The following is a 144,179-nucleotide window of genomic DNA, read 5'->3' on the forward strand; positions in this document are numbered from 1 at the left end:
TTCAATCAAAGTGCTAAACCACCAATAGTGTGAGTAATACTCAACTGGAAGGTTAGCTAAGCAATGATTACCATAATACTATTTTATTGCCATATTGATTCTTGCAACTTCTTGAGCTTATCCTCACACCTTAGAAATATTTGAGAATCATATTTTAGTGTGTTGTAGAATCCATAGAGGCAACTTCATTGCTTGTAGAGTTTGGTCTAATTGCAACCACCTAGAGAATGGATGGCCACAAATTAATGATGTACCCTACTTCAACAGTAGGTGAATTAGTGTGTTGGGCACATTGAACCCTACAAGCTAGGGATGCTACCTCACAAGGGTGCTTGAGAAGGTTTAGGAGAGAACATGTAAAGCTAAATTTTTTTCCCTAGACGTAAGGCATACTACTTAACTAGTTTTAAAAAAGTACCTCCCTATAAAGGGCTAAGAGGTTCTAGTAGTGTAAATAATGCACGAGCCTACCTAATGCAAAGGAATAACCAAAAGGCATATCTTATTAATTACCTTACTGTTAATATGTGAAAATTGATTTGCAAAGGGTAGTGGCCCAATGATTACTTCAAAAAAATATCCACAACTGAAATAACTTAGATAATAAAAAGATAAAAGGAAAATGACATCTTATCTGTCCCTGATAGCATTGTTGGTTTTATTGCCAATCATTGGAGGATTCAGATTACTTATAACAGTACTAATTAATTAATATGATAACGTAGGACCATTGAAAGAGACAATAAAGACATAAGATTATGAAAGAACACGTATATTATTGGAACAGAAATGGAAGCCCATTCTATAGGCTATCTAAATGTGGTTTGGATAAAAGTATTTTTTAGGTGAATGCATCCATTAGATGTGAAAAGGTGGCAAGTGCATTAGTCGTTGTGACTAGATTTTGATGTGATTGTTGACTTATCTGATGTGATTGTATCCCTAGGTTTAGGATATTATTTCCACTCTAAGGATCGATACATGGATTTATTTGACATGGTATTCATCGAGACACTACATGGAAATGAGATTTGTTAGGAGATACATGATTAATCCTAGCAAGGAACATCGAAAGGTAGTGAAAGATGCAATGAGATATTTGAAAGGTAAAAAAGAGTTTGTGCATTTGCTTGGGAGACAAGGAAACACATGTGGTATGTTACATGGCTTTAAGTCATGTAAGGGATTTGGACAATAGAAGCTTTAATTCATGTAATGTGTTTACATTCATTACTAGCACATTGAAGCACATGTAGTATGTTACATGGCTTTAAGTCATGTAAGGAATGTGGACAATAGAAGCTCTAATTCATGTAATGTGTTTACATTCATTGCTAGCATAATTTTGTTGATCTCTTGTCTGCAAAAATACACTTTTATGTTGAGTATGCTAGGGCTATAAAGGCTTTCGAAAAGATATAAAGCGCTTCAATTTGTACAAAAACCAATGCTTCATGGAAAAATGAAGCACATTGATGTGAACTATCACTTCATTAGTGATGCACTCGAGCGCAAGTGCATCTAACTTGTCAATGTGGAGAAAAGATGACAACCATGTGGATCTTTAAAAGTAGGGTTTATCCTTAGAGTGGGTTGCGCAATGTTAAAAGCTTATGAGCATTAGGTGGCGTCGTCCACAAATTTCGTTGTATGCCCATAGCTAATCTAATGCTTTAATTTCTTTAATTGGAAGGTTGTTGGGATTAAAGGTTGATGTGCTCAACCAGACATTGGTTCAACTTTTACTTAGTAACTCTTAAAGAGTGTTACCCACTTTGCAAGGAAACCCATGCTTCATGCAAGAGCAAAAAACCCTTAATGTAAAGTATCACTTCATTCGTAATGCGCTCGAGGACAAGCGTATCCAACTTCTCTAGTTGCACACAAATGACACTCATACAAACCTCCTGATGAAGGATTTACCCTTCAAGTGGTTTGCATACTATTGAAAGCTTATAAGCACCGAGTAGGGTCTCCCTCACAATCTACCTCCACTATTGTTTAAAGGCAAGTTGATATATACGTGGAAGATTGGGATGAAAGACCTCTTGATGAAGAATTTATCCTCCAAGTGGTTTGCACACTATTGAAAGCTTATAAGCATTGGGTAGGGTCTCCCTCACAATATTTGAATGGCTATACCTTTGCTAATTCTAGAAAGCAAATTGATCTATAAGTGGAAGGCTGATGTGGCCAACCACACACATTGATAACCCAACCACCCAACTTACTAGCGCCACTAACTTTAAAACATAAAAGCATAAGGGGCTATTGCAAGGTTATCAACAAGGGTCATCCACCCATAGCTCTTTGTATGCTCTTTTGTCTTTCCTGCCCTCCATGTGTGTTTCACACATGCTTCACTTGGTATCTAAAATACAATTTTACTAGTGAGTTTTTGATATGAGAGAGATGTAACATCACAATATTCTACACACATAATTCTCGATTTCTCATCAATATCAAAAAGTCCCAACTCTATTGCGAAGTGATGGGAGTGTGGACTCACCACCCAAATATTCTCTTAATATTGATCTCTAAGAAAGTTTAAAAGAAATGTATTGGGATCCTATGTGCTTAGTATTTAACCTTTTCTTTTTAGCATCCAATGTCGAGATCTAGCAAATCTAAATTCTTATGCTTGCTACTTTGGGTTCATGTGAGTTTGTAGAGATTCACTAACTCCTTCCTTGAGCAATTTGCTTAAAAAGGCACAATTCCTATACTATCCTACAAGCAACTTGGTAGGTCATTTAACTAATATCTCTAGAACACTATTCTCAAAAATTTGTTAGCGGGAGGAAATCCTTGATCCAATTGGTATGTCTCCAAACTGTAAGTAGTCAGCAGTTTTTTTCCTTTAACATCTCTCTCCAAAGAGACTTAAAAAGCAACAACAATTGGTCCTCCAGAACTATCTAATAGTTTGACTAATATGTAAGTTCTCATGGTCTACTCCAAAATACCCAAATATCAAGGGATATGGATAGGCATGAGGTCTCTTCCCTTCATGTATGCATGTTCAACATGCAAGAAAACGTAAATGTATTCTCAAAATCCCACATTGATAGATTTATAAGTAACTACTATAATATATCTAACCAAGCTATCTTGATAACAATTGTACGTCTAATGTCTACTAACCTCTCTTGGAAATTTGAAGTGTGGTAGAAGACAATGTTTTAAGAACATGCAGTGCAATCACCATAGGTTTTTCTAAGTACCATCTTTTAAGAACGATCGGACAATAATTTTGGATTTCTGGATGTTTTTTTTTTGTGAATTTTTTTGAAAAAGTTCCTATCAACTGAGGATAAACTTGTGGATTACCATAGCCAGGAGATACATGACCAAAGGTCAATCCTACTCTTAAGAGGTTCAGGACATTCCAACAATAAATGCATAATACAATGCATGAAATCCGTTTCGCCATTGGTAACCCCTCTTATCAGAAGATACATGACCCAAGGTCAGTATCCTGAACTTGTTTTTGCATCCCACCTTTGATGAATTAATATCAATCAACTATAGCATATAAGAGACATTGCTTCAAACTTGCTTCTGTCAGCATTGTCATGAAAAGGAACAAGGTCAAGTTCAAAGAAGAGTAAGGGAAGAAAATCGAACTGAGGAGGAGAAGACAGATTAGGCCATGGAATGGAGCCATACAATAATGTGTGGCTTGAGTTCTTTAAAGGCCATCCATATATAAAAACCCCATTACAAATTCACTCTTGAAGATTTGAGGTATGCAAGCTTTCCCTTTTTATCGCCATCAAAGGAAACAATATCTAGAACACTGCTGGATTGCTAAGTTCTTCTCTGAATAAACTTGATTGTGTGCCGAAGACACTCAATGTCACAAGTGTTCCATGAAAAATTAAAAGAAACAGCCTCAATGGACTAGAAGAAACTGCAGTTTTGAGAGAAGTTATTGGAAAAGTGATAGTTTGGACACCAAGAGAGAGCCTAAATGAACCAGAAAAAGAAGCATCACAACTATATTCACTGCAGATGTTGAGGAAGGCAACAAAAAGGTGGAATGCACATTCGTCATTGTCTCACATCCAACAATAACCTGCATTGAGACCACACATGACAGAAGAGATGCCCATATGAAGACAGACCGACACCGTATAACTACCCGCATGCCAAAAGTGGTTTACTTTGTACAAGCACATGAAACTTCATGTGCAAGTCCAACCAACATAATAAGTATGCACAGCGCTTGGAATATATTGTCAAGAATTTCTGCTTCATGCACAAGGTAAAAACATAGTAGGTACAAGAGGACTAGGCGACTCTCTCTACCTTGGTCTAACATAGTTTTGGAGTTTCTGATTCATGCACAAGGTAAAAACATACTAGGTACAAGAGGACCTTGGTCTAACATAGTTTTGGAATTTTCCTGTACATTCTAGAATACAATGAAGTGACTCTAGCTTGGTCTAACATAGTTCTGGGATTTTCCTAAAACTTTCCTGTACATTTTTTTACTATGCTTCCTTAACCTTTCAACATTTGAACAATCAAGTTCTTCACATCCCTGGGCCATCAAAGTAAACAACAAGAGTACATAATTGATTTTTGCAATTCTGTAAGAAATTCACGAGTGGCATTTATGATTTAGGACTTACTTTCTATCTTGTGCTGGTCTTGGAAATGGCACTCTAAGCTTTATTGGCTTGCTTTGGAAAACAACCTGCAAAATCTCTCTCTCTCTCTCTCTCTCTCTCTCTCTCTCTCTCTCTCTCTCACAGTTTGAACTCTCTCACTGTTTTTAAGGTTGTCACCAATTTTTTGTTGTTTGTAGAGTTTCGAAATTGTTGCTTGGCTGTTTTTAGGGTTTCGTCACTGTTGTTTTTATATACTGTTTTTAGGGTTTTGAAACTGTTTTTTTTTTGTTTTTAGGGTTTTGTCATTGTTTCTTGCTATTTTAGAGGGTTTTGCCATTGTTTTTTTGCTGTTTTTTAGGGTTTCAAAGCTGATTTTCTCTATTTTTAGGGTTTCACAATCGTTTCTTGCTGTTTTTTACTCTCTCTCTCTCTCTCTCTCTCTCTCTAGCAATGGAGACCAAGAGCAACTCACCTGTTTGCAAGTTTCCCTCCACGGTAACGAAGGCAACATTCATGGTCATGAACAAGAGATAACATACGTGAAAAAAGAGATGAAAGAGTGAAAAATGGAGATGGAAGGATGGTGGAAAGAAAAGGCCAACCTCATCCAAATGGTCTTCAACGAGCGCAAGCAATGGAAAAAGGAGAAATCAAACTTTCAGGTAGAAGTCCAAGCGCTCCGGGAAGAAGTCTCAACCCTCAAGCGAGAGCTTGCGGAAACTAGAGCGGGAGTGGACTTGAAGAAGGAGAAATCTAGCCCTTGATGATAGAGGAACTCAAAGTCATCAAAGAACAAGTGCGAAAGATCAAAGAAGAAAAGCTAAGAGTCAAGACTCATGATACGCTCGCTGCTCGTTGCCCCTCATCGCCATCGCTCAGCCCCCCCTCTTCGCGGAACCTCTCCCTGCCCTCACCCGCCTCGAACGCTGCGATTGCGCGTTGCTGGCTGCTGGCTGCCCCCCATGCCCGCCTCATCCTCCCCTTCCCCCACCCTTTGCCCCCTTGTGCATGCCCCTTCCCCCGCTCCATTCGCCCCGCCTTATCCCCCCTCCCTCCGATTCATGCCCTCAGCTCGCAAGCAGGCTGTTATTTTCAGCTTCTTGGTGAGCGCCTCGTCGCCAAAGCCCTCCTCGATTCAGCAGTAGAAAAAGAATGGCGGCTTCTGCTCCACCTCAGAGGGACTCCACAGAAGCCCCCTTGCTCAACACCGCGGAGCCAACCCTTCGACTTGCTCTTTCGCTAGAAGAGCAAGCGAGCTTGATGGCCGAAGTGGAGCCCTTGGAAGCCACTTCAGTTATCTATAAGACATTGGCACTCGGCCCAGTCGGGGCGAGGTTCCAGATTTACTACAAGCCCGTCTTCTCTCCGATGTGGGCATGATCACCAATGTCTAGATCCTCGGGAGAGGGTACCACCAGGTAGACTTCGAGTCTACACATATGACGGCCAAGGTAATTTCGATGAGCCCGCTCGGCATCCGAGCAGCTCGAGCTTACTTCCGACGATGGCATCATGGTTTTGACCCTACTATAGATGTGCTTGAGGAGGAGGCAAACTTGGCGATTTCGGTCTGTTTTCTAGGCCTAAGGCGAGAGTGGCGAGAGTACCTCCCTCTTCTCCCCAGGATTGGTTGCATGTTCGGGACAGTTCTGGAGTCTCCGCGCATTGCAGCTTCAGTTGTGGCCAAGGCCGTAGGTTTACCTACTGTGCCGGTTCTTGTTTGAGAGACACACTCTCTCCCCAAGGTGTTATTGCTGCCTCAGGTGAGTGGGGGATGAATCAGACAGAGTGTGGGGTATTCGGGTCTCCCGAACCAGTGTTTCATTTGCAGGCAGATGGACCATTTGGCAAAGGCCTGTCCTCGCAAGAGCCCTCGACCCACAGCGCATGTGCAGCCTCCCAAGGCTGAGCATGCCAAGCAGCCAGATACACAGGACGCACAGGCTGGTACCTCGACAGAGACCAGTGATCAGACAACTGATGGTTGGCAGCAGGTGCCTGGCCGCTGTCGACAGGGGCGAGCTGCTCCCCCTCGTGGCTGACCTTCTGCAGCTCAGCAGCACTTGGTTCCGACTCGGAACCGTTTTGATGCCCTTCAACAGGACCTGCCTGAGGAGGCCCCGTCCACGTCAGTTCCTCCACCATCGCCGCCTCCTTCCTCCGACGCTACCGCTCCGCCTCCCCCGCCTTCTCCCCCTCCCCCTCCTCCACCTTCGCCTCCCGCCCCTCCTCTCTCCTTGATGGGGCCCACAGCCTCATCTCCCGACCCCTCCTCCACTCCTCCTCAGACGCAGGGTATTGGGCATGATTCTGCCGCGAGGCATTCTCTTGGCAATGCTTTCGCTATGAGCCGCGTGGCTCGAGAGGGACAGCCCCACTTGAGGCCACCTTTTTGGTGCAGACTTCTCCCTTTGCAGCAGTCCCTCGAGGTTTGACTAGCTTCAACATTCGCACACACTGGGACTTCTTCGACTACAACTTCACTTGGTTTTTGAATGACTCTTCTCCCGACCTGGAGGAGGCTAGCTTTCGAGTCCACGTCCTCTTTCTTGCAGCTAGAGGCATTGAGGCTCTGGACACAGCGGTGGGTTTCTCCTTTCCGCTGTGTGGTAGGGATCTCACAGAGTGGACCCAGCACACAGTCCTTGACTAGCTCCACATTCAGGCTACTGAGTTCTCACACCACACAGGGGACTTAGGGGTGACAAATCTCATGCAGATACTTTGGCCTTTGGCCAAGTTCAACGTGACGCCTCCGGATGCAGCGGGTTGCAGGCATATTGTGGTGCACTTGTTTACTGACACTCAATGCCCTCCTTGTTATGTATTTGTGCATGAGGATTCTTGGACAAAGGATGTAGCCCTTCGGGCTGCACGCTCGGCTTGGGCTTGGACGGGACAGTCACTTCTTTCGCACTTGTCTAGAGGTTGTTTGGATGCGGATTACTCCCCATCCAAATAGGCCTCAAAGATAGCGAGGTTGGCTGCTGTGACAACATCTGTTTTCTCTCACTGACTCCATGAGGATCATCTCATGGAATGTGTAGGGAATAGGAGGGCCCCAGTTTCAGCGTCAGAGGGGTCGCTTGCGCCAAGAGCTGTGAGAGCCGCATTCGACAGTGTGGTCAGATTTTGCGTGGTCGCTATGAGACGTTTTGGTCAGTTGCATTTGGACCTGGAGGCAATCCATGTGGGGTATGTATGACTATCTTCTTGTCCACTTTTATGGTCGATAAGGGGAGCGGCCGGGCTTGCCCCGCCCGACTCCGAAAACTATCGCGGACTCTTTGCAGTAGGCCATTGTGGGCAAAGGGATTATTGTGCCAGGCAGGGCTCAATGGATTACTATGCAGGTTTAGGGTTGCCTCATGGGCTTCCTGAACATCTATGCGCCCAATGTGGTGGGGGCACGTGCAGAGTTTTGGGCTCACATTGTAGTCTCTGCCGCAGGCAGAGAAATGGTGCATTGGGGGTGACTTCAACATGTTGGAGGATCCCTCTGACAGGATTGGAGGTAGCCATACTACTGTGCATGGAGTTGAGTTGGCAGCTTGGGAGAGGTTATGTATGAGTCTGCAGGTTTCAGATGTGTGGCAGCATTCTAGCTTTGTGAGGCCACCTGAGTGCCTGCTGGCCTTCTCTCGTTCGGACCGTAGAGTGGGAGGAGTGAATCTATCTCGAATAGATCGCTTCTACACTAGTGACCACTTCTGTGACTTGAGTGGGTCAATTTGCATCCTGCCTGGGACTTCTTTTTCGGACCATGCACCAGTGATCCTCACAATGACAGATAGACAGAGGAGTAGGAGCATGATGCTTCACATCCCAGAGAGGGTCTTCCTGGACTCTGCGCTGAGAGAGCGAGTGGTGACTCTTTGGACAGAGGGCTTAGACTTGCAGGACTCTCCTACCGACAGAGTGGCCTCTGAACTTGCTCAGCTTAGTCGGTCCAGGAGTCTACGGCCCGCCTGGCAGCAGCGAGAGAGGAGAAGCAACGTCTCCAACGAGGTGTTGCTTCCCTACAGAGGATGCAGGAGCAGCATCCAGACAGTCCTTGGTTGAAGGAGCAGTTACAACAGGCTGGCTAGGAGCTCGTTAGCACAGAGGAGAGGCGCCAAGAGTTTGCTTTTCATCGTCAGGCATCTCAGTGGACCCAGGTGGGTGACAGAGTGACAGGGGATTTCTTTGAGACAATGGGGCCTCGGCAGGCCCATGATAGGGTCAGCCAATTGAGGAGGCCTGACGGGTCAGTTGCTTCAGAGCCAGAGGACATGCGTGCTGTTGCCATAGACTTTTACCGTGACTTGCTGTCAGCAAAGCCTCAATTAGAGCGTTAGGATGCATGTAGAGAGCAGGTGTAGGCACAGATGCCTTGTCTTGTGACTGAGGAGATGCGCCAGAGTCATGAGCAACCTTTACAATTAGAGGAGCTCCACGCGGCCCTCAGAGCACTTCCCTGTGGTAGTTGTCCAGGTGAGGATGGTCTGACTCCTAGCTTTTTCTTAGAGTACTGGGATGTGCTTGGCTCTGATCTCTGCAGCGCTTTTCAGTACATCCTCCACACAGGAGAGATGCCTGACAGCATGAGTGAGGGCTTGATCTACCTCATTCCCAAGGAGGGTGGCTCCTTGGATGAGATTCAACAGTTGCGGCCCATCACCATCCTCAACTTAGCCTACAAAATTCTTGCCAAGGCTCTGAGTTTGAGGATTCCTCCACTTCTAGAGAGCATCATACATGGGACACACGCAGGTTTTGTCAAGGAGCGTAGTATCCTTGACAACATCTTTACTTTCTGGGAGGCACCTGCCCTCACGCGCCTCCATGGTGAGGATACTTCTTCTCGATTTTGAGAAGGCCTACGATAAAGTTGACTGGGACTTTTTGGAGGGCACTCTACGCAGGATGGGCTTCTCAGATGCTTGGATCAGAGGTGTGTAAGCTCTCTACAGACGGACACATAGTCAGGTACTTTCGTTAGGTGGTAGAGGTGATCGTTTCATGCTCTCACGTTCGGTTAGACAAGGCTGCCCTCTTGCCCCCTTCCTCTTTCTGTTCTATGCTGAGGCGTTGATCAAGTTTTTGGTTTCACAACAGGTTGGTCTTTCTGGCCTAGCGCTCCCTATTCGGGGAGATGAGCTACTAGATGCTGAGTTTGCTGAAGACTCAGCCTTGTACTTGGAGGGCAAGGAGGCCAACCTTCACAGGTGTGAGCAAGCTCTTGAGACCTTTTGTTGTGCATCAGGCACATTGATCAATTGGAGAAAGACAGCGGCTTTCTCGGTTGGTAGTGCTCCTACGCCTGATTGGCTTCAGGGCATGAGAGGGGTGCAGAGCATGTGTCAGGACATCACAGAGGCAGTACCAGCTGAGTGGCTCACGCCTCTCGAGTCAGCAGTGCCCGGATGAATGGGAGCCTTCACACGACTGGAGGTTCTCATCGCAGTTCGGGCTTGCTCGGAGACTATCCCCTCCCTGCTTTTTGAGCTACAGGGTGTGCGTCATTTACACCGTGTTTCAGTAGAGGCCCCACATGTGGCAAAGTGCTGTTTTCAGAGGATTTGTGTTGTGAGCATCTGTGGGAGGACTTGTGTCATAGATCCTGACCCAACAGCTCTTGCGACTGGCCACTGGAGGCTGTGGGCTTGGGAGTGTTTTCCACTGGCACAAGTGTAGTGGGATCTTGGGGAGTGATTTTGGAGGGACCCTTTCTCCTCAGCCGACCACCCAGGTGTCCCTTTCTTTCAGTACACTGTTCGTCTGGGACATCACATACTGGCAGCACGGAGAGAGGCTCGTCGTGCTGCAGCACCTCATTGGCAGGAGGAGGTCTCACATCTGAGTTCTTGTCAGCTTTTTGGGCGAGGTTGTGGGACTCCAGACAGCCGCGGCAAGTCACTTTGTTCCAGTGGGGCTGGTTGCACATCGGGTTACAGCAGTTGGGAGCTGGCTTGTACATAGTGGTCTCTCGGCAGCATGCGCAGCTTTGTGACCATTCTGTGGAGAGTCAGCACCTTGTCTTGGGATTGTCCTTTGGCACAACAGGTTTGGCTTCGTGTCCTTCGGCTGGCATGGAAGGACACTTGGGGAGCAGCTGCTTGGTCCACTCTCACGGGCCCGACGCTTCAGTTGAGCTGTCCTCCACCAGCAGGATAATAGTGATACAGGGGGGTCGACCTACACCCCAGCCTGCTACAGAGCTTACTCCACATGAATGGTGCAGTGAGAGAGAGGAGTGTTGGGAGCTCATCTGTGGCTTGACACTCTAGTTCATTTGGCGATCCCGCTGCTTTCGCATCTTTGAGGCTCGCCCTCTACCATCAGCAGAGACTGTTCGAGATCTTTGGCTAGAGTTGGTCCATACTATCAGAGGACAGTTTGAGAGACTCCAGGGCAGCTCTGTCCACATGCGGGAGCATAGAGAGGCTTTCCTTCGATTCTGGCGCCCTGGGCCTATCCTCCACCAGGGGGTGATGAGATGGCACTACTGTCGACCTGTGTGGCTTTTCCCTCCTCCCATCTCTTGATTTAGCCTCATTGTACATATGTTGTTTTCTCATTGGGAGAGTCTCCCCCTTATGATTGTTGTAGCCCTCTCTGGAAGAGGTGGTTGTAGCCCTATGGGCAGTTTCATTAACTAATAGAAGAATCTTTTTCTCGGAAAAAAAAAAGATAAAAAAAGAAGAGAAGCAACATGAGGCGAAGACGTCATTGTAGGTAGATGTAATCACGAAAATACTAAAGAAGGTAGATGAGGCCGAGAAATGGATAGAAGTCGCCAAGAAAGCGAAAGGGAAAGAACCAACAACCATCCCCACTCCCATTACCCTAGAGGAAGAGCAAAGGAGGAAGGCTAGAGCTTTACATGTACGAGTGACCGGTCTAAGAGACCGTGATGATGTGGAGGGGGAAGTCAAAGAACTTCTAATTATGATGGGTAGTGAGGCCATTCACACAAAGGCATGGAGAGTGGGAAGAAGAGTGAAGGAAATGGGGAGACTTTCAAGGGGAGAGCATGGATCTTTCGCTTTCCCTCCATGGAAGCAAAGAAGGATGTAAGACCAAGTCAATGAAGAAGCTACCATGGACAACCCAGTAGTGGCCTCCAACTGGATACACCTCGGTGTTTCTCTCCTCAACTTTGTACCTGAAAGGAAGGCTAGAGCTTTACATGTACAAATGACCGGTCTAAGAGACCGTGATGATGTGGAGGGGGAAGTCAAAGAACTTCTAATTATGATGGGTAGTGAGGCCATTCACACAAAGGCATGGAGAGTGGGAAGAAGAGTGAAGGAAATGGGGAGACTTTCAAGGGGAGAGCATGGATCTTTCGCTTTCCCTCCATGGAAGCAAAGAAGGTTTCCCTCCATGGAAGCAAAGAAGGATGTGAGACCAAGTCAATGAAGAAGCTACCATGGACAACCCAGTAGTGGCCTCCAACTGGATACACCTCGGTGTTTCTCTCCTCAACTTTGTACCTGAAAGGAAGGCTAGAGCTTTACTTGTACAAGTGACCGGTCTAAGAGACCGTGATGATGTGGAGGGGGAAGTCAAAGAACTTCTAATTATGATGGATAGTGAGGCCACTCACACAAAGGCATGGAGACTGGGAAGAAGAGTGAAGGAAATGGGGAGACTTTCAAGGGGAGAGCATTAATCTTTCGCTTTCCCTCCATGGAAGCAAAGAAGGATGTGAGACCAAGTCGATGAAGAAGCTACCATGGACACCCTAGTAGTGGCCACCAACTGGATACACCTCGGTGTTGCTCTCCTCAACTTTGTACCTGAAAGTAATGCCATCTTGAGCATCGGTTGCCTTTGTAGAAACTTTGAACTGTAGACCATACTATGTCCAAAAATCCCCATTCATGAACTGTGAACACATCATGTCCAAAAAATATAAAATAACTTTGAACTGTAGACCATACTACGTCCTCAACTTTGCATATGAAAGGGAGGCTAGAGCTTTACATGTACGAGTGACCGGTCTAAGAGACCGTGATGATGTGGAGGGGGAAGTCAAAGAACTTCTAATTATGATGGATAGTGAGGCCACTCACACAAAGGCATGGAGAGTGGGAAGAAGAGTGAAGGAAATGGGGAGACTTTCAAGGGGAGAGCATTGATCTTTCGCTTTCCCTCCATGGAAGCAAAGAAGGATGTGAGACCAAGTCGATGAAGAAGCTACCATGGACACCCTAGTAGTGGCCACCAACTGGATACACCTAGGTGTTGCTCTCCTCAACTTTGTACCTGAAAGTAATGCCATCTTGAGCATCAGTTGCCTTTGTAGAAACTTTGAAATGTAGACCATACTACGTCCAAAAATCCCCATTCGTGAACTGTGAACACATCACGTCCAAAAAATATAAAATAACTTTGAACTGTAGACCATACTACGTCCAAAATCCCCCATTCGTAAACTGTGAACACATCACGTCCAAAAAATATAAAACTCCAAGATAATGAACTATTGGAACACATCCTGTCCGACCAACAACAATGAATTGGCGCACCCATCCATAGTGTTTTAGACGTCTGATTGGTTCCTTGCCAGATGCATGTGCATTGAACTCCGACCTACGGGTCCAAACACCAATAACTTGAACTCCAACACAAGGGTCTAAATTAAATATAGGGAGCAGTGCTTGCCCCTCTCTGCCACTCACAAGCCTCTCTCGATGAAGCTAGTGGTGACACCTGTCATTTGACTAGAAATCTGACGTCGAGGCCACTGTGGCCACCGCCACGAGTGCCATGTTGATCTCCTCTGCCAAATCTTTATTACCGTAATCTCTGTCCAGCTTGCCTTTGTCCTTGTCTATCTGAGAGTTCCTGCTTTTGCCTTTGGCTTCAAACTCTCGAGCCAAGCAAAGCGTCGAAGCACAATCATGACTACTGTGATTGTACCTCGAGGGTACCAAGGCAGCTAACTGAGTACGGGTACTGCCATCCGTGTCCCACTGACCTTTGCCGTTGTCCTCTAGCGAACACCTCCATTTGCTTTTGACTTCATAAACTCGAGCCAAACAAATTGCCGGGTTCCTTGAGAACTGTGCCGGTGTACAGGCCGCTAAATGGATGGTTGACGATCCGTTATCCATAGCTTTTGGTCGATGTTGCGGGCGCTCTAGCAAGGGGGTGCCTTGTTGAAGTTGCAAAACTTGGTATTATGTACCTTCTCGCACTCCAATAGGCCACTAGAAATCTCCTTGCCGCTCCAAATTCCAAGCCGCAAGAACTCCAAGCTGATGCCGATCCACAACTCTACACTAATCCCAAGCTGCTCCGCACTCTCTGCAATCCCTCTCCTCAACTCCAGTTTTCCCACTCCGCAAGGCTTTGCTACAAACTGGTCGCCTCTCCCGAGCCGCAAGATTGGTACGAAGCCGCTCCCACGTACAATGCTCGCCGCACCCTCTGCTTCTATTGCCTTCTCCAAACTCCAAGTTGTCCCTCTCTTTAGGCCAAACTATGCCGCTTCATCTCCCAAACCGCTCCACAATGTGCCTTTTCCAAGCCGCTCCTAAGGCTCGGCACGACCATTCTACAAACTCCAAGCCTCTCTCTTGCTTGCCACTGGCAGCGTTTTAAAACGTTGTAGGTAGGCACCGTTGGAGGAGAAGCAAGGGCCGGGTAGAGGTTGGCACAAACAACGTTTCAAAACGCTGTCGCGATGGGGAGAAGCGCCTGGCTGCCATGCATTTCAAAACGCAAGGTCTGGGTGGGGGAGATCGACGACGTTGACTGGGCGGACTCCGGCGTCTCAAAACGCAGGATAGTGGGGGGGGGGGGGGGGGGGGGGGGGGGGGGGTGTCGCAAAGTCGCTACAGTGGGTGTGGGGTGAAGGTGGCCGTGCTACTTGGAGACGGGAGGAGAAGAGGACGCCGATGGGGGGACTAACGCCTAGCGTTTTGAGAGGCTGTCGCAGAGATGGATGTCGCCGACAAAACATGAGGGGTTCTATTCTCTGGGATGCTACTCCTCCAAGGGCTTCAAGCATAGAGCTTCACCAAGAGCTCTGATACCATGTCAAAGTCGGCGATGCGGAAGCGTAGAGACCGGGGGGGAGAGAGAGAGAGAGAGAGAGAGAGAGAGAGAGAGAGAGAGAGAGAGAGAGAGAGAGAGAGAGAGAGAGAGAGAGAGAGAGAGAGAGAGAGAGAGAGAGAGAGAGAGAGAGAGAGAGAGAGAGAGAGAGAGAGAGAGAGAGAGATGCTCGATTAGCACTAGAATCTTCGCGACAGCTGGCAGTGCAGGGAGATAGATCATGTTGATATGCAGAGATGGCATCTTGGTTTCAGTTACATGGCTTTAGTATGGATCGGCCACCCCCATTTCAGTACTCTCTGGATGCACCCTCCATCTCCCTCACTTGGGCAGAGATTACTAGGCTCATCAGACAGGACTAGATTCAGCTGGATACGAAGAGGACATGGATACAACCTACACATGAGCTAGGTACAAAGATGACTTTCTATAGAGAGCATCTTCTCCAACTCACGGAGGATGGTTTTGTGATCAGACCAGGATACATGGACACTCATCTATCCCACGGGATCCAATGTGCTATTGGTCAGATACGCACATCCTCACATCAGCTAGAGATCAAGACAGGTAAATTTAGAGGAGTCCAGGATTTGTCAAGTATGCCAGATAGAGCTACATTACATATGTCACTGCCCAATATACTATGAGATACGAGGCCGCTTTCACTGTCTATTCAAAAAGGGTTTTGGGCCACTTTCTAGAGTCATGAGATACCAGGATCAGAGATGCCTCGGACTATAATTACTGGAGAGAGAGAGAGAGAGAGAGAGAGAGAGAGAGAGAGAGAGAGAGAGAGAGTCTCCTGAAGCAATCAACCTTGGCAATGAAAACTGAATGTGTATACAATGGAGGCAAGGGGTTGCTTATATAGCAAGCCCAGTAAATTGTCCTACCCAAGACTTTGACAAATAAGTAAAATAAATACCTAAAAGCCAAACTAAATAATGGGATCACATTGGGCAGTTCACTTGAGATGCCTAAACTTTAACAGGTTTTACATGCTTTCCACACAGACATGGAGCCAGCACAGTGGATTATGTCATGGCACAGCCGAGCTTTATCTCTGGTATCCAGGACCTCACAGTTGGACCTAGACCTATTGGTGTGGCAGTAGATCATGCCCTTGTATTGATGACCATCTCTTTCCAGTTTAGTGTAGCACACATACCACGGATAGCAGCCCCTACTCGCTACAGCTTTACACGGGAGACGGACTCTGTCTACATAGATGGGATCTACAGACGCCTGTGCACTGAGGAGCCAGGAAAACCTTTGGAGGAGCTTACTACTATACTGACACAAAACATTGCATGATGCAACAGTAGAGGCATACCCACACACCTAGCCTGAGCAGAGATGACGTTCTGGGAGCATGTCCCAAAACGGCTGGTATGATGAGGAGTGTCGCGAGACGAGAGCTTTTGGGGGACATCACTCATAGACAGTCACAGGTTGCCTTTCGACGCCTAGTGCGGCGGAAGAAGAGGGCATTTTTGGCTCAACTAGAGCGGGATCTATATCAACTATTCTTGAGTCAAGACTCAGGTGAGGCATGGTGACTCTTTCATGAGCACTCCTCCCCTCCTACCATTACTTCTATAGAGGCATGAGGCCAATATGTGTCATCTCTGTACACAGTTATTGGACAGCCGCCTCTTCATGACCGCCCCGAGCTATGCCCACACACATGTGCTTTTTTCATCGGCTGAGATGGTGGAGGCCATTGATAGGATGAGGACTGGGAGAGCATATGATCATGATGGCTTAGTGGCTGAGCATTTTATACATGCCACGGATCTGCTCGCAGAGCTTCTAGCACTGATGTTCTATCGTGCCATGTGTGAGGGTTTGCCTGATACTTGGAGTTTATCTACTATTGTACCTATCTTCAAGTCAGGAGGCCCTATGGATCTTGGGAATTATCGCACTATCATGATTGTTCACACATTGGCACGGTTGTACGCATCCATTCTTGAGCAACAGCTGAGTAGATGGGCAAAGAGCCTCCGGAGGGTATACGCGTAGCCGGGCTGGCAAGGTTCAAGAGAGGTTTTTCTGACACTGACAGCCATTTTTGAGGAGGGCAGATCACATGCAAGACGGATCTATTGATGCTTTGTGGACTTCCGCAAAGCATTTGACACAATGCCTAGAGCTAGATTGATGCACAGACTACAGGAGATGGGAGTACCCACAAAGCTGATTTGGGGGATTATGGCATTATACAGGTCAGTAGTGGGGCATGTATGCACTCTGGAGGGGTTATCTACATTAGTTCACTCCACTATCTCGGTGAAGCAGGGCTGCCCGCTCTCTCCTACTCTATTTGGTATGTATGTGGATGAGGTTTCTGACTATTTTGAGAGAGAGGTGATAGAGGTGCACAGTTGGCAGGGACATGGATTCCACTATTGTTATATGCTGATGATATTGTGTTGATCTCCGACTCTCCGGAGGGGATGCAACATCACTTGGATGCTTTGCATAGGTTTGCTCACAACAGTGGTTTGTCTCTCAACCTTGGTTAAACCAAGGTTATGGTGTTTAACACCACCCCACAGTGGGCCATGAGATCAGCACCCACATTCACATACGGCCACGAGACAGTGGAGTATACAGATGCTTACACCAACCTTGGGGTCGGTCTTTAGTGGACCAGCATTTTAATTGAGGAGAGCAGTAGACACTAGATTGACTAGAGCACATGCAACATTGGGTGGGTTGGAGAGGATGTGTTCACAGATTCATTTTCAAGAGCCTCGAACGAAACTCTGGCTACAGGGCAGTAGGCACCTACTAACAGTGGCAAAACAGAAATTACAGCATGCTGAAATTGACTTGCAGCTCACTGGCAATACCGCAAGGGAAAGTGTCCTTGACGTGTACTTTTGACCTACAGGGATTTTTGCTCTGTAATGCCGGCAAAATTGGGTCAAAAACCTGCAATTACAGCCATGGACAGGTTTGGACAGCTTGGTGAGGGTTAGGTGAAAGCGTTCGGATCGTTTCTTTGTCAGGGGAGCCTTGGGAAAGCATTGGGTGCTTGTACAAAACAATTTAGAGAGATTTCCCACGAGGAATCTTGTTTTATTCAAGGGGCAAGTGACCCTACAGGTGCAAGAGCTCGAGGGCTATCCACAGAAGTGATCGGCACGCGAATCGGAGTGCAAAACAGAGAATCCAGCGTGCTATAATTCCTCGCCAGGTTTTGTAAAGTGCTCTAAAGTGCGTGGAGGGTCACCGTGTATTTGGGATTTTGTCCGTGGAGACTTCTACTGTGGTTATGTTGCCGAAATCAGGTTAGAGTAGAGGAATTCAGCTCGACAAAAGTGGGACAGCTTGTAGAAGTTTACAGGTTTTTCTCAAGTTTAATAAGAATAAATAAGTACCTAAAGGGGCGCCAGTCTTTGGGGCCAACAGGGTGTCGCTGTATGCTTGGTAGCGCTCTAGCTACCAAGTCGTGAAATGTCTTGAAGTGTCGAATTCCAGGCACAAGCTTATTCGTGAAGTTCCTTTGTGTCGTAAACTTAAAATAAAGTTTTGGGTGAAAGCCAAAGTCTACTGCCCTACGGGCCGGTTTCAGAAACCTCTTCTAAAACCAGCCTAGTCCGACACATGTATGCCCTCCCTCTCAGCCCATCTACTAAGCTCATGCTCAATGATGGATGCATATAGTGTATGTCCAATCATGATAGTATGATAATTCCCCGGCATCATAGGGTCTCCAGATTTGAAGATGGGTACAATAGTCAACATGCTCCAAGTATCAGGGAAGCCCTCACACATAGCTCTAGTAAACATCCATGCAAGAAGCTCAGCCAGGATACCTCTCGCATGTATGAAATGCTCGGCTACTAAGCCATCATGATTACATGCTCTCCCAATCTTCATTATGTCAATAGCTTTCTTTACCCTCTCCTTAGTAAAGAAAGTACAAGTTTATGGGCATGCCTCTGTGGGGAGAGAGAGAGAGAGAGAGAGAGAGAGAGAGAGAGAGTGAAATGAAATGTTATATTAGACGTCTTCAAAAGGCCAAAATACCTAGGAGATCAAACTGACACAATCTTGGTGGATCTAATACAATGTCTTGGTACAAAAATAAAACGAAGTAAAGTGAAAAACTAAAATCTTAACTGCTAGATGTGAACTAAGCAGCTAGCTGGAACTCTGTAGGATATGAGTAGGGGGGTGAAAGTAGTGATTGGGGGCTAATACAACACAATGTGGGTGTGTGCGTGGGAATATAATGGGTGAGTTGATACAAAGGCTGATACAAGATGAGCAGGGTGTACAATCCTCAAAAGAGCTAAATCTCATAGGAGATCCATTATCGGTCATTGGTGGATCTCATCAATCTCCTCCATGGTCTATAGTCTGACCAGGCGTCGTGCATGTCGGGCCAAAGTGATCCGAATCCTTCGATGCAGCCTCCGTCGATGCTGTGTAGTCCTCCATAGTCGTGGGCGTCTAGACATTTTAGTTAAGATTTTAGTTTTTAGTGCTGTGTAGTCCTCCGTAGTCGTGGGAGGAGAATGTGAGCTCGGCTGCGGTAGCTGCTCCTCTGGCTGCCTAGTGTCCACTCTAAAGAAGTCTGTGATCCATCTCTAAGATTGGCTAGCCTCTCCTCTCATTAGGCTCTCTCTATGTCTGCGCAGCTTGAGCGAAAATAGACCCAGACATCTTTGGTCCTCATACCCCATGACTCTAGAGAGTGGTCCAAAGCCCTCTCTGAACAGGTAGTGAAAACGGTCTCGTATCTCATAGTAAATTGGGCAGTGGCATGTGTGGTGCAACTTTGTCTCAGGCTCCATGTGACATAGGGACATGTCTTGGCCTCTGTTGGTGCTCTGCTGTATCTACCTGTCTCAATCCGAAGCTGGTGTGAAGATGTGCGTATCTGGCCAATAGCACATCGTATTCCATGAGATAAGTGGGTGTCCATGTATCTGGGCCTCGTCACAAAACCATCCTCAGTAAGCTGGAGAAGATGCTCTCTATAGAAGTCCATCTTCGTGCCCAACTCCTGTGCCAGTTGTATCCAAGTCCTAGTATCTAGCTGAGTCAGGTCTTGGCGGATGAGCCTGGTGATCTCGGACTGTGTAAGAGTCAGAGATGGTGCATCCAATAAGTATTGTAAGGGGGGCAATCTGTCCATGATGAACCCATGTACTTGAAACCATGATGTCATCTCCCCATACCAGGTTGTGTCTCCCTGCAAAGCTAACTGTCGAGAGGACTCTAGTGTTAGGCGGGCATATCTATCTTCGGGGAGGTCCCACAAGCGGTGTAAAAAGGAGATTGATCTAGTAAGCGCCTCAACCACGAGTGGGGGGGCAGCTAGCTCTGCTCAAATAATGTCATGTGGTACTGAATCCTTGGCTCTAATAAGCCGCGAGATCATAGAGACTAAAGGCTTCTCCATGTCTCCCCATCCATCAGTGCGACCAGACCTCCCGTGATGGTCCAGTGAAGGCCCCCATATCTGAACTCCATAGAGCAATGCGGAAGCCACCAAAGGTGGTTGCCAAGAAAACTGCTAAAGGAGATGCTAAACCAAGCTAAAAACGGTAGGCAAAGTGAGGATACATGTGAAGGAGGAAAGAGCTGAAGTAGATATGTGGGAGAGAATCACCACCTTGCCTCAAAGAAAAAATCAAGCACAAAGCCAAAATATAAAAATCAAACAAAAGCCCCAAAAACTGTTTTTTAGAAAGCAAAACAAAAAACAAAAGGCAAGCTAGAGCACGCCGATTGCCAGTTGTGCATGGAGCAAATGAAAGCTAGCGTAACCACGAAACGTTTCAACCCCAAAACATTTCATAGCCAAAACGAGGTGTTTCACCCTGAAACGTTTCACATTCCAAGAATGCCTAGTGAAACATCCACCCGAAATGCCAACGTACCATATACATGTAGGTGCATACATTAAATGGGAATCCAATTATATGTTGAACATTATGTGTGTATTTTGGATCCCATTATAAAGTTAAGATCTTATGCTACAACTAAATAGGTCACATGTGACAAGAAATGAAATGTTATATTAACATCTTTAGTTTGCCAAAATGACCTATGAGACCAAAAGGTTGCATCCATGTGCGACTCAAGTACTACGTTTGGGAAACATAAAAATAAAAATAAATAAGGGTCCCTAGAGTGGGTATGTATGTAAGCCTACCCTACATCGTCATCATCATCATCATCATCACATAATACCAAAACATATGGGGAGGGATGCAATCATCTGAGGGGTAATGAGGTGTACAATGAAGAAATTAAAGAGAGAGAGAGAGAAGAAGAAGTACCTATGTAATTTATAGCCTACAAGTGATGAGAAACATTGTTCCCCCTTTTTGTTCACTCTCTCTATGACGAATTTAAACAGTGATTGTGTGGGATGTGCATGAATAAACGAAGGGAAAGCACCAAGACATCTCTGTTGAAATAGTCATCAAGTGTTATCAACATAGAAAATTGTGTTGCATTTCAGGCTTGCTGAAACACATTTTGCAATGATGCAGGTCACGAAACACAAGTGACCCTGAAGCTAGCAGTTGCACAACCCCTCTAAACTAGACAAGTGATTTCCCATCGCACATGCTTTTAAGCAAAAATCCCAACGTGGATGCCTTTTGAGCAGTTTGCTATTATTGTCACTATTTCTTGCTTTTAGTAAGTTTCCTTTTGAAACATCAGTGGTTGTAAAAGTGAGCCGAGCATCCTATACATGTAACACAAGTACAGTTGCGTGGATTCTCTGAGTACAGAGAGCCTTTGCAATTTGTTTGAATATCAACACGGAGGTGCTTACCTTAGGGGACTATGCATCTCAGAGAAGAAGCCGTCTCTCTATCTCAGCGCAAGTGATTGTCTTGTCTTAAGTGATTCTCAATTTTTGGGTATAGGATCAAGTCTGTGCAGTTCTACCTCAATTACAGAATGCAATACATTCGATTACTGTACCTCATATCATGTGCCACATGCTTCAGAAAACTATACAAGAAAGGCAAGAAGCTTAGTACCTGAACATTCAAACCAAGAGTATCCAGGTCAATGATTCTGGCACTCTCTACCTACATCACAATAGACACCATATTTATACATGTCACTCGATTTGATTTCTTTCATATGTTATAATACTCACATTGATTCCTATGGCTTTCTCCACTATTCTCTTTGTATCGTCCGCGTGATCTTTATTCATATGTGTCTGCTCTAAGTGACATAAAAGATAGTCATAAAACAAAATAAGAGACCCAGTAATCCATAATTTGAACAAGGAGCATACCACGATTGGTATTGAGAACTGTGCAATGGGATCTAAATTTGCATGGGTCAAATCTTCCCCTGAAAACTCTGTACTTCCAACAAAACCTCAAGATTCATTTTTCTTGCACATAATTGGACACACTCAAACAACAATCTCAACATTTTTTCATGCAAAAAACTACTTTTGAACCTTCAGCCTCCACCCAAACCAAGGAAAAAAAAAATGAACTTCAGATGGCGATTGTGGTAAATAGCAGTCCAAGGGAATCTACATGCAACTCCTTTATGATTTCTAATCACCCCTTGATTTAAGTACGCTGGACAATTTTCCCTTTCTGCAACTTCAATAATGCTTGTACTTTTCTAGCGTTCTTGGACCTCAGGAAATGTCTGGAGTTGGTGAAATGGCTGCAGTCACTAGATCCTTTTCACGCTATAAAGAAAGAAGCACTGACAACATGAAGTTCAATTATCCGTGACATTCTTGAGACCTCAGAAATGTCTAGAGTTAGTGAGATGACTGCACTAACAAGAGCCTTTTCACCCTAAGCAACACTTACATCTCGATTAACACCAGTGGTTACATGAGTATGAAGCACTCATGGTGTGAAAGGATTGGATTTATGCAGCGGAATTGTGATTAATTAAAGAGATTCATCTGCTTGTGTAACAATTTGCAAGATTCACATAACAATTGCGAGATTGATCACGCATACACACATGTACTGATATGAAAAGAAAGAGAGAACTTGACACCAATTGAGGGCTGGAATTACGAAGCCGAACCCCCCTCTGAAAGGACTTGCATTTATAAATTACAAGAAAGACTTGAATCAATATGTCTTGCTTGTTCACCATGACGTTCCCAGATCAAGGAGATTGATAACTTCAAAATCTTGCAGGCAGAACATTTACTGAGAACCTCGTTCAGGAAGAAAGAGAAGTTGTATAATGTAGCGGTACATAGTAACTTGCTTCGTACATAGAGTAGCATAGTAGAGCTTCCTGGATTTTCAGTCTTGTGTGTAGAGAGAGTAGGAGAAGACAGCTCTTAGAGGAGCCCGATTGCAAGCATACAAACCACAATTCAGCCCTGCACAAACCAAATTAATGCCTCACCTCTAAGCATGCTATTCTTAGTGAAAGAGCCTCAATTTGTAGGGGTAAAGGTGTGGAATAGAGAAGATGGAGGTTACTTGCCCCACGCTCAGCCAAGGCGTCTGGCTCTTGGACCCCTTTCCCACCACTTAGCCACTTATTATTGCCTTGGCCACCAAGTTCTTTGATGCCCTTCAAGTTCACCTCCCGAAGGCATCCAGGACCCATTTTCATCCCCTAGGTACTTTTGAAGCTAGCATCATGCTTATGGCATCACTAGACCATGAATGCACCTCTCCACCCACTTCTCCCTCGTTTGGCTGACCCATCAGCAAACTCCCAAAGGCTTTTGCAACCAATTTAAAATTGTATTGGTCTTGTAAAATCACATCGGCATCCAAATGAATTCCCTAGGCACTTAAGAAGGTAGCATCATTCTTCTAACACTAATAATGCATGAATGCACCTTTTTTCTATCTTATTATTTCCCTATTCTCTAACTATTTTTACTTTCTCTCTCTAGAATGGGCAATTCTAGTGAGAGTCAATTTAAGTAAACCAAAAAAGAAAATTGGTGACATCACCTCAGCCCTTGAAATCATAGGCGTCCTCGAGTATGAGCATATACAAGTGCAGGTGAACTTGGTCTCGTTGTATTTAGATAAGGATCCACTTCAAGCACTTGATACCATTCCACAATAGATGACTAATCTACGCGATGCTAAGCGGTGACCACTACCACAAGCATGTCATAAAATTTTAGCGAAAAACCATTCAGCAGTAAGTTGCAAGTTTACTTGGAAGTAAGTTCTGTAGCAAGTGTGTAACGTTTGTAGGCATACAAGTAAACTTGAAACATAAATGACCTAACTGGCGAGTCACCTAACAAGGTGGTAAAACACCGCAACAATACTAAACTGAGCAGAAACAACATGAACTGAAAGAGAACACTGGAGACGCGAGACACGGTGGCAGAGTTCCACTCTTAGAAGCATTGGCCCCCAACTAGGAGTCCCTGACGTATGTCTTTAATTTATTGACCAAAGCCGAAGTTACAATTGTCGAAGAGTGTCACAAGTGGGTGACGTGGCATGCCCAATTGGTGACATGGAAAATTTCTAGCGAGGAATCTCAGCAAAGTGAAGTACAAACAGCAATTGTAGGTTGACACATGTATGAAAAGATTGATCAAGTCCTCCAAAGACCTGAAATATGTGAATCGCCTGAAACCCGCTTGACGAGATTCACTCAAGATGGCGAGAGGCCGTCGATTCTCCTCTCAAGACGGTAATGAAGCAGAAAGAAAAGCCGTGAGTAGAAAGAAAAACTGTACTCGCAGAAAGAGTTTGACAAAGCTCTCCAAAAGAAGACAAACCGGTTGATAAAAAGCTTAAAACACTCTCAAAAGAAGAGGAAATCAACGGATTTCTGGTTATTTGGGCTGAAAATCGACTTTCAAGGTGGTGAGCACATCCAAGAAGCGTGTTCGTTTCGAGGATGACCCCGATTTTTCTTCGTCTTTGGAGAGTTCGTCTTCCTCTAGTTCTAGAGAGGATGCAAAAAAGCTGAAGAAGCGGAGAAAAAGCCAGAAAAGTAAGAAAGACAGATTCTTGAAAAAGTCTAGGAGGCACAGAAATCCATCTAGCAGTTCAAAGGAGGAGACCTCGTTAGGCATAGAAAGCCATCTACTAGTTCAGAGAAGGAGACCTCGTTCTCTTCTGATAGCTCAGGCAATGAGAAAAAGAGCAAGAAGACCAAGGAGTTCAAGGACGGGGGTCAAATAGTCAAGTTTGAGACGTTTTCAAGCTATCAGGACACGGATCGAGCCCTTGAATTCATACAGCAATTTCACATCGCCTCTTCGGGAGGTCTTTTCTTGGAACGTTCCAAGGTACAAAGGGCGGCGTCCTTCTTGAAAGGAAATGCACCAACACAATGGTCTACTCTGTTGTTGCACACAGAAGCACCTAAGAAGTGGGTAAAATTCAAGAGAGCTTTCACTTCTGCATGGATAACGGAAGAATATGAAGAAGTTGTGATAATGGCTTGGCATCAACTGAGAATAAATAAGGAAGACACTTTGGATGACTATTGCCAAAGGTTTTGGGATACCTATTTGCCAATGTCCTCATTTCAGAGGATTACTTTGAAAGATCAAATTGAGCGGTTTTGGCATGGATGCTGGCTCATTGACCTATCCTACGGACAAGCCAATGTCCACCTCAACCAGGTAAGGGTCTTCAAGTAAAAGAAAGAACCAAGGCAACCAAATGATAGTTCATTAGAGAATTCCGAAGAAGTAAGGGAATCAACTAATAGTTCATCCAAGAGTTCCGAAGAAGCAATGGAATCAACAAATGGTTCATCAGAGAGTTCAAACGATTCAGATCGAGGTGCCAGTGGACAGGGAAGGTCAGCAAAGCTACTAATAGGTCACAAGGCACCAGAAAAGAATAGAAAGGTAAGCTAGGTCCACCCAATAATTTAAATAAGGGCATTTTTTGGCTCTCGATGCAAAAGTGGATGGGGGAGGAGAACTTCGCAACTTCTCTTTAGTTTTGAGCTATACCTTGAAGCTTTTTAATTATTAGCGGAGTTTAACCAAAAGTCACCGATGAATCAGCAAGTTGAATCTGGTGCGGTGCGAACTACACAAGAGGGGAGCCACTCCACTCCTTTGTCACAAATTGCCTGGATTGAATAAAGCCACTTATTTCTCCTTGAGGATTTAGGGATATTGACACGCTGACAGTATTTCGCCAGATGACTTTATGAAAATATGTACATTTAATTGGAAATTTCCTAGAATTGAACATGCTCTTTCATGTGGATATTGTTAAGAGTATGTGTTGGAAAGATGAAATGTCTGCAGCATTTCATTTGATCAATGATTTGAACTTAGTGCATCTACACAGAGGTCAACAAGATCTGGATGTGATGGCTAAGTGAATGTGTCACAAAGTGATGATGTCGGATGACCAACTTGAAGGAAATGGCCGAGAGGACAAGGGAACTTAACCTAGAACGTGTGGATGATGGGCTTAAAACAGTAGGAGGGGGGGGGGGGGGGGGTAGAGTTTTTAAACCTAACCTTGCCCAACTTAAGGAGCACCAATTGAGGGGCCTAAACCCTAAGTGACAAAAGCGTCAGGGCTGAATATCAGATTTTTGCGAAATGCGTTGACTACCACTTGGCACATCTATACGAATTTCCATGCTTTACATTGGCTAGTCTCATAGATTTGCACAAGGCTTTTTGAGAGCGGGTGCTTTTGGGGATTAATGCTCTTCGATGAGAAGCTTTTGGGACTTTGTTTTGGGCATCCCTTGTACTGTTTATAAGGACCCTTGGGGCCTCACTCAAAGAGCATTTGGATGCAGAGTCTTGGAGAGAGTTGGACCCTCGGGGAATCATACCTTTGCGATTTTGTCTCTGTTCAAGTTCAGTTCAGTTATTTGCAGTTTCTATTCGTGTGTTGCTATCGATTTCTCTGTTGGAGTGTCCACGCCAGTAACAATGGTATCAAAGCACAATGGTCTTCTTCTATGGAGGATCTGATTCTGCAGCACACATGGGTTCTTGCGGAGGATCTAACAGCCGACACCCCTCTGACCTTTGATCCATGGGGAAATCAAGAAAAGATGTGTCTCAACGTGGGAATAAAAGAAACCAACAGGGCGGGGAATCTCAACAGAGTGGAGTACAAACGTCTACTGTAGGTAGACACGTCTCTAAAAAGATAGATCAAGTACTCCAAAGACCCGAAATATGTGAATCACCTGAAGAATTACTCAATCAATGAGATTCAATCGAGATGGCGAGAGGCCATCGATTCTCCTCTCAAGATGGTAAGAAAGCTAAAAGGAAAGCCAAGTGCAAAAAAGCAAAAACTGTACTCGCTGAAAGAGTTTGACCAAGCTCTTGACAAGAACACAAACTAATTGATGAAAAGCTTAAAAAACTCATAAGAAGAAGAAATCGGTGGAATTCTCCGGTTCTTTCGGTCAAAAGTCAACTTTCGAGGCGGAAGCGTGTTCGTTTTGTCAAAGACCCAAATTTTTCTTCGTCTTCAGAGAGTTCCGACAATTTGTCATCCTCTAGTTCCAAAGAGAATGAGAAAACTGGAACAAGCGGAGAACAAGCCACAAAAGTAAGAAAAGCAGATTTTTGAAAAAGTTTAGAAGGCACAGGGAGCCATCTAGAAGATTAAATCCTCTAATGACAGCTCACACAATGAGCAAAAGAACAAGAAGACCAAGGAGTTCAAGAAGGGGGTCAAGCAATCAAGTTTGACAAGTTTTCAGGCTACCAAGAACCCATTCAACCCTTAAATTCATAGAGCAATTTGACACCACCTTCTCGGGAGGTCACTTCTCGGAACGATCCAAGGTGCGAAGGACGGCATCTTACTTGAAAGGAAATGCACAGACATGGTGGTCTACTCTATTGTTGCGCACATACCTATGAATGGGGTAAAATTCAAGAGAGTTTTCACTTCTGCTAAAGACACTTTGAATGACTACTGCCAGAGCTTTTGGGATACCTATTTGCCAGTGTCCTTGTTTCGAAAGACCACGTTGAAAGACAAAATTGAGCGGTTTTGCTATGGATTGCCAAAAGAGATTTGACGTTATTGTCTGCAACAGAAGTCTGACTCCATTCAGAGACTTATGGGGCATCCCAAGCAAGGCTTTGGTATGCATGCTCGCTCATTGACCTATCCTACGGACAAGCCAATGTCCACCTCAACGGGGCAAGAGTCTTCCAAGGAATAGAAAGAACCAATGATAGTTCATTAAAGGATTCCGAAGAAGTAAGGGAATCAACTGATAGTCCATTCGAGGGTTCCGACAAAACAAGGAAACCTACTGATGGTTCATTAAAGAATACCGACGATACAGACTGAGGTGAGAGTGGACAAGGGAGGTGAATGGGGCTACCAACAGGTCTCAGGGCAAAAGAAAAGAATAGCAAGGTAAGCTAGGTCCATTGGATAATTTGGTCAAGGGTGCTTGGTGGCTCTCGATAAAAACTGGATGGGAAAGGAGAACATCGCAAATTCTCTCGCTTTGAGTTGTACCTTGAAGCGTTGGATTATTAGCAGTGTCTATACCAAAAGTTACTGATGAATGAGCAGGTTGAATTTGGTGCAGTGCGAAGTGCACAATAGGGGAGCCACTCCACTCCTTTGTCACAAATTGCCTAGATTGAATAAAGTCACTAATTTCTCCTTGAGATTCTAGGGATACTCATAAACTAACAGTATTTTGCGGAATGACTTTATGCAAAGATGTACATTGAATTGAAAATTTCCTAGAATTGAACATGTGCTCTTTCATGTGTGTCTTGTTAGAGACATGTAGAGAGAAGAAATGTCTTCAGCATTTTGTCTAATGAATGATTTGAACTTAGTGCATCTAGATATCTCTTAGAGATCAACGAGATCTGGATGTGATGGCTAAGTGAATGAGAACTGAATGAGATTCTAGTGTGTCAAGATTTCTATCTCAATGAGATGAATGGATACTGTTGTGAGAGCATCAAGGCAGCAGGATGAGGTGGCTGCACAGTGATCTAGGTGCATTAAGAGTTCCGGATGGGATGAGATGGCTAGATCGAATGCTTGAGAGACAATGTTCAATGTGAACTACGTGTGTGATTTTGCGAACTGCATGCTATGTGAAATTGTGAATGTACTGGCTTGTGGAGGAAGTCTGGCATGGGTTGCTTGAAATGTGAAAAGAAAGGTTATGAATTTGACAATAACAAGATTTAGTAGATCAAGGCATCTACGAAAAGGTCAGCGCGGTCTGGATGTGATTGCTAAATAGGTTACAATGATTATGATTTGTATCTGAGACCCTCCACACAAATGTGATTGATCACTGACTGATGTCTTTGTAGAAGTGTTGGATTTGTGGAGTCTAGTACATGAGTATATAGAGTCAATGTCTACAGAAGAAAGTTTCTTTCTTTTGGCATGACCAACTTGAAGGAAGGTTATGAATTTGACAATAACAAGATTTAGTAGATCAAGACATCTGTGAAAAGGTCAGTGCGGCCTGGATGTGATTGCTAAATAGGTTACAATGATTATGATTTGTATCTGAGACCCTCCACACAAATGTGATTGATCACTAACTGATGTCTTTGTAGAAGTGTTGGATTTGTGGAGTCTAGTACATGAGTATATAGAGTCAATGTCTACAGAAGAAAGTTTCTTTCTTTTTGCATGACCAACTTGAAGGAAATGGCCGAGAGGACAAGGGAATTGAACCTAGAAAGTGTGGGGGAGGAGCTTAAAACCGGGGGGGGGGGGGGTTAGAGCTTTTAAACCTAACTCTGCCCAACATAAGGAGCACCTGTCCAAGGGCCTATACCGTAAGTGACAAAAGCGTTAGGGTTGAATCTAAGATTTGTCCAAATTGTGCTAACTACCACCACGTGGCACTGTTGTACGAATTTTCGTGATTTACACTGGCTGGTCTGACAAATTTGTGCAAGGCTTTTTGAGGGCAAATGCTTTTGGATGAGAAGCTTTTGAGCATCCCTTGTACTATTTATAAGGACCCTTGGGGCCTCACTCAAAGAGTGAACGCAGAGTCTCGGAGAGAGTTGAACTCTCGGGGAATTGTACCTTTGCGAAGCAATAATAAAGAAATAACGAAAGGGGTGCCTGCCTTTGGGGCCAATGCGTCTTGGCTCGAAACTCCGCCGTGGCATGTCAGCTCTCCTTGTTCAAGTTCAGGTTCAAGTATTTGAGGTTTCTATTCGTGTGTTGCTATTGATTTCTCACTTGGAATGTCCAAGCCTGTAACAGAATGTTATTCTAGTGTATCAATAGTTCTGTATGGATGAGATGATTCGATATTGTTGTGAGTGCATCAAGAGTTCTGCACAGGGACCTGGCATGCCTAATTGGATGGACTGGCCGAGAGGACAAGAAGAATTGAACCCAAAAAGTGTGGCTGAGGGGCCTAAACAGAAGGGGTTAAGGTTTTCTTCAAAAAAAAAACTAACCTCTACCAACTTGAAGAGCATCAGATGAAATCTCAGCTTTGGAGCATAAAGTACCTTGAAGGTATACATACCTCCTCTGCCGTTGGGAATGAGCTCCATGGAACCCTCGTTGTGAATAGGAATTTCAGATTTGTCGCCAATAAAGATGGTACCACAATGTCGTCACATGTTGGACAAAAGATCCTTCGAAGGTGTCATGTGCTGTGAGGCACCACTGTCAAGAATCCAATCACGATCATCTTGACCCGCAATAGTCATCGTGGCCTCCGATGTCCGTGGAGAGTCCATCGAGGGGAGATCTCCAAATGAACAAAGGCCGATGACTGCACCACTGCCGCCGAAGAAGTTGAAGCATCTCCAACTCGCTTTGGACACTTCCTCCAATAATGTCTCTTCTTACCACAATTGTTGCAATGCCGTTCCACCTTCAAGGCATCACGAGCGGCATCACTCTTCTTGTCTTTGATGTTGTTGCTTTTCTTCTTACCCTTTTTGCTTCTTCTTGTTGTTGGAAGAACCGGTCAAGGCTTCGGAGCCTGACTTGTTCCCCGTTTTGAACCGCTTCTCCTAGTCCAAAACCATTGGAACTAGCTCATCCCAAGTGATAGTATTCAGCCGGTCACTTGTAATCAAGGAAGAGTAGAAGTTGGTGTACCGAGGAGGCAATTGGGCCAAAAGCTGAATGGCCATGTCCTCTAAAATGATAAGCTTTCCCACATGAAGTATCTCCTCCTAAAGCTCCTGCATCTTGTTGATGTGATCCTGCATGGTAGAGTGCTTCACATCCAAGGTCCTCAACTGCACCTCGAGGCTATCCGCTTCATTGCAGAAACTCGATCATGAAGGGAAGAAAGCCGATCCCAAATCAACTTCGCATCTTTCATCAATCGTATATGGCTAATCACCGATGGTGTACTATCGAGGATAATGAAGGACCTTATCCGAGCATTGACACACTCCCATAACTTTGCTCCCTTTGGATCCTTCGGCTTTTGAAAGTTGCTCGAGACAAAACCTCCAAGCTTGTAAGAGTCAAAGACCGCCACCATGGTGGCTTTCCAAATGGCATAGTTGTCTCCATTCAATTGCGGATCTGAGGGAAAGGTAGGGAGTGTATGTATCTTGATTGGTTGATCACCTACGCCAGAGTAGAGCTGGGACCAATCTCCCCATTCTTTGTTGACAATGGTCTCACCGCCACCGATCCCATCCTCATGGTTTACTTCGTCACCATGGGCTGAATTGGTTTCAGAATCATCACTCCTCTCCATGGTGTTGGAGAATCTAGGCATGTGATAAGGCTAGGTCAAGATAGAAGGTAAAATTTGAAAATCTGCCCACTACAACCGAAATCAGCCCCAAAAGAGTGAAAAACGCAGAAAAAACAGCAAACCGACTCTTTTCCTCGCTAAAAATCAGCACCACAAACTGGCAATCACTGCTCCGATTCGAGAGCATGCCATGGCTCTGATACCATGTCAAAGGTGCAGCGAAAAAGGGTGAATCCCTGGTGATGAACTTGTTTGCAACTGCGAGCAAACACCTCTCCGTAACGGGCAGCCAATAGATCTCGTATCTATTGCGATGGATCTCCTCATTGTCAAGCTCCTAGCGCGTACCGCCCACTGAACGGGCACAGGAACTCGCCGTACACGATGCAACACCAAGAGGGTGTGTACACGCAAGAGAGAGGGAGAGCTAGGCTCAAAGAGAGAGATCGCAAATGGAAAAACGCAAGAGAGGGGAGATCGATGTGGTGAGAGAAAACGCTAGAGAGAGGTGAAATGTTGGCACACAAAAAACACTAGCAGTAGAGAAAACGCTAGAGAGAGAAGAGTGCCCCAAACGCTTGATCTCTGCACTAAATAGCATGCCAAAAGTACAAGGGAGAGCTGCCTATATAGGGAAACTGCAAGTTTGCCCTACCTCAACAAGAACCCTAGGATCCCAATAAATGGCTAAAATATGGTAATAAATATCTGAACTCACTGAAAGTGACCTTGGACACATATTTAGTAGCAGAACCGCAGAAGACTCGAGACTCTGACCCCGAGAAACCTTAGGAACGGGGTCCCGCCTAATACCAGCCTACCGGGTGAGCAACACAGTGAAGTGCAACGCCGTGAACAGGTACATCCACCTCAAGAACGGCCAGGCACAGCCACAAAACAGCCCTCACTCCCTGATCTGCTCCTAGGAGATACTGGAGCTACCACCGGACAAGAATCTGAACTCTAACACACCTCAACCGGGCAAGAGTCTTCCAAGGAAAAGAAAGAACCAAGGGAACAGGATGATAGTTCATCAGAGAATTCCGAAGAAGGGAATCAACTGATGGTTCATCCAGGAGTTTCGAAGAAGCAAGGGAATCAGCAACTGATGGTTCATCAAAGAGTTGGGACGATTCAGATCGAGGTGGCAGTGGACAGGGGAGGTCAGTAGGGTTACCAACACGTCACAGGGTTACCAACACGTCACAAGGCATCAGAAAAGAACAAAAAGGTAAGCTAGGTCCACCGGATAATTTGGTCAAGGGCACTATTTGGCTCTCGATGCAAAGTGGATGGGGAAGGAGAACTTCACAAATTCTCTTCAATTTTGAGATGTATCTTGAAGCTTTTGGGCTATTAGGAGTGTCAATGCCGAAAGTAACCTATGAATAAGCAGGTTGAATCTGTTGGTGTGGTGTGGACTACACAAGAGAGAAGCCACTTCACTCCTTTGTCACAGATTGCCTAGATTGAATAAAGTCACTAATTTCTCCTTGAGATTTTAGGGATATTGACATATTGACAGTATTTTGCTGAATGACTTAATGAAAATATGTACCTTACCTTAAATTGGAAATTTCCTAGAATTGAACATGCTCTTTCATGTGGGTATTGTTAAGAGTATGTGTTGGAAAGGTGAAATGTGTGCAACATTTCATTTGATAAATGATTTGAACTTAGTGCATCTAGACAACTGTTAGAGATCAGCGAGATTTGGGTGTGATGGCTAAGTAAATGTGATTTTAGTGCATCAAGATTTCTGTCTAGATGAGATGATTGGATAATGTTGTGAGTGCGTCAAGAACTCTTCGGAACTCTTGAGTGCCTCAAGAGTTCCTCAAGAGTTCCGAAAGGATGAGATGGGTGCATAGGGATCTAGGTGCACCAAGAGTTTTGGGTGGGAAGAGATCGCTAGATTGAATGATTGGAACACACTGTTCAATGTGAATTGTGTGTGATGTGTGAATTACAAGTTCTGTGAAGGTATTGTCTTGTGGGGATAGTCATGGGCATGGTTTACTTGAAATGTGAAAAGAAAGGATGTAAATCTAATAGTAACAACGACATTTAGTAGATCAAGACATCTGCGAAAAGATCATCACGGTCTCGATGTGGTTGCTAAATATGTTACAATGATCATGATTTGTATCTAAGACCCTCGACAGAAATGTGATCTGATCATTGATTGATGTCTTTGTAAAAGTGCTGAAATTGTGGAGTCTGGTGCTTGAGTATGTTATGCAGGCGTAATCGAGGGCGATTACAATTCTTTCACGAGTGGGAAATGTCACAAGTTGGTGACGTGGCATGCCTAACTTGAAGGACAGGCCGAGAGGACAAGAAGAGCTGAACCCGGAAAGTGTGGCCAAGGAGCCTAAACAAAAGGGGTTAGGGTTTTTTTTTTTAAAAGCTAACATCTACCAATTTAAAGAGACCGGCCAAAGGGCCTAAACCCTAAAAACTCCAAAGCGAAAGCTGGCAGCTGATTTTCGTAAATCGTTCTGACATGCTAACGTGGCAGGCTGTACGAATTTCCACCATATGAGTTGGCTGAAAAGCTGGCAGTTTGCACACGCTTCTGGAGCAGATGCTTTTGGAGTTGAGGGATTTTGGAACTGATGCTTTTGGGGCTTTGCTATTGGGCATCCCTTGTACTCTTTATAAGGACCCTAGGGACCTCACTCTCGAGAGCAGCTGGACACAAAGTCTCGGAGAAGAGGACCCTCGGAAGTTGTACCTTTGTGCAACAATAATAAAGAAATACCAAAAAGGGTGCCAGTCTTTGGAGCAAGTGCATCTGGGGATGGAATTCTGTTGTTCGGTGTCAACTCTCCTCTTCTTTCTCTCTCTCTCTTCAAGTCCAGTTCAGATCTATTGCTCAAAAGAAACCAAAAACCATCTGCTTTCAAATTTTGTCTCGTCTAAAAAGCATATCTAGCGTAAATTCAGGAGTCAAGCGAAAACATACAGCGACAGAACAAAATCTAGCTTAAAATTCTTACCTAAAAAGGAACACACAAATCAGGTGCATTAAACATTTGCAATAAGCATTAAATAGAGAAGTAAAGCTTGTAAAGAAATACTCAACCTCCAGTCCGGTTGAAAGGAGAAACGATCCCTGAAGCGTAGCGGATCATTCTTGGCTGGACTCGCATGAACTTGAAATCTCCAAAATCTACCTTCATAAGTTGAGAATATGGCAACAAAAAAACGAATCACTCATTGAATTCGCATTAACACTGAGAGTCGACCTTGATATCCTTACCCAAAAGGCCTGTGGATGCTTTGACAAAAACACATCTCGAGCTTTCTTTACTTCAAGCTCTGGTACCTGTAACGATAAGAACGAGCATCTAACACCAAGATAATGAAAAATCTAAATATGAGCTTTACCTTTAAAACAAACTCAGACAGCTAATGACATTGCACACAGTTTGAAAAGTTAGATGCAATTATATGCAACTTTTCAAAGGATCTAGAGTGAAGATTGGAGACACGCTAACTTGAATGACCCCGTTGGCTGACAAAACATACTGAATTATGGTGAATAAAATGATTGCAAGAGATTTCAAGGATTTCTAAATTGAGTATGTCTCCATGATTAAAGGGGCTTCAATGCCACAAGCTGAGCATGAATAATCGCTACTTAAGAAGCTACCTCCGAAACGCAGCATTCAAATCTTTACCAGGAAAAAGCTCCCCTAGACTGGGCCTAGACCTATACAAGAAATTAAGTACTTAGTTATACGTCCCTGTCAGCACACATATAGCAACACGGTTGTATGCGGCCAGTATGTGCTTACGATTTCAAAAAATAGCGAATAGGCAGAATCTTGTGAAGATGCTTTGGCCGATCAAATAGCAAAGGCAAAGGAGAACGAGGCGAGGAGCAGAGAAAGAGTCGTGAGAGCTGGGAGCACCAGCATACACGCGTGAGCAGCAGGCGTCACAACATGGACGCAAGCCAGGTCGCCAGAGCAGGTCAAGAAGGGGTTTTTTATTATTATAAGAATTGCTCGTGGTGTAAGATGCAGAAGCGCCTACGCGGTGGGTCGGCATAGTTCAAAGGGTTTTTCTCAAAGCTGCACGTAAAGAGCTCGATTTCGCTAGGCATTAAAATTTTGGAGAGGTGCTAGCTGTGCATCGTTCCGAGGAAATCAAAGAAGATTCCAGCCAGTACAATTCGAAACCTACCAGTATGATTTAACAAAATCGTGTCATAAGTTTGTCTTAGGCTGTTCTGACAAAGTGTCAGCAGAATTCATCATCGACCTCGCCAAGAAGAGTCAGAAGCAGGAAACGTTTGTCGAAAGCTGACTTCGTCAAAAGTTTGCTTACCAGCGTTCATGCTGTTCTGCCCACTAAAAGAAAGACTGCAGACAAGGAGAAACACAAATGTAAGCATTCAGATTCAACCTTCCCTAAGCTTTTTGTCCGTGATGACAGAAGGAGAATCAAAGTTCTGCGGAAGGAGCTTGGGCATGAGGCCAAGTTGAAAGAAGAGGAACAACATAGAAGCAATGGTGATGGTAGGCATGCTAGCAAAAGTGAACGTGACAGTTGACATGATGGCAGTAGTCACAGAAGGGATTATGATGGAGATCACAATATACACGGTCAACACGATGATGAAGATCGCGGTAGACATGATCGACATGAGAGAAGGTATAGAGAGGATGACTATAGAAGGATTGGTAGCCACAGGGATGGTGATCCAAGGACTCACGGAGAGCATGATGATTGCAGGAATAGATACAATGGATATGCTGGCAATGATGATGATGATGAGCCCAGAGATTGGAGGAGGAGGGATCGAGATGATAGAAACCCTAGCTCTTCAAAAGGGCATCAAGCACACAAATTTGAGCCGTTCAATGTTTACCAAGGTAGGGTTCCACATGTCATGGATCATGGCTGCTTTATGGAGCTTGTGGGCTTCCGTGATCGAAAGGAAGGGATTGAGCATGTGTCGCAAATTTCCAAATGTATTATTGCTAATGCAAAGGATGTTGCGAAGAGAGATCAAGAGGTATAGGTTGAGGTGGTTTCCATGATTGGGAATATGAGGGATGTAGACTAAAAGACTCAGCAAGATCTTCTCCCAATAAAAAGAATCTCTTCGGATGAGGAATCTACTCCCTCTAGTATGAATCAGCCCTTCAACAGGTCGCAAATAGCTTTCTGGGATCATCATCACAAAGGAGGATGAAAATGGTTCTTCTAGGTGACCACTAAAGAGAATGCATTCACCTGAGAGATGGGAAGCTAAGCAGCTAATAGCATCAGGGGTCTTGGATGTGAGGGACTACCCCAATTTGATGTTGATGGATCTGGATTCCTGTATCAAGACAAAGGGGCTCAAGAGGAGCTTGAAATTAAGCTCAATGAGGATGAACCAGCCTTCTTCAGAGGGGAAAACAAAGTACTCCATTGATGTGTCACCTGTGATAATCATAAGAATCCATATGGTTCACTTCAGAGAGCTTTCCTAACACAATCTGCTTTAGCCATAGAGAGCAATGTTGCGAGGGCAGTAGTGGAGGACCGTGCTTGATTCCATCCCAAAGAATTGGAATCATCCTTGGGAGGATCCCATGCCAAAAACAGGAGAGCGGCATCTCGCTCAAGAACTTCATCGTATAGGACTGTCTGCTACGACATGCCAGAGTGGAAGAAGGATGCATTTGGTAAGGCACCCACAATTGGCCAGCACTCAAAGCTATCAATACAAGAGCAAAGACAAAGTCTTCCCATTTACAAGCTGAAAAATAAGCTGGTTAGAGCAGTCCATGAGAGCCAGGTTTTATTTGTGATTGAAGAATTGGAACCAAAAGGATGTTGCTTTCAAGTTTTATGAATTCCCTGCTCATGATACCTCCTCATGCTCTCCATCAACTGCTGTGCTCTGTAGCATCTCCTCTTTCAGCCAACGGAGCCAGCAGACCACGGAATTCATCGACAGTGGAACACGAACTCTTCCGGCTATACCTTGCATTGAAGATGAATGTTTGTTGTCTCCTATCCCCTCTCTTCCGGCTATACCTTGCATTGAAGATGAATGTTTGCTGTCTCCTATCCCCTTGACCCTACCCTCCCCCTCACACTCACTCGCCCTCTGCCCACTCACCCTCGCCCCTACCTACCTAGCCCTCAACCCTACCCTTTTCCACCTCGCCCCTACCCACCCCCTACCTACCTAGGCCTCGTCCCTACCCCCTACTCACCCCTCGCCCCTACCCTCCCCCTCACACCTACTCGCCCCTACCCACCTCCTCTCTGCCCTCGCCCTTATCTAGCCCCCCTAACCACCCCTTTCCCCCTTCGCCCCTACCTAGTCTCCGCTCACCCCTACCTAGTGAGCATATCTCTTTGCTGTGGAGCCTCATTTTGTTGTGCCAATTGGGATTCTTGGACTATGCAATCATACTGGGTTCCCGCCTATTCAAAGGCTTGAGGCATTTGCAAGCAGTGCAATGTTTCTAACCCCACTTTTGGCTTCCCGCCTATTCAAAGGCTTAAGGCATTTGCAAGCAGTGCAGTGTTTTTAACACCACTTTTGAGGCATGTAAGGTCATGGTTGGGCCTCACACCTGCTTCAAAAAAGATGTACGGATGCGGTGCCTAGTGGGTTTCTACCGCAGTTTTTCAGTATCCCTCTCACCGAGACGTGGTTTTCTCACAGTTTTTCAATATCCCTCTCACCAAGACGGTGAGCGGTCTTGTGGCGGGCAACCTATAGTAGCAGGCTACAGTGTCACTTTCACAGGACACACAGTTAGTACAGTTGGTCTAGGCTGGTTCACATTGATGGACTCTCTCGGTTGGGCAGTGACACGTGGCAGCAGAAATACGGACTGTTCTAGTGGACATCGTGGCCAGGTCACCACCATTCAGTTTGGAGATAGATTAGATGGCTGACATTTATGAGCCGTTGGTGGCTCTTTATGGTGGTACATGTGAGTAGTAGCTGTTGGGTCAGGATCATCATCTTCTAGATATATGGTCCAACGTCGTCGTTTGGAGCAGCGAGTCTATACACACAACACGTCTTCACCATCCTTGCACATCTGAGCCTCGACACCCCCATTGTATCTGTGAGTCCTAGGCTAGAGCTGAGTGTGTTGCCACACCAGAGTCTTGTATCGGTTCTTTGAGATAGTCAAGTCATATGTTTTGGTCTGCTGTTGAGTCTCTGTGAGCTCAGTCATTATCTATTGTTCCTTGTTTTCAGTCTGTTTGAGTGAGATTGTCATGCACATTGCACTGAGGAGCACCCACTGTAGAGAGCACGACACACTATCCGCGTTACACTTGCTCTTCTACACTTGCTATTGAGCCTATAAGAGGCTAAAATCTCAGTTTTCAGCCTGCTGTCATAAAATTACAGCAGTGAATTTTTGGTCCTTTTTGCATCACAATGGCCTCTAATGCGTCTACGAGTTATGAGTCAGAGTCTCTCCTTGAAATCAAGAGGTTGGACGGCTCTGGCTTTGACATGTGGAAGGATAGAATTGAGGGAATCTTATTCTTGAAAGACTGTGATGATACACTTTTGGAAGTGAAACCTGCAGCTTTGTCAGATAATGATTGGGCTAGGCTCAACAAGAAAGCTATTGCTTACATCAAGATGGCTGTCTGATGAGGTGCTCACAGACATTAAGCGTCTTGACACTGCTTATGCTATCTAGAAGAAATTGACAGACACGTATGAGAATACGACTCCTGTAAATCAAGTGCATCTTATGCATAAGCTTGTTGACAAGGAGTTGGATGAGTTGAAGCGTGCATCTAAACACTTGAGTGCTTTCACAAGTATCATGAGTCAGATGCAAGACTCAGGTTTGAAGCCTTTTGGTGATAAACTAAAGGCCATTTTCTTATTGATGACTTTGCCTGACAGCTAGGAAGCTTTAGTTATCTCTTTGAGCACAATGGTGCTTTGACATTTGATGGTGTACGAGGTTCTATTTTCAATGAAGAGATTAGAAGAAAGACCAGCGGTGAAAGCAACGGATCAGCGTATAATCTCAGAGGCAGATCTAAAAAGAAGAATAATGCAAACATTAGAGGCAAGAATAGGAGTAAGAGCAGGGGTAAGTCCCAAGATGTTACATGCTATCAATGTGGACACAAAGGGCATAAAGAACCCAATTGTAGGTACTACAAGCAAAAACTAGAAAGAAAGAAACAGCAGGGTAAGAAGAAGGATTTTAATGATGCTAAAAGTGATAAGCACGACTCTTCTTCCAAGGAAGTTTCCAAGGCAAATGTTGCTTCAAGTGTTGTCATTGAAGAAATTGTTGACACGGATGATGCAATTGTTGTTGGCTCATGCCTTCATGATGGTAGTGTCGCAATCGCCAGTGACATGTATATCACAAAACCAGAGGTAATTGATGCATTACTTTCAGCACAAGATGGTTTTTCACAATCATGGATAGTAGACAGTGGTGCCTTGTTTCATGCTACTCCATCTTTGGAGTCCTTTGCTTCATACACTGCAGACTACTGCTTCATACACTGCAGGTAGTCTGGGTAAAGTTTACTTGGGCAATAACGATGCATGTGAGATTGAGGGTGTTGGCACTATACACTTGGCGCTTGAAAATGGTCAAGAGTTGATTTTGCATGATGTTAGGTATGTACGTGGCATCAAGAAAAGTCTACTTTGAGTTGGGCAGCTGGATGTCAAGGGTTATCACACTATGTTTGGCTTTGGCACAAAAGACTTGGCCATATGAGTGAAAAAGGGCTTGATGCTCTCTCCTCTTTGGGGAAATTTGATGTCTAAAGGCCCTGGCCTTGATTTTTGTAATGATTGTATCTTTGGAAAGCAAGTGAAGTTCTCTTATTCCTCTGGTGTCGCTCGCTAATTGCATGTTCTTGTACATTCTAAAGTTTGCACTATGCCTGTGAATTCACATGGAGGTGCACGGTACTTTGTTTCTTTCATTGATGATCACAGTAGAAAGACATGGGTGTATGTACTAAAGAGTAAAAGTGATGTGCTTGACTCATTTAAGAAATTTCATGCATTTGTGACGAACAAAAAGGACTTAAGCTAAAAGCTATCACGACGGATAATGGAGGAGAGTATGTATCACGTGAGTTTAACAGCTTTTGTGAGATGCATGGCATTAAGCAAGAATTGACAGCCCCTTACAATCCATCACTTTTGTATATTTGTACACTGACGTATTCTTTGGGTGTGAACCACCCCTAGGGTCACTTAAGTAACTCTTATAAGGTGTATCCTAAAAACAATAATACATTGTGTTGAAAGGTGTGCCGATTAGCACACGTAAAAACACCATGCGTCGACCTCTCCTTCTCATGCTCGTTCTCTGCCCAAAACACGAGCGCTGCCTTCCCCAGCTGCTAGAGCCACCTTCAGTCCGAATCTCACGTACGGCATCCATTGGCCAGTGGCGGAATGGGCAGGAAAACACTCAGCATGTGCTCAAGCGCGCTCCAAATCCAACGATAATACACCCCCAAACCAACGCGTGCAGCTGCTTGAGAGAAACTAAGCATATTCCCAGAAGTGTCAACCACATCATCTACCATGCGTATGCCTCGGCAAGAAAGGAAGTACGTTTGGCGTGGCGACTGGTCGACAAGAGTAAGAGAGAATGCACTACTCTAGTGAATGCTTTCCAAGCGAATTTCCATTTGGTTGTTGTCTGCCATGCCAAGAAAGATGAGCCGTAATGGCTTCCAAGCAACCAGTAAACTAGAGGCAGCTGAGCAACCAAGAATATGACCAATCATCTTGCCAAACACAATCTCCCAGAGGGAGGTCTCTAAGTGACCAAAGGCGGAAGTGGTACATGTTGACATAATGAGGCAATCATGACTATCCATGGCTGGGACTGCTGCCCAAGAGTAGGTAATAACATGGCCTCAGTGTTACCGGGGAACGCCATAGGGAACGCTAGAATGGCGTTCCGAGGGGCGTTCATGGCTTGGAATGGCATGAAACGGCCAAACGTTCCGGACAGGCATGTGATATCAGAACAGCCGGCCCGGACCGATCCAAAACGGCTTGGAATGGACAGATTTTGAGATTTGGGTGTTTTATCTTGTGAGCCTCCCCCTTATTAAATGCCCCTCCCCCAACCCCTTACCTTCACAATGCACACAAGCTTTCAAGCGCCAAGGCTCAAGCTCTACCCTCTCGAGTCTTGACTCTCAAGCTCTAGCCTCTTTCAAGCTTTCAAGTCTAGCCTCTACAAGGCTAAAAGCGCTCTCCCTCTCCCTCTCCCTCTCTCTCTCGACTTTCAAGCTCTCTCCCTCTCCCCCTTCCTCTCTCCCTCTCTCAAGCTCTCAAGTTTAAACGACACATGTTTGCCACAGTAAGGTTGAATGGTCTTCAAATCAAGTTTTTTGTGAGTATTAGAGTCAAAGGGCTCTGATACTATTTCTATTCAATCACACAAAGCTAGAAATTTCATTATTTGGGTGTTTTTATGCCTCCCATTCCAGACCCCTTGCCATTCCCCCGTTCTGCGGGAATCCATCGACATTCTCATTCTGCGTTTCGGGTAACTATGCATGGCCTTCCGTATGAGCGTGGCGGTGACGATCCAAAATATTCAGTCCCCCCAAAACGCTTCGAAGTGCGCATAGTTTCTCCATAGATAACAAACGGAGCTCTTTCTTACGAGAATTAGCGCGCCACAAATGAGCTAATATATCAGACTCCATTCCAATTCAGATATTAGCCAAATTATCAAATATATCAAACGAGAATTAGCGCGCTAGTATATTTGGCATACTCCATTCCAATTCAGATATTAGCCAAATTATCCATGATTTGGCGACGAGGGATGAAGCCATACAGAGCCGGATGGATGCCTGCAAGAGAGACACCTTACTACGATGTACAATCATCGTAGCCAATATTTTGTATATGACTGCCTAAGAGTGATCGGCCGCCAATGAGAAAACTGCTCACAAAGCGCCTGTTTGGGTAATAATTTCAGCAAGCCTTCGTTCCAAGATAATGGCAAATTCTACTTAGTCTATGCAGCATTCATCTTCATCATGTAGAAAAGGAGATGAAAAATTCCATAGTGAGACATTCCAAGCAAGGGAACGCCATCGGCTGAGAGCAAGTAGCATCGAGTGCAATTCATTCTCAATAAAATCCACCTCCATTGCTTGTGCATATTGAGGCCAGAGAATTGAACGCGCTGTAGATAAAAAATTTGGAGTGCATGAAGAGTTTCAGCAAAAGCTAAAGGAGGAGCAACAAATACATTCCCAAAGTCTGAAGCCATGGCATAAGCAAGCTCACCCTTTGAGGCTGTCCAAGAGTCCGATCGAAGCATAATCCTCTTGATGGTTTGAGAGGCCCTTGAGTGATGAAGGTGCTTAAAAACTGTTTTGACGCACATCCCTTATCCACAAAGGCTCGATGTCGAGCGCGACTCTGCCATTTATCTAGTTTGCGTTTATCATTATGTTGCAAACATTTTCGAGCCTAACAAAGCAATGTCGATTCACATTCAATTAATAGGCGCATATCAACCAAAAGTTGGAGCTCTTGATAAATATGCTTGGCATCCTCAACATCCCCACAAAACTGAAGCATGTAGTGCTTGCCATAATCTCGAATCACACATTGCACGTGCATGATGAAACGATACCAAGCAATATCAGGATCAAGATGCATTTGACCGACCAGCGGGGGGATAACATCATGAATCATCTCGCGAAACGCCTCATGTGGAAGATAGGCATTATTGCAATGTAGTGGACGCTTCAAGGCTGATCACAATGCAAACGCCCAAAGCTGAAGGTCATCAAACCAGGGGTATGATTAGACAACAACAATGTGTGATCTATGTTCATCTCACATACACACTAATCATATTGTTGCATGTTGAGGACATACCATCGATCTAATCGTGCACGATACAAGGAGTGAGCATTATGCTGAAAGTATACCCAAAAACAACATCTGTGTGTTGTAATAAGATTTGTCCAAGCCTGCAATTCTACACCCAATATGTGTGAATGTTTTGTGGTGCCATCAAATGAAGCAAGCGCTTTGTTAAAATCACCACAAAGCAAAGCATTGGAGGGCCATGGATAAGAAGACATCGCACGCCATAAAGCAACCCATTGCCCCGAGACTGTAGGCGCATAGACCCAACCAGATTCATAGATCTAGCCATTGATTGTACATTGAACCACCATCCAACGACCCGCTAGACCATTATAGGCTAGAACTGGCTAGAGCTTATGCCTAACCATCATCAAAACACCTAAAAATCTCGTTACACTAGCATATGCTATCCAACAACTCGCAAAATACGAGCATTGCCTAGCAAATTCATGTTGATTGTGCTCTTGCAAAATAACGATGTCCGTCTTACATAATGCCAGGTTAGTCTCCAATTATCACGGTTACATAACCCGCACACATTGTATGAAATGCATTTAACACAACTATCCATCAAGTTTGGGAGGACATATGACTTTTCCCAAGTGAGAAGCAAGCATAGGAAGAAAGTGTCGCCACGTGCACGGAAAGTCAACTATTTCCACCCATACCGGGCACTTATGGCAGATGAGGCTTTGGTAGTCTTTGGTAAGAGCCAACGGCAATACATGTGTCATCTCAGTATTAAAAAACAATGGGAATAATTCAAGCAACATATTGCGGGAATCAATGTCTACCTAAAATTCTTCATAGAATTCTTTGGTGCCAAAGTAGACCCCTCTGACTACTGCTGATGTTTAAGAAGGAAATCTTCCCACTAGCCCACGTCTTCTGCAGTAGGCATCTTACCCGGAAAGAACAAAATAACCGCATTGAGAGCATACTGCGCCACTAGGTCCATGAGAGCTTTAATTAGAATGAGCACCTTAGTGGTGGCTCATTTACCCTCCCAGGCATTCCGCGCATTCCCAAAATCCTCCAGAAGCAAGCTTGGATTTCATCCATTTCTGAAGACTGTGCAGCCATCTGTTTCTTGCGTTTGTAAGAGCAGATGGAAGGCATGGCGGACTCCATCATAAACTGAAGAGAAATGTTCTGAAAACTGAGCACACTGATTTTCTGAAGCTCCGAATATGCACGCACGCGTGCACGCACACACCAAGGCAACACACTAGCAGAAAGCAAAGAATGTACAAAGCAAAGCTATGGCTATGAAAACTGACTTAAAACTGGCAATAAAAATCAAACACTAAGGCTACACATGATAATACAAAATTACAAAGGCTCTCCAACAGTATATGAACGCTTCTAGAAATTGCACAAGACAGCTGAAGCGAAGAAGAAAACAGCTCGTGCTACCACAAGTCCAATTCTCTCTCTCTCTCTCTCTCTCTCTCTCTCACACACACACACACACACACACACACACACATGAGCATACATCAATACAAAGATCTACGTACTGAGTTTCTGTTATAACTCTAGAAATGCAAGGCAGACTCAACCATAATGAAGCCTAGCACTAAAAGAAGCATCAAATACGAAAAATTAGCATAAAAATGAGGTAGTTGACACGGCATTAGCACAACAGAAGATGGAAAGAATTAGCACAATATCAATTGTTCGTAGTTCCAACAAAAGCTTCACAATGTGAAGTCTACATATTCACTATACGACTTAATAATATACCTAGATGAATCCAAGATAAGCCTAGATTCACCCTTCACGGAAAGTGCAAGGTATAGTGTTATGTCCCGCTCATAGGAGAGGGGATCTAGCCCAAATGCCGTCGGGATGGGTGTCCAGTGTCCCGACGGACGTAGTGTGAACCCGGCCAGTGTGGCCGACCATTATTATAAAAGGGAGGCTTATCGACCCCTACTGGCAGAGGGCCAGTGGTTAGCCTGCGAGGCTAGGAGTGCGCGAGGTCACCTCGAGGAGGTCAGCTGGATGGTATGGGACGCTCGGTCTTACAGGTGCACGCCTACGTCCTCGGACGCTGGCCCCAGCACGGGGGAGCTGTCAGATGGTGGCTATGGTCGGGTGGTTCGTCCGACGCGTATTTGTAGGCGGTCTGTGTAGCCGGGAGATCCATCTCCTCGTTCGTTTCATATAGACTCAAGAAACTCACCCACAACGGATCGTCGGCTCACTGCTGCTGTCTACATCCCCCCCCTCGCCATCGCTGCTCACCCCCCCCCCCCCCCCCCCTCCCTCTCCTCGCCATCGTTGCACACCCCCCCCCTGCTACCCTTGCGTAGCCCCTCCGCCCACCCCCTTGCCCGCCCCCTACGTGCTCTGCCCTGCCCGCTGCCGCACCCACTGCCCGCTACCCCCCCCCCCCCCCCAAACCCGCTGCCCGTCACCAGCCCCTTCCGTTGCTCTTCGCCAGGCCCACCCACTGTTTGCCCATCCCCTTCCGCTGCCCTGTCCGCCAGGCGGCCCATTGCCCGGCCCGCCCGCCTGCACATTGACGTTACCCATTGCCCCGCCCGCCTGCGCTTCACCATTAGCCACTCTTGCTTGTCGGGCCTCGCCAGCACCCTCGACGTGCTCGGTCCATCAGGAGCTTCCCCCTTCGTCGACGCTTCTCCGCCAGAGTTACCCGGAATGCGGAACGGGAACGGCGACGGGCCTCCCTACAAAACAGGGGAACGGGAAGGGGTCCGAAACGGGAACGGCGCGGAACGGGAGGCTAGAAAAACACACAAATAATGTTATTTTTAGCGTTATGTGCTTGAATACAAGTAGTACTAGAGTCCTTCGACTCTAATACCCACAAAAAACACGATTCGAAGACCATTCAACCTTATTATGACTTGATTGGGATGTGCGGCGCCCAGAGTACATAGTACATTCACAACATTAAACAAACACGTTACACAATGCCCGTACACAATTGTCAATAACATATATAATTATAGATTAGAGCTCTCAAATAATTGCAAGAGTAGAAGTCAGAGATAACACTTTTCGCTTAATTCCACTCTCGTCCGCGAGAGTGGTCTACTATTGATTGCACAAACGGGTACAAATTGAATGCATGTGACTGATGCAAGTCTAGGCTATGTCGGTGTCATCGACGGGGGTGACGAGGCCGACGCTAGGGCTGAAAACTGAAGCTACTTATCTGCTGTCCAAAAACGCTAAAGGCTGAAATCTGCTGCAAATCAAAACGCTGAATTGGGGCTGATCTCTGCTGTTGAAAAACGCTGCTTTGGGGCTATTGAAAACGCTATTCTCTACTGGTCTTTATGGCTGAAAACTGTCGGTGCTTATCTGCTTATATCTGCTGATGCTAATGCTGAAAACGCCATGCACAAGGGAGGGCGATTTGGGGATTTTGCTAACGCTAGGGCTGAGGAGTAAAAACGCTAGCACTGAGGACTTCTTGGCGATGAGCATCTGCTGAGGAAACGCTAGCCAAGAGGGAAAACTGTGGCGAGGGATCTTGGTGAAAAACGCTAGGGAGAGTCTTCTTTGCTTGGAGGAGAAAACCACCAAGGATTCTTGCTGACAAGTTGCCTGTTGAGCTTGGGCTCCTGCTGCCTCTTCTGCCAAATAGTGCTAGTTTAGGTTTGGTTATATACAAACTTACTCAATTTGCCCTACCTACTCTCCAACAAAAGTCACTTAAAAATAATAAGTGAAAAATGTCAAAAATAGGGAAAATAGGCTAAATGCACTGGAAAATTCCCCTGAAGAATTTTGATGGATTCTGATGGGAATGCTTATGATCATGCTGTGTGCAACCAGAGGATATGCATCTACATTAAGTGACTGGGCATGCACGGTTTGCGAACAGACTCACAAAAGTGCCCATAACACTTCTAATCTAGACTGACTGGACTGACTGAACCCTTGTAGTGCTGTAGCTTGTCCACGGACACATAGGGTTGGATGTGTCACATGACAAGCCGGCTGTAAATCATGCAGATCCTCCCATTCCTCATCATCGAGCTCTCGGCCCACCTCGATCTCAGCCACGGATGAAGTACCTGGTGTTGGTGGATGCGCATCGCCACCTGCCTGAGGAGCCTCTTGCTCCATCTCCCACTATGTAAAAGGATCTGTCTGTTTGTCTGTACTCTTGCAAAGCATTTTCAAATTTGCACTGACAAAGACAAGATCATTAGCCTTCTCCACTCCAAGCCGATTTCTCCATAGTTACAGGGGACGGGGGGGACGGGCCCTAGGGCCGGGGGACGACCGTAACCGGGCCGGGAACGGCTGGGAACGTCGAGGGACGGACGAAAAACGCGCCGGACGGGCGGGTCGCAGGGGGGACGGCCGGGGCCGGACCGGGGTCGGACGGACCGGACGGGGACGGCAGGGGTCGGCCGGGGTCGGACCGAAACAGATTAAAAAAAATGGCCGTTTTTGACCGTTTGCAACGGCTCTGTGCAACCCAAACTGCCATATTTTTTAAGCCTTGGCCCTTGGGAGGCTATAAAAGGCTCCCTCGGGCCTCTTAATACTCATAGTCTCAATGCTCAATGCTCATTCCATTTCCCTCAAGCTCAAGGCTCAAGCTCATTCCATTTCCCTCAAGCTCAAGGCTCAAGTTTGAACTTTGAAGCTCTCCTCTCCCTCTTCTACCCACTTTGAAGCTCTCCCTTACTCTCTCTCCACACAAGCTCTCCTCTAACCCTTCTAACTTCTAAGCTCTACTCTCTCAAGTCTCTCCACCATCATGTCATCTCAAGCCAACTCCACTTCTCAAGCCGCTTCTTCTCGAAGGAGGCCCGCCGTGCAAACGTGGTCGTGGTGGGATGAAGTCGACTTTAGCTCACGTGGCAAAGGTGGCGGTGCAAGACAATGGACGTGCAAGCTATGTCCATACAAGAGATCGGGTGGTTCAAACAAAGTGCGAGCCCATCTTCTTCATGAACCCGGTCACGAGGTGAAGTTTTGCCCTCATGTAGCTCCCGAGAAGAGGTTGGATCTTCTTGAGAAGCTCACAAAGTATGAGGTTGCGGAAGAGGCCAAGAGGGGCCGTTTTGTTGCCGTTGATCCCTCCGCCACGGCGACACCGCGAGAGCAAAGGGAAGCCAACCTTGACGACATCTCTCGAACCTTCAAGAGCCATGGATCTACGCCGTCCTCTTCCCTTCCGCATCACCAAACCACTCTCAACGAAAATTGGAATCCTAAATTGAAGGAAGAGGTGGATAGGTCGGTTGCCCGATTCTTCTTCCACGACCACATTGCCTTCCATGCTTCGCGGTGAGTTTCCCTTGGCATATGCACATTGCAATCTTCCATTTTGTATTCATAATGGGGTATAATTTCTCGACTCTCCATACTAACGCAACATGCTCTATTTTGTGTGGATAGGTCTCCATACTTTCCAACCATGGTTACGAAAATAGGGGAATATGGCTCCTCTTATGTGCCACCTTCATCGGAGAGGCTTCGCACCACCCTCCTTGACAAAGAGAAGCTTGCCGTGGAGTAAGCGGCCCAAGCAACAAAGGATTTGTGGGAGACCAATGGCGTCTCTCTTCTTGTAGATGGATGGAGCAACACCCGCAAGCGGTCCATCCACGGGGTGGTGGCCTACTCTCGGGGGGAGATGTACTTTGTGGAGTCACATGATGCATCCGATAGTGGCAAGGCCGCCGAGATGCTTGCTGCGGAGTGGACAAGCACCATAGAGATCACCGGCCCGGAGAATGTCCTTTGTATGGTTGCAGATGGAGAGGCGTCAAATAGGGCAGCCAGAGCTATCATTGAGGGCATGTATCCCAGCATCCATGTCACATTTTGCATGGCGCATTGCCTCAATAACCTCCTCAAGGACATAGGGAACTTGTCATGGATTTCACCCACCATTGGTGACGCCTCTCGAATTGTCTCCTTTGTGCTCAACCATCAAAAAGTGCGCCATGAATTCTCAAAGAGGAGCCACTTGTCTTTGCTCAAATATTCAGAGACAAGATTTGCATTCAATTGGCTTATGCTAGGCCGCTTGTCTACATGTGGCGGAGCCTTAAGGGGCCTCTTTCTCAGTGATGAGTTCCAGGCCATGCCGGAGTCTACATCAGCAGTAGGATTGAAATGCCGAGAATGGGCCGACGACGCCGCTTGGTGGGAGGAGGTGAAGACTCTTGACGCCATGGTCAAGCCTATTCTACACCTACTTCGAGTGGTGGATGGCTTGCAGCCATACATTGGCAAAGTCTACGAAGCCATGGATTGGATGATAGAGGCACTTGAGAAGCTTGTGCCTGACCCTGTTCAGTATGTGGAGATTCATGGCTTGTGTGAGTCGAGGTGGAATGGATACTACTCTCCACTTCATGCGGCAACTTATGTGCTTGACCCTGAGTTTCAAGGAAGGCGTCAAGAGACCGACAAGGAGGTGAGCAAAGGATGGCGGCTTGCATTGGAGCGCCTTGAGCCTAGCAGTGACATTAGGCGCAAGATTAGAGACGAGCTACTCAACTACAAGCAAAAGAAGGGCTCCTATGGATGTGTAGATGCACAGCTTGATCGCAACAAGATTGGCTCTCGGGAGGAGATGGCCCACATTTGCAGCGCTTCGCTGTTCGTGTCCTTAGCCAAGCATGTACCACTAGTTGCTTGGAGCAACTATGGAGTGTGTACAGCCACATTGCCTCTAAGAAGAGGAATCACCTTGGGGTTCAGAGGGCCAATGATTTGGTGTTTGTGAGCGCTAACTTGCGCATGCTTGCCAAGAGTGTCACACACAAAGCACTGAGTGGGAGATAGCACAAGAAAATCCATCTATGGCCGATACTCTTTTGGAGGAGCTAGAGGAGGATTTCGAGCCTCAATGCGAGCCTCCCGAGCCGGAGCCCTCATACGTCGCTGACGACCTCGACTACGACGACGATGTGGAGATTTAGCAGGCGAGCACTTCTTGAGTTTGATGATCATTGATCACTCGACTCTCGAGTCTACGACTCTACCTACTACATAGCCCTTTGTACTTTAGTCTTTTTGTTATCCTTGAGGCCTCAGGCTTGTCCTAAGTCCTTTAGGCTTTTTGACTCTTGAGCCCTTGTGGCATGCACTTCTCATTTTGTATCCATCGATCATCGATGTTTTATTAGCACATTTCAGCCTATATGACTCGTGTTCTTTGGTCTATTTAGTGTAAATTTATGGTCAAAGTGATGCTCTGTGTGTGTGGCATGTGTAGGTCAAAAAATGCCAAAAAAACTCTCTTTTTTTTTTTGCCGTTCCGACCTCGTCCCCGTTTCCTGACTTTTGCCGTCTCGACCCCGTTCCCGACCCCGACCTGCCGTCCCATGTAACTATGGATTTCTCTTCTTGGAAGCAATGTGGCTAAAGGTACTCCACAATTGCTCCAAGCATGAGGTACTAACTGACTGGCTGAGAATACGGATCGCCAATCTCTAAAGCTCAGGGCCATCATAGCCATAGTCCCCCCACTATAGCACTCAACCTATCTTGCTGCGATCAATCTAAGCATCTGGACTGCCAAATGACCCCCTCATCTCTCTGTACTATCTCAACTGATCTCTGACAATGCGTCGCCCATCTCTGTCTAGAACCATCTTGTTTAAGAATTCTGTAAATTGGTACATGACTTCTCTATCTGTCTCTTGCCCTGCACCTTGGAACTCTGGATCCACCATGTACGCTGCCCCGTGTAAAGGAGAGGCGTATGAATTCCACCTCGAGCTGCAAAGTGAATGGATCTCCTCATATCGCTCTACTTTCGGCTCAAGTTGTGCAAGCTGCTCGATCATGCGGTCCATTGCCTCATAAATCTTGCCAATGCAAGGATCCATGCCATCCAGAACTCGAAGCAAATGAACCACCGGTTTTACCTGTGCGTCTAGACTCTTGAGCTCCTTCCAGAACTCAAGATCCTCTGCCTTATCCTTGCACAAAATCCTTGCAACTGTCTTTGCATAGGGGGAGGTGGTGAACTCATCACTGATGAAGACCTGTCGGACCACATTTTGACATTCAGACAGCCTGCGCACAAGAAGAAAGTTGAATGCGAAGCGGGTGTCTGAATACTTTAGAAGCACTTTGCCACTCGACCTCTTGAGGTACTCAATCCGAACCAAGTTGTGATTGTTGATGGAAGTAACAATCTTCACTGCATTAGCAATGACTGGAGCAATCCAGTCTAGCTTGCCGATGTCTTTTAGAAGGTTGTTCAAGCAGTGTGCCATGCAAAAGCACACTGTCACATGCGGATAGTGGCCCTCTATAATAGCTGTTGCTGCCCTGTTTGATGCCTCGCCATCTGCGACAAAGGCCACCACGTGTTGCTCACTGATCGTTTCTATGGCCGTTGTCCACTTTGCAGAGAGGGCATCGGCGAACTTGCCACTCTCGGTGGCATCATGAGAGTGCACAAAGTACATCTCTCCACTCGAGTATGCGACGAGACCATAGATAGATCTCTTCCTTGTATCACTCCACCCATCGGCAATGAGGGAAACGCCATGTTTTGCCCAAAGACGCTAAATATTGAGTGTTGCTTGCTCCACGATAGCCTTCTCTCAATCGAGCAAAGTGGTTCGGAGAGCCTCTGAAGATGGCAGCACATAGCCGGTGCCATACTCTCCTATCCGTTGCACCATGACTTTCCAATACTCGGAGCTTTCGATCAAACACAGAAGAGGTTAGTATCAAAAGGGCGGAAACGACGATAACCGAAGAAATGAGAGAGAAGATTGATAAAATCATAAAACATACCTCGCCACGACAAATGGGATATGGTCGTGATAGAAGAATCGGCGGGCCACGGCCGCATCCACCTCTTTCTTCTTCTTTGGGTCCCAAGAGGTGGCAAGGGTCCTTTGGCGATGAATCGGACCCGATGAAGATTCACTGGCACCTAAACTGGGTAGAGAGGAAGAAGGGAAAATGAGGGTCTTTGGGTCGATACCTTTGCATGCGGGCTTGGCTTTATGGTTGAATTGCCGATCCTTTTCGTCGAGCTCCTTCCTCTTCTCGATGGTTACGTTGGTGCAAAATTTCACCTCATGTCCGGCACTCGAAGAAAGTGTGCCCTCACTTTTCCATGCCCCTCTTTCCGCGTGTAAGAGCATAGCTTGCATGCCCATGCACGAGAACCTCCCGCTGCCGACAAGGTGCCCTCCGAGGTTACTTTATCCCACCACAACCATTCCTTCACCTTTTGAGTGTTGCCGCATGAACGGAGGAGGTTGTACGAGAAGAACAGGCCATGGAGTGATGGATGATGAAGACAAAAGAGAATAGCAATAGAGAGCTTGAGAGAGGCTTCACTTCTTGAGAAGTTGAGAGTCGAGCCCAAGGGAGAGAGAGCTTGAGCCTTGAAGGCTTGAAAGTTGAGAGCAAGAGAGAGCTTGAGAGCCTTGAAGGCTTGAGGCTTGAGTGCTTGAGAGCAAGAGAGAGCTTGAGAGCCTTGAAGGCTTGAGGCTTGATGAGTAGACCGTAGCGCCGAGGGGAGGTTGAAGCTTGAGAGCAAGAGAGAGAGCCTTGAGAAGTTGATTGAACTTGAGAGCAAGAGACTCGAGTGAGCTTGAGAGGAAAGGGTGAGGGGTGGCTAGTTATATAGGAAAATGTATCAGGCCTAAAGCCTATGAGGCGTTTTTTACAGCTTTTTTAAAAATGCCCGTTTCAGTCCGTTGCTGGTTGTTCTAGCCGTTCCAACCGTTCCAGGTCCGTTCCGGACCGTTCCAGCCATCCATTCCGGTTTCAAGCTAACTGTCGGAACGGGCTGCCATTCCGGGGCGTTCCATCAGTTTCCAGCCAGCCGGAACGCCGTTCCGGCCTTCCAAGCCTGATATTGTCCGTTCCCTAGTAACTCTATTCTTCATCCTTTCCTCACAGTAGCACACACATATGGAGGCTCAAGCTCCGCCACAGAGGAACTCCAATGAAGTCCCCTCGCCTGACCCATCTGAGTCCACCATTTGACTTGCTTTATCACCGACAGAGCAAGCGAGCCTAGCCGCAGAGGTGGAACGCCTGCAGGCGACCTCCGTCATCTGCAAGATTCTCGGCACCAGACCTAGTCGGCTGCCGAGGCGACCGGCATTTCCTTAGTACATGTTCTGGTTAGGGACACCAACACTCTCCCCAAGGTTATCCTACTTCCTCGGGTGAGTGATGGTTGGTTCAGACAGAGGAAGAAGAGCATGGAGTATTCGGGCCTCCGGAATCGGTGTTTCATTTGTCGACAGATAGGCCATCTTGCGAAGGCCTGTGCATAGAGGAGACCCTGACCTACACCACAGGCCCAGTCCCGGCCCCAAACCCATCCCTCAAGGGCTGGTCAGCAGTAGCAGGCAGACTCACAGAGTACGCAGGCAAAGCCACCCACCGAGCCAGGGGCTCAAGCAGAGGAAGGCTGACAGCAGGTTCGTGGTCGACGTCGGCAGGGCCTCCGTGCCAGCCTGGCACTCAGAGTGGTCCTCAATCTTTTGCCCAGCAGCAGTGGGTTCCCACAAGGAACCGATTCGACCCTCTTCAGTAGGACGAGGTCCCTGCTCCAGCCTCACCCTCGACAGCCCCTCCTCCCCCCGAGTTTCCCCCCTCTTCCACCCACCCCCCCCCCCCCCCCCCCCCTCCTTCTCCCTCTACCTCTCCATCTCGCCCTCCTACCCTTGTCGATCCCCCTACTCTCTCACCTCCTCCCGCTCCAGTCCCGCAACCGTCCGAGGGGGCAGGGCCTTCCTTGGCTGCTAGGAGATCTCTTGGCAGCACCTTTGCCACGAGTCGCTTAGCGAGAGAGGGATAGCCTTTCTTGCGACCCCCTCTTCTGGTGCAGACGTCTCCCTTTGCAGTAGTTCCTTGAGGTCTGATGAGCTTCAACATTCGTCGCCGTTGGGATTTCTTTGCCTACGACTTTACACGATTTCTCGACGACCCCTCACTAGACCTTGAGGTAGCATGCTTCAGAGTTCATGTACTGTGGCTCGGTCTACTTCGGATGAGCTAGACAATGGCCATTGTGGGCAGAGGGATTATTGTGCCAGGCAGGTCAATGGATCACTATGCAGGTTCAGAGTTGTCTCGTGGGCTTCCTGAACATCTATGCGCCCAATGTGGCGAGTGCACGTGCAGAGTTTTGGTCTCAGATTGTTGATTCTCTGCCCCGCAGGCAGAGCAATGGTGCATAGGGAGTGACCAACATGTTGGAGGAACACTCTGACAGGATTGATGGTAGCCATACTACTGTGCATGGAGTTGAGCTGGCAGCTTGGGAGAGGTTTTGTATGACTCTGCGGGTTGCAAATGTGTGGTAGCATTCCAGTTTTGTGAGACCCCCAGATAGCCTGGCCTTCTCTCATTCGGACCGCAGAGTGGGAGGCGTGAATCTATCTCGGATAGATCGCTTCTACACTAGTGACCACTTCTGTGACTTGGGTGGGACAGTTGGCATTCTGGCAGGGACTTGCTTTTATGACCATGATCAAGTGATCCTTACAGTGACTGATAGGCAGAGCAAGGGGAGCACGATGCTTCGCATCCCAGAGAGGGTCTTGCTGGACTTGGCGCTTAGAGAGCGAGTGGAGGCTCTTTGGACAGAGAGCGTAGACATGTAGAATTCTCCTGCTAATAGAGTGGCCTCAGGACCTGCTCAGCTTAGTCGACTTTTTCTTCAGGAGTCTTCGGCTCGTCTGGCTGCAGCGAGAGGAGGAGCAGCGTCTCTGACGGGGAGTTGCTTCCTTGCAGAGGATGCAGGAGCAACATCTAGACAGTCCTTGGTTGGAGGAGCAGTTACAGCAAGCTTGCCAGGAGCTCGTCAGCACAAAGGAGAGGCGCCATGAGTTTGCTTTCCACCGACAGGCATCTCAGTGGACCCAGGTGGGTGACAGAGTGACAGGAGCTTTCTTTGAGACAGTGGGACCTCGGCATACGCATGCCAAGGTCAGTCAGTTGAGGAGGCCTGACGGGTCAGTTGCTTCAGAGCCAGAAGACATGCGTGCAGTTGCCACCCACTGACTTCTACCGTGATTTACTGTCTGCAGAGCCTCAGTCAGAGCGTCAGGATGCATGCAGAGAGCAGGTGTGGGCACACATGCCTTGTCTTGTGACTGAGGAGATGCGCCAGAGGCTTGAGCTGCCTCTTCAACTAGAGGAGCTACACACAGCTCTTAGAGCACTCCCCCGTGGTAGTTGTCCAGGTGAGAATGGCTTGACTCCCAACTTTTTCTTGGAGTACTGGGACTTGCTTGGCTCAGATGTCTGCATTGCTTTTCAGTACATCCTACACACAGGCCTGATAGCATGAGTGAGGGTATGATTTACCTCATCCCCAAGGAGGGTGGCTCCTTGGATGAGATTCGACAGTGGCACCCCATCACCATCCTCAACTCAGCCTACAAAATTCTTGCCGAGGCTCTGAGTTTGAAGATTTAGCCACTTCTAGAGAGCATTATACATGGGACTCAGACAGGTTTGGTCAAGGAGCGTAGTATCCTTGACATCATCTTTACTTTTTGGGAGGCTTCTGCCCTCGCGCGGCTTCGTGTTGAGGATCTGGTGATTCTTCTTCTCGATTTTGAGAACGCCTACGACAGAGTTGACTCGGACTTTAGCACTCTATGCAGGATGGGCTTCTTAGATGCTTGGATCAGAGGGGTGTCAGCTTTGTACAGACAGGCACACAGTCGGGTACTTTTGTCGAGAGGTAGAGGTGATTGATTCATGCTCACACGTTCGGTCAGACAAGGCTGCCCTCTTGCCCCCTTCCTCTTTCTGTTCTATGCTGAGGCGATGAGCAGGTTTTTGGTTTCACAGCAGGTTGGTTTACGTGGCTTAGCGCTCCCTATTCGGAGAGATGAGCTACTGGACGTTGAGTTTGCAGACGACTCAGCCTTGTACTTGGATGGCCAAGAGGCCAACCTTCACAGGTGTGAGCAGGCTAGGCTCTTGAGACTTCTGTTGTGCATCTGGCACATTGATCAACTGGAGAAAGACAACGGCTTTCTCGGTTGGTAGTGCTCCTACGCCCGATTGGATGCCAGGTGAGGGTTTCAGATGGATTCCCCCAGGGACTGCAATTCGGTACTTGGGCTATCAGGTTGGTTTGGACTTGTCTCCCGAGCAGCAGATTGCTCCCCTCCTCATGTCTATCAGTAGGAAGTTGTTACATTGGAGCTACGTAGGACTTTCTTTGGCAGGCAGAGTTATAGTGGCCAACCAGGTGTTGTTGGCTACTATGTGGTACATCACTTCTTGTTGGATCTTCTCAAGTTCTTGTAACAGCCAAGTAGAGAGGTTGATCAGGAACTTCCTTTGGTCAGAGCGTGACACTCAGATAGCCCGGGCTAAAGTGGCATGGCATGTCATCACTCTTCCTTGTTCTCAGGGAGGGTTGGGGATCATAGACCCAGCACAGCAGAGCATAGCCCTTCTTGGGAAGTTTATCGTCAGAGGACTTCTTCCAGGTGAGGAGCCCTAGAAGGAGTTCTTGCTTCAGCGGCTTAGTGCTAGGGTGCCTCGGGCTGGAGGCCCCTGGCGACCCTCGACTAGATGGATTTTCACAGAGATGCGCAGAATTGGCTTGAGCAGGAGACTGGAGGACCGCTTCGCTGTGAGTTTGCTCCGATCTTGGGAGCAACTGCGGAGAGGCGCCTGGAGCAGCGTTAGCCTACTTGCACGGAGGAGCGTCTGAGACACAGCCCTTTGTTTGAAACCCCATGGTTTGCACTCAGAGAGGCCACTTGGTTGGTAGTCGGCCTCATGTTTCCTGGGGTCCGATGGCAGAGGGTCCAACACGCTCTTTAGGTGACTGGTTACAGTTTTCAGGCTTGTCAGAAGAGCTTCAGGGCATTCAGCTAAAGAACATGAGAGGGGTGCAGAGCATGTGTCAAGACATCTCAAAGGCAGTACCAGATGAGTGGCTCACACCTCTCGAGTCAACAGCGCCCAGATGGATGAGAGCCTTCACGCGACTGGAGATTCTCATCTCAGTTCGGGCTTGCTCAGAGACTATACCCTCCCTGTTTTTCGAGCTACAGGGTGAGAGACGTTTACACAAAGTTGCAATAGAGGCTCCACAGGTGGCAGAGTGTTGTTTTCAGAGGATTCGAGTGGTGGGCACATCTGTGGCAGGACTTGTCATAGATCCCGACCCAGTAGCTCTTGAGATTGGCCATTGGAGACTGTGGGCTTGGGAGAGCTGTCCACAGGCACGAGTACAATGGGATCTTGGAGAGTGGCCCTTTCTCCTCGCAGACCATCCAGGTGTCCCTTTCTTTCAGTACACTGTTCGACTGGAACGTCACATACCGGCAGCCTAGAGAGAGGCTCATCTTGCAGCACCACCTTATTGGCAGGAGGAGGCTCTCACAGCTAAGTTCTTGGCAGCTTTTTGGGAGAGGAGCAACTCAAGACAGCCGAGGCGAGTCACTTTGTTCCAGTGGTGGCTGGTTTCACACCGAGCTACAGCAGTTGGGAGTTGGCTTGTACACAGTGGTCTCTCGGCCGCATGTGCAGCTTGTGACCATCTTGTGGAGAGTCAGAGTCACTGTCTTTGGGACTGCCCTTTGGCACAGCAGGTGTGGCTTGTAAATATGGAGTTTGATGAGTCGAAGCCTGCATCTGAACACTTGAGTGCTTTCACAAGTATCTTGAGTCAGATGCAAGACTCAGGTTTGCAGCCGTTTGGTGATAAACTAAAGGCCATTTTCTTATTGATGACTTTGCCTAACAGCTGGGAAGCTTTAGTTGTCTCTTTGAGCAACAATGTTGCTTTGAGATTTGATGGTGTACGAGGTTCTATTTTCAATGAAGAGATTAGAAGAAACACCAGCCGTGAAAGCAACGGGTCAGCGTATAATCCCAGAGGCAGATCGAAAAAGAAGAATAATGCAAACATTAGAGGCAAGAACGGGAGTAAGAGCAGGGGTAAGTCCCAGGATGTTACATGCTATCAATTTGGACACAAAGGGCATAAAGAACCCAATTGCAGGTACTAGAACCAAAAAGTTGAAAGAAAGAAACGGCAGGTAAGAAGGATTCTAATGATGCTAAAAGTGATGAGCGCGACTCTTCTTCCAAGGAAGTTTCCAAGGCAAATGTTGCTTCAAGTGTTGTCATTGAAGAAATTGTTGACACGGATGCTGCACTTGTTGTTGACTCATGCCTTCAAAATGGTAGTGTGGCAATCGCCAGTGACATGTATATCACAACACCAAAGGTAATTGATGCATTACTTTTAGCACAAGATGGTTTATCACGATCATGGATAGTAGACAGTGCTGCCTCGTTTCATGCTACTCCATCTTTGGAGTCCTTTGCTTCATACACTACAGGCAGTCTAGGTAAAGTTTACTTGGGCAATAACCATGCATGTAAGATTGAGGGTGTTGGCACTGTACACTTGGCGCTTGAAAATGGTCAAGAGTTGATTTTGCATGATGTTAGGTATGTATATGGCATCAAGAAAAGTCTACTTTGAGTTGAGCAGCTGGATGTTAAGGGTTATCACACTATGCTTGGTGGTGGCTCTTGGAAAGTGCTTAAAGGCTTTATGTTGATTGTAAGAAGCACCAACAAGGGAACTCTTTATTACTTACATTGCAAGGCATTACTTCGCAAGTTTTTGGTTGTAGCTGAAGTTCACTCTCACAAGGAGCTTTGGCACAAAAGACTTGGCCATATGAGTGAAAAAGGGCTTGATGTTCTCTCCTCTTTGGGGAAATTTGATGTAAAAGGCCCTCGCCTTGATTTTTGTAATGATTGTATCTTTGGAAAGCAAGTGAAGTTCTCTTATTCCTCTGGTGTCGCTCGCTAATTGCATGTTCTTGTACATTCTAATGTTTGCACTATGCCTGTGAATTCACATGGAGGTGCACAGTACTTTGTTTCTTTCACAGTAGCAAGACATGGGTGTATGTACTAAAGAGTAAAAGTGATGTGCTTGACTCATTTAAGAAATTTCATGCATTTGTGACGACACAAAAAGGACTTAAGCTAAAAGCTATCACGACGGATAATGGAGGAGAGTATGTATCACGTGAGTTTAACAGCTTTTGTGAGATGCGTGGCGTTAAGCAAGAATTGACAGCCCCTTACAATCCATCACTATTGTATATCTGTACACTGACTTATTCTTTGGGTGTGAACCACCCCTAGGGTCACTTAAGTGACCCTTATAATGTGTACCCTAAAAACAATAATACATTGTGTTGAAAGGTGTGCCAATTAGCACACGTAAAAAACACCCTGCGTCGACCTCTCCTTCTCATGCTCGTTCTCTGCACAAAACACGAGCACTGCCTTCCCCAACTGCTAGTGCCACCTTCCGTCCGAATCTCACGTACGGCATCCATTGGCCAGTGGCGGAATGGGCAGGAAAACACTCAGCATGTGCTCAAGCGCGCTCCAAATCCAACGATAATACATGCCCAAACCAAAGCGTGCAGCTGCTTGAGATAAACTAAGCATATTCCCAGAAGTGTCAACCACATCATCTACCATGCGTATGCCTCGGCAAGAAAGGAAGTATGTTTGGCATGGCGACTGGTCAACAAGAGTAAGAGAGAAAGCAATACTCCAGTGAATGCTTTCTAAGCGAATTTCCATTTGGTTGTTGTCTGCCATGCCAAGAAAGATGAGGTAATGGCTTTCCAAGCAACCAGTAAACTAGAGGCAACCGAGCAACCAAGAATGTGACCAATAATCTTGCCAAACACAATCTCCCAGAGGGAGGTCTGTAAGTGACCAAAGGCGGAAGTGGTACATGTTGACATAATGAGGCAATCATGACTTCCATGGCTGAGACTGCTGCCCAAGAGTAGGTAATAACATGGCCTCAGTGTTACCGGGGAACGCCATAGGGAACGCTAGAATAGCGTTCCGGGGGGCGTTCATGGCTTGGAATGGCATGAATGGGCCAAACGTTCCGGACAGGCAGATGAGGCTTTGGTAGTCCTTGGTAAGAGCCCACGGCAATACATGTGTCATCTCAGTATTAAAAAACAATGGGGATAATTCAAGCAAAACATATTGCGGGCGTCAATGTCTACCTAAAAATCTTCATAGAATTCTTCGGCGCCAAAGTAGACCCTTTGACTACTGCCTGACGTTTAAGAAGGAAATCTTCCCACTAGCCCACGTCTTCTACAGTAGGCATCTTACCCAGAAAGAACAAAATAACGGCATTGAGAGCATACTGCGCCACTAGGTCCATGAGAGCTTTAATTAGAATGAGCACCTGAGTTGTGGCTCATTGACCCTCCCAGGCATTCTGCGCATCCCCAAAATCCTCCAATAAGCAAGCTCGGATTTCATCCATTACCGAAGACTGCAGCCATCTATTTCTTGCGTTTGTAAGAGCAGATGGAAGGCATGGCGGCCTCCGTCATAAACTGAAGAGAAATGTTCTGAAAACTGAGCACACTGATTTTCTGAAGCTCCGAATATGCACGCACGCACACACACCAAGGCAACACACTAGCAGAAAGCAAAGAATGTACAAAGCAAACCTATGGCGATGAAAACTGGCTTAAAACTGGCAATAAAAATTAAACATTAAGGCTACACATGATAATACAAAATTACGAAGGCTCTCCAAAGGTATACGAACGCGTCCAGAAATCACACAGAACAGCTGAAGCGAAGAAGAAAACAGCTCGTGCTACCACAAGTCCAACTCTCAATCTCTCTCTCTCTCTCTCTCTCTCTCTCTCTCTCTCTCTCTCTCTCTCTCTCTCTCTCACACACACACACACACACACACACACGAGCATACATCAATACAAAGATCTACGTACTGAGTTTCTGTTATAACTTCAGAAATGCAAGGCGTCTGACTCAACCATAATGAAGCCTAGCACTAAAAGAAGCATCAAAGAGGAAAAATTAGTGTAAAAATGAGGTAGTTGACACGGCATTAGCACAACGGAAGATAGAAAGAATTAGCACAATATCAATTGTTCATAGTTCCAACAAAACTTCACAATGTGAAGTCTACATATTCGCTATACGACTTAATAATATACCTAGATGAATCCAAGATAAGCCTAGATTCACCCTTAACGGAAAGTGCAAGGTATAGACTAAAGAAACTCACCCACAAGACAATATAACCATTAGCTTCATCATGCATAGTATTGACTAATACTACAACATTCCCAATAACGTCGTCAATGCCCAATAGTGGGTGTAGAACTAGGTACCAGTATATGCTCCCACACCACATACACACGCGTGCGCGAACGTGCGCACACACTGCACGCGCGAGCATGCATCAATGCAAAGATCTCCGTACTGATTTTCTATCATAACTCAAGAGATGCAGGGCAGACTCAGCCATAATGAAGCTTGGCACTAAAAGAAGCATTAAATAGGAAAAATTAGCACAAAAATGAGGTAGTTGACAAGGCATACACACCACAGAAGATATACAGAATCAACAATGTCTCTTAAATTGAATCTCAATTATTTTACGCCTTGTCAATGCCTACCTCTCTACACTACACTCCAATACATGTAAACATGTTGTTTCCGACTCACAAGACTTGACAACACATCAATACTAAATAGCATCAGCAAATTTCTATGGCAAGGCCAGCCAAGGAAGACGTTTTTTTGCATGTGTAAGTATTTAAATAGAAAACCACAAGTAATGAGTCTAGATATAAAATGTGGCTTTTTCCTTTACAAAAATCGTGTTATTATGCTGACAACATGTGTAATGTGAATTACCACATTATCTGCTTGGGTGCATGTGAGATGTATACAAAGATCACAGCATACAAACTCTTGTCCATCATTTTTACTCGACACACAAGGTACACATGCGAAGCCTATCGCTGATTTTAAATTGTTACAAACTGTTCAATGAGAGAAGGAAAGAAGAATAATGGAAGTCCAAGCAGAAACATGAAAACAGGTTTGACGAAGCAAAAAAATACAAAAATGAAGCCTTGCTAGGTGTTATACAGGGCCCAAGAATGATATCAGCATACCTCTGAAGCTTCACCCATATAAGTGACAAGGATATCACTTCTATCCAGCTTGTCCTTCATGATTAACAAGGAGCATTTCTGATATTCTTCAAGGTCCTACAAAAATCCACAGACCACCACCTCCTGAGATATACATCCGCCAGTGCAATTGTCAATCGCAAGAGAATGGTGCCATTTTGAAATGCAGTCATAACCAATAGATTGATTTAGCTATGATCGACAAGTTTACAGAAAAACAAGCCAATGTACTGCCATATTCATTTTTTTCCTGGAAAAAGCAGTAATAAGTAACAGCGAGGAACATTAGAACCAAAGATGCTTGCATGTATGCAGAGAAAACGCCACGAGCGCCACAAGGCACATAATTTCAGTATAGAAGCTGAACATGTAACAAACAGTAAATTGAAAATAAGGAACTGCTGAATCACGTGCCCAAAAGTAGCAAAAGAGCATTGAATGCATCATAGCATTTATATATGAATCTCCTCAATTTATTGCTTACAATGATTTGTTTCCCAAGAAAAGATCCTTCCATTAGTTTAAAAATTGCCCAAAGGACTACACTCTGCCCGTACTAGAAAGGGCTGCATCAGCATGTGGGGAGACTCTCCCAGTGAAAAAAACAAGATATGTACAATGAGGTTCAGATCAGGAGATGGGGGGAGGAAACAACCACACTGGTGGACGGTATTGCCATCTGGGCGTGCCATGAACCATGGTAAAGAAGGGCCATAGGCACCAAAGTCGCAAGAAGGCCTCACGGCACTCGCGCATGCGGTTGGAGCTGCCCTGAAGTCTCTCAAACTGGCCCCTGAGTGTATGGACTAGCTCCAGCCAGATATCGCAAGGAGTCTCCATTGGAGGAATGGGGCGAGCCTCGAAGATGCAAAAACATCGGCTTGCAAGAACCACAGTGTCAGGCCACTGATGATCAGACCAGGATACATGGACACTCATCTATCCCACGGGATACGATGTGCTATTGGTCAGATATGCACATCCTCACATCAGCTAGAGATCGAGACAGGCAGATTTAGAGGAGTACCCACTGAGTCCAGGATTTGTCAGGTGCGCCAGATAGAGCCAGAGACAGAGCTACATTACATATGTCACTGCCCAGTATACTATGAGATACGAGGCCGCTTTCACTGTCTATTCAGAGAGGGTTTTGGGCCACTTTCTAGAGTCATGAGATACCAGGATCAGAGATGCCTCGGATTATACTTACTGGAGATTCGCAAACATAGAGAAGACCTCTTGAAGAGGGGCACAATGAGAGAGATCCAGCAACAGCGGAAGATTACAGATTTCTTACAGTCACAGATAGAGGAGTCCGAGCAGCCCCAACAACATAACACCACCAGAGAGACCAGAGGCATACTGCTTGATCGGGCGATAGAGTTGGGGCGCGGTCCCGTCGCCCACGGATGAGGGGGCCCTCTCGACATCGACGCAGACTACGACAGAGGATCCATACCATACTGGCGCGACATAGGAGCCGTCTTGACAGAGTGCCTACCTTGGAGGACATTGAATCTATATAGCCTTTTGGATAATGATGTATATGTATATGATGCCTCGACTATCAAAGAGCTCCATTGTATCAGCTCACCCTTTGTATTCCCCTTGTGTCATCTTGCACCCCACCCCTACCCACTATTTTCTTTTCAGTTCTTTGTACTTTCTGCACCCAGACCTGGTATTAGATTCACCACATGTAACCTTTTGGTCTCATAGGTCATTTTGGCCTTTTGAAGACGCTAATATTACATTTTCATTTTTTTCATTTTCTCACTGCTCCTTTTCTGAGGGATAAGCTCTGTAGTAGGCTGGAGTGTAGGATGGCCCTCCTAGATCACTATCATCCTGCTGACTGAAGCCATCTCAAAATGGAGAACAGGGCCCGTGAGTGTGGACTACGTTGCAGCCCCCCAAGTGTACTGACTAGCTGTAGACAATGCAAACATCAGCCGAAGAATCCGTAGCCAAACCTGCTGTGCTGTGGGGCAGTCCCATAGACAGTGACGTTGGGTCTCAAGTGAGTGGTCACAAGCAGCACAAACTGCCAAGAAGCCGCTGTGGACCAACCAACTCCCAACTGCAATAGCTCGATGCAAAATAATCCACAAAAAGATGGTGACTCTCCTAGGTTGTCTGTTGTCCCACAGGCACTCCTAGAACCCTGCCAAGAACTCAGACGTGAGACCCTCCTCCTGCCAATGAGTCATTGCCGCAGGACGAACCTCTCTTTGTGTTGTCAGTATGTGTTGGCCTAGCCGAGCTGTGTACTAGAAAAAGGGGGTCCCCGGGTAATCGGCTGAAAGGGGTCTCGCCAAACCCACTCCCCTGGGTCCCACTACAGCCGTGTCAAAGGGACTCTCCCAAGCCAAGAGCCGCTAGTGTCCTGACTCCAGGTCAGCGTCTATGACACAAAAGTCCTCCCACTGATGCCCACTGCTCGAATCCTGTGAAAACAACACAGTCACCCCTGGTGCTCAACAGTGACCCTGTGAAGACGACCCTCTCCTCGAACCTCAAAGAACCTGGAAGAACCTGTGTCTGAGCATGCCCTAACTGCAATGAGGACCTCCAGTCGTGTGAAGGCCCCCATCCAACGGGGAGCTGTCGGAGGTGAGCCACTCCGCTGGTATAGCCTATGCAATATCTTGTCAAATGCTATGCGCCCCCCTCATGCCCAACAGCTAGATGCTCTGGATCTCCTCAGAAAGTCCTGTAAATTGTAGCGAATCCCCAAGAGACCAGGCTGGCCCCTCTGCATAGGGACCCCAAGAAACATGTGGTCTGCTACTAGCCATGTGGCCTCATTGGGTGCAGACCATATGGTTCCAAACAAGTGGCTGTCTCAAGCGCTCCTCGGTGCATGTGAGCTGATGCAACTGCTCCCAAGCCCTAAGTAGGCTCGCTGCAAAGCGGTCCTCCCAGCTCCTGCTCGAGCCTACTCTGCATATCTTTGTGAAAATCCACCGTATGGAAGGGCTCAATGAGCCGCCCGTATGAGGGACTCGGGCACAAATACAATGTGGCTCCCCAACCCTCCCTGAGAGCAAGGTAACTAATGACCTGCCAGGAGACTTTGGCCCGAGCAGCCGACTATGTATCACGCCCTGAGCACAAAAAGTTCCTGATCAACCTCTTCAGCTGGCTAATGCAAGAGCTCGAAAAAATCCAGCAAGACGTAATGTACCACGTAGTAGCCAAAAGCATCTAGTTGGCCACTACAACCCTGCCAGCAAGAGAGAGCCGTGCTGAGCTCCAATGAAGCAGCTTCCTCTAATGAGGAAAGGAGCAATCTGCTGCTCTCCGGTCAAATCCAAACCAATTTGACAACCCAAAATGTTGTATAGGTGTCCCTGGGGGAATCCCACTAAAACCCCATCCAGGCGACCAATCATCAGGCGTGGGATCATTGCCAACACAAAAAGCCACAGCCTTCCTCTAGTTGACCAATGCTCCCGACGCACAACAGAACCTCTAGAGCTTGCTCAATGCTCACACTTATGCAAGTTGGCCTCCCGGCCCTCCAAATATATGCGTCGTCTGCAAACTGAGTCGTTTGCAAACTCAACGTCCAAGAGCTCCCCTAATAGGCAACTACAGTCCTCGCAGACCAACCTCCTATGAAGTCAAAAATCTGCTTATCGCCTCAACATAGAAGAGAAATAAGAAGGGGACAAGAGGGCAGCCATGTCTAGGCGACCGCATGAGCATGAAACAGTCCCCTCTTCCTCCTGTCAAAAGCACCTGACTGTGAGCACACATGTAGAGAGCTAACATTCCATCTGAAAACCTCTAGAGCCTGCTCAATGCTCACACTTATGCAAGTTGGCCTCCCGGCCCTCCAAATATATGCGTCGTCTGCAAACTGAGTCGTTTGCAAACTCAACGTCCAAGAGCTCCTCTCCCCTAATAGGCAACTACAGTCCTCGCAGACCAACCTCCTATGAAGTCAATAATCTGCTTATCGCCTCAGCATAGAAGAGAAATAAGAAGGGGACAAGAGGGCAGCCATGTCTAGGCGACCGCATGAGCATGAAACAGTCCCCTCTTCCTCCTGTCAAAAGCACCTGATTGTGAGCACACATGTAGAGAGCTAACATTCCATCTGAAAACCCCATCCGTTGTAGAGTGCCCTCAAGAAAATCCCAGTAAACTCTCTCATACGCCTTCTCAAAATCGAGTAGTACCAAGATCCTCGCCTCTGAGGCGTGGAGAGGCAGTCGCCTCCCAGAAAGTGAAGAAGTTGTCAAGGATACTGCGCTCCCTGACAAAGACTGTTTGTGTCTCATGTATAATGATGACCCTCAAACTCACAGCCTTTGCTGCTGAGTTGAGAATGGTGATGGGACACCACTGCCGAATCTCGTCCCAAATCTCGTCCAATGATCCTCCCTCCTTGGGGATAAGAAAGATCAAGCCCTCGCTCATATTGTCCGACGTCTCACCAGTATATAAAATGTGTTGATAAGCGCTACAAAGGTCAAGACCAAGCATCTCCCAACACTCCAAGAAGAAACTAGGAATCAAACCATCCTCCCCTGAGCAGCTACCCCGTGGAAGTGCCATGAAGGCCTCGTGAAACTCCTCTGGCTGGAGAGGCACCTCAAGCCTCTAGCAAATCTCCTCAGTGACTAAGCAAGGCATCTGTGCCCGCACCTGCTCTCTGCATGCATCTGGACGCTCAGACTGTGGCTCGGTTGAAAGCAGTTCACGATAAAAGTCAGTAGCAACTGCACGCATATCCTCAAGCTCAGTAGCAACTGACCCATCGGGCCTCCTCAACACCAGTGCACCCTGTCGAGAACCCACAGTCTCAAAAAACTTGCCAGTAACGCTGTCTCCCACCTGGGTCCACTAAGATGCCTGACGGTGAAAGCAAACTCGTGGCCCTGCTCCTCAATGGTAATCAGCTCCTGTCGACCCTGTTGCATCAGCTCCTCCATCCAAGGGCTACCAGGATGACACTCCTGCATCTGCTGCAAAGAAGCAATGCCCCATCGCAGCCGCCTCTCCTCCTCCTTGATCGCAATAAAGAGAGTTGCAGCCCATGAAGGAAGAAACGATTAATCTCCGCAAGACCAGTGGCCACTCTAGCAGCAGGGGTATCCTGTGTGTCCAAACTCTCCATCCAAAGTGCCACAACCTGCTTTCAAGTAGAATCCTCTCTGGGATACGTAGTATGACACTGCCACTAAACTCTCTGTCTGACATAGTGAGAATCATTGGCGCATGATCGGAAAAAGTAGTCCCGCCCAAAATGCAAATTGATCCTCCCATGTCACAAATGTGATCACTAGAGTGAAAGCGATCTATCCTAGATAGATTCACGCCCCCTACCCTACGGTCAGACCTAGAGAAAGAGAGGTTGTCTGAGGGGCGAACAAAACCTGCATGCTGCCATACATCTGAAATCTTGGAGGTCATACATGGACGCTCCCAAGCTGTCAACTCAGCCCCGTGAACCATAGCACGGCTGCCTCCAATCTTGTCCGAGGCATGTTGAAGTCCCCCCCAGCACACCACTACTCTGAATGAGGCAAGGACTCAACAATATGTGCCCAAACTCAGCTCGTGCACTCACATGGCTAGGCGCATAGACGTTGAAGAAGCCCATAAGGCTACCTTGAACCTGCATAGTGATCCATTGGGCCCTGCCTGGCACAATAATACCTCCGCCCACAATGGCCGACTACTGCAATAGTCATACATACACCTCCCTGAATGCCTCCAAGCCCAAAAGCAACTGACCAAAAGGTCTCATAGCGACCACGCAAGATCTGGACACAAGGCCGAATACAGCTCTCACAAGGGTGATGCTCCTGTAGCATAAGTATGTCAATCATACCACCCACGAGGCATCTCTGAAGCTCCTGACGTAGACGACCCCTCTAGCGCAGAAACTGGGGTCGACCTAAACCCTGTACATTCCATGAGACGATCCTCGTGGGATCAATGAGAGAAGACTCATGCTATTATAACAACCAACCTCGCCTTCTTTCGAGGTCGGAAGATGCGTCACCAAGGGATCGGGTAAAGCTGTAGTCAAAGAAATCGTCGAAAGTCAAAATTGGTCACCCCGCGAGAGACTGACGCAAAAGGAGAGACCTATGCCAAAAGTGGCGTCCTTGGGTAGGGCTGCCCCTCCCGAGCCATTTGGCTTGTAGCGAAAGCACTACCAAGAGAACGACGAGCTGCGGAGGAGTGTCCAATCCCCTGTGTCAGAGGAGAAGTACAGGACAACTCAGGTGACGATGCTGAGGGCTCAGCGGGGGCAATTTGGCGGGGGGGGGGGGGGAGATGGAGTTGGAAGGTAGAGGGGAGGAGGAAGTGGCAGCGGTGAAGCTGAGGTGGAGGGATGCTCCTCAGGGGAATCCTGTTTGCAGAGGGTCAAAACGGTTCCTTGTAGGAACCCAATGCTGCTAGAATTTTTGGAGGTCCGCCACCCGGGGGGGGGGGGGTGACGAGCACATCCTTGTCGACGACGGCCGTGCACCTGCTACCAGCTATCAATTGGCTGGTCATTGGGCTTTGAAGAGGTCCAACCTATGTGCGGGTCAAGATCTCCTGTGAGGACAAGCCTTCGCTATATGGCCCATCTGTCTACAAATGAAACACTGATTTGGGAGTCCCGAATACTACACCCTTTGGCGGAGCCACCCACCACTCGCCCTAGGTAGGAGAACTACCTTCGGGAGAGAGTGGGTGTCTTGAACTAGAACGTGTACAGTGGGTATACCTGCAACCTTGGCAGCAACTAAAGCTACCACGCATGGGGTCTCCAAGACTGTCCCGATCTCGGAACCAATCCTGGAAAGAAGCGGGAGGTATTATCTCCTCAGGCCGAGGAAACAAACAGAGATAGGCAAATCTGCTTCCTTGGCAAGAACATCTGAAGAAATCACAGCGCCACTGTCTGAGACGAGCCCTGACCGCTCGGATGGCCAGCGGGCTCATCGAAATGACCTTGGCTGCCATCTCTCGGGTCGCGCACCTCACCTCTGCTAGGTTGACTACCAATGATCTTGCAAATAACAGAGGTGGCGTGAAGGCGCTCCACCTCTGTTGCAAGGCTCGCTTGCTCTGCTGGCGACAAAGCAAGTCGGATGGTGGGCTCGGCGAGGTAGGACGAGGGGACTTCATCTGAATCCCTTTGAGGCGGAGCAGGAGCTTCTATCTGTGTGTCTGCTAATGCAAATGAAGGCGAAAACATGGAGCAAATCTCACCTAGCGAGTCTGAGGAATTGAGAGGGAGGGGGGAGCGCAGCAGCAGCGAACAAAATTTCTCAACTGGGGACCTATGTAATAAAATGTCGCATACGGTTCATCAGCCCAGGCTAGCTACCATACCCGTATGCGTATGGAAAATGTATGGAAATGACTATGGCTTATGTAAGCATGAAGGTGAATGGACATAAGACACATGTGTAAGGAGAAAATTCTTACATCTCAGAAACTATTTTTACTCATCACTCTCTAATAGAAATCTTTGGACAAATTTCTATACCCATTCTCATTGAATGGGAGCTCTTCTTAAAATGTGTTGACATGGTTGCACAAATTCAATGGGCTAAGTAATCTAATTGCAAACTACATTGCACATGAGAAAGAACTTCAGTTAACTTTAGGATCAAACCTCGGCGCTCGAATGGCTTTTAGCCCTTTAACAAAAGAATAAGAACAAATAAATTTATCACTTTTCAACCAGACACAATACTGCCCAGCCATTAGTGGTGAAGAAATTTTAACACAACCACCACACCAGAAATAGAAGTCCAGGATTGCCCGTTGAATCAAAGAGGCTGCAAAAGTATTCCATCAACATTCAATTCATGTTGAGAGAGCAGATCAAAAGGAGCTAAAGAGAAAGGCAAGAATGTGGTGGAAGGACAAACCATAGCAATCATGGCATATCTGAGTCCCTTCAAAATAGGTAATAAGAGGGGAAGAAAGGATGAAGATAATGATAAAAGGTGGAAATAAAAAGGAGGGATCCTCTAGCTACTAGGACCACCTGTAAGCACAAACCTCACAAAGCAGCCAGTCATGATTTCTGTCTCAGTTGCTAGAAAATGCATTCAACCTAATTTGATGTCACAAACAGGAGCGCATAACAATATTATATAGACTTAGATAAAATAGATTTCATCACTAAAATAGAAGCCAAACTGAAATAGAGAGATAAAGAGAGGTAGAAAGAAGATCGACACTGTACTGGGGACCAAAAGATGGGCTGGTCCACCCCCCCTTGGAAAGTATGTTTAGTTATTGGGGAGAAGTCTTTACAAGCACATGAACAAAAAGGTGAGGCACAATTCCCACACATTTTGTTATAAAATGGCCTTGGAAGCCAATTTTTCTCAGGAACGTCTGTTTCTCACTCTAAATCCCTGAGAGCCGATGCTCTCAACTTTGGAAGACAATGTCCAGTCTTAGGGCGTGGCAACCTAGAGTCTTCCCCAACAAAGACCTTAGCCTCTACCCTTCTATCTTGGACACCGAGTCCTTCCTCGCAAATTTCTTTTCCTTGATCAAAACTTTGTTTGTGTCCATTGCACTCTCTCACTAAAGGAACGGAAGGCTCTCCCTTCCGTAAGTAAAAAGGAACCTTGAGCACAGTTTGGAGCACTCATCTTGAGCAACGTTCAACATTCACTTCCGTTGCACCTTACATTGGTATCAGAGCTTTGGCAGTGTTCTGTATCACTCAAGGAAAGAACCACGAGAACCACAGAAATTTTTTTTGCTTGTTGCGGTCGCACATAACCCAAGTCCTCTTGGGCGTGTCGATTCCTAATCCTGTTTTTGAAGAGTGACTGGAAACCCAAAAAAGAAGGGCTTGAACAGCCTCCCCTTGTTTCTCTTTTCACCCATTGAGAGCGGACAGTGCACTTAGCGGCCGGCCAATCGACGTGAGGTAGGAAAAAGAAACCTTGGTGTGAGCACAAGGCCGCCATGGGGTGCGGGGTGCGCCCGCGGGAAAGAGAAGTGCTCAGGTAAGAGAAGATCCTTCTCTAACACAGATTGCAAGCGAAAAAAGAACCCAAGAACCAAGACCCTCAAGAACCCAAGACCCAAGACCCACAAGAACCCAGGTTCCTCGTAAACTTAAGAACCCAAGACTTCAGTGGATGGTCATCATCCAAAGCGGAATGGATACTTCGCATGGAGGTGGTGAGCATGGGAGTGGCGAAGAAGAGTTTTCCCCACCAGGAGGTTTTTTCGACCCTCCCCCTTCCCCATCTACGCCAAGGATTGCACTATCTCCTATGGAGGCTTTCGACAAGATAATGATGGACAGGAAGTTAGAAAGCGACGAAATAATGGCAGCCATAGAGCGTAAATACGAAGACAGAATGGCAGCCATAGCACGTGAGCGCGAAGAAAGAAAAGCAAAATTTGATCGCGAGAACAAAGCAAGAATGCAAGAGTTGTTGCGACTCTTTTCTCAAGTGCAGGCACAAATACAAGAGATTCGGGAAAAGGAGACTCTCTCAGTCTCTTCTTCTCCTCAGCATGACACACATGATTTGCATGATTATGCGCATGATGAATTGAATGATAATGATGAGTATGATGATTTGAATGACAATGATAAGCATGATGATTTGAATGACAATGACAAGCATAATGATTTGCATGATCAAGATGTGATTTTTCATAAGCATGATGATTTGTATGATCACAATGTGATTGTTCACAAGGATGATGGGTTAGTTGATGTTTTTTCTAGTGAAGCTAACCTCATTGTAGATTCCATCAATCACGAAGAACAGATCTTGGCTCTCGAGTCGAGGTCTACAAAACCCTCTCAGAAAGAACCTTGTTTGAGTGATATGCAACAAAAACCCACATAGGGGAGGATTGTTGGGATGCGAGGTTTTGTTGCATCTGTTGTATGAACAACCCCTTCCACCTCATGTGTCAAGCCATGTGAAGAACCTCTTACAACCTTTGTGAAAAGCACAACCACTTGTATTTGTGCATAGGCAACCACATCTTGTGCTCATGTGTCAAAAGGCTGTCTATTTGTATAAGCCTATATAGAGGCACATTCTGTTGAATAAACGTAACCTTTATCATTTACAATATACCCTATTGTATTATGCAACAATCTCTCTCTAGCAAGCTCTACACTAACCTCTCCAAAACATGCCATTAGCATGAATGGCACACTAACCTATCCACCTTAACCCTACAACTACTGGTATCAAAGCTCTACACTAACTTCTCCAAAGCATGCCATTAGCATGAATGGCACACTAACCTACCCACCATAACTCTACATCTTAACCCTACAATGGTGTGAGTGATATGCAATAAAAACCCACATAGAGGAGGATTGTTGGGATACGAGGTTTTGTTGCATCTCTTGTGTGAACAACCCCTTCCACCTCGTGTGTCAAGCCATGTGAAGAACCTCTTATAACCTTTGTAAAAAGCACAACCACTTGTACTTATGCATAAGCAGCCACATCTTGTGCTCATGTGTCAAAAGGCTATCTATTTGTATAAGCCTATATAGAGGCACATTCTGTTGAATAAATGTAACCTTTATCATTTGTGATATACCCTATTGTATTGTGCAACGGTCTCTCTCTAGCAAGCTCTACACTAACCTCTCCAAAGCATGACATTAGTATGGCCCCGACTGGCAAATCCCAGCCGAGGGGCCTAAACCCTAAGTGAAGAAGCAGAAGCAGTAGATGTACGGAATTCCGCCACTCTGTTTGAGAAAGTATTGTTTGAAAATTTGTTTGAAAATTTGTTTGAAATGAATGGTATCTGTTTTAAACCTATCTTGGTGCCGATTTGAATTGTCTGACTCTGGTTTTAATACTGGTCTGAATGATTGGTGATTTTTACTCTCGGATAGAGTAGTGAGAAATGATGTTTGAGAATGCTTGTTCATACTCATGGCCCAGACGCGTGGTTACTTGCGAAGGGAGTATTGGATGATTTAAAAGTGTTGTTTTTACTCATGGCCCGGACCTGGATGGTTATTTACGGGGGGAGTATTAAGAAGTCTAAGCAGTCGTTACTCCCAGCACCTCCAAACGACGCGGGCTACGGTCTATGGGGCGTTTGGTTGTAAAAGGCCTCCATATCTCATGGCTCGAACCTTTTTAGGTTATTTGCCGGAGGAGTGATGAGGGAGTCGTTGAACAGCTCATGGCTTGGACCTGGATGGTTATTTGCGGGGGGAGTGTTCATCCGTGACTTTAGGCTTCTATGTCTTGTAGCATGCATATGTGAGCATTTGTGTTGCATTGTGATGTACCAACCACTAAATATTCCTAGCTGGATGAGATTGCCTGGGTACGTAATTTTAGTGCATCAAGACACCCGTAGAAGATCACTGCGGTCTGGGTGTGATGGCTTATTTTACTATGCCAGAATATCAAGAGTTCCGATATAGACGAAAGGAGAAGCCAACTCCTTAACAAAAAAAAAACGGATTGTCCCTCGGAAATTTTTGAGCCAACTTAAGTTGTTTTGCAGATATGCTGTAATTGTGGGCGATTACTTTCTTTCAAGAAGGGAGGATGTCACAAATTTCTGACGTGTCAAGCCACTGAAGAACGGAGCCGACTGGCAGATCCCGGCCGAGGGGCCTAAACCCCAAGTGAAGAAGCAAAAGCAGCAAATGTACAGAATTCCGCCACTCCGTGTCGCGTGTGCTCTCTCTCTCTCTCTTTCAGTTTCAGATGTTGTTGAAGTGCTAAAAGTTTGTTCTTTTCCATTGGCACGTGGTGCCCGTCTTACGACAAGCGCCTTGCTCGGCTGAGCGTCACTACTCTATCAAGGGTGACACCTTTGAAAGCAGAAATTCCTTGGATGATGTATCCCTGCTGATGTCAATGAAGCTGGCATGGTGTCACCAATCGTGCTCATGCTCACGCATATGCCGATGATGAATATTGCTACACCTGGATGGGCTAGGTTGCTATGATCGACATTCCGACAAAATGTATCGAACGTTTCTGAAATTCCAACGGAAGGAATCCCAAACATCCCTGGTCTCAAACTGCATGACTCGTCCTAGTGGCCCTACACCCTCTTGAAACACGCAATGGTCTCTCCCTCAAATGACACATTACACCATATAGCTTCACATGTAATGCTCCTACGCCTCTCACTCCCTCTCACACGCAATCGTATTTTCCTCAAATAACATAGTACACAGTACATCTTCAAATGTAATGCTCCTTAGCCTCTACACCCTCCATCTACCTATCTCTATCCATAGCTGCTTTGATTAGCTACAGATCTGACAAATAGCTGTGCGCAATCCACGTGATAGGTGGGCATCCATATAACTAGGCTGGCTGATGGATCTCGTTGATGAAGCCATATGTGGAAAGCTGAAAAATTTGACTCTAGTAATGTGCCATCCTCATGAAAAAGGAATCTGATCCAAGTCCTCCCTATATCCCCTTTCAAAACGTCTGCTCTAATTACTCAGTTCAGCTCCAAATCATGAAAAAGGGATCTGATCCAAGTCCTCCCTATATCCCATTTCGAAATGTCTGCTCTAATTACTCGGTTCAGTTCCAATCAGCTGAGCCTGATTATTGGGCAATCTCAGCTGTTTTTAAAGGGGGATAATCCGTCAATTTGCATGTTATGTACACTCATCCAAGTGCTCATCTGATAAGGCAAAATACATGGTCAGACGCTTTTTTGACTAAAATTCACTTACCATGTCTTGGAGAAGGTATGTCAATATCTTGAATCCTAAAAACTTCAAGGTTCAGGGTCTCACAGCTGAGTTCTTGGCAGCCTTCTGGAAGAGGTTGTGGGACTCCAGACAGCCGAGGCGAGTCACCTTGTTTCAGTGGCTGGTTGCACACAGAGCTACAGCAGTTGGGAGCTGGTTAGTGCATAGTGGTCTCTCGACCGCATGTGCAGCTTGTGACCATCTTGTGGAGAGTCAGCGTCATTGTCTTTGGGACTGCCCCCCGGCCCAGCAGGTGTGGCTACGAGTTCTTCGGTTGATGCCTGCTCTCTCCACGGCTCGTCAGTACACTCGGGGAGCAGCGGCTTGGTCCACCCTCACGGACACGGCACTTCAGTTTGAGTTATCTTCCACCAACAGGATGATAGTGATGCAGGAGGGGCGACCTACACTCCAGCCTGCTACAGAGCTTACTCCACAGGAGTGGTGCAGTGAGAGAGAGGAGTGTTGGGAGCTCATCAGTGGCCTGACACTCTGGTTCATCTGGCGGGCCCGTTGCTTCCGCATCTTTGAGGCTCGCCCTGTGCCACCAGCAGAGACTGTTCGCGATTTGTGGCTAGAGCTGATCCACACTCTCAGAGGACAGCTCGAGGGACTACAGGGCAGCTCCGACCGCATGCGGGAGCACAGAGAGGCTTTCCTTTGACTCTGGCGTCCTGGGCCTTTCTACACCATGGTCCAGGGTGTACTCCGATGGCACTACCGACCACCTATGTGGCTTTTCCCTCCCCCCATTTCTTGATTTAGCCCCATTGTACATATGCTGGTTTTTTCATTAGGAGAGTCTCCCTCCATGGTTGTTGTAGCCCTCTCTTGAAGAGGTGGTTGTAGCCCCATGGGCAGTTTCAGTAACTAATAGAAGGATCTTTTTCTCGGAAAAAAAAAAACTTCAAGGTTCAAACTAACAAAAAAGGACACACAAAAGAATTGCAATAATTTGTTCGCTAGATGAGTTATGAGCTGAAAATGAACTAGAACAAAGTTAAATTTCAGAGACCCGAAGATCATCTGAGCTAGAATATGGTCATACAGATGATCGAACAAGAGTGTCAAAATCTCACTTTCAAATGCACATGAATTATGACAAAGTCAGAGTCAATTAAAAATTGAGCAGCAAAGCTCTAACGTCCTGTCATTCTCATGGTAACATAAACACTCAACATTTCAAGGTAAAATACTCATTGCAAAAGTAGGATACATATTCAAACTTGTGTCTGAAAAAACTATCAAACCTTTCTATGTGGGGCTAAACTGCTGACCGAAAGAATCAGGCTTCCATCCTCATCTGCTGCATAATCAACATACGAAGTATAGGGGAAGCCTTCAAATTTCTGTTGTCCACATGACAATGAAAACCCGATCATGAGTTCGCTAGTTTCCATGATACTCCTTTAATTCATCAGGTAGTATAAAAACGCATGCCTTCATGAGCTCAAAAAGTCCGAACTGATAGACTATGACTAGGGTCAAAGAAAGAACCATATGCACAGTATATACACTATCCAGAGAGACATAAACACTTGTCAATGAAAGAATTTCTTGCAGAATTGATTACAAGCATATTGGAATTTTTTCTTCAAATGAGTTGACTGAAAAACAAAAGAAATGATCAAAATAAGTAGATAATTTCCTTGGATGAAATTCACCTATTATTAATGAGAAAATTGCATTTATGCCATAATCATCCAGAATGTGGAACAAACGAAAAGTCCTAATGTCCAAGTTTTAAAATCCATAATCTTACAGCAACAAAGAAGGATGGACTAATATGAAACTGCGACAAAATGAATTATTGAATGAAGCATTCTGCGATAGATTAACACGATGCTCAAACTTGAAACGTGTATGATAAGATGAAGAGTTTAAGCACCAATCTAAATATTTTCTCCCAATGCATGTGGACACGAGTGACGATACACACACTTAACAAAAGAGTCATATACACATGAAATGGTTTGTAACTGTTCAAACTTAGCAATAACAGGAAAACCCACCCGCTACATAGAAAGAACATAAGATTTTGTTAAACACAAAACTAAATAGCGTATCTTGCACAACATACCTTCGAAAATGTTGAAAGGAAGGCACTTAGACATTGATCTACAACTATGCGTGCTTCCTCTGATGCTGAAAGCCTCTGTGCTGTTTTCTGTAACAGTCGAGTAGTCATTAATCAGAGAAGTGGGAATTTATGAGGATGACTTTCTGAGACCTTTAAGAATCACAAAACAGATTGCTAAATACAGCATCAGCCGTTTCAAAGCACAAAAATGTGTATAAGAAGCATCATACATTTATCAAAGTCAATGTGATAGCAGCAAAGTAGAACAAACCAAGGATAAAAAATGCCTGCCATAGATTGAAACATATGGGAAGCATACCCATACGCCGACAGGTATGAATATATGTTTGAAGTGTGTTTAGAATGGACTCGTTGAAACATAAGTGACCCTAAATTCTAGCCAGTTTTGAAGATAACATACTATTACCTCAAAAGACCCGTATTAAATACTAGCTTTTGCTTCTCATGATCTCTTCACTCCTTGTATAGCTCTAAACCTAATATATATACCTAGATGAATCCAGGATAAGCCCAGATTCAACTTTTAAAGGAAAGTGCAAGACATAGACTCATGGTAATCATCCCAAGACAAGATAACCATCAGCTCCATCATGTATAGTATTGACTAAATACTACATCCCCACTAGCATTGTCAATGCCCAATAGTGGGCGTAGAACTAGGTACTAATATATGCTCCCACACAACCACACATAGGAGCCTACATCAATACAAAGATCTACGTACTGAGTTCTGTCATGACTCTAGAGATACAAGGAAGACTCAGCCATAATGAAGCCTAGCACTAAAACAACATTAAATAGGGAAAACTAGCACTAAAACAACATTAAATAGGGAAAATTAGCACAAACACAAGGTAGTTGATAGGGCATATGCACCACAGATGATAGAAAGAATTAACAAAATATCAATTGGTCGTAACTCGAATGAAAACTTCACAAGTGTAAAGTCTGAATGTCCGCTATACGACCAAAAAATATACCTAGATGAATCTGGGCTTCATCTAGGATAAGCCCAGATTCACCTTTAAAGGAAAATGCAAGGTACAGACTCATGATAGCCATCCACAAGACTATATAACCATCAACTCCATCATGCATAGTATTGATCAAATACTACGACATCCCCACTAACGTTGCAAGTGCCCAATTGTGAATGTAGAACTAGGTACTAATATATGCACACGAGCATACATCAATACAAAGATCTACGTACTAAGTATCTGTCATAACTCTAGAGATGCAGGGCAGACTCAGCCATGATAAATCCTAGCACTAAAAGAGCATTAAATAGAAACAATTAGCAAAAAACAAGGTAGTTGATAGGGCATATGCACCACAAAAGATAGAAAGAATTAACAAGATAGAAATTCGCCTACTTATTACAACATGAGGAGTCACTTCGAAATTTCAATGCTTTCAACTACAAGCATACATATAAAATAAGAGACGTTGGCAAACATCAAGAAGCTCAAACATCTGGAAGCTTAAACACCTGATTTGATCTATGATGCCCGCTTTTTCGTGTCAACATAGGCAGGGGAAAAATCCTTTGGACCTGGAGGATCCTACATGGCTGCAAGGAGAACCAAAACCATGAGCTACACATGGCTAGAGAGGACCTAACTAGCATGCGAAAACTACCTCTTTGGCTGGACACAACCACAAAACAACCCTCACTCCCTATCACTTGTCCTTAGAAGATATCGCGACCGACTTGACGAATCCAGAGAGATCGCCTAACTCTTAACACGCCCTCTCAACACCTAGAAAGAAAAACGGCCCAGGGAGCTGGACTAAGCAATCTGCAATTGTAAGGTGAGGGTTTCATGGACAAGGATATCTGCAACAAATTCCAAGGTATGTGGCCATTTACCATCCAACCGCTACCCCCAAAAGACTTATGATAAGTAAAATGTTGTCCGTTGGGGAAGAATCCAGCTCTAGCAAGAGTCTCCTCAACTCAACCGTCACACAACCAACATCTACAAAAAGTATTGTTGCTGGCCACTCCAAGAGATAGCATCAAAACTGAGGATAAAGGCATAAACTACAGGTATCCGGATCATTTCCCAACTCACAGATGCTCCATCCTCAAAGGAGTCAGAAATCTGCACCTCCAGTCACATCTCCAAACCTCTATAGGAAGTCCAAAAATGACGACCGAGGCTATTGAAAAATGATTGTTTCGTGACGAAGAACCAAAGAACTGCACCAACCGCCATATGTCATGAATGAACTGCAAATTACATCTGAAATAACTCCATCAAAACTATGAGTGAAAACTGTTGTTGATCCTGCCTTGTCCAGGACACATATCACCCCACTCTCAAAATGAATCGGGAACATACATCAAGCAAAAAAGTACACATTAATAATATTGAGATTGCACCTCATATAGCAAGATCGATGGACCCTACACCCAAGTCCGGACCATGGATAATTGCCACCTCTCCAACAATCTCTAGGCTATGCACCCGAATTCCCTAAGGTAGGTGACTCCGAAAAAAATATACATGTGGAACCTGGAACCAAATCTAGGAGAATCGAAAAGACCGTCTCCCCATTGTAAAGAATGCTCGAGCTAACTATAACTAGTTCCTAGTCCAAGAAGGACCACTAGGCACTTGAATAAAACTCCATGCAAGTCTAGGGATAGAGGAAGTAGGTGTGCCCTTAATGGTAGGATCAATCTGGAAGACAAAACATAGGAACTATTGCTTGGATGCACTGGGGAGAGCAGCCGTCACACCACAAATCCAAAAGACCAAGCAACCACTATATGGTCAAGAAAACATCTGCCATGATACTAATTGCATTGTGGGCTAAAGCACACCATCCAAAAGCCGCAAGAAGGGGGCAAGGAAGCCAAGGACTAGAAGACAGCATGTATGGTACTCCTAAATGGAATGCTACTAGTCAACTGAAGATAATATCATGGAAGCCCCCATCTGAAAGAGAAGTATCCTCAAGAGTATGCTCTACGGTAATAATTGACTCAACCCAAGATCAAAATCTGTAGGAACAATCCAATACAATATGCCTAATTCCATTAAAACAGGAAGAACACATGTACTCCCACTATTATAACTCGCTTCCTTAAAATCTTCGGTCAAAACTTTGTCCTTTCCACTTGGGTTGAAGAGAATATACCCACTCAACTATGCAATCAATATCCAGTTCACAACATAAAATCAATACTCAAGGTGACAATAGAGGAACCACCTAGAAGATTTGCAATATGCCCACAGAAATCCAAATGTTTAACAGGCTTGGCGAGAAATCAATAGCACCACATGTGAGAAACTGCAACAATAGGAGTTGAAAAAAAAGAGAGAAGAGGAGAGTCGACACGAAGTGGCAGAGTTCCCCTTCCAGATACATTGGCCCCACCATTTGGCACTCCTTCTGGTATTTATTTCTTTATTGCTTCACAACAGATACAATAGTTGGGGGACTCATCCTAAAAGCATACACATGAAAAACTAATGCTCCAAAAGCTGCAGGAGCCAAAAGTCAGCATAAGATCCTAGCTTTCGCGTTTTGCGGGCAAATCCGTACGATTCTGCCATGTCAGCAATTTGTGCAAATTCTTTTTTTTTTGCTTTTTTTTTACAGTTTAGGCCCCTCGGCCGAAGACTTCAAAGCTGTTGAGGGTTAGAGTTTTTAATCCCTAGCCCCCCTAGGAACTCTACAACGTCACTAACTTGTGACGTACCCCCCTCTTGAAAGAAGAGTGATCGCTCTCAATTACGTCAGCAAAACAGACACGACAAAAAACTAGCTCGGTAAACACTGACTCTATGTACCCATGCACCAGACTACTGACAACCAGCACTTGCACAAAGACGACACTCACCGAACATTCACATCAACATCTCTATTTAGCAATCACATCTGAGTCGCATCCACACCGTGCTTATCTTTTCACAAAAGTCTTGATCTACTAAATCTCATTACTATCACATTCACATCACCTGTCATGTGAAATAGATAAAATGTTGCAATCCTTTCATCTTTTCGACACGTACTCAAACAATACACACATGAGAGCACATGTAACAAGCTCATTTTTGGAATTCCCATTTCAATGTACATCTTTTCATAAAGCCGTTCAGCATAATATGCTTACTAGCACATTCTGCACGCTGTGGAGATGCCAGACAACATGAGTGAGGGAGGTTCCTTAGACAAGATTCGCCAGTGGCGACCCATCACCATTCTCAACTTAGCCTACAAAATCTTAATAGAGGCTCTAAGTTTGAGAATTCAACCACTACTTGAGAGCATTATACATGAGACACAAACGGGCTTTGTGAAGGAGCGCAACATCCTTGACGTTTTTACCTTTTGGGAGGCGACTGCCCTGGCACGCCTCCGAGGACAGGATCTTGTGGTACTCCTCGACTTTGAGAAGGCGTATGACAATATTGACTGGGTTTCCTTGAGGGCAATATGCGCCGGATGAGGATGCAAGGATTAGGGGAGTGTCATCTCTCTACAGACGTGCATACAGTCTGGTGTTGTTGGCAAGGGGAAGAGGAGAACGCTTCATGCTCACACAATCGGTTCAACAGGGCTGCCCTCTTCCTATTCCTCTTCTATACAAAGGAGATGAACACATGTTTGACCTCGCACGAGGTTGGCTTGCATGGTCTACAACTACCTATTTGGGGCGAGGAGCTTTTGGACACTGAGTTTGCTGATGACTCAAGCATGTTTCTCTAGGATCGGGAGGTCTCTTCAGGTGTTTTGTAGTGCGTCTGGAGCACTGATCGACTGGCGGGAGACAATGGCTTTTTGAGTTGTCGTGCTTCCACGCCTGATTGGTCGCAAAGGAGAGGGTTTTAGGTGGATCGCCCTAGGGACACCAGTATGCTACTTAGGTTGTCAGGTTGGTTTGGATCTATCACCAGAGCAGCAAATTGTTCCTCTCCTCCTTTCCATCAGGAGGAAATTGCTCCATTGGAGCTCAGCACGGCTTTCTCTTGCTGGTAGGGTTGTGGTGGCCAACCAGGTGTTGTTGGCTACAATGTGGTACATCATGTCTTGCTGGATTTTCCACAGCTCTTGTATTAGCCATCTATGTCAAAGGTGCAACGGAAAAGGGTGAATCAGGCGATGATTTCGTCAGCAACTACGAGCAAACCTCCTCTCGAGAGGGCGTAGCCAATGGATCTTGGATCTATCGCAACAAATCTCCTCGTAGACAACATCCAATCAAGTACCGCCCACCAAAAGGGCACGGGTAGCAATCTGCAAGTGCATGTGTGCACGTAGAGGCTCAAAGCAGAGGAGAAATGGACGCTAGAGAGGGAGAGAGAGATCACTGGCAAAAACGTTGGGGACGAGAGAGAGAGAGAGAGAGAGAGAGAGAGAGAGAGAGAGAGAGAGAGAGAGAGAGATGATGCCCAGCAAAAAACACTAGAGAGAGAGAGAGAGGCCGCACACACAAACGCTAGAGAGAGGATGTGCCAAACGCTGGAAGCTCTACTCACTAATACAACATGCCAAAAGTACAAGGGGGAGGCCTGCGTATATAGGGAAATAGGCAAATTGCCTGACCCAGCATAAAAACCCCATGATCTTGAAAATGGTCAATAAATGCTAATAAATATATAAGCTCACTAAAAGTGACCCGGGACACATATTTAGTAGCAGAACTGCAAAACACTCGATACCCTGACCCCAGGAAACCCTAGAAGCAAGGTTCCCGCCTCGTGTCAACCTACCGGGTGGGCAACACAGTGCCGAGTGCATCGCCGTCTACCTCAGATACGGCCGAGCATAGCCACAAAACTGCCCTCACTCCCTAATCTGCTCCTAGGAGATACTAGAGCCACCACCGGACACAAATCTGAACTCTAACGCCCCCTCTCAACTCCTCAAGGGAAACAAGTCCAAGGGAGCTCGCATGAGAGGATAATGTCGCCTGTGGAAGAGGTTTGGTGAAGATATCAGCAAGGTTATTTGACATCAGCATATACTCTAGTCGAATAGAACCATCCTTGGTCTTCTAAGTTCTCACAAACAAAATGGTATTGTATCTCTATATGCTTGATCCGGGCATGAAACACCGGGTTCCTCACAATGGCTATACAACTCTGGTTTTCTGAGTCGTCTGCTTGGGAAATCCAATCTCCAAAAGTAGCCTTCGTAACCACATTGACTCACATGTAGCACTGCAAACAACCCTGTATACTGCCTCTGTGGAGGATAAGGCAACTATCCGCTGTTTCTTGTTGCTCCATGAAACTGCTCCTGAGCCAAAAGAAAAGGTGTAACCTGTAGTCGATCGTCGTCCATTTGAATCTCCACCACAATCTTAATCACTCAATCTTCGTAGAATGTTCTTGAAGTCTGTACCTCCAGCGGCGTCCAGCCACATAGTGAATGCCTAATGACTTGATTGCCTTTATATACCACAAGTCCGAAGATCCTACTCCAAATGTGACTTGGCAGGTCTCTGCATAAAAGAACTGAGTCCCACCAAGAAACTCACATCAAAACGGGTGTTGAGAACCCAATACCAGTTTTTGATACTTTGTAGCATCTGCTCAGTCATACCAAATGCTTCCAACAACTCTTGGATACAGCGCTCCTAAGAGAAAAAGATGCCCCCCTCTATCTGCCATATCTCCAAAGCACGAAAGTAATAAAGCAAGCCAAGATCTCTCATCTCAAACTCCTTGGCCAGGGTCTCCATAGTATTGCAGATGTGCTCAATATGGCTACCTATAATCCAAAGATCGTTCACATAGAGGATAACAAGTCGCCAATCCTCCCTCACTTGTCAAGTGCAGCGGAATTGAAATGGTGAAGATCTAGACTTTACACTTCCACAAATCCTTACTTCTTTCCTTGCGTTAATGATTGCTTTTAACTTGAATGATGGTTCCTTTTACTTCCCTGAAAAGAGGGAATGAGAGAGAGAGGTAGAGATGTGTAGAGAGTGGAAATGTCCAAAAGACAGGGATGGTGATGATACATATACTCGCAACCAATGGACTAGCTCCTGGATCAATGATTCCCTTGTTGGTTACCCTGTCGGCCTTTGCTGCCCCAGCTCAGATGGTGTGAACCAAACTGCAAACCAGATGGATAGTCGCGAATGGCTAGATATGCAAACGCCGATGCCCACGAAGGTTACTGGCCAACCTATGCTGCCCTTACGCAGGAAGATTGGCGAGAGCAATGCCGAATGGGAAATGAAGATGGATATGTCCTTTGGAATGCCCACAAACCATGGCAAGTCCTATATATGATGTCTCATGAAACCGTCAAATAACTCCTCAAAGATAGAGGTTCCTCTTAAGGCTTCGACTAGATTGCCATATGATGGAAGCTCTTGATGAACTCTCATCTTTACAATGGATGTGGCTGCGAATGTAGGCTCACAATGCCTCTGAACTCCCGCGATGGTTGCCTCCAATTGAAACCCTTTAGCTCCGGATTGATGGCTATCGATTGCTAAGAAGATGCAGATGGTGTAGACCCAATGTGCTGCAAACGATGCGTACAGATCAATGACAATGCAATGCCTCTTCTGGAATGATGGAATCCTCCAAACAGATGAAAGAAATGTTTGTGCAAACAATGCCAAGACTCCAAAGCTAATAAGCTGATCTAGATTGTGACTACGTTGTCGTCATAGGCCCCTAACAAATCCTGATACTCGCAATCAACATCTTCATGTTTCCAGTGCATGTCTTCAATGATGCGATCTGTCATGTCAAAGAATTTATGACTGCAAATATCCACGCTAGGATTTCTTTATGCCGAGGTGGTACCCTCTTGCAAGGGCATCACAACTGTAGCCCCCGGTATACAGTGTTTTCATTTCCTACGCTCAAGGCGCACAATCCTACGCGCAATGGCAAGTCCTACAGTTCCCTCAATGAGAGAAGCGTCCTTGGGCGAAACGCTACAACACACACTCAAACACTACAGAGAAAAGAAAATTCAAAGATTAGTGGATTAGTGCAAAATCACAAATCTCTAATACCAATATTAGATGCAGTGGAATTGAAATGGTGAAGATCTAGATTTTACACTTTCACAAATCCTTGGTTGCTTTGAAATTCAATGACGGTTCATTTTACTTTCCCTAATGAGAGGGAATGAAAGAGAAATTACCAATATTAGATGCAGCGGAATTGAAATGGTGAAGATCTAGATTTTACACTTTCACAAATCCTTGGTTGCTTTGAAATTCAATGACGGTTCATTTTACTTTCCCTAATGAGAGGGAATGAAAGAGAAATGAAATGAAATGAAATGTAATATTAACGTCTTCAAAAGGCCAAAATGACCTATGAGAGCAAAAGGTTACATGTGGTGAATCTAATACCAGGTCTTGATACAGAAAGTACAAAGAACTGAAAAGAAAATAGTGGGTAGGGGTGGGGTGATAGCTGATACAAAGGGAATAGGAAATACAAAGGGTGAGCTGATACAATGGAGCTCTCTGACAGTCGAGGCATCATATACATATACATCAATATCTGGGATGGCTTTTATGTCGCGCCTATATGGTATGGATCCTCTGTCGCAATCTGCGTCAATATCGAGAGGGCCCCCTCATCCGTGGGCGACGGACCGCCCCAACTCTATCGCCCAATCAAGCAGTATGCCTCTGGTGCCTCTGGTGTTGTTATGTTGTGGGGGTTGCTCGAACTCCTCTGTCTGTGACTCAAAGAAACCTTTAATCTTCCGTTGTCGCTGGATCTCTCTCCTTGTGCCCCTCTTCAAGAGGGCCTCTCTGTGTTTGCGAATCTCCAGTAAGTATAATCCGAGGCATCTCTGATCTTGGTATCTCATGACTCTAGAAAGTTGCCCAAAATCCTCTTTGAATATACAGTGAAAGCGGCCTCGTATCTCATAGTATATTGGGCAGTGACATATGTAATGTAGCTCTGTCTCTGGCTCTATTTGGCACACCTGACAAATCTTGGACTCAACAGGCACTCCTCTAAATCTGCCTATCTCGATCCCTAGCTAATGTGAGGATGTGCGTATCTGACCAATAGCACATTGTATCCCGTGGGATAGATGAGTATCCATGTATCCTGGTCTGATCACAAAACCATCCTCCATGAGTTGGAGAAGATGCTCTCTATAGAAAGTCATCTTCATACTTAGCTCATGTGTAGGTTGTATCCATGTCCTCTTCGTATCCAACTAAATCAAGTCCTGTCCGATGAGCCTGGTAATCTCTGCCCTAGTGAGGGAGATAGAGGGTGCATCCAGAGAGTATCGAAATGGGGGTAGCCGGTCCATACTAAAGCCATGTAACTGAAACCAAGATGCCATCTCTGCATACCAACATGATCTATCTCCCTGCAATGCCAGCTGTTGCGAAGACTAGTGCTAATCGAGCATATCTGTCGAGAGAGAGAGAGAGAGAGAGAGAGAGAGAGAGATGTATAGAGATAGAGAGAGATAAGAGGAGAATGACACCCAATGGGATCCCAACCAACCCTCTCAAGGGCCCCCCACACCGTTGCCGATGTGGTATTTGCTTTTGATTGCGTAAATGGACTGTACACACATGCAATACCTCAAGTGCAGACTCTACCGAGTCGAAGGGGGAATGTCGCCTCCGTAACTCTTCAAGATGAAGCACCTCCGGGGCTGTTTTGATGCAACTTTGGATCCGTCTCGATGTGGGATTGCTGATGGCCACCAAGGGGTAGATATGGGGCTGGTTAGCACTAAAAATGTGAGAGGAATGAGGAATGAAGGGCTGCAAACGCAAATCTCGATGATGCCAACGATAAGCAGCAAGGGAGCACTCAATACAGCGAGGGAATGGCCGAGGAGAGACTCAATGGGCTGCCAAAGTACCGGACGCAACAAAGAGGCTAGCGTTAGCAGATCTTGCACGTCTCCGGCAAGGGAGTGGCTGAAAACTGAAAACACTACAGCTTATCTGTTGATTTTAGCCAGCGCTAGCTGATCCGTCCAAAAACGCTAATTGATCTACTGCAGAAAACGCTAGGGCTGATCTGGGTAAAACGTTGGTGACCTGGGGCGCTACTGCAATTTGCTGAAAACGCTAGGAGCTCCCCTCCCTTTATAGCCCAAATAATTGGTTATAAACCACTTAAGGTCTAGGTAGGGCAAAACCTCAGTCAAATTCTTAAAAATAAATCCATAAAATGATTTATTAACAAGTTTGAACAGGGCTAAGTTTCTAGGTGAAACTCTTGCACATCCGCCAATCCAGGAATCCGATTGACATGAGGAATGGCTTGTTGGATTCCTCCAACCTAAAACTACATGCACGTCCACCGTAGTGTAATAACATCTGTCAAAAGTGCATGTACAAACCATTTATGCAAGAGGGTTCCAAAACTCGAAAACCTAATCTAGTGGACTCGTCCGAACATGCAGGTCTTGCGAGCAGGCTCACAAAATTGTCGGTACTAATCCTCCTAGGATTCTAGACACTAGTATCTAAGCATAGGTGGAAAAATGGCTCTCGAAGTCAATGAAGCATGTCCACATGGCACACAAAACCATGTGCAGACGACATCACTGTAAATATACAAATTTGGGCCTGCAGAAGAACATCAAAAGGATTGTCACGAGAAGAAAGAGTCTTATTTTCTTGTACTATGCTCGAGGGGCTTGCTTCAAGCCCTTAGCAACCTACAAACCATGTCTCTGATATATAGATCCTTGAACCCTGGAGGTTGCTCCACATACACCTCCTCCTCTAAGTCGCCGTTGAGAAAAGAAGAAAATACATCCATCTAGAAAACGGGCCACCCGAAAAAGGCAGCAAGGGCAAAAACTATCCAAATGGTCGCGATCCTCACAATTGGTACAAAGGTCTCGTCATAGTCCACACCATGTCTCTAAGAGAAGCCCTTGGCAACAAGTCGTGCCTTATGCTTGTCCAAAGAACCATCAGATTTGTACTTGGTCTTGTAGACCCATTTGACACCAATCACCTTCCGCTTGGCAGGCCACGAAACCAACTCCCATTCCTCTTGATGGAATCAACTTCATTCTGCATGGCCAACTTCCACTTTGGTTGTGAAAGCGCCTCCTCAATTGTCAAAGGATCTCCGTCCTTGATCATTGTTGTAGTTCACCTGTAGTAAAGTCCCATCTACCTCAGCATTCCTCTTGATGAAATCAAGTTCATTCTGCATGGCCAACTTCCACTTTGGTTGTGAGAGCGCCTCCTCAACTGTCAAAGGATCCCCGTCCTTGATCATTGTTGACATCAAAGCATAGTTAACACGTAGTAAAGTCCCATCTACCTCAGCAAACCAAGCTGCTGAGAGCGTCGTTCCGTATCGGCATCACGCCAATCTAGTGGAAAATCTGAAGTCACTGCATCTCGCAAGGTCTCCAACAACCACTTTGATAACTTGTCTGACTTCCTCCCCATGGGAGGAGCTACCGATACATTTGGCTCTGCCTCTGCACTATGGCGAGAACCACTGTCATCTGCATCATCTACAATGGGTGCATTGTCCTCCGTAGCCCGAGAGCCAGGAAGAGGAGAAGAGGGTTCATCAACCTCAAGAGGCAAATCATAATCTGGATCTCCAAGTATCGGTAAATCTAGGGTCCTTGTGGAAGATTTGGGAGCGGAAGTTCCCTATGAAGGAAGAAACTCGTCGAAGACACATCATGGCTCAGTACAATCTTTCTTGTCAGGATCATTAAGTCAATATCCTTCAAAAAGAGTATTGTAGCCAACAAAAAAACATTCTCTTGGACTTGGAGTTATAAACTTCCCCCTCTGCTCCTTTGGTACATGGATGTGTGCAACGCTCCCAAATATCCAAAAATGAGAGACATTGTGCTTTCTACCAGGAGTTCAGAGATCAATTTATGGTATGAACTGTCGTCGCAATTGCCTCCGCCCATAAAGGCTTCAGTAGGTCTCGATGCTCAAGCATAGTCCAAGCCATATCAACCACTGTCCTATTCTTCCGCTCCTCAACTCCATTCTCTGAGGGCGACCCGGTATTCGCAAGCTCTCGTTTGATGTCCTCACAAAACTGAATGAAAGCTTTGGAGGTACACCCCGAGAGAAGGGGTGTCCAAACACCGAAAACTCTCCGCACTGATACAACATGCCAAAAGTACAAAGGGGGGGGGGGAGGATGAATACAATAAATATGTTAACTTACTAAAAGTGACTTGGGACACATTTAGTAGCAAAACTGCATAATACTCGAGACTTTGACCACGGGAAACTCTAGGAACAGGGGTCCCACCTCATGCGAGCCTATCGGTTGGGGAACATCGTGGAGTGCATCGCCAAGAAAAGATTATCTACCTCAGATACGCCACGCACAGCCATAAAACAGCGTCCACTCCCTAATCTGCTCCTAGGAGATACTGGAGCCACCACCGGACACAAATCTGAACTCTAGCAAGCTCAAGAGGTTGATTAGGAACTTTTTGTGGACGAGGCGAGACACACAGTCGGCTTGGAACAAAGTCTCCAGGTAGGTCATCGCTTTACCTTGTTCTCAAGGAGGGTTGGGGATCATAGACCAAGCACGACAATGTAACAAACTTGGACACCCCAAGGCAAGATTGTACCGCGACACAGTAGAGATTCACTTCAAAACAGTTCACACTTCACAATGAAGTCGACACGGCCCGGCGTAGTTCCGTGCCTAGAGATATTGGCCCCAAAGACTGGCGCCCCCTTCGGTATTTCTTTTTGTATTAATCTGTGTTCAAAGTACAAGAGAGTGGGTAGGTGCTTACTCTCAGACTCTGCGTCCATATGCTCTGAGAAGTGAGGCCTTGCCCACTTATTTAAACGTACAAGGGATGCCCAAAAGCAGAGCCCCAAAAGCACTTAAACTCAAAAGCTTATAACCTCAAAAGCAATTATCCCAAAAGCTTTCAAAAATTAAAGCATCCAATCCCAAAAGTTGCCGTAAATCAGCCAACGCAATTTCCGGATTTCTGTACATTGCCACGTCAGCATGTCATCGCATTTTTCGGCGCTTTTCTCGCTGACCAACTGCCACGTCAGCCTTTTCGGCGCATTTCAGTGGTTCTGTGTGTGTCTGGGGTTAGCCACGTCACCAGTTTGTGACATACCCCCCTCTTGAAAGAATTGTAATCGCCCTCGATTACGCCTGTAAAACAGACAAAGGCCATAAACTATCTTAGTAGACACTGAGTGTTAGTACCGACGCACTAGGCACAACACATCTAGCACATGTACTAATCGACAGTCACATCACAAGACACCACAGGACATCACATGACAAATCATATTCAAATTCATTCCAAATCTCAGACCATGATTAATCAGCAACGTATTTAGCAATCGCATCTAGATCCAGCCAGGACCTCACAGATGCCCGATTAACTAATCCATATTGCAATCATGTCTATAGAGATTTATGAGACCGAAATGCTGCAGTCATTTCGTCTTTCAGTTCCTGCACTCAAACAAGTCAAGTACAAATCAATCAGTATCATTTTCATTATCGGGAATTCTAGTTCATAAAGTCATACAGCAGAATACTGTCAGCTCAGCAGTATACCTGAAACCCAGAGAAACATGAGTAACTCTATATCAAAATATCGGGGAAATCTGTCAACAAAGGAGCGGAGTGACTCCCCTCTTGTGCAAACCTGCTGCACCAGATTCGCCCATGCTGAAATCGGGGTTCTATCGGAGTAGACTATGCTAAACCGAATGCTTCAAGGTAAAGTTCCACAATCTGAGGAGTATCTGCTAGGTCGTCCTCCTCCATCCACTTCACATCCAACGCGGGATAGTTCTTGAATTTAACCAAGAACCGCCTCATCACTTTACCTTTAATCTTTCTATCTTTATGTGCCAATATCTGTTCTGGAACGAGTATCTCCTCGCTTTCCTCCACTTCGGGTTGCTCATCTGCCTCCCCATCATCGGGCACATCGCCTTTAAAAGGCTTCAACAGACTCGCATGAAAAGCATTGTGAATTCTCCAAGTATCAGGCAGCTTCAGTCTAAAGGAGACATCATTTATCTTTTCTTTTATCTGGAAAGGTCTATAGTATCTCATGCTAAGCTTTGGAAAAAGCCGCTCCTTTTCCTTTTTCTTTCTTAGGCGTGCCTTCTCAAAACGTAAGAGCACCCAATCGTCTTCCTTTAATTTCAAATCGCGACGGTGTCGATCTGCTGCTTTCTTGTGTCTTTCTTGAGATTTCGCTAAAGCCTCCCGGACCTTGGCAAAAGCAATGTCCAAGTCCCTGGTCGGCTTCAAAAATCTAATCTTTCATGCTAAGGAAGGGTGGAACCTTCATAGCACCTTCAATAATCTCAAATGGCGCCTTCCCCGTCGAAGAGTGGATCGTGTTATTGTAGGCAAATTCCACCAAGGGCAAAAACTTTTCCCATTGAGTCTTCTGATCAGAAATGTAAGACTTCAATAAATCCAATGCGACTAAATTTGCAATCTCATATTGCTGTCTGCGGGTGGAAAGATGACGAGAACTACAACCGTGTGCCGATGTTCTCACATATAGCCTTCCAAAACAAACTCGTGAATCGGGGATCTCTCTCAGAGACTATTGTCTCAGGCATGCCATGTAATCTGAATATCTGGGCAACGAACAATCTCGTTAAATGAACCGGCTTGACTGTTTTCTTCACTGGATTTAAATGAGCTTGCTTTCTAAATCTGTCAATAACAGTCCAGATACTATCGTGCCCACTGTATCTTCGGGAGATCAAAAATGAAATCCATAGCAATACTTTCCCAGGGGCGGGTGGGAATGGGTAAAGGCTGTAACAATCCCTGTGCTTTATGCCTGTCAAACTTGACCTTCTGGCATACCAAGCAACTGCGTACAAAATCGTCCACATCCATCTTGAGTCTCGGCCAGAAGAAGTAACGCTCTACACCTTTCAAGGTGGTATCAATGCCGCGGTGACCCGTAAATGGTAGACAGTTGCATTCGGTTAGAATCTTTTCCCTCAATGGCTGTGTAACGCACGACATCGTTTTCTTCATCAAGTAGCCATCCCGAATGGAATATCCTGCTACTACCTCCCCATTCTGTATTCGACTGAATACATCTGAAAAATCTGGATCTGTGGCGTACTGACTGACCATGTCCTCGAAGCTTCTATGATGAATCGCGGAAATAGCCAAGAACAACTGCTTCCAAGACAAAGCATCTGCCACCAAGTTCTTATGTCCCTGCACATGGACAATCTGGAAGTGACACTGTGACAAGATGTTAGCCCACCGCATCTGCTTTTTCGCTAGCTGCTTCTGTGACAAGAAGTAGCATAAACTCTGATGATCAGGGAAGACCGTAATATCGGCTCCGAGTAGGTGATGTCGCCACTGAGACAGAGCATGGATAACCGCCAAAAGCTCTTTCTCATATATTTGTGCTATCAATTCTGGCCTTGAAAACAATTGGCTTTCGTAGGCAATGACATGGCCTTCTTGCATTAAGACCGCACCCAGACTACGACCACAAGCATCACAATATACTTGGAATGACTTTTGCAAATCCGGGAAAGTGAAAACTGGTCCTGTAGTCAATTTCTCTTTCAAAGTCTGAAAGGCAGTCACCTCTATAAGTCCCCATGAGAAAGGGACTCCTTTCTGTGTCAAGATATGCAAAGGGGAAGCAACCTCTGCAAATTTTCTAATGAACTGCAGGTAGTAAGAACATAAGCAAAAAAAGCTTCTAACTCCATGGACATTCTTCAAATCAGGCCAATCACGTATAGTCTCAATCTTGGCCAAGTCCATTTGTACTCCTGTTGCTGTAGCAGATGTTGTCTATGTTCTGCCTCATCCTTGGAGAAGACTATAATGTCATCAAAGAAAGTGCCAACAAAAGATCTGTACTCTCTGAAAATCCTGTCCATCATTTGGTTAAAAGTCGTTGGAGCATTGGTAAGGCCAAAAGGCATCACCAAAAATTTATAAAAACCGAAGCTCGTCTGAAAAGCTGTCTTGTAGACATCTCCCGGCGTGATTCGGATCTAATGATATCCGCTTTTCAAATCGATCCTGCCGAAACAAGAGGATCCCTGTAATCTGTCAAGAATATCATTGATCCTCCGAATCGGAAATCTGTTCTTGATGGTGATTTTATTGGGAGCTCTATAATCAATGCACATTCTCCAAGATCCGTCTTTCTTCCAAACCAACAACACCAAAGAGAAGTAGGGTGAAGTACTCGGCTGGATACTTTTCCAAGAGGTCTTTCACTTGGTTCATAATCTCTTCATTCTGGGCTCGGCTCACACGGTAAGGTGGCCGGTTCAATGGTGTGCTTCCAGGTATCAGACCAATAGTATGATCCTCAGGACGAGATAGTGGAAACTCGTATGGCAGGCCCTTAGAAAAGCAATCGGCATGAGTGTGGAGAAAATCTTGGTGTTCTTTATCAAGGTCAAAACATATTCGACCTTCAATCATCATTTAGTTCTCTCCAGAAATCGAGTAAAGAAACTGAATTTCATCAAGTACAATCTCTTTGCCCTTCATTTCTCAAAGTTGCTTTCTTAGCTCGATAGTCAACCACGGCGTTGTTTTTGTGATACCAAGGGATTTTGAGGAGGACATCACAACCTCCCAAGGGCATTACGTAGAAGTCCTCGTGCCCTAAACACCCCTGACATTGCAAACGAAGTTTGCCAATGATCGATGTAATGGCAACATCCCGTCCGGGTGCCGCTAGAACTGCCTCCGCCTGTGGCCTCAACCTGTCAGGCGTAATTCCAAATCGAGTTGCCAATTCAAGTGAAAAGAAGTTGGCCTTGGCTCCTTCATCAAAAAAAATGAGGGCTTCCTGATCGTTCACTTTGCCATAAGTACGGAAAAGTTTTGTACTTTCGTTCATCTGATTCAGTTAGGGCCCCACGCAATGTGGTACCAGTTTTGCTTTCATCTCCCTTTTCTGCCACATTCCTCTGCTGCTCTAGAACTCTCTGGCCTGTCTTTAGTCTGTTCTTGCTGTGCCTTTTGGGGGCACTTTGCGGAGATGTGTCCACATTCCCCGCAGCCAAAACACTTCCCCTCTTTGAGATAGATAGCCCTTTCTCTAAGAGTCTTCGGGGACGTGTATCTTTCGTTTCTTTGTCCTGAGAACTCTTTCTCTTTCTACTTTCATTGTGAGAGGTCTGTTGGGTTCTTTGAGTCAAGATCTCATCAGTGGGGTAAGTCAAATTTCCCGAATGTATCGCAAAACCCCGTTTCGCATGACCCATCAATTCTTGAATAGAATTCGACTTTTGTTCCAGGCAGTAGTCTCTGATCTCTGTACGAAGTCCGCAGCAAAACCGCTCAAAAAGAGACCTTAAATGAAGAGGTTGGTAGAAAAGAGTTCCAAAATCTCTCGCAATAAGTGACCAAAGAATCTCCTTGGGTCATCCGAAGATGATTCCAAAAGGTTCGTATATCTCGTTCGTACTCCCGAGTCAGCCAAGAAGAAATAAAGAGCCTTTTGAATTTCAACCATTTAACTGGAACTTCTTCCTCAGAAGAAGAGTGGACCACCATGTTCGAGCATTTCCCTTGCAGAAAGAGGTAGCCCTCCGAATCTTGGAGTGCTCTAAGTAATGCCCTCCAGAGAAAGCTATGTCAAACTGCTGAATGAAGGCTAAAGCCCTCGGAGCATCTCGGAACCCAGAAAAGGATTCAAACTTAATCGACTGGCCACCTTCTTTGAATTCTTTCACTTTCTTGCTTTTGTCTTCGAGAAAGTCATATTGGTTGGCTCTGGCAAAATGCTTCTTTTCAAGAGTGCTTGTTCATGTCTTTCTGCAAGTACAGGATCCGCTTTTCTGCACTCGTCTGTCTTTTCGGCTTTCCTCCCTACCTGAGAGGAGAAGCGATGGCCACAAGCCATCTCGAGTAAATCTTATCAATCGGGTAATTCTTCAGGTGTTTCGCCAATCTCGGGTCCCTAGAGTACTTAATCAATCTGTTCACACATATGCCAATCTGCAATTGACGTTTGTACTCCTTTCTGGCAAACTTGTCCAAAAAAAAAATTTGCCCAAATCTTCATTCTTTTCTTCAGTTCCCGCGCCGGATTTTCAACCCTTCTTTGCCTTCCCACTGAGAGGTGCCATCTCTGTCAGATTCTTCACGAGAACCGATGTGTAATCTGGGATTCTTTATGGCTTTATGCCCTGTAAGACAGAGCGATGAAGACAGGAGCGTGCCCGATGCACGATGTATGAAGGGTGGAGTGGCTAATAAGTCCGCAGTTGGGACACAAAGATTCTTTCCCAAAAGCTGTGTGCGCTGCAAAAAGGATCGGATCCTTCGTAGAAGAAGAATCTTTCTGTGCTCTGATACCACTATAACAAACTTGGACACCCCAAGTCAAGATTCTACCTCGACACAGCAGAGATTCACTTCAAAACAGTTCACACTTCACAATTAAGTCAACACGGCCCAGCGTAGTTTCCGTGCCTAGAGATATTGGCCCCATAGACTGGCACCCCTTTCGGTATTTCTTTTTGTATTAATCTGTGTTCGAAGTACAAAAGAATGGGTAGGTGCTCACTCTCACACTCTACGTCCCGATGCTCTGAGAAGTGAGGCCTTGCCTACTTATTTAAAGGTACAAGGGATGCCCAAAAGCACTTAAACTTAAAAGCTTATAACCTCAAAAGCAATTATCCCAAAAGCTGCCGTAAATCATCCAGCGCAATTTCCGGATTTCCGTACATTGCCACGTCAGCATGTCAGTGCGTTTTTCGGTGCTTTTCTCTCTGGCCAACTGCCACGTCAGCCTTTTCGGCGCATTTCAGTGGTTGTGTGTGTCCGGGATTAGCCACGTCACCAGTTTGTGACAGACGGAGTAGAGCCCTCCTTGGGAAGCTTGTGGTCAAAAGACTTCTTCTAAGGGGAGGAGCCTTGGAAGGAGCTATTGCTTCATCAAATTCAAGCCAAGGTTCCACAGACGGGAGGCCCATGGAGCCCTTCCACCCACCGGATTTTCACATAGATGCGCAGAGTAGACCTGAGCACGAGATGGATCGCTTTGCCGCGAGCCTGCTTCGGCGTTGGGAGCAGTTGTGGGGTGGCCTTGAATAGCACCAACCCACATGCATTGAGGAGCGTTTGAGGCAGCCACTTGTTTGGAACCCTATGGTCAACACGCTGTGAGGCAACATATTTGGTAGCATACCTCATGTCTCTTGGATTCCCATGGCAGAGGGTCCAGCCCACACTTTTGGGGACTGGTTGCAATTTACAGTATGTCACAACCCAGTGACGTGGCAGCCCGTGTACACACACCCCTAAATGTTGACGTGGCAACAGTGTACGGAAACCCGTAAATCGAGGCGCAGGACCCGATGCATTTCACAAACTACTGACGTGGCAAAAGGCCATAAGGAAGATGCGTGGGCTACTTTTCTCTATGCAAATAACCTACAAAAGCTGGCTGTTTTTCTCTACGCAAGTGAAAGCTTTTGGAGATTAATAGCTTTATTTTTAAGCTTTGCTTTATTTTATTAAGCAAGCCTTGTGAGAGGAGTTACCTTATTTTTGAATGCTTTTTATGGGCATCTTTTGGGGCTCTGCTTTTGGCATCCCTTGTAAACCTTTACAAGTGTGGCTTGGGCTCCCACTTCTGATAGCATCTAGACGTAGAGTCTGAGAGTGAGACCCTCCCACTCCCTTGTACTTTGAGCACGGATTTAATACAAAAAGAAATACCGAAAGAGGCACCAGTCTTTGCGCCAATATCTCTTGGCACGGAACTCCACCGAGCCGGTGCCGAATCAAATTGTGGACTGTTTTGAAGTGAATTCCTGTCGTGTCGCGGTAGATTCTTGACTTGGAGTGTCCAAGTCTGTTACTGTGGTATCCAAACGCGGCCGATTTCTCTTCTACCGAGAAATCCGATCCTTTTTACGCGGCACTTATGGATTCGAGCAAAGCACAGTCGACTTCCTCTGCATTCAGAGATGCAGGAAGAGATCACGAACAAGATTCACGTGAGGAGTATGGCCCGCCTCGGCCTACTTAGGCGGAGCTTGAATTGATGGAACATCGAGATTGGTCGATGATGCAACAAAGTTAATGATAGATTTTGCGAAGGACCCTAAACTTGCAAAATTTTGACCCAAACCTCCTTCGACGAGGTGCACTCACAGTGGCGGAAAACCACGGAGCCACCCCTCAAATCGGCGCTCAAACAACCTCCTACGCCGAGGATGTTTACAGAGCAAGAATTGACAGAGGTGATTGATGCATGGATTAGCCAGCTTTTTGACGCGCAGAACAAAGCTAAAAAGCACAACAAAAAGCAGAAGGAAGGAGCTGACTTCCCGGGTTATTTAGGCCGTCAATCTACATTTGCCTCAGCAAGAAAGCAGAAGAAGCATGTGCGATTTGAAGGAATACCCAGTTCTTCTTCTTCATCTTCTTCTTCTGACAGTTCTTCTAGCTCTTCTGACTCGAGCGAAGAAGACAGAAAGGGAAAAAGCAAAGCAAAAAGCAACGCTTCAAAAAGGGCAAGAAAAAGGCAAAGAAGCCTAAATCTCGCCCAATTGTTGACAGTTCTACAAAGGACTCGTCTTCGGATAGTTCGGACTCTGACGACAACAGATTTTATGCAAAGAAGAAGAATTTTTATAAAGCCAACCAGTATGACTTTCTGGAAGATAAAAGCAAGAAAGTCCGAGAATTTAAAGAAGGTGGATAGTCAATTAAATTTGACACGCTTTCTGGATTTCGAGATCCTTTGAAGGCTTTGGCCTTCATACAACAGTTTGACATAGCTTTCTCCGGAGGACATTACTCAGAGTCAGAGCACTCCAAGATTCGAAGGGCTACCTCTTACTTCAAGGGAAATGATCGAACTTGGTGGTCCACTCTTCTATTGAACAAGAAAGCGCGACTTAAATGGCTAAAATTTAAAAGGCTTCTTATTTCTTCATGGCTAACTCAGGAGTATGAGCACGACATACGAACTGCTTGGAACCATCTTCGGATGACCAAGAAAGATACATTGCACGCATATTGCGAGAGATTCTGGAGCTCTTTTCTACCACCTTCTTCATTTAAGAAGATCTCGTTCAAAGGACAGATTGAACGAGAGATTCGGGATAACTACTTAGAGCAAAAGTCAGATTCTATTCAAGAACTGATGAATCATGCGAAACAGGGTTTTGCCATTCATTCAGGCAATTTGACCTACCCCACATATGAAATCATGACGCAAAGGACCGAACAGACTTCGACCAATGAAAGTAGAAAGAAGAAGAGCAACCCAGAAAAGAAAGAAAAGGATGCACAGCCCAAGCTCACTCTTCACGAGAGAGCTAACTACATCAAAGAGAGGAAGTGCTTTTTGGATGCGGGGAAACTGGGCACATCTCCGCGAAGTGCCCTAAAAAGGCACCGAAAGAACAGAAAGACAAAGATGAAGAAAGGCCTGAGAGTTCGAAAGCAGTTAAGGAACGTGGACGAAAGGGCAAGATGAAAGAAGGACTGGTTCCAAAGATTGCATGGGTATTGACCCAAGCACGATTTACGAGAGTATAGAACTTTGCAGCGCTTGGGGCAAAGTGAAAGATCAAGAAGCCCTGATTTTCTTTGATGGAGGCCAATTTCATTTCACCTGAATTGGCGGCGCAGCTCGAGATCACACCCGATGAGATGGGACCACTAACCACTAACAAAAGCAATTCTAGCGGCACCCGGCACGGACGTAGCCATTACACCTGTCATTGGCAAACTTCGGTTGCATTGTCAGGGGTATTTGGGGCACGAGGACTTCTACATAATGCCCTTGGAAGGTTGTGATGTCTTCTTGGGAATTCCCTGGTACCATAAGAACAACGCCGTGGTCGACTATCGGGCGAGAAAAGCGACTTTGACTACAGAGAAGGGCTGAACTATTGTACTTGATGTGAAACGTAAGGGCGAGTCTGTCCCTATTGTATCAACTTCGGCCATTTCCAAATTAATGTAATCCAGTCTGTTTGTTTACTCGATCTTTTTGAAAGAGTTGAATGATGAACATAAGACAAATTTGTCGGAACTTGATAAAGAACGCCAAGATTTTCTCCACACTATGCCGATTGCTTTTCAGAGGGCCTGCCAAGCGAATTACCACCCGCTCGTCTTGAGGATCATACCATTGATCTGATACCTGGAAGCACACCACCGAACCGGCCACCTTACCGTGTGAGCCGAGCCCAGAACGAAGAAATTATGAACCAAGTGAAAGACCTCTTGGAGAAGGGTCTTGTCCAGCGTAGTACTTCACCGTACTGCTCTCCAGTGTTGTTGGTTTTAAAGAAAGACGGATCTTGGAGAATGAGCATCGATTTTAAAGCTCTCAACAAAATCACCATCAAGAACACATTTCCGATTCCTAGGATTGATGATATTCTTGACCGATGATATTCTTGACCAACTACAGGGATCCTCGTGTTTTAGCAGGATCGATTTGAAGAGCGGATATCATCAGATCCGAATCGCGCCGAGAGATGTCTACAAGATAGCTTTTCGGACGACTTTTGGGTTATTTGAGTTTTTGGTGATGCCTTTAGGCCTAACCAATGCTCTAGCGACATTTAACCGGATGATGGACAGGATTTTTCGAGAGTACAGACTATTTGTTGGCACTTTCTTTGACGGCATCATTGTTCAGTGTTTTCTCCAAGGATGAGGCAGAACATAGAGAACATCTGCTACAGGTCTTTCAAGCATTACGAGATCACAAGTTGGTGATTAATGCGAAGAAAAGTGAATTTTTCCTGCCCAAGATACACTTTTTGGGACACATTGTCTCAATAGTAGCAAGTGCAGATGGACCCTGCCAAGATAGAGACTATCCGTGATTGGCCCGATTTGAAGAATGTCCATGAAGTTAGAAGCTTCTTGGGCTTATGTTCGTACTACAGGCGGTTCATTAGAAAGTTTGCAGAGGTTGCTTCCCCTTTGCATATGTTGACGCAGAAAGGAGGAGTCTCTTTCTCGTGGGGATCCACAGAGGTGACTGCCTTTCAGACACTGAAAGAGAAATTGACTACAGGACCAGTTTTGACTTTGCTGGACTTGCAGAAGTCATTTGAAGTATATTGTGATGCTTGTGGTCGTAGTCTGGGTGCGGTCTTAATGCAAGAAGGCCATGTCATTGCCTACGAAAGCCGATTGTTTTCAAGGCCGGAATTGACAGCACAGATTTATGAGAAATAGCCTTTGGCGGTTATCCATGCTCTTACTCAGTGGCAACATTACATACTCGGAGCGGATTTTACTGTCTTCACAGACCATCAGAGTTTACGCTACTTCTTGTCACAGAAGCAGCTATCGGAAAAGCAGATGCGGTGGGCAAACATCTTGTCACAGTTTCACTTCCAGATTGTCCATGTGCAAGGACAAAAGAACTTGGTGGCAGATGCTTTGTCTCGGAAGCCGTTGGTTCTGGCTATTTCCACGATTCATCAAAGGAGCTTCGAGGATATGGCCGATCAGTATGCCACAAATACAGATTTTGCATATTTTCACTCGAATACAAAATGGGGAGATAGTAGCGGGATATTCCATTCGGGATGGCTACTTAATGAGGAAAACGATGTTGTGTTGTGCATTACACAGCCGTTGAGGGAAAAGGTTTTAACCGAACGCCACTGTCCACCTTTTACGGGTTACCGCGGCATAACTACCACCTTGAAAGGTGTGGAGAGATACTTCTTTTGGCCAGGACTCAAGAAGGATGTGGATGATTTTGTACGTAGTTGCTTGGTATGCCAGAAGGTCAAGTTTGACAGGCATAAAGCACAGGGATTGTTACAGCCTTTACCCATACCACCCGCCCCTGGGAAAGTATTGGAATGGATTTCATTTTTGATCTCCCGAGAACACAGGGTGGGCACGATGGTATCTAGACTATTATTGACAGATTTAGCAAGCAAGCTCATTTCATTCCAGTGAAGAAAACAGTCAAGCCGGATCACTTAGCGACACTATTTGTGGCCCAGATCTTCAGACTACATGGCATGCCTGAGACGATTGTCTCCGACAGAGACCCGAGATTCATGAGTTTGTTTTGAAAGGCTATTTGGGAGAACATTGGCACGCGGCTGTAGTTCTCGTCATCGTTCCACCCGTAGACTGACGGGCAAATCTGAGATTGTTGATTCAATGGTACTAGATTTATTGAAGTCTTACATCTCGGATTAGAAGACTCAATGGGAAAAGTATTTACCTTCGGTGAAATTTGCCTACAATAACACGATACATTCTTCGACGGGGAAGGCGCCATTTGAAATTATTGAAGGTGCTACGAAGGTTCCACCCTTCTTAAGCACGAAAGATAAGATTTTTGAAGCCGACGAGTACACGCGTGACTTGGACACAGCTTTTGCCAAGGTCCGCGAGGCTTTGCAGAAATCCCAAGAAAGACAGAAAAGGCAGCAGATCGCCTCGTCGCGATTTGAAATTGAAGGAGAACGATTGGGTGCTCTTACGTTTTGAGAAGGCATGCCTGAGAAAGAAAAAGTGAAAGGAGAGGCTTTTTCCAAAGCTTAGTATGCGCTACTACGGACCTTTCCAGATTTCCCAAAAGATAAATAATGTCTCCTTTAGACTGAAGTTGCCCGATACTTGGAGAATTCACAATGCTTTTCATGTGAGTCTCTTGAAGCCCTTAAAGGCGATGTGCCCGATGATGGGGAGCCTGATGAGCAATCCGAAGTGGAAGAAAACGAGGAGATCCTTGTTCCAGAACAGATATTGGCACATAAAGACAAAAAGATAAAGGGTAAAGCGATACGAAGGTTCTTGGTTAAATTCAAGAACTATCCCGTGGTGGATGCGAAGTGGATGGAGGAGGAAGACCTAGCAAATACTCCTCAGATTGTGAATCTTTACCTTGAAGCAATTGGATTAGCATAGTCTATATATACCTAGATGAATCCAGGATAAGCCCAGACTCACCCTTGAAGGAAAGTGCAAGGTATAGACCCATGGTAGTCAGCCACAAGACAATATAACCATCAGCTCCATCATCCATAGTATTGACTAAATACCACGACATCCCCACTAACGTCATCAGTGCCCAATAGTGGGTGTAGAACTAGGTAGTAACATATACTCCCCAACACAACATACACCACACGCACACACACATGAGCATACATCAACACAAAGTTCAGCGTACTGAGTTTCTGTCATGACTCCGGAGATCAAGGGCAGACTCAGCCATAATGAAGCCTAGCACTAAAAGAAGCATTAAATCGAAAAAATTAGCACAAAAATGAGGTAGTTGATAGCATAGTCTATTCTAAATGGAACCCCGAACTCAGCTGGGCGGAATCTGGTGCAACGGGTATGCACAAGAGGGGAGTCGCTCCGCTCCTTTGTCAACAGATTGCCTCGATTTTTGATACTAAAGTCACTGATGTCTCTTTTGAGTTTCAGAGATAGAGCTGACAATATTCTGCTGTAATGACTTTATGAACTGGAATTCCCGATAATATGATACTGATTTGTTCTTGACTTGTTTAAGTGCAGAAACTGATAGACGAAATGACTGCAGCATTTCGGTCTGAAAGATCTCGATAGACGTGATTGCAATATAGATTAGTGAATCGGGCATCTATGAGGTCCTAAGTGGATCTAGATGCGATTGCTAAACACGTTGCCGATTAATCATGGTCGGAGATCCGAATGAATTTTTGAATGTGATTTGTCATGTGATGTCCTGTGATGTCAATTGATGTCCTGTGATGTCATGTGATGTGACTATCGATTGGTACATGTGCTAGATTTGTGTTCCTAGTACTAACAGTCAACATCTGCTAAGACAATTTATGGCTTCTATCTGTTTTGCACGCGTAATCGAGGGCAATTACAATGCTTTCAAGAGGGGGGAATGTCACAACCCAGTGACGTGTTAGCCCGTGTACACACACACACACCTGAATGCTGACGTGGCAGCACTGTACAGAAACCCGTAAATTGCGGTCCAGAACTCGGCGCATTTCACGGACTACTGACGTGGCAAAAGGCTGTACGGAAGATGCATGGGCTGCTTTTCTCTACGCAAATAACCTACACAAAAGCTGGCTGTTTTTCTCTACGCAAGTGAAAGCTTTTGGAGATTAATAGCTTTATTTTTAAGCTTTGCTTTATTTTATTAAGCAAGTCTTGTGAGAAGAGTTACCTTATTTTTGAATGCTTTTTATGGGCAGCTTTTGGGGCTATGCTTTTGGCATCCCTTGTAAACCTTTATAAGTGTGGCTTGGGCTCCCACTTCTGAGAGCATCTAGACGCAGAGTCTGAGAGTGAGACCCTCCCACTCCCTTGTACTTTTGAGCACAGATTTAATACAAAAAGAAATACCGAAAGGGGCGTCAGTCTTTAGGGCCAATATCTCTTGGCACGGAACTCCGCCCGGCCGGTGTCGAATCGAATTGTGAACTGTTTTGAAGTGAATTCCTGTTGTGTTGCGGTAGATTCTTGACTTGGAGTGTCCAAGTCTGTTACACAGTACTCTCAGAGGAGGTTCAGGACGCTCAGCTACGAGGCATGAGGGAGGTGCAAAGTATGTGTCAAGATATTGTAGAGGCTATATCTGCAGAGTGGCACACCCCTCTGGAGCCGACAGCTCCCTACTGGATGGGGGCTTTCACACGACTGGAGGTCCTCATTTCAGCTAGGGCTTACTCAGACACAGGGTCTTGCGTGTTCTTCAAGGTTCAGGGGGAGGGCCACCTTCACAGAGTCATTGTCAAGGCACCAGAGGTGGCTGAGTGTTGCTTTCAGCAGATCAGAGTTGTGGGCATCAATGGGAGGACTTGTGTGTCATAGATTCCGACCCCACAGATCTTGAGTCAGGACAACTCGCTGTGGGCTTTCAGCAGATCAGAGTTGTGGGCATCAGTGGGGAGACTTTTGTCATAGACCCCAACTCGAAAAATCTTGAGTCAGGACATTGGCGGCTTTGGGCTTGGGAAGCTGTCCTTTGGTGCGAGTACAATGGGACCTGGGGGAATGGTTATGGCGAGATCCCTTTACTCACCCGGGTACCCCTTTCTTCTAATACACAGCTTGGCTTGGTCACCACATACTGACAGTGCGGAGAGAGGCTTGTCCTGTTGCAGCCTCTCACTAGCAAGAGGAGGGTCTCACGTCCGAGTTTTGCCATTCTTGGCAGGATTCTGATAGCGCTTATGGGACAGCAGACTGGCCAGCTGTGCCACCATGTTCCAGTGGCTAGTTGCACATCGAGCTACCGCAGAGGGGAGTTGGTTGATGCACAGCAGCCTCTCGGTAGTATGCCGCCTGTGATCACCCACTTGAGACTGTCATTCTTTGTGGAAAGCCCCATGGCACAGCAGGTTTGCGGATTCTTTGGTTGATGCCTACACTCTCCACAGCCAGCCAGCACACTTGGGGTGCTGCAGCTCTGTCCACACTCACGGGCCCAGCACTTGGTTTTGAGATGGCTTCTGCCAGCAGGATGATTGTGATACAGGAGGGCCGGCCTACACTTCAGCCAGCGACAGTTCCTCGGGAGTGGAGCAGAGATAGAAAGTTGTGCTAGGAGCTCATTTGCAGTCTTACACTATGGTTCATCTGGCGCGCCCACTGCTTCCGCATCTTTGAGGCTTGACCCATCCCACCAGCGGAGACTGTCCGTGACATCTGGCTGGAGCTTGTCCATACCCTCAGGGGCCAGTTTGAGAGACTTCATGGTAGCTTTAACCGGTTGCATGCAGAAGCGCCAAGAGGCCTTCATTCGACTTTGGCACCCAGAGCCCTTCTTCGCCATGGTTCATGGCGTGCCAAGATGGCAGCACCACCCACCAGTGTGGCTATCCCCCCCCCCCCCCCCCCAATTTCCTAATTTCGCCATCATTGTACATATCTTGTATTTTCACTGGAAGAGCATCCCCACATGTTGATGTAGCCCTCGCTAGCAGGGGCAGTTTGTAGCCCTTTCTTAACTAATGGAAGGATTGTTTTCTTAGGGAAAAAAAATATTCGAAAGAAAATTCAGCCAAGATATGATTTAAAAGAATGTTCTCTTCCCTTTGTGACTGATTACATTCTTATTTTTCAAATGCACAGAACCAGATAGCAAAGTTTTTTTTTTCTACTAACAATTATAGAGAACTGCAGACTTCCTATACACTACTTGTCCTCTTTAATTTTCACTGTCATCTGGAATGTTCAGGACTCTTAAGCATGTAAGCATTGTCTAGTGGTACAACATTGGTACCCCAATGAGCACCTTATAGATCAAATGATGAAAAGTAAATGAGCAAAATGTAAGCATACCTGATGAGCTGTTACACGTTGCCAGAACTCTAATTCTTCTTTCTCACTTGTGATCTAGGGGAAAAAAAAAGGGCCTTATTAGCCTTTGGTTCAATAATTAGAAACAAAATCTATCAAATGCACAAATAAGGCTCCTGAATAGGCCTTAGTTATTGCACTGGAAAGCATCATTCATACCACAAGGCAAGCAAAACAGAAAGTGACAATACAACAATGCTGACAACATATGAACAGCCCTCTTTCTCTCTCATTCTCAAATGTCCTGTCTCTTTCTACCTTAGTGATCTCACTTCTCCACAATTGCCTTAGATGCCTTAGATCACTTCCCCACAGTTGCCTTGTATATGTATGTGGCATTACACATGTTCTCTTGAGTCAAAGGATCTTTTTGTAGTTGAGCCAGATTGGAATCGAGGTGTCCACCACATCGGAGGCAAGTCCGCGACTTCATTGCATCTTCGCTGGCTATTCTGATAGAGCTAAGAGGGGGTGTTAAGAGTTTGGTATCCCTTTGGATTTGTCCAGTCCGTTTTGGTATCTCCTAGTGGCAGGTGATAGGGAGTGGGGGCTGTACCCAGCCTCGAAAGGTAGTTTTCTCATTTGGGTCATAAAATCCAATATCGTAATACAGCTTCTAAACTCTTTCAAGCCCAAAAGTGTACTGAGGACCCACTCTTGACGGATGTACAGGTCTGGAGACTCCTATCCAACCATACAGGAGAAAGCTTATAACGGATAAAACCATTAAGCCCAGTCAGGTTAACAGGTTTGGGGACTCTTGTCGGACCGTACAACCATTACAATGGGTCCTCAGAGTCCTGTCCAAACACGTTGAAAACAACATGAAACACGTTCAAACGGATTCCAAACAGACTCAAACAAGTTCAAGCAATATTAAACAACTACAAACAATAATTAAAATACAAGCAGAAATATTAAAAAGTTGTTCATGTGAAAGGTTCTCCAATCACTTAGAGTCGAAGAGTGATAGGCTTTCCACAGTATTGTATAATGATATGCCTTTGCCGTACTACAATGGTAGCATCATTCTGATGATGCCAAGGCATTCATAATAGAGCAGCACAATTCCCAAGCTTCATGATGGGACCTGTCCATGGTATACTTAAACGGAAACTCAAATCGGCCCAATGAGCAGGATAACTTTGCTTGTATCTCATGTAGCTACTAAGCTCTACTTTGATTTAAGTTCCCATTAGGTCATAATCAATTCCAAAAATTTTACCAAAGTTTGAGGGAATAAAGTTTTTGTTATTCCTGGACTGAAGTAAAATCAATGTGGCATTGCCTTGAATTCTAAGTAGTTCACTACAAGCATCTGGTGCGGTCAAGAGCCATTTTGGGTAAAAGACTAATGGTTGTTTTTGCTTTCTTAGCAGCCGGTTATTTTAGTGTCGGAGCATCTGTACATTCTGGACAATCTTTAAAGGTATGTCCTATCTTGAGAAATCAAAAGAATCTGCCTTCCTCTTCCAAAGTTTTCCTTTGCTTTGGAGTAAGCTAAGGAGCTTGTTGTACTTGACTCTACTAATCTCGAGAAGAAAAACGATTTTGACTATTTTGGTCGATAGAGGGTTCTTTTTTCTGTTTCAAGTTCAAGGTAAGTTTTCCTTTCGTTAGCTTATAGCCATTGCAAATCACAAAGGAAAATCTAGATTTTAAAATCTCAATTCTTTTCACGTTGAGGAGGAAGTTGTCTTAGTCTCCCAAGGAAAGGTTCAAGTTTCAAGAAGTGATGAATCGACACATGTTGCATCAAAAACTAAACAGGAGGAGCCATTGTTACAAGTGTGGAAAGCATGGTCCTTTGTGTAAGAATTGTAAATCTGAAGGAAAACTGAAGAGCTCGCAAAAGGACAAAGGCCAAGGCAAGCTTGATGAAGATAGCAGTCATAGTGATTCTACGAAGGAGACACCAAAGTCTGTTCGTGTCGCATAGACTACACTGGCAAAAGTTCGAAGCCTTCTAGCATGTTGATGGGTGTCGCAACATGCTTTAGCCAGAGAGAGGGACGTGAGAAGCAAAGAGGGGCAACTAGAGCTCCCAAAACTTGATTTGGACCAGTGTCGGAGTTCAAGTCATCGATGTTTGGCCCGTGTGTCGAAGTTCAAAGCACATTGCATCTGACATATTTATTCAAAACACTATCGATGTGATACACACAATTCATTGTTGTTGGCAAGATTATGGACAAGGTGTATTCCAAAGCTCATTATCTTGAAAATCTTGGACGTGATGTGTTCACAGTTCACAAATGAGGATTCTTGAACGTAGTGTGGTCTACAATTCAATTTTCTATGAGGAAACCGGTGCTCAAGATGGAATTCTTTCAGTGATAGGCTGGTGGTTGCAAATCCAAGGTGTATCTAGCAATCAGCCATTGTTGGGGTGTCCATAATAGTAGCTTCTTCATCAACTTGGTCTTCCTACATATCTCCTTTATGAGCTGCAATGAGGGTCTTATAATGCATCTCAAGTGAATGCAAAGTGTGATCCTATTTAATTATTTTGTCATTTTTACTTATTCGACATGGATCTCGGTCGTGCAATTTATTTCAAGGGTATTTAAGACCCTCACGGTAGTATATAAGTAGCACTTTGCCCCCACTGTATAATAATCATCTAATTCATTGCTTTGGTTGGTTGGTTCAAGCATCCATCTCTCTCTCTCTCTCTCTCTCTCTCTCTCTCTCTCTCTCTCTCTCTCTCTCTCTCTCTCATCGTCGACGTTAACAAGAATACCCCAAAATTGTCTCCCTACTCTATGCTCTTTCAAAGATCTCACCAAAATCTGGGTCTGTAGCATACTCTTGCCACGTCGGATCAAAATCCTGATGATGCACTAATGTAACAACGGATATATGTGGCTTGCGAGAAATCGCAGCTGCCATCACTATCTTCTTTTCCTTCAAGTACACTATCTAAAAGGGAAGCTACGACAATATGTTCGCCTATCTCATGTGCTTTTCCGTTAACTTGTTCTCGGACAACAAACTGTCATGATTTGTGTACATTGTAAAGTCTACACCGAGCAAGTAATGGCTCCACTGAGTGGACGTATGAATGATAACTAAGAGCTCCTTTTCATAAATTTATGCAACCCTCTATGACATTGACAACATTCAACTTTCGTAAGCTTGCATTAAGACCATACCCAAACTGCTTCCACAAGCATCGCAACAAACCTTAAAAGATCTCTGGAAGTCTGGCAAAATCAACCCTGCCCAGTATTCGAATTCTGTCGGAGTCTCTCAAAAGCTGCAATCTGTGAAGGTCCCAAGTGAAGGTACCACTTTCTAAGTCACAGTATGCGACGGTGTAGCAATCTCCACAAACTATTTGATGAACAGCATGTAGTAAGAGCAAAAGACCACAAAGCTTCTAACATCCTGTACATTTCTCAAAATAGACGATTAGCTGAGACTTTAGGTGGATCCATGCTAACATCCTTAGACGAAACAATGTGTCCCAAAAAGTGACTCTCTAGTAGAAAGAACTCTCTCTTATTTCCGTTAATCACCGATTTGTGTTCGTTGAACACTTGCAACAAACGCTTCCAATGCTCTAGTTTGAAGTTGGAGAAAACAATCATGTCATCAAAGAATGTGTCAACAAAATGTCTATGCTCTCAAAAGATCCTATCCACCATCATGTTGAACATTGCAAGAGCGTTTGTGAGACCAAAAGGCATCACCCAATACTCGTACAATCTGAATGATGTCCTAAACGCGGTCTTGCATACATCTCCAAAAGCCATCTAGAACTGATGATAGATACTTTTAAGATCAATTACAAGTAGAACCTTGTAATCTGTCAGGTATATCATCGATCCTAGGTATTGGAACCCGTTCTTGATGGTAATCTTATTCAAGGCCATACCTTACAGTTTCGTATTGAAATTGTACCGTACCTTACATATCCTTCCACCTTGCTTTGCAAGGTGGTCGGTTCCTCCCATCTGAAAATTCCAAGGCAAGACCTGTCTCCTCTGAGGACTATCTATCAAGTCATCCTCCTCCAAATCCAAACTTTAGGAACTCCACGGTTCCTATTGGTAGAAGTCTAGAAGGTCCATAAATAAATAGTTTCAAAAAGTTCTTGCAACATTGCAACTTTTCAAGAGATTCTTCCCATCCTTTTCTGAATCTATCAAGCTGAGTGGCTCGGTAGTCATGCTTTGTAAGGTGTAGCGGAAGTGAATGTTGAACTTTGCTCAAAGAGAGTGCTCAGAACTGTGCTCAAGGGTTCCTTTTACTTACGGAAGGGAGAGCCTTCCGTTCCTTTAGTGAGAGAGTGCAATGGACACAAACAAAGTGGTGAACACTGTGAATGAAGGTGTTGAGACTGATAGATAGAGAGAGAAGAATACGACACCAGAATGTTGTCAAACCCTCCTCCGAAGGCCCCACTCTCTATGGCGAGAGCGGTCTACTATTGATTGCACAAATCTCTACAATTCTTGGACTTGCCGACGATGTCGCAGACGATGAGGACGACGATGAGACGGGCTGAAATCTGAAAACACTAAGGGTGAAATCTGCAAATCTTGTTTCTGCTGAATTCTGACTCCGTCGCTGACGACGGCGATGATGACGATGCAATGACGACGCGCTGAAAACGCAGATGCTGAAATCTGCATTTTCCAGGCTGAAACTGCAAACTTCGATGGATTTGACCGTGCGGCAAGGATTTGTTGCGGGAAGGTGAGATCTGCGAGGTTCGGGGGTTCTACTGCGGAATCTTGATGCTAAAAACTGAAAACTGAAAACGCTGGTGCTAAAGGTGATCTTGTCGCGATGGAACTACAAAACGCTGATTTGCCATGCTGATGCCAAAACGCTAGGGCCGAATATTATCCTGTTGCAAAAACGCTAGGGGTCTGCTGTGTCTGCCAATGTCGGGGCTGATCTGCAATGCAAAAACGCCAGGGTTGGGGGTGGCTGAAAACGCTAGGCTTTGCAAATGCAAAAACGCTAGGTCTGCTGATGAGGGGGGGATCTTGCTGAGAAGGTGCCTGTTGAACAAATGTTCCTGCTGCCTCTTCTATGAGAAAGTGCTAGTGCTAGGTTTACTTATATAGTTGCTTGCTAAAATTGCCCTACCTAGTTCCCAACAAAAGTCACTTAAAAATAATAAGTGAAAATTGGCTAAAATAGGGAAAATAGGTCTATGCAATGTAAAAATGCTCCTGATGGATTCTAACTGTAATCTGATGATGTGCAACCAGAGGATATGCATCTACTCTAAGTGTCTAGACATGCACGCTCTACGAACACACTCATAAAAGTGCCAAATCACTTCCTAAGCTAGGCTAACTGAACCCCTATCATGAAGTAGCTTGTCCACATACACATAGGGTTAGATGTGCGTGTGACATGCTTCTTGAATCAATTGCACACATCAACTGATCTATTGTGTCCAATTTCTGATCAATATTTTGCCAATTGCAACTTCTCTATTTTGCTAATCCCTTTATGAATCTGCTAGAAAAAATCTTGCAACATTGTAACTTTTCAAGAGATCTTGCCAATCCCTTTGATCACAACTTCCACAACACCAAAAACCATTGATTGCTATAAAAAGAACAAATCGTTTAAGCTTTGATACCACAATAACCAGCAAGCCACTGGCGACAATCACCGAACTTAGCCAAAATAGCACACACTTGAACTTTACTATCAGTAGTCGAGACACGCACCACTTCCAGATGTATTAGCCCCAAAGTCTGGTGCTCTTTTTGGTACTTCTTTTTATATTAAATAATCCATAGAGTACAATTTCCGAAGAGTCGTCTTCTGAATCCGTGCACCGCTGCATAGATCGCCCAGAGTAGACCCTCTAGGCTCATATTTAATGGCATCAAGGCCCAAAAGCAGCAGTCACAAAAGCCTACGCCCAAAAGCTCAATCTACTAAAAACATAGTGCCTCCCAAAATCTTTGCACTCGACTGCTTTCATGGCATCACCGAAAAGTGTTAGTTATGGCATCTCTATGGATTCATGTCCAAGACGGGCACCACGTCCCAATAGAAAAGAACAGACTGAACAGACTTTTAGCACTTCAATAACAACTGAACTGAAAAAAAGAGATGTCAGCGCAATTTTCGGAATTCTGCCACGTCATCAATTTGTGTGTGTGTGCGTAGGTCCTGCTTTATTTTAATCCTTTGTCACTTGGGGGCCCCATCGAACGGGGTCCCCATAAGTTGGTAGGACTTCTACTTGTTCTTCTTAGGGTTTAGGCCCCTCGGCCGAGACATCTACAAGTTGACTCCATTCTTCAGGGATTTGACACGTCAGCAGTTTGTTACAATTCATCTAGTCGGTCCCAGTTTCTCCAAGGGAGAGGTGACAGGGAGTGAGGGTTGTTTGTGGCTGTGCCCGACCAGAGTTAGGCAGTTTTCTCATGTCAGAATTCTCAAGCCATGTTTAGCTTGAGGTTTTGGCTTGGTTCCATGGCCATATAGGCTCCTGTAGCCTAGGATATTTTATCCCAGCCTCTCCTATTTTTTCCCCCTGAGCCCTATGGGCATTTGATGTCCTTTCCCTTGCATTTGCTCTTATTTCCCCATTTTCTAGGTCGTGGGATGCGAAGGACTGGGTTGTGCACCTTGATAGAGATCCTATATAGGGAGCAAGCGGGGTATCTTCAATTATGCAGCATATGAGCCTAGTGGGGGGCACCCTCAGGAGGCAACCCCTTGGGTGTAGATCAGGCCAAGGCTGGCAAGCAGTGCAAGACCTCTTCCTAGCATTCTTGCTCAGCTTCTCTAGTGTTTTTCTTATCAGCCCCAGCATTTTGTTGGGCAGCAATGTCAGTGTGTGGAGACCCTCTTACAGTGCGATTCCCTCCTCACGGCAGCCTCACATAGGCATTGTGATCATGCAATGGCAAAGCATGTTAGAGGTGGTACCCATGTGGAGACCGTGTCAGTGGTCTCATGTGTAGGAGCAGATGGTAGTAGCAATCGCATTTGTGTGTACCTTGGGTCTATCCACTGAGGCATGTCAGATCTTTGTCAGACCACCCTTGGTCACTTGTTTTAGCAGTTTGTTATTAGCATGGAGAGCCTTTCCCATCTCTCTCTCTCTCTCTCTCTCTCTCTCTCTCTCTCTCTCTCTCTCTCTCTCTCTCTCTCTCTCTCTCTCTCAAATGTCATGTCTCTTTACTACCTCAGTGATCTCTCTTCTCCACAGTTGCCTCGGTTCATGCATGTGGCATTGCAGGTGTTCTATTGTGTCAGAGGATCTTATCAAAGTCAAGCCAGATCGGAGTCGAGGTGTCCACCAGATCAAAGACCAGTTCTTGTCTTCATTGCATCTTCAGCTGCCTATTCTGATAAAAAGTTGCCTTGTCATTATATCCGTACTTCCTACGAATCCCGCTATGTATTGAATGGATAATGCTCTGATTACTAGTAACCATGAGTGTCCACCCCTTCCTCCACTTTTTTACTCTCGTTCCAACCTCCGCTATGGTTGAACTTTTCACAAGTTATCGTGCATATATGCGCATGAATGTGTTTTGGGCAACATGGCAAACTCTCGTCTGTAGACAAATTGGGCATGGAACCAAGCTTCCAAGTTGCTCGGAGGAAAAAAAGCTCAAATGGTCCAAGACACTTTTGTATGGCTTGTTAGTTATTGCGACCACTATCTGACACCTTTGTGAAACCTGAGGATTACAAGGAGGTGTGCAGCTGTAAAACTTTCAGCAGAGCGCAAGATAGACTGAAGGCTTTGACATTCATATAACAGCAATTTGTTGCAAGCACTAGTTCATGAGAATTTAATACCTGTGTAAAAGCCTACGGATTACAAATAGTTGTTGCGGTTGTAAAGTTTGAAACTTTCAGTGGCGCCCAAGATAGGCTGAAGGTTTTGACATTCCCACAACAGCAATTTGATACAACCGATGCAAATAAAATTTCAATGAGTGTCAAAAGTGCATAAGACCGCCTCTTTTTTTAACGAAATTGGTCTACAAACATCTTTACAAGAACCTCCCCAAAACTCCACTTTCTTCTCGTTATGTTCTTGTTATCATTTCCCCACCCCTCATTCCCGACATTTCTTTTCACCGGTTTGAGGCATTCTACTACTGCTTGTAGTCTTCTCATTATAACCAGTACCTACTCTGGATTCACGAAATTTGAGTGTACACGTGTGTGTGTGTGTGTGTGTGTGTGTGTGTGTGTGTGTGTGTGTGTGCGCGCATGCTGAACAAGCACAAATGCACACAAGCACGTGCTCGGACACCTGTATTCACGTATGATCCGAAAACACAGCTGAAAACCAGCGTTAGAAATCGAAATAAGAATTCTAGAGTGTACCATAGAAGGAGATGCAGCATCTGGAGCAGCGGTGGTCATGGCTATGGCAGCTAGACGTCTGCTCAAAGCGCGTGATGGCGCGCGTGAGAATACGAGATGCTGGTAAAACGAAGAGACCGAGTTTGGCTCGCGAAAGAGCACACGGCGAGCAAGGGGGACGCCAATGAGCCCGTGGGGGAAGACTGCGACCACCATCTTTCGAGATCTTCAAATGCTGGCGTGAATCACCATTGGTTGCCATTGCCTATTGGCACTAACTTTACCATTGCCGTTAAAAGAAAGGAATTTTGAGCATTGCGGGGAGGAATTTGGAGCCCATGGCCATCGGGGCTTGCCCAATGAAAAATTGGCATGTGAAGGTCTTGTGGTTTTGTGAAGTGCATGCATATGTTATTTTTGAAAATCCACTTTCTTTAGTGGTTTTTTTGTGGGGAATGCAAGGCGTATGTCTTTCTCTCTCTATCGATCGTGGTGTGAACTATGCTTCAGGTGCTCTCTCTCTCTCTCTCTCTCTCTCTCTCTCTCTCTCTCTCCCTCCCTCCTTCCTTCTCCTACGTGGTCTATTGTCCAATGCTAAGGCAACAAGTCTCACGAGTCACAGTTCACAGGTCAACACTAGGATAGCTTCAAGGCCTCAACCCTATCCTGTGCTGCCTAGGCTTATGCTCTCTTATTTGCAAATTTGAGGTGGTTTTTTATCTCTCACGGCTAGGTCTTCCTCTTCTTCAATTCTATTGTGGTTGTGTTAGAATTGTGGTTGTGTGCTCGGTTATTGCTCTATGATGGGCAAATCATCTCTTCTTTCATTATCTTTGGCTATATAATGATGGTAATGTATTTTTGGTCTTTACTATCATTACATTGATGGCATTTGCATACTTCAATTGCCTTACTAAGTGCAAGTTAGTGCTTATACACTGCCTAAGATGTATAATTGTTGTGATGGGACCCTCTATGCTGAAAAGGCCACTTTTTGAATGCGAGAAGTCTTGTAGCAATACAACCAAGAAAAGTATTGATTAAAGGAAGGCATGAAGCTATAAGCCGCTAAAAATAAATAATTGGTTTTGTGGAAGATGTTGGCTTCCTTATATCTTCCCAACATGTTCAACACAGCTTCGATTCGTTAAATCAAAATAAATTCAGCAAAAAACAATTGATTGGATAATCACAACTTTATAAAAACATAAACAAGAATCAGACACCATATTGGGTAGCAACCATCCCCCTCCATCAATATGATTGAGTATTTGCCTTGTGTCTCTTTATTTATCTCATAAAGCATAAATTACAATAAGATAAATATATGAAAGATAAGAGATCATGAGCTACGCAATCAAGAGAGTGTATGTCATGATTAAGAGAGAAAATTAGCATAAAAATATGGCAAAATTGTATATTATGTGCTTTGCTCTAATGGAGATTATAATGGCTCTGTTGGCTTGAAACACCAAATCACCTAATCTGGATACTTTCGTAGCACTCCTCTTCTTTGTGGAGGGTTAAGAAGATAATTCCTACTGAGAAAGTGTGGTGCACGCGAAGACATGATTTTGGGGTTCTCTTTCTCTCTTCATCCTTGCATGCATGTACCCAAAATAGAAGTTGTTGCTTTTCACTACTCTCAAAATATTAGGTAAAGTAGAGTTCTATGTACATTACTTCCTTTGGATGGTTTTTGAGAGCAAAATTAATAAAATGTCCAAAAGTGATAATAGTGATAACAATCCTCCCAATAGGGAAGCAACTCTACCCTTAGTTGTGAAAAATAGAGTGGACATGAGGTAAATCTTCACACGATACAACAGTAATAACACTCCTCCTCGATAGGGAAGCAACTCTACCCTTAGTTGTGAAAAATAGAGAAAACTCAAAAAATTTGTGAACACGAGGTAAATCTCCACACAATATATGTTGAATCAAGTAAAATACTAAGAGGGAACTTCTCACTGCTCATCATAATATTCTAAAACTAGGAAACCAAAAAGATAAGTGCAATCCACGTATCAAAATATCTACATATCTGAAAGAGATCTTTGTTAGTGAGTCCTCTAACAAAGACAAGAAGAGCATGAAAACAGTGAAAAGCAATCACATGTTACATTGTTCAAAAACCTCAGTCAAGTATTGCTCTAAATGATGCATTGAATAGTGATCAAAGGGCGAACCTCATATATCAAATACCACAGACTAACATTCAAAGGGCAAATCTCAACACCAAATTACCATTGAATGAATTATCAAAGAGTGAATCTCAAGTATGAAACACCATCATCATCAGCCAAAGGGCAAACCTCGAGTAAAGAATAAAAACTTTCAGCTTTTAGAAGTTTGATATGCTTTCAAGATACTAGGATGAGAGCGAAAAGACCTCTATGGCATCCACTTGGCGCTTTCAAGGCCATGATTCTTATAGTTGAGCAAATACTCGTGATGCAACAAACCACTACGTGTCAAAGTGTCTTGATGATCTATGATGGTCTCAGGCACAAGGATTTCAGAATCTTCCTCTAAAAAGGGTGGATCATCAATAATAGGAAATGATGGTAGAGAACCTTAGAAAGGAGGATGAAGACTTACAATAGTCAGGGAGAGCTAATAAAAAAGAATAAGCATTAATATGATTAACGATTTTAAAGGAACCATAATATCGTGGTGCTAGCTTGACAACCAAACTGGTCTCTACGCTCTTAAAGACATCTCTTTTCAATGCAAAGCATTGCAAAATCTCTCTCTTTGAATTCCATGGATTATCTCTTTTTATTTGTTTATTTCATATATGCATGTTGTGCTTTTTTAATTTCTTGTTTTACTTGCTCCAAGATTTGGATGTGTTGTTGAGCAATTTCATCAACATGTGGTACCTCACGAGAAATGCAAGACAAAGGAGTAGGCATTGAGTACCCATATACAATTTGAAATGGTGTTTTTTGTTTTGATGTATATTTCCCAAGTTCTTGGTCTCTCATATGTGTATGTTCTTAAAAGATCTAGAATGGTGCTTTTGGTTGCTTTTGTTTATCCATTAGATTCTTGATAAAATGTAGAAGTAAAGTTTATTTGAGTGCCCAAATTTTTGAAAAGTTTCACCCATAAATCATTGCAAAAACGTCTATCTCAATCAGATATAATAGATTGAAGCATTCCATGAAAAACAAAAACATGTTGAAGAAACAATAGAGTTGCTTGCTTAGTTGAAAGGGTCTTCTTACAGGGTAGAAAGTAAGCATGTTTGCTAAATCTATCTACGCTGATCCAAATCATATCATTTTGTGCACCGGTGAGTGGTAATGCAATGATGAAATTCATAGAAATGTGAATAAGTAAAGACATCGATAAACCATATTGCTTATCATGATGATGCTTGATGTGTTAGACAAACAAAGCACTGTGCAACATATGTAGCAACACCTTTTCAAGGGGAGTGCCAATAAAATTGAGATTCTACTATTTGAATATTTGTGGCAATCCCACAATGGACTATATAAGGTGGTTCATGGCACTCTTTAAGGATAAGTTGACGAAATGTAATGGTTACTCACATCCGTTTTTCAAAGAGCAAATATCCATCATGAAAGGGGTATTGTGCATGAACAAAAGATGTATGGTTAAAAAAGTAAGTATAAATATCAGCAAAATCATAGTCATGAGCATAAGTATCAACCATTTTTGCAAAACTTTCAGCAGCCATAATAGAAATGTTATCAACCAATGGCATGCAACTTAGTGCATCTGCAACCTTATTTTGATATTGAATGAGTGGATGAAAACTTTGAATAAAGGGACCCCACTTTATATGACAATCAAAGGTAATAGGTTGGGAAAGCAAATGTTGAATGCTTTGTTAATTATTTTTAATCAAAAAATCAAATCCCATCAAGTAATGTTTCCATAATTTCAAAGCATGCACAATAGCTAACTATTCTTTGTCATAAGTGCTATTATTGAGCTCAATGGGTTTCAACTTTCTACTTGCATAGGCAATGGGATGCTTATCTTGCATTAATACATCACCAATACCACGCCCATTAACATCAGTCATAACAAAAAAGAAGGGTCTTTTGAAATAAGGATAGAGGCATGTGTGAGTGCATATTTGAGTGTCCCAAAAGATATTTCAGGTTGGTCATTCCAAGTGAAAAATGTGTTCTTTTTCAAAAGGTTTGTGAGTAAAGCCAAGTATGAAAATTTTAGAACGAATTTTCTATAATAACTAAACAAATCAAGAAAAGAACAAATCTCATGAATAGGTTGAAGTATAGGCAATTATTTGATGCATTGAGCCTTCTAGGATCCACATGGATTCCTTCGTAGAGACAATGTGACTTAAATATTAAATCTCAATTTGAAAGAATGAACTTTTCTCAGGATTCAAATAAAGTTGATTTTCATGTAACAATTTAAAAGCCAAATCCAAATGTGCATAATTGTCTTTTTTATTCTTACTAAAAACCAAAATGTCATCAAAGAAAACCACAAACACAATCTTGATGCTTCCAAAAGATGCGATTCATCATACGTGAAAATATAGCAAGTATTTTTGTTAAACCAAAAGGTATTAGAAGAAATTTATCATGACCAAATTACAAATTTTAGATCTATCTTACTAAAAATGGAATAGGAAAACAATTCTTTATTGTGATTTTATTAAGTGCTCTAAAGTCTATGCACAAACAATAAGCATCATTTTTCTTTTTGAATATGAGAACTAGTGCACCAAAAGGTAACTTTGCATCTTGTCTTGCTTTATCCCAAGGGGGGATCATTGCCACCAAATTTACATGTTTTTGGACTCAGATTGGACTGGTTGTTTTGGCACGCGTTCACTAAAGAGCTTTGGGCAAGATTTTATGTCCTTCTCAAAAATGCAATAGGATGGCATCCCTTTTGTCATACTAAGGTTTTATCTAGGCTTCGCACTCTATGGTTTGAGTAAATTTAAGCTAGTTGTTGTGAGGGCAACCAAAGAAGTAACATCATTCTTATATCTCCTCATGGGTGGGACAAAGTGCTAATTGTCTGTATGACAAAAAGGATGACATCCGTTTTGGTCATACTAAGGTTTTATCTAGGCTTCGCACTCTATGGTTTGAGTAAATTTAAGCTAGTCGTTGTCAGGGCAACCAAAGAAGTAACATCATTATTATATCTCCTCATGGGTGGCACAAAGTGCTAATTGTCTGTATTATCTCTCAGAGTTGCATTCCAGCAATTTAGAGAAGCTAGAATATAGACACTATTACCTTATCTTACTTTTGTATGGAGTGTGCTTAGGTTTGATCACTTTCTCAAGAGAGCCTAGCTTGGGATCCAATAATTACTATGTTATGATCAACACGTCTAGTTTCGTAGTTTTTGTCTATTTTTATTTTATTGGCTTCATAACTAATCTAGTGTATGTTTTTTTTTAAAGCTTTTCTTTGCATGATATGAGTCTTGAAAATATTTTCAAATAGTAAGTTGTAGTATTGGCATGAAAATGCCCTAGGCATCAATCAGGTAGCCTATTTTCTAGCACAAGGCATGAATGTTTCAACACTGGACCATAGTGGCTTTCTTGTCTATGTTCTACTTTTTCAACAATCCAAGGTCATCATTCGTGGAGAATTTTATGGTCACCCTTTTGTCTACTGTGTAACAGGAATAACATATGTTTTTGCAATCACATTAGATAGCGAGACTGCACAACTGAGCTGGTAAGTGGCCTAAATGTCAGCTCAAGCATGGAATTGATCATATGTATTTCCATCTTATTACCGTCAGCAAGCATCAAAAAAGAATGTTGTGAATTTTGTTGATGAATTTGTACTGATAAATGGGTAGTTGTTGAAGTTCTAGTTTGTTGTTTATTGGTCATGTTTCTTTCCATCATGTTTACCCTTGTTACAATCAACAAAGATACTTCAAAATTTATCAAAGGTCTTGAGTACGTGACAGTTCACTCCAAGTCCTTGAAGCATATGTAATTGCAATGCCAAGAAGTAAGTTCTGATTTTGAATTGTTTTTAAGGATAATATGGTCAAGGTCTCATGGATTGCATGTTTCTGCTCATGTGTTGATTCTCATGAAAACTCCTTGGTTAGGGATATTATTTAGGCTTCCTTGGGCAAGGATATTATTTGGACTTGGTTGCCTCTGCATCATTTCAGATCTCTTGATACAAGTCATGTACGATGCAATATTGGTTGGTCTAACTCAAATTGATGCTCCACATTGACTGCTACAAGTTTTAGATAACTTGCTTTCCATGCATGTTTCTTATTGTTGTTTTGTTTTTCTTTTGAGCATGTTTTCAATAAAGACATTCACGGTCTTGTTGGCAGCAACAAATACAACGTTGTGAGGGGGTGAGTCAGGTATTAAGATGCATTAAGCAATGCCTTGAATATGAAGTTTTGCTAATGTAATCTAGCTTTCTTTCAATGGCATATGTTGTATATAGTGACATAACTCATGCTTACATGAATTTAATGAGTCAATATTTTTCTTCATTTTTTGAATTAGTTTGTATGCACCCGAGGCTTGCCGAGTGCCTACCAAATTCCATAGCATGCCCCATGTTGATGAGAGAATGAACAAAGTTGTTACTATTGTAGATTGTGTATCGAATATCACAAGGATGGTAGTTGTGAAGGTTGTTCAAAATAAGGCTTTGCATTTTGTACCACCTTGATTCTTGTTTACATTGTTGCAAATGATATTCATTTTTTGATTTTTTTTCTGTCAGTCAAAGGTTTCCCTTAGAAACAAAAGCATTCAAATGTGATCCTTGAGGTGAGCAAGTATACTTCAACCGTTTGGGTGAAGTATTGTAACCATCATGGCGGCAAGTTTGATGGATTTGATCTTTGTACCATATTATAGGCTTTTGCATGCAACGCACCATAGCAATTCTATCCATCATCCTTGTTGGGTGGTGAATCATATTAATGTGCATCAATTTTCAAATTTGCATAAAAGATTTGTATTGTAAAAAAAGAAAAAAATTCTCCCAAAGCTCATGAGAGAACTTAACCATAGGTTATAAAGGGCCGAGTTGAAATTCAAAAGTCAACGGTTAGAATGCCAATGCATGAGTACAACACAAAAATATATGTGTTTTCACATCTCCATTGTGGATTTAAAGCGCAAAATTCATCTAATTTGTTTGAAAAGTGATGTCACGCAATGATTCCCGCAATCGTTCATCCATTGGGCTCAAGTTCACATAGGTTATGATGTGCAGTGCTAATGCCAAAAGGTGTTATATTAGCAAAGGTGTCATAGGCTAATATGACATAGGCCTTAAATTATTTTATGGTATTTGTAGATTTAATAAAGTTTAATGTCATAATAATCAATATCTAATTCTCCTAAATGATTTTCTCATGTTAAACTGATCATTTAATATGGGGAAGTGCAAGAGGAGAAAAAGCTAGAATATTGGTTAAGCTAGTAGACCGGCCACAGTAGGGATCCAAAGGAGGGAAAATAGGGATCCAAAGGGGGGGCCATCTGCAAAAGAGCCATGTGCAACAATGGGCTAAAAGACCCTAAGGTTCAGCCCATTAAGACTTCCAAAATGCTAAGGTTCCAAAATTCAAAAGTTGTGTCCAAAGGTCAACCTTAAGGGAATTGGATGCTTTGTGTGTGTACAAAAAAGTCTTTGCAATCCCTACTTGGGAGGGGGCGAGCCTTGCATGTAGGGGATGAGAGAGAAAGCCACACACACACACACACACATAAGCTCCCTTTACACAAAGGGAATGAGGGACACATGTCAGCTCCCTAGGCCAGATGCCCAGAAGGTGTACCCAATTCCTATTGGATGGCCTTGGAGGTGGACCAATGAGAATTAGGCTAGAGTAAATCTAGTTTAATTAATTTAAAAACACTTAATAAAAGAACCAATGAGAATTAAGTCCTCTAGAAGACTATTGGACAGTCTCCCAAGGGATCCAATGAGCATTCAGCAGCCCAATGGCTTGCCTGATTCCTATTGGCCAGGAGACAAAGGGGTCCAATGAGAGTTTAGTTGAATTATTAAATTGCCTAAAGCTCTCACAAAAGGGGAAAGGGGGACACATGTCAGAAGGCTATCACTTATGCTGCTTAATAGTCATTGGCTAGCCCTGGGGAGGTCCAATGGGAGGATAGCAAGAGCAACTAGCAAGAGGGCTCGCCCAAGAGAGAGAGGGGGCTGATTTTTGCAAGGCATTATCACACACACACTCTCACACAGTCTATGTGAGAAGCAAGAAAAAGACTATCTCTTCCCAAGCTTTAATGGAGAGCTCATCACCTACTCCAAGCTTGTGAGATAGAAGCCTACATCGACACACTCTTGGCATGTGGATGCAAATCCAACCAAGAGCCAAGCTTCAATGCATGCTCATCTCCTCTACCATGCTAATTACTAAGCTAAGCTATGCTAATATGAGTGATTATGTGAGGAGATGTACATCTTTCTCGTAAGATACTCCTTCTTCCTCTCAATCTACTCTCATACCCTGCGAGCTCTCACCATCTTCGAAGGTGTGTGAGGTCTTGGGTCTGAGAACGGGGATAATTAATGTTGTATTTGCTAAGTGTTTTGCTTAGTGCATGAAGCTTTCATCTTCATTGCACTAGCTAGTCTTGAAGGAACACAAAGAATTGTATTGTACAATGTCTCTCTTGATGGGAGAAACCATAATACAAAGCCTTTTGGAGGGGGGACCGGCTCCATGCAAATCCGGTCCTCAACTGTTGTCAATAGCTTAATATCTCTCTCTTTTGAAAGTATTGTTCATGCTATCTAACTAGGTGTTATGCTTTTTGTTGCTCTCTCCACCCAAGCACTCTTGTAATTCTCATTAGGAATCTATTCTAATGAAATGCCCACTATGTTCATGCTAATTTCCTCTACACACAAGTTTTTAGGCCATTAAATGTTACATTGGTATCAGAGCACAAGGTTTCTCTTTTCTTGCTCAAGAAGGGAGGTCCTCAAGCTAGCTATAAATGGTTGGTATTATTAATTGCCTGTGAGTAAGTAGAATAGGGATTTTTTAGCCTTGCAGTGCGCCTGCCTTCGTGCAGTTAACGGGGCATCACCGTCGAGAGCTATGGTCTTAATAGTGGGGTCCTACGGGGCTTGCCTACGGCTTAACCACTATTGAGCTATTACAAGCTTGACAGGAGCCGGTGCTGTTTTGGTGTTGAAAGACCCTCTCTTCTATTCCTTGCAATTAATCGTATTCGAGCCACGAGTACAGTAGCTTGAGTGCTTTTCTAAAGGGGTAAAAAGGAGTAGCAACTAGGGCTTGAAGTGCCAAAGTACACCTAAAAAGTTTACACCTAAAATTTGTTAGAATGGCTGACAATAGTAAAGAGAGTGAAATTAATGTTGATAACTTTGATTTTGCTAATGAGCAAGCTACTAATGATGCTCCGATGCTTGTTAACTATCTTGTTTCTCGGCTTCAACAAGCCATGGGCAATCCATCTCTCCAAAGTGAAGTGCAACGGTAGCTCCGTGCTCACGGGATTCTCCAAGCTCATCACCATGACGAGAGAACACCTAGGAAGCCTCCTTGTGAGACTCCCAAAATAGGTCTCTCTCCGATTCGGGAAGAAGAAGAGAATCCATACGAAGGGCTCAAGAATTTACTTCTTGATGATGCATCTCCTTCCCAAAGGAGAACTCAAGAGCCTTCACCGAAGGAACGAGAAAGAAGTGAATCTCCCGCCACCTCGGCGGAGATGGCTCCACAAAGACGGCGGGCTAAACGCTCTCCATCACCACCAAAGCGGAGAAGACCATCACACTCTTCTCCACACCATAATTCAAAGAGGGATGATAAAAAGCAAGAAAAGAAAAAGGCGAGAAAGAGGACACCCTCTTCTCCATCTTCTTCATCCTCTTCCTCTTATAAAAGTGATGGTGAAGACGACGAAGATCAAGACAAGAAAAAGGCGAGAAAGAGGTCACCCTCTTCTCCACCTTCTTCAAATTCTTCACCTTCTGAAGAAAGTGATGGTGCAACCTTTGAACCATAAAAAAGAAGAGGCCATAGGAAATCCTATGCCGCATGGAAGAGGTCATCCTAACTGAAGAAGTTCAAAGAGGGAGGGAAGAGCGTCTCTTTCCTTACCTATGATGGCACCTTTGGTGCTACGGACAAAGTCATGGCCTTTATCCAACAGTTTGATGCGGCATTTGGAGATGAGGGCTTCACGGAGTCCTCTAAGCTACGCCATGTAGCTATGCACTTTCAAAAGTCCTCCAGGCAATGGTGGTCTAGCCTACGAGCCAACGGTGAAGCTCCACGAACATGGAAAGCTTTAAGAGCTTCCATTATGAAGCAGTTTTTGGCCACCGATGCCAAAGACAAATTACTCACTGAATGGCGAAGCTTAAAGCTCTCTCCCTATGAATCCATCCACAAATATGTAGACAAGTTTTGGGACCTACAACTCAAAGCCACTGTCTTCAAAAAGTTGGATTTTGGAAAGCAAAAGCAACAATTTTGTGCGGGCTTAACCGAAGAAATGGTGGAGTATGTCAACTCCCAAAGGCCACGTACCATATCGGCGGTAATACACCATACTATGGTGGCCTCTCGAATCAATTTCCAAACGGGGGCTAAAAGAAATAATAAGCCCATGGAAAACAAGGGTTCCAATGAGCCTAAGGGGAAGGACAATGTCCAAAAGTCTCCTAAGGGCAACTCCAACAAAGCTAAAGAGTAGGGAGTTTACAAAGGTAAAAACAAACTCTCTCCTGAGGAGCTTGAGCGTTATCGCAAGGATAATCGGTGTTCAAGTGCGGCGAACAAGGGCATGCGTACCGCGCTTGTCCCCAAAAGAACAACTGCCAAGATCCTCTTAGAGCTTCCTTGGTTGAATCCAAGAGGAGGAGACTCACCAAACTCACCACAAAGGATCTCCTCTATGCCATGCTTGGGGAAAGGTAAGAGAACATGATGCTTTTATTCTCTTTGACCCTGGTTCTACTCACAATTTTATATCTATAGAGTTGGCCACCAAGCTAGGCATACAAGCTTACGAAATGGGAGATGTCCTACCCGCAGACAGTGCCTTCAAGGGGCAAGAAGCTTCAATCACTCCCTTAATCGGGAAATTGAGGCTTCATGTCCAAGGCTATGTGGACAAAGAGGACTTTTCTTTATCTCTCCTCTCAAGCATGAGGATGTAATCCTAGGGGCACCATGGTTTGATCGCCTGGCTGCCAATGTTAAATTTCCTGAAAGGAGAATCTCCTTTAAGTTCAGGGAAAAAGACATGTATATAGATGCTAAGGAAATGGGTAACACTATCCCCATTGTACATACACCAGCTTTCAACAAGTCAATAAAGAGCTCTATTTCCGTGTACATGATTTTTGTTAAAGATTCTCAAAATGAACCTAATGCTTTAGCAAAAGAAAATAAAAGCAACCAAAAGGAATTACAGTTATCCAATTTTCTCAAGGGGTTTCAAGATGTTTTTATTGACGACATCCCTTGTGAGCTACCTCCTAAATGAGGTAATGATGACCATGCAATTGAACTTCTTCCAGGAAGTTCACCGACTAACAAACCTCCTTATAGAGTTTCTCAAGCTCAACAAGAGGAGATTATGCGGCAAGTGCATGAGTTAGTTGAGAAGGGCATGGTTAGGCCTAGCTCATCTCCATTTTGCTCACCTGTGCTATTAGTGCAAAAGAAAGACGGCACACATCGTATGTGTGTCGACTATAGAGCACTAAATAGGATCACCATCAAGAATAGGTTTTTCGTTCCATGGGTAGAAGACCTATTTGATAAGCTACAAGGATCGACCTACTTCAGTAGGATTGACCTAAAAAGTGGCTATCATCAAATAAGGATAGTTGATCAAGACATTGTAAAGACCGCATTTTGCACCACATTTGGTCTTTACGAATACATTGTCATGCCTTTTGGCTTGACCAATGCACCAGCCACATTCAACTGCTTGATGGAGAAGCTGTTCAGGCCTCATCGAACCTTCACTGGAGTGTTCTTTGATGATATTATCATCTACTCTAATTCATTAGACGAACACAAGCAACACCTCCAGGTAATGTTTCAAGTTTTAAGAGAGAATAAACTTTATGTTAATCGAAAGAAAAGTGAATTTTTCTTGCAAGAGATTCAGTATTTAGGTCACATTATCTCTCAAGATGGCATCCAAATGGATCCATCAAAGTTGGAGGTAATAAAAGGATGGCCTAAACCAAAGAATCTTCATGAATTAAGAAGCTTTATAGGTATGTGTGCATACTATAGACGCTTCATAGAAAAGTTCTCACAAATTGCGGGACCATTACATGACCTAACAAAGAAAAGCGTTAGGTATACATGGTGTGCTAAGGAGAACAATGCTTTCGAGAAGCTTAAAGAAAAGCTTATCTCTCAACCTGTGCTTACACTACCGGACCTCTCAAAACCATTTGAGGTCCAATCTGATGCTTGTGGTGATTGCCTTGGAGTTGTTTTGCTTCAAGAAGGGCACACCATAGGCTTTGAGAGTCGAAGGCTCGACCCGGTTGAGCAAGCTCTAGGCATATATGAAAAGGAACTCCTTGCAGTTCTACATGCCTTAGACTCATGGAAGCACTATTTATTGGGGACTCCTTTCATTGTGCGACCGGATCACCAAAGTCTTAAGTACTTCATGACGCAGACCAAGCTCTCCGACAAACAAATGAGGTGGGCAAATTTCCTTTCGCAATTTCATTTTCATATTGTTCACATTGTTGGCAAGCATAATCAAGTAGTTGATGCACTCTCAAGACGACCGAGAGTGAATGCGGTTTCCATAGCAACTCACAATGATCTATCTTCAATGATAGATGAGTACGCTATTGATCCCGATTTTAGAGATGTGATTTTAGCCCTTGCATTAGGGAAGAAAGAAGAACCATTTACTTTACAAGATGGTTATCTTCTCTATGGCAATAGACTATGTGTTACTAACTCACTATGTGAAAAAGTAATGTATGAATCTCATGCTCCACCTTATGCCGGGCATAGAGGGATTCAGTCTACCTTTAAGGGAATTGAAACATATTTCAATTGGCCTACCATGAAAGTGAACATACAAGAGTATGTTTCTAAATGTGTAGTATGCCAAAAGACAAAATTTGATAGAGGGAAGCAACTTGGATTGCTTCAACCCTTGCCAATCCCTAATTCACCATGGGAGAGCATAGCCATGGATTTTATCTTTGGATTGCCTAAGTCTATCCATAGGAATATGGGATATATGGACGATAATAGACAGGTTCAATAAACAAGCTCATTTTATACCTGTCAAAAAGACTATCAAAGCCCATCAAATGGCAACCCTCTTCATTTCACAAATTTTCAAGTACCATGGCTTGCCAATGTCCATAGTGTCGGATAGAGATCCTAGAATGACCAGTAATTTTTGGAAGGGTCTCTTTGAGAATTTAGGGACAAGGCTAAACTTCTCTTCGGCCTATCACCCACAAACGGATGGCCAAAGTGAAATAGCTAACCTAACAATTCTCGATCTACTAAAAGCCTATGTAACGGAAGTAGATCAAAGATCCCAATGGGAGAAGTACTTACCCTTAGTGGAGTATGCTTACAATAACATTGTACATACTTCCACGGGAAAAGCACCTTTCGAGGTAATTGAGGGAAGATCAAAAAGTCCCTTGCTACTTAAGGTACATGGGAAGATCTTTGCTGCAGATGAGTATAGCCGAGACCTACAAGAATTTTTTCAAAAGATTAAGGATGCTATCTCTATCTCACAGCAAAGGCAAAAGGCTGCTGCTGACAAGCACATAAGAGCCCAAGCCTTTAAAGAAAATGATTGAGTCTTATTAAAGTTTCCCAAGGCTCGATTAAGGCACACGATGGACAAGAATCCTATGGGACACCAAAAGTACTATGCTAAACTAGCAAAAGGTACTATGGTCCCTTCCAGATTCTTAGGCCAATCAATGAGATGGCCTATCAACTCAAGTTGCCCAATCATTGGCTCATACACAATGCTTTCCATGTGAGCCTATTAAAGCCTCACAAAAGAGAGCCACCTCAAGAACCAACTACTGAAGACCCACCGGAGATCGAGGACCAAGACGAGGTGCTGCAGCCCGAGTCCATTCTCCGACATGAAGACAAGGTACTAAGAGGCGGTAAGACTATCCGACGATATCTTATTAAGTTTAAGAATTATCCTTTTGAAGATGCTAGATGGATGCAAGGCATACAATTAAAGGATAACCTAAACCTTGTCAATGCTTACAATGCTTCCCAAGAGTAAGCAAATGTACAAAATGTTAAAAATGAACAAAGTTTTTGTCTTATAAGACTCTCTTTTTCTTTATTGTGCACAAAAATGAAGTAGTATGCATGCTTAGATCAAGTTTGCGGAGACGACGTCTCCCAAACACCAAGTAGAGCTTGTCACTCTACTATGGAAGACTGATAGGACTAATGTGCAGACATGCTTGGGGCAGCCTCAGGCTCTCAAGCGCCTAATGGACTAGTCATCCATTGTGGAATGATGTCATAGGGTAACATAGGGATCCTCGACCCGCTAAGAAAAGGACTCATGAATATGCTTTATCTTCTCTACACCATAGTCGAGGACGACTATGATTTCAAGAGAGAGGTAATGTCATAATAATCAATATCTAATTCTCCTAAATGATTTTCTCATGTTAAACTGATCATTTAATATGGGGAAGTGCCAGGGGAGAAAAAGCTAGAATATTGGTTAAGCTAGCAGACTGGCCACAGTAGGGATCCAAAGGAGGGAAAATAGGGATCCAAAGGGGGGGCCATCTGCAAAAGAGCCATGTGCAACAATGGGCTAAAAAGACCCTAAGGTTCAGCCCATTAAGACTTCCAAAATGCTAAGGTTTCAAAATTCAAAGGTTGTGTCCAAAGGTCAACCTTAAGGGAATTGGATGCTTTGTGTGTGTACAAAAAAGTCTTTGCAATCCCTACTTGGGAGGGGGCGAGCCTTGCATGTAGGGGATGAGAGAGAAAGCCACACACACACACACATAAGCTCCCTTTACACAAAGGGAATGAGGGACACATGTCAGCTCCCTAGGCAAGATGCCCACAAGGTGTACCTAATTCCTATTGGATGGCCTTGGAGGTGGACCAATGAGAATTAGGCTAGAGTAAATCTAGTTTAATTAATTTAAAAACACTTAATAAAAGAATAATGAGAATTAAGTCCTCTAGAAGACTATTGGACAGTCTCCCAAGGGGTCCAATGAGCATTCAGCAGCCCAATGGCTTGCCTGATTCCTATTGGCCAGGAGGCAAAGGGGTCCAATGAGAGTTTAGTTGAATTATTAAATTACCTAAAGCTCTCACAAAAGGGGAAAGGCGGACACATGTCAGAAGGCTATCACTTATGCTGCTTAATAGTCATTGGCTAGCCCTGGGGAGGTCCAATGGGAGGATAGCAAGAGAAACTAGCAAGAGGGCTCGCCCAAGAGAGAGAGGGGGCTGATTTTTGCAAGGCATTATCACACACACACTCTCACACAGTCTACGTGAGAAGCAAGAAAAAGACTATCTCTTCCCAAGCTTTAATGGAGAGCTCATCACCTACTCCAAGCTTGTGAGATAGAAGCCTACATCGACACACTCTTGGCATGTCGATGCAAATGCAACCAAGACCCAAGCTTCAATGCATGCTCATCTCCTCTACCATGCTAATTACTAAGATAAGCTATGCTAATATGAGTGATTATGTGAGGAGATGTACATCTTTCTCGTAAGATACTCCTTCTTCCTCTCAATCTACTCTCATACCCTGCTAGCTCTCACCATCTTCGAAGGTGTGTGAGGTCTTGGGTCTGAGAACCGGGATAATTAATGTTGTGTTTGCTAAGTGTTTTGCTTAGTGCATGAAGCTTTCATCTTCATTGCACTAGCTAGTCTTGAAGGAACACAAGGAATTGTATTGTACAATGTCTCTCTTGATCGGAGAAACCATAATACAAAGCCTTTTGGAGGGGGGACCGGCTCCATGCAAATCCAGTGCTCAACTGTTGTCAATAGCTTAATTTCTCTCTCTTTTGAAAGTATTGTTCATGCTATCTAACTAGGTGTTATGCTTTTTGTTGCTCTCTCCACCCAAGCACTCTTGTAATTCTCATTAGGAATCTATTCTAATGAAATGCCCACTATGTTCATGCTAATTTCCGCTACACACAAGTTTTTAGGCCATTAAATGTTACATTTAACACTTACAATTCCACCACTAGTCATGGTACCTGTGAAATGGAGTGTCATAGGCTAATATGACATAGGCCTTAAATCTATTTTATGGTATTTGTAGATTTAATAAAGTTTAACACTTACAATTCCACCACTAGTCATGGTACCTGTGAAATGGAGTCATATACTTCTATATGAAGGTTCTCTCTCTCTCTCTCTCTCTCTCTCTCTCTCTCTCTCTCTCTCTCTCTCTCTCTCTCTCTCTCTCTCCACACATGCACCACATTCGTGCACTCCCTTAAACTGGCATCAGAGCACATGACAATGGTAGGGAGCACGGCGGTGTTGAGAGATCCGATGCAATATCTTGCTCGCTCTCAGCAATAGAGAGATCAAGAGATCTCGGAAGCCTTGTGAGAACACAATGGGAGCTTGTGAGCTCAGCTGAGAGTGATGTGCTTTGGTTGTGTGACACATAGTTCCACCTATGGATAAGAGGGACGTAACCATTCCACTATCGGCAATGACACATACATACGTGATGAGTAGTCCTGATGATAAGTGCATGCATATAGCATTGAGGAGACTAGTTTGTGTAGATTTTGTCAACGTTTGGACGTCTCATATACGACCTAGTAGTGTCGAGGCTGAACCTAGCAGCTGCAATGGGAACATTTGAAGCAAGGATTGTTAGTCTTATGATGACTAACACTAGCATGATGCATTGTGGAGCCATGTAGACCGACATAGATGTCTACAAAACTGCATACAAGCTCTAACGTGGATACACATGCTCACCTATCACTAAAGCTAATACAACTGCATGTAGATTGAGTGAGCGAGCCATTGGGCATAGGTTGAGAGAATCTCTCACCTATTTCTTGGACATAATAGTAGTTTGGCTAGTAGGACCTGCTTATCGGCACATTCGGCGATTGTCCACTAACTCCGCTAACTTACCCTTATTCTTTATACACATAGAAGAATAAGGAGAGAGTGCTTCTTGTCACTCTGCTCCACCCCACACCGTGCTCTCTCTCTCTCTCTCTCTCTCTCTCTCTCTCTCTCTCTCTCTCTCTCTCTCTCTCTCTCTCTCTCTCTCTCTCTCTCTCTCTCCCCGCACACGCACCGCATTCGCACACTCCCTTGGGGTTAAAGGTGGATATGCCTTTTCCCCAAGTTGGACGTCTAGTGTCCGCCGCCCGCCCACTGACTCCATTAACTTGTCCTTATTCTTTATATATGGAGAATAATAAGGACTAATTGCTTCTTGCCACTCTGTTCCACCTCACACTATGTGCTCTCTCTCTCTCTCTCTCTCTCTCTCTCTCTCTCTCTCTCTGCACACACAAAATTAGCCCGGGGGACTCACTTGCACACAACCTGGCACACTTGCACAAAGAAGAGAAGGGTGGAGAATAGAGGGAGAGGACACAAGAAACAACTCCATAATCTGGCTGTGGAAGCTTGCTTTGCACAGACAATGCAGTACAATGATTGCTCCTTACCAAGAACTCTCCTCCTCTTCCTCTATTCCAAACTCCTCCTCTAAAACAACTAAAAAATTTGTGTTTCCTTCCTATTTTTGCAACGTTAATTCACCACTTTCCAACCACACGTCACATCCACTTCACATAGTAAGTTGCATGGAAGCCAATGCTCCCACTCCACACGAGCTCCACTTTAGCCACCCCTTTCTTGAACTAGTCACGCTGTCGTGATTATTTCCTTGAAGAGGAAGCCATGGTGCTCTCATTAAAAAATGGATCTCATTTGGAGCCAAGTGGTGGGAACACCCCACTATATCAACTAACTTCCATTGAGCCATCAATGACAGCGACAACAGCTGACAGTCACCGCTTTCAACACTAACCACACCATGGCATTGTGCACAAAAAACAACATGGACACTCGCCATAGCTCCACTCTAGGAGCTCAAGAGAGGAGATCTCTCTCTCTCTCTCTCTCTCTCTCTCTCTCTCTCTCTCTCTCTCTCTCTCTCTCTCTCTCTCTCTCTCTCTCTCTCCCCCTCCTCTCGTTGGTTCCAAGTGAGAGAGCTCACTTTATTATATATGTACCTTGCAAGCATGGAATTTGCACCCACATGTGGGACTACATCTGTCCACGTGGAAATGGGGGGTGAGAGTCTCTCTTTGAAACTTCAAAAAATCCTTAGATCCCTCCAAAAATTTTGTTTTTTTAGGCCCATTTGGCTCCATCATATTATCCTACTCCAAAGTCCGATGGATGCCTTGTAAAATCCAGCGAAAACCTTGTTTCTTGTGTCCAAATTGCCTACTCCTCTCTACATTTTGAGATCTCCAAAGCCCCAAATTGGTGGCTCCAAAATGAAAAAAATTCATATGTTATTGTGAAACCTTTGTGTGATGCTGACTTCCACTGGTGATTTCTTAGTACACACAACTTTGGTTGGCATTCAGTAACTTCTAACTTGCATCTTACATCGAGTACCACCTCCAAAAATACTGTCAAGCTGAGAATTTCCCCAAGTGCACAAATTCCAAAGCATGTAAAATTGATGTGGAGTCCAGACACGACCCTTGGGGAAACTTTAATTGGCCATAAATCTACCACCTGAGCTTTGATTTACAAAGCGTAGCATGGAGAACAACTTCAATACTTCAATCCTATGACTTTGAATATCATTTGGGTCTTCTTCACTTTGGCACCATCTGATATAGACTTGCCACACATTCCAACCTTCATGTTGCCGTAACTTACTCACCATGGCTATGTTTGACGAGCCATTTTGATGAGGTCGGAAAAGCATGTTGAGGAGCACAAATTCCACCCCAAAATCTACACTTTGACTATCTTTGAGCACTTTGTCCATGCAGCACCACATCCATGCACTTCAGTCTATAAATCCACATAAGACATACATATCTGGATCCCCTTGCCATCGAGTCTTCACATCTTTGTAGACACTCTGGCATACATCAGACACTTTGGCATACATCTACCAACATTCATAGCCCATTTTTCCACCATTTTGGAATCAACACACTTGGGTTCTCTGTATGTGTGTGTGTGTGTGTGTGTGTGTGTGTGTGTGTGTGTGTGTGTGAGAGAGAGAGAGAGAGAGAGAGAGAGAGAGAGAGAGAGAGAGAGAGAGAGAGAGAGAGAGAGAGAGAGAGAGAGAGAGAGAGAGAGAATCTCTTTAGATTTCCCTCCCATAATATTTTCCAAAAGGGTACGACCTAGTGCCATTCACATATAAAAAAGAATGTCCAAAAATCCCTTTTGAGTTTAATACACTAGTTTTAGTGTTTATACAGACCTAATAGTAGAGTTAAAAAAAAAAACCTCTGAATTTTTTCCCCAAAAACCTTTTGGCATTGCTTATGGATGAGCTAGGAACTTCTTAAAATTATCCTAGACCTTGTTGATGAGGGTTGCAATCGATAATGAGCAGTTAAGCAGCAATAATCAATGCAAAGCCTTGGATGTCACTTGAAGGAAAAGGAACTCCAAGAACCCTTCGGGAGAGAGAGAGAGAGAGAGAGAGAGAGAGAGAGAGAGAGAGAGAGAGAGAGAGAGAGAGAGAGAGTTCCATGGGGGAATCTCTTTGGAATCTCTTTCGAAGGGCATCTAAAATGAATATGGGGTTCCTACTTGTAGTGTTTGCAAAAATTGTCTCCTAAAACTTTTGAAGTTACCATGATAAAGAATTGAACCCATAAGGGTGCTCTCACAATACTACATGCAACGTTTATGATGAAATGGGTACCCTACTCTTAGAAAAAAAATTTGTTCGTCACATGAGAGACATAAGCTATTAATATGGACATAACTTCAGAAATTTTTGGTTAGTATTAATAAATCATAGCAACATCCTTGACAAAAAAACTACTAGACAACCTTGTTTAGTTGCAAGCTCATATTTCTCACAAATTAACTCTAAATTTTTTCAAAATGCTGCTCAAGTTCTATGAGTTTGCAAGATAGACCTTGGATCATACATTTACACTAGAACAACAATAATTATTTGATATGAGCTTTCAAACACCAAAATAAACCTCCTAATTAGCATTTTCCAAATTGTGAAATATAGAAAGAAGTGAGTACTTATGCAAGATTCAAAAATTAGAGGAAAGAAGAGAATCTTGGAGATTCTCATTCTCTTTCTCTAGAGTCAAGAGCCACATCTCTCTCTCTCTCTCTCTCTCTCTCTCTCTCTCTGTGTGTGGCATGCACTGTTTGAGAGATATTTGCATAAGGCTCTCTCAACCATGCAAAAAGATCCATGACCCCCTCTCTCTCTCTGTAATGGAAATGGCCTATAAACTTTGAGACTAGCGGAATTAGGTAATTAGATGAAGCACTTTTGTGAGATTACTGAGCATAGCTGGTGAACTTGATTGATGGTAGCAACATAAACATGGTACTTAGTTAACTTGGCATGAACAATACTTTTGCAAGAGAGAGAGTTTAGAGAACATGACAATAGTTGAGGACCGGATTCATATGGAGCCGGTCCCCCCTCCAATAGGCATTTGTATTATAGTTTGTCCCATCAAGAGAGACTTGGTACAATACAATCTTTGTGTTCCTTGTGACCTAGGTGATGCAATGAAGATCGAAAGCTTCATGCATCACAAGCATAACATAAACTTTGTAGAAAGCATTAACTATCCCAAGCCTCAGTTCCAAGGCCTCAAACACCTTCAAAGGATGAGAGAGCTAGCGGGGAATGAGGATAGGGAAGAGGAAGAAGAAACATTTCATAGGAGAAAGAAATAGTTCCTCACTTATCATTACTCTTCTTGCTAGCATACATAATAGCATAGTAATGAAGATGGAGAATATGGCAAGCTTAAGCATTGAAGCATGGCTCTTGGTTGGATTTGCATTCCATAGCCAAGAGTATTGGTGTAGGCTCTCACTTCTCACAAGCTTGGAGAAGGAGGTGGAGTTCCTCTACTTTCACCAAGTGAGAATGAATCCACAAAATGAGTGTGTGTGTGGTGTATATCCCCCCAACACCCTCCTTGCTTGCTTGAGGCGAGTTGTAGCTTTTACACATGTTTCAAACTCATTGGACCCCTCTACCCCTAGCCAATCACATGCAGCATGCATTTAAGTACATGGGTAGTCTTTTGAAAAGTGTCCTCCTTACTCCTTAGAGAAAGAGAGCTTGAAAATATCTAGATATTTGTTGGATGGAACTAGAAGCTCTTTGGAGCCCTCTTGGGACTTTCATGCATAGGAAGCTTCTCAAGCACCTTCCTCATTAAGTTTGTAGGGTCTCTTTTTGACTCAAGCACCTTACTCCCCATGCATGGGAAGCTTCTCAAGAACCTTCCTCATTAAGTTTGTAGGGTCTCTTTTTGACTCAAGCACCTTACCCCCCATTAAGTATGACAAGTACATCAAGTACCTTACTTATCAAGCATGACAAACACCTCAAGCACCTTAGTCATCAAGCACACACCTTAGTCATCAAGCACAACAAGCACCTCAGGCTTAGGTCGGGTTCCCACCTCAAGCTCATCAGCCCTAGCTTGCCTAAGGTCAAAGGACTTTAAACACTAACCATTGGAGGTCTTTAATGAAGCTAACCCTGAGGTCTTTTAAGCTCCATTTGATGCACATTGCTCTTTGATAGACTACCTCCTTTTGGACCCCTATTGAGATGTAACCATCTCTTCTCTTGGTCCCTTGCTGAGGTAAGTCTAGAAGCACTTATTGCACATTGCTCTTTGATAGACCATCTCCATTTGGACCCCTATTGAGATGCAACCATCTCTCCTTTTGGTCCCGTGTTGAGATAGGTCTAGAAGCACATGTCTCTATATTCTAACTCTTGTTCCCGTTTATTCTCCCACATTAAATGATCAGTTTAATATGAAAAAATCATTTGGTAAAGTTATATATTATATTTTATGACTCTCTCTCTCTCTCTCATGGGTGCAATTTTTGGCGAATTCTTTTTAAGAATCGGGCGAGCGGATTCCCCAAAGATCCTTTATCTACCTCTCTCTCTCTCTCACACACACACACACACACACACACACACACACACACACACACACACACACACACACACACACACACACACACACACACACACACACACTCTTTTCAACTAAAATTTGATTGTAGATTCACGACCAACTTACATTTAAAAAAAAAACCACCATGGATGCATTCAATACACTATTGATAAAACAAAGAGAAGTTTCTTACACATAATTATGGTCTATTTCATATAGCAAACCCCAAATCTATGTGTTCCATTGCATCAAAAGTAAATACATATGGGGGGGGATACATTATGGGTGAGGTGGATGAAAGAAGGGCGGTGGGGGGCCATATGCTGTGGGAGGAAACAAAGGTCGTGCCAACGGGGGCAGTGCACCAAATGGTGGGGGAACTCCTCCAAATGGCAAAGGGTACGAACCGTACGTGGAGGCGGGGGGGGGGGGGGGGTGTAGGTGGTGAAAGAAGCAATGGATCAACTCCGGGTGGGCCTCAGACGTAGAGGCATTGAATACACTGGGAGATGGAGCAGTTGCACGCCATGCCAAAACTGGGGCCGTGAAAGTAGTATATGGAGCTGCTACTGCCCCGCCCTGACAACAGAGTGGTGTTCGCAAAGGTGGTTCCAACGGATGAATCTGTTTTTTCACCTGCTTCGAATGCTCAGTTACCTGAACTCTATCACTCCTACGAAACATCAACGTTGAGCCTAAATCGGAAGGTAGGCGCTGAGCCGGATCTAGACAAGCACTGAAAACTGGCCAATCCTTCTCACAACTGATGCAATGCCTACGTAGTAGTAAACATTGTGCTGCCAATGTCCCCACTACTGCAAAACAGTCCAACACAGCATCTCCCATGTTTGTGAAGGTACCTAGTAGCCATCTACAAAACAACATAAATCTTTAGATTTGTTATACCTCCAATTTTTTAGGAACATAAAGAAAAAACATCCAATAAGTTTCTAGCACCTGGCAAACGCTGGACTCCTCTCAACACCTCTACGATAAGGCCTGCCCATACGATCAAGCATCCACTATGTGGAATTTGTACCTGGTAGCTTCTCCCACAACATGTCGTCATCTGCAGAGAAGCCACATACATTTACTGCAATCTCTCCATCCGCTCGATCATACCTCGGAAGCCAACACCCACCGGTTCTAGGGGGTGAAAAATGATTAGCAACAAAGTATCAACCTACGAATAACATTAACACGTAGATATTTTGAAATGTGAACATCAAAGATACTGATCAATATCAAAACATAAAATAACATACCCCCTCTACATAGTCCCGAACAGTCACGCAGCTAGACTCTGGCAGCCGTATGTACAATATCCTCAACAACTGGAAATGAGCTCCCTCTACCTTCGAAGTGAAAATGGATATATGTTCTGCACGACATGTCACCACAACCATGCCATCAACCAAAAGAAACTCAATTGCGAGAAGGAATGCAGCATCCACAAGCTCACTATCCCATTGGTTCCATAAAGGAACCCCATCTGTGCTAGCTGCATGTGGCCTAGTGTGTAAGGGAAAGGCCATGTACATCAAACGTACGCCACCCAATCTCAAGCTGTGGTTCATCTGCCCTGTTTTTGCTAGAGAGCCCAAGAATCTACTTAGTGACTGCATAGAAATGCGTGCAATCTTTGTTAGCACTAAAATTGTGGGCATAACTATGAAGGTAAATAGGCGTGGCTTACCTGTCATTGCACAACACATTTGGAATAGCTTTTGCCAAGCACTTGACACTAGCATGCACTGCAAGGTGGCGTGGCTCTACATGCATATCTGTATGCTCAACATAAGATCAAATATATCTTTCAAGCAATGCTAAAGAGAACAACACAAAATTAACCATTTTCACGTACCTGGAGGGTTTTCTCCGACCACTCTAGCCATGTCCGATAGGTCCTCTACAGCCATGCCATGTGATGGTGAACATGGAGGGGACGCCTAGATGCCCCTACTGGTCTCGGAGGGAAGGAAAGTGTCAGTACACTGTGGCTCATAGCACCAAGGCTCTGAGCACTATCACCGACTTCTACAGAATACTCCTCAACCACATGCCCGCTCTCACTATCACTGGAAGCAACATCTCTCTTCTTTCTCTTCCCACGTTGCCGGTCAGCCAATGGCTCTTGCGGGGCCGATGTGGAGCCAATCTTTGGGTCTTTCTTTGAGGCCTGTTTCTTTGTTGTGTTCAGAGATAGTGTATCCTCTATCACAACGTCTTTCTTCCATGAAGCAGTATGCTCCATTGTTAATTAAAAAAGAACAGTTATTGTGCTCATGTCGTATTGCATGGCAAAGGCAAAAACTACATAGTACGATACCAATGTAAAGTGCTTCCTCTTCAGGTGGGTACTCGTTGTCCAGGTCATCCAGCCACCAAGGGGGAATCCCCATCCCCGAGCAAGTACTTCCGAGCAAACAAAAAACCGAGCGAGATAGGTTAGATAAGCGAACTTGTTGTATCTTACTTTGTTTATAACAAAAGATCCATTTAAAACCCCAACCCAAAACACCTAGTACAAAATCACGTAGGATGTCTGGCCGAAATTTGCAAGTCTTTGTTTCCGAAATGTAAAGTGCCTAATGTGTAGCTCTACTCAATGTGAATGCGTGGATATGCTACAATGTAAAATCGGACAACGTATGCTCACCGAATCACCAGATGAAGCTCGTAGATGGAGCTCGCAAAACCGGACCGTACGCACACAATGTAGGTATCGCCACGTAGCTCTCGTCGGGAGTAACACGCTGTACTTCTCCGCATTCGATTCTGACCACCGGTGCACATGTAGCGTCAAGATGAAGCTCACACACTCTCTTGTACACAGTACGCTCACTCACAGACTTCCAAACTCTTTAAAAATGACAAAAGGTTTTTCATTAAGGTCAAAAAGTGGTATAAATACCTTACAAATTCTCAAACCCTAAAGTTCCAAATCAACCATCTACTCAATCTAACTATCAAAACTGGGATACAATATGAAAACTTCTGTAAGCCCCAATATTTACAAGGTGAAATGTCGAGTTTTCTCAATAAATGAATAATTACAAAAAATGATAATCTACCGAGTAGTCAATTTCCGTAGTGTGTGTCCAGCTTCTAAGAGCCTCACGCACAAGGAAGAGAGCTCGGGTAGCCATGGTGAAGGAGAGAGGAGGAGGAATGATGCCACTAGAGAGATACTCATGCATGTGAAACAAACCAAGGAAGCATATATGCATGCAACGGGGCTTGTAGAATGCTTGCTGCATGTGAGAGGGGGGATATTTCCAGGCGAGCAATTTTTGGTGAGCGCTTTTTAGGAATCAGGTGAGAAGATTCCTAAAAAGATTCTCTCTTCCTCCTTGTCCACTCTTTCGTCTTTTTCTTATCTCTATATCTCCCTCTGAGAGAGAGAGAGAGAGAGAGAGAGAGAGAGAGAGAGAGGGCAACGAGGTATTAGGGAGGTTGAGACATAGACAAAGATATGCGAGCTAAACAAATTGTTTCAAAAACAACAGAGACAAGGGTACTTAACACAAGAACATCCATTAATATTAGAAAGTTACATTTTATTGCACTTGCATTACATAGGCAAGAAGCTTTCACCTTCTGGAAGGTCCAATTTTAGGAGTAGATGTGCTTCCTTCGAGTGGCAAAAGAAATTCACCACGTTCCCTACCTACTGTGTCATTTGCTTCTCATCCTCTTCTGTGATGAGCCTAGGCTTCTTCCAACAAGAGAAAGCGAATTGTCCCTTCTCATTCAAGCTGAGTAAGATCCGCATATTGAGTTCCGTGCGGCAATGATAGAGGCGATACACATAGACTGTTGCCTTTAGAGACTCCCTAAATCAGTTGGCTCCATACAACGCCTCTCCATTGGGAATGGCTTCCATGGCATCCCTGCAGACTTGATTTTATTCTCAAGATCGTCTGACATCGTGAAAAGTAAGAGAGGTGTGCTACGGAAGCTAGTGGACGCTTTCACAAAAATAATTCAAGCAATGGCAATTTATAGCCATTGTGGAAATATTATATTACTTTATTCACGATGGGACAACACAATCAAGTGGAGAATTGAGCCATCGTGTGGAAACTGTTACCACAATTGAAGATGTAAGAGATAAAGCGTTTGGAAATGTGGTCGATAAGCATATTTTTTTGGGCTGGGTGGATTTTTATAGAGCTCCCTACGATGGCAAACTTCCACGCTTGCCTCTATGTTGAATTCTTTGAAACCCCGCCATGCGCATGCATGATGACCATGTGGTGGATTTGCAACTCTCCATTGCAAACAAAAGCTACCAACCAACCATTGCAAGATTTATTATTAGTGAGCGGATTCTTGGGGATGATCATAAGCAATTCTCTCGTCGTCGTCACACTTCGCGAGATCTTGCAATGCCATATGATATGACGAGGAGCTTCGTCTAATCCATGAGATTAGTCACATGGTCGAGAGGTACTTTGTGGTTTGGGATGGAAATCACAGATTGGAGACATGGATGCAGTGGATGAACGAGAACGACATCCCAATTAAGAAGGCACCAAAGGTGGAGTGCGTGCTTGTCGATTTCAACCCCATGAGATAGCGGAGCTTCTATTGGTTTTGGGAATGATAAATAGGTAGGTCCAACTATTTTTTTGCGAATGTAAATGCATCTTATTGTTTTGACAATCACATTCGAGTGTTAAACAGGGCCACAAGGGTTTCAATCCCTCACACAACTGTGCATGATATATTCATGATGAGAAAGCTAGGGCTGGTGGACCCTACTTCACTCCTGCAGAATTTTCGGAAAGGGCATGTCTGGCAGCAGAAAGGACTTTGAATTTAGGGGCCCAAACAAATCAAAGTGGCTAAAATTGCCAATGGTTGTCCTTGTGCAACTCGTTTGGAAGGTATGCTTGAAATCAATGCTAAATGAGAGTATGTTGATTGTGAAATCTTATTATATGTGTTTTGATTGTGTCCTTGGAAAATGATAGGAAGAGCTTGATGCTATGTATAGTAGTAAAACAGAAGGGCTACCATCAAAAGGGAGTTTCAACTACGACTTGGCACCTGATGCATACGAGCAAAGCATCGTTTTTGCGCTATCTCAAACATAGCAATATTTCACGCGCAAAGGGCTTGAGATAGCAACCATTGCAAATCTAGAAAATGGCAACGATTTTTTCCAAAAATGTATATCATTTACAAGTTGGGGCGAGAAGACCACCAAAATGACACCCTCTAGAGTGGTAGAGGTTGCGCATGCACGGATTAGCCCAAAAGAGTAAGTAAATGTCATTTAAGTCATTCGATATCTTTCTCTTTTGATTAGGTTGCAATGAAAAATAAGTCTCCCTTTTCCTTTGCTAGGAAGTGCCACTTAATTGATTTGCTCCAAGGTGGTGATGCATCCTTGAAAGAGAATGGCATAGGGTTGACAGAGAAGGCATGGATCCAGTGGCTTCAATATCACGTGTATTGGTGGCAATTGGAAAGGTGGGATCAAGTGATTATGTCCTCAAATTAATATGTTGGTAATCTAACTTGTGTCCTGTTATTTGCTGCAGGAGAGTGCTTGAGATGGCCGAGAAAATGGAGGGTGAGAATTAGCACATTGCTATCCAACACGAGAAGGCTGAAGAGAGGCATGGTTGCATACTTGCACACACATTGCAGACATACAGACGGAACCACTTTGACAAAGCCTTCAAGAAGTGGAGTGCTCGGATCAAGTCCACACAAGATCCTGAAGAGCAACCCCACTTTGCTTGCACGGCACGATGCATGTTGTACAGGTTAGACATCTTTGATTGACACATTATGAATATTGTAGGATACACTAATCTTGTCAGGGTGGCTCAAAACATTGTTTGTTGTCTTGTAGACGGTGGAGAGAGATGCTCTAGTCTTCCCATTCCCGAGCACCCCAGTGATGCATGGTGCAGCTCGGAGGGAGAGGAGACGGGCTTATATTCGGACGCATAGATAGATGACTTGTAGCCAAAGGGAGCGTGGCTCAAGGGTACTTGGTGGCGAGTCCTACCATAGCCCGAGCAAGATTTTGCGAGCAAAGCAAAACTCGAGCGAAGACCTATAGTTGTGGTATTGGCACCTATCTAGAAAAAATGGCCATGATCATTATGACACTTCTCACCAAAAACTACGCAGGACATATATAGTACTTTTGAAAAAAATAGACATAGTTTCCCTTGTATATGAAGCAATATTTCAAAAATAACCATAAACCTTCACGGCACCTCACATGAGGATTTTAAATCTTAACCAAATCCATCAATAGAGTACGTAGTATCTGTCCATAATCCAGAATATTAGAACATCTATAGTTGTGGTATTATCACTGCTCGAAAAAATAATAAAAATGGCCATAACCATTATGCCTCCTCTCACGAAAAACAAAGCAAAACAAACATAGTACTTTTTAAAAAAATTGGACATAGTTTCCCTTGTACATGAAGCAATATTTCAAAAATAATCATAACCCTTCATGGCACCTCACATGAGGATTTTAAACCGTAACCAAATCCATCAAAACAGTACATACTACTTATCCACAATCCAAAATATTAGAACATCAACTATTAAAGTTTCCATCGTGATATAACGAGATTCTTATGAACACAACAAGACATGAATTTGAATTTTAACATCCACCAATGTTATAAATCCATTGTTCTTATGATGACTCGCACTCATCATTGATGAATACGTTATGTCTCTGATACCTCTCAGGGATGCAAGAATTGTACTGCGTATCTGCTGCCATGGTTCTAGCCATCTACTCTGCGTAGACTGGCAATGCACTTTCATTTAAAAAAAAATATTCTCCAGTTAAACACCAAACAAGTAATATAGGCAGTATCGATGATCAATAAATACCAACGCTAATACAAAAATAGTGACAAAAAAGATGAGAGCAATGTCTGTGTCAAAAGTAAGAGGGGCCCTCACTAGTCGTCAAATGGATTGACACGCGATGGCATGTCACTCTCATCATCAATATCTAAAGAGGTGGACGCCTCCTCTTTGCCCCGCTTTCTAGGGCGAAGCAACGGTAACACATATCCTGAAATCAGTGGCTCGTCAATGTCGACTGCAACACATGCTCGTCCTGAAGCCAAGCAAGCTGCTAGTACAGGGGCTGTGTCACATCCAAGCTCCAAAAAAATACCTCCTCGTCGGCAAAGCAACTCCACAAAACATGCAATGAAAGAATGGCTCCGTTGCAGTCCTCCTTGCAATGGCTCGCCTGATAATGATCTAGCATGAGAGAGCTCCGAAAGGTGATGCACCATAAAAGAATCCGAAGAGTGCATACCAAGACGGGAGAACAAGGCAGCGCTTTCTGATACAAAGCAAGGTGGACGCATACCCACTCTGTGAATCATAAATAGCATAGAGCAATTACACTGCAAAACAAGACACACGATTAGAGCAAACAACAAGACAAAGTGCTGAAATATTGATGTAAAAACAAATGTATCACCTCCACACGACCACCAAAACTCTCCACATAACCATATGCTCCATGATGGAGCACTACAATGTGTCGATGAACCACCATCTCCGAAGCACGAGAAAATCTCTCCACCCAGCCAACGGCCTCTCCTATTATTTTAACTAAATATCAATAATAAATACCACAAATATTACAATTTTTTTGCATGACTATAAACAAGATAGACCTGCCAAAGAAACCATGATCAACAGCCATCCAAAATCCGCCAATGTCAAGAATGCCAAATGAACGCCAACACGTACATGATCCTCAGTGCAAATGTCCCAACGTGGTGAAGTAGAGGAGCCTAAGAGGGACCCACCAAATGGAAGATCTAAGAAAATCAAATATGTAGCCGATGAAACTGATTTCGTGCCGCGGGTATACAAGATAGAGTCAGAGCGTGCCCGCACGAGATGCTCGTGTAGAGGGACCCATGCAAGATTACGGATCCCCGCCTTATAGTCTGCAGCAATGGAAATGTAGTCCCCAACAATAGCCATGCATCGAGTATCCATAGAACTAGAGAGACAATGAGATGGAGACTCCATAATATAAACAAAAGAGATACTCCTTCGAGCCACGATCATGCCAGGAGAAACTGAGACATTACAGTGAGGTTGAATAAGCCATGCATCAACCATGTGGAAGGAAAGCATTAACAAATGTTTTTGTAGTTTACCTGGAGGTGGCTCCACCTCCTCGTCAATGATCTGATCCACAACCCTCTCCTTTTCCTTTTGTGAGTTGCGCATTGCTAAAATAGATAACTTCAAATCAGAGCACTGTAACTTTTAGATAGG

At 44.6% G+C, this 144,179-nt stretch overlaps 1 protein-coding gene and 1 pseudogene across 1 annotated transcript; both read right to left on the reverse strand.

The window, feature by feature from the left end:
- Positions 1 to 4,149: 4,149 nt before the first annotated feature.
- Positions 4,150 to 113,888, reverse strand: LOC147458814 (FMN binding protein). Its single transcript, XM_086510248.1, has 12 exons — positions 113,653 to 113,888; positions 105,301 to 105,354; positions 77,012 to 77,098; positions 76,182 to 76,280; positions 62,196 to 62,291; positions 34,588 to 34,653; positions 34,411 to 34,501; positions 21,952 to 22,019; positions 21,808 to 21,873; positions 21,686 to 21,736; positions 4,638 to 4,702; positions 4,150 to 4,546 (listed from the first exon to the last, which is right to left on the reverse strand). Exons 1-12 carry the CDS (start codon positions 113,845 to 113,847, stop codon positions 4,507 to 4,509), a joined length of 978 nt encoding a protein of 325 aa, XP_086366374.1. The 5' UTR covers positions 113,848 to 113,888; the 3' UTR covers positions 4,150 to 4,506.
- A 28,940-nt stretch (positions 113,889 to 142,828) lies between these two features.
- LOC147458815 (uncharacterized) overlaps positions 142,829 to 144,179 on the reverse strand; it is a 4,854-nt pseudogene continuing 3,503 nt past the window's right edge.

This window comes from Adiantum capillus-veneris, chromosome 4, assembly GCF_014529385.1.
Source record: "Adiantum capillus-veneris isolate H3 chromosome 4, ASM1452938v2, whole genome shotgun sequence".
Lineage (NCBI taxonomy): Eukaryota > Viridiplantae > Streptophyta > Polypodiopsida > Polypodiales > Pteridaceae > Adiantum > Adiantum capillus-veneris.

What these genes read in the sequence shown, in the direction of transcription:
- LOC147458814 (XM_086510248.1), bottom strand. Translation starts at nt 113,847, where the DNA reads ATGGTGGTCGCAGTCTTCCCCCACGGGCTCATTGGCGTCCCCCTTGCT. An exon ending in AGAAAGCCATAGGAATCAAT is followed by an intron (nt 21,737 to 21,807) that starts GTGAGTATTATA and finishes ATTGTGATGTAG; the next exon opens with GTAGAGAGTGCCAGAATCAT. An exon ending in CTCTTGGTTTGAATGTTCAG is followed by an intron (nt 4,703 to 21,685) that starts GTACTAAGCTTC and finishes GAGATTTTGCAG; the next exon opens with GTTGTTTTCCAAAGCAAGCC.